The sequence below is a fragment of the Chiroxiphia lanceolata genome, chromosome 22 (genome assembly GCF_009829145.1).
Source record: "Chiroxiphia lanceolata isolate bChiLan1 chromosome 22, bChiLan1.pri, whole genome shotgun sequence".
In the NCBI taxonomy this organism is placed as follows: Eukaryota; Metazoa; Chordata; class Aves; order Passeriformes; family Pipridae; genus Chiroxiphia; species Chiroxiphia lanceolata.
The window spans coordinates 3,330,207-3,458,794 of NC_045658.1; the positions used below are offsets into that span (position 1 = coordinate 3,330,207).

At 48.0% G+C, this 128,588-nt stretch overlaps 1 protein-coding gene and 3 long non-coding RNA genes across 9 annotated transcripts in view; 1 reads left to right on the forward strand and 3 right to left on the reverse strand.

The window, feature by feature from the left end:
• Positions 1-467, reverse strand: part of LOC116797631 — a 6,590-nt gene extending 6,123 nt beyond the window's left edge. Inside the window, exon 1 of the long non-coding RNA XR_004360696.1 lies at positions 254-467. This is a non-coding gene — a long non-coding RNA (uncharacterized LOC116797631). The remainder of the gene's footprint in view (positions 1-253) is intronic.
• A 678-nt stretch (positions 468-1,145) lies between these two features.
• DISP3 (dispatched RND transporter family member 3) lies at positions 1,146-40,038 on the reverse strand. Of its 6 annotated transcripts, none has more exons than XM_032709128.1 (23): positions 39,859-39,924; positions 39,192-39,415; positions 35,248-35,310; positions 22,170-23,106; positions 20,678-20,897; positions 19,044-19,180; positions 18,489-18,623; positions 18,101-18,261; positions 17,580-17,719; positions 16,703-16,848; positions 15,135-15,296; positions 14,566-14,727; positions 14,023-14,145; positions 13,284-13,420; positions 12,619-12,800; positions 12,047-12,177; positions 11,777-11,955; positions 10,688-10,814; positions 9,693-9,838; positions 9,198-9,357; positions 8,734-8,847; positions 7,590-7,756; positions 1,146-6,588 (listed from the first exon to the last, which is right to left on the reverse strand). In XM_032709128.1, the coding sequence occupies exons 4-23, from the start codon at positions 23,095-23,097 to the stop codon at positions 6,226-6,228; spliced, it is 4,020 nt and encodes a 1,339-aa protein (XP_032565019.1). In that variant the 5' UTR covers positions 23,098-23,106; positions 35,248-35,310; positions 39,192-39,415; positions 39,859-39,924; the 3' UTR covers positions 1,146-6,225. The 6 variants fall into 6 exon arrangements, with proteins under 6 accessions (XP_032565019.1, XP_032565020.1, XP_032565023.1 ...); XM_032709129.1 differs by having other exon boundaries at positions 39,192-39,418; positions 39,859-39,915; XM_032709132.1 differs by lacking the exons at positions 35,248-35,310; positions 39,192-39,415 and having other exon boundaries at positions 39,859-40,038.
• Positions 40,039-40,856: 818 nt separating this feature from the next.
• LOC116797582 lies at positions 40,857-53,933 on the reverse strand. Its single transcript, XR_004360689.1, has 3 exons — positions 42,538-53,933; positions 42,400-42,458; positions 40,857-41,708 (listed from the first exon to the last, which is right to left on the reverse strand). It is a non-coding gene; the product is annotated as an uncharacterized LOC116797582 (long non-coding RNA).
• A 59-nt stretch (positions 53,934-53,992) lies between these two features.
• On the forward strand, positions 53,993-77,810 carry LOC116797516. The gene is made up of 3 exons (XR_004360670.1): positions 53,993-54,051; positions 55,685-55,756; positions 77,715-77,810. It is a non-coding gene; the product is annotated as an uncharacterized LOC116797516 (long non-coding RNA).
• The last annotated feature ends 50,778 nt before the right edge of the window (positions 77,811-128,588 follow it).

Here is a 128,588-nt window from a genome sequence, read left to right on the forward strand (position 1 = left end):
GCAACCTGCATGGACAGGCTCCTGCAGATGGAAACACAATTCCTTCCCTCCTCTGCCAGCTTGAAATGAATAGCAAGCAGCTGTCACCCTGTGTAATCCCTTCTCCCAGCCCCTTCCCCTGTCCCAAACCCTTCCTCAGCCCAGCAGCCGTTTTCTGAGGAGCCATGGAAACTGTCCATCTCTGCCTGTGCCTGCAGCTGTCCCACCCCTTTCCTGTGCCCCCACCCCACATTTGGCAGACCTGGGCACTCACCAGGTGGTCCTTCGGTCCTGCAAAGGGAAACCTGTGCCTCCTCTGTGGTCAACAGCCCGCACACAACTCCCTGCCCGTGTGCCAGGGAGTGCCTGTCACACCTGCTCTTGGGGCAAAGGGTGAATTCGTAGCGAAAACCAACCCCCTTCCAGGCTTTCCTGGCGATTTCCCAACGGCAAGGTTGAGCATAAACCCTCCCCTACCGGCAACCTCCAACTTCTCATTAAAGGGAACACATTCCTCCTTCCTGTGGGTACTGATCTGAGCCTTCCTGGTATTTATTAACAGAGGTTTCACCAGAAACTTTGGCCTCACTGAAGAAGTGAGGGCTGGAAATCGAGGGAGGTTTGTGCTGTCAGTGCTGTCCTTCCCAGCAGCGTTGTACCTGGGTGCCCTGTGGGCACATCCATACGAGGGGGTGCAGGGCTCCTGGGAGGTGCAGGACAGCCCTTTGGTGCTGCAGCACAGAGAGAAACCACGACCAGAAGTTCGTGCCAGGCACGATGTGCTTTGAGAAGCTGCAGTGCTGCAGGAGCAGGCAGGTGAATCCCCTTCTCATGGAGTCGGCACAGGAAGAAGCACAGCATGGAGTGGAGGAGTAAAAAGGCTCCACAAACCTTGGCCAATGCTCCTGCTTGATCCAGTCCTCTTGCAGACCTGCGTGGGATCCTGAGCTGCCTTTTCCAGACTGCCAGCTCTTCTGGATGTGATAAATTGGCTTCAAGAGGCTCGATTTCAGCGGTAGGAGCAGCCAATCTTGTGCCCGTTGGGAACTGGTTCTGTGGCCTCCTTCCCACTGCCTTCCTCATACCCAGCACAGATCCTGCCAGTGCCACTCTGGCTGTCACTGCGTGAACGGCGACGTGGGGACGAGTGAGGGATCCAAACGTGAGAATGTCAAAATCTTTTATTTACAACAGTCTCCAAAAATCAAGGAACACTGAAAATAGTGAGGGTAGGAGACGACTTACAAAAGGAACACGCGTACATCAGGAATTGTGCTACATCACTCTGAGGACTGACACTCTAAGGTCTGCACACGACGTGGTGAAACGGCAGTGCCCTCCCTCCCTCTGTCCTTGGGGTGCTCACACCTCTTCTCCCCTTGGATTTTGGACCATCCTCCCTCCCATTTGTTCTGCTGGCCCCTGCAAACCTTTCTGCTCATCCTCTTGTTGCTCTGGTCCTGGCCATTGCCCCCCCCCCTTCCCTCCCCTGCCCAAAGGAGGAGTGGAGAGGAGAAAGCCAAACAACTCTGTCCTCAGGATGGAGACAGGCCTTGAAAGCCTGTTAGCTCTGGGACCCTGGGTGCTAAGCCAGGGCAGAGCAGTTAGCAGAGGCCTTTGAAAAATCTCTGAACTATGGCCTGTGTGCTATCTGGGGTGAACAGTGATTTCAGAAGAAGTAGCCAAGAGACTGTGAATTTGTCTTCCCTGGCTGCAAATCAATCTGCACAGTGGACAGTGTGGGAGGATTTATATGTGTCATGGGGTTAAATAAAAAGCCTTTTGTAACCTTGCAGGAGGGCAGGCTGCTCTGGTATGAAAATTCAGTGGAGGACAAGCTAAAAGAATTAGACACTGTGACATAAAGCAACATCCCAGTTCGCTCCAGCAGAGACAAAGCCAGGGTCTCTGGAGAACCATTGCATCCAGACTACTGTGTCAGTGGTCCCAGTAGCTCTCTAAACATGCCACATGTCCTTCTCCTTCGTGATATTTCTCAGGCTGCCTTTGCTCTAACATAGTTTCAGATCCAGCAGGGATTGAGAAACACAGCCCAGCTCAGCCACTGATCCCTTTCAGAACCTGCAGCCTTGGCAGTTGCTGAGTTCAGTGGCCAAACCTGATAGCCCAGTTGCCCAAACCCTCGAGAGGCACCACAACATAAAGAAACAAACAGAGTGAGGAGTCCTGGGTCTGTTCCTTCCTCTGACACTGATCTTTGCACATCACAGCAGCTCTGTCCCACCTTGCTCCAAAGCTGATGTGGACATGGCTGTTGAGAGCAGGGACTCTCTCCCTGAGTGTCCACAGCCACAGGGAGCCCTGAACTCACTCAGCAGTTCCACTGAAGATAAAGAGCAGCCACACCAGCTCTGTGCATGAGTCACAGAGCTTCAGCGCAGGGGAGAGAACTCCTGGGCAGGACAGGACCTGCTCTGTTCTGCAGGAGACTGCACTGACCACCCTCCTGAAACATTAACATTAACTTTTCAGAACTTAACCCTCAAAACACAATTTACTAGAAATAAAGAGTGGGCAGTTAACAGTCACATTCCTCTGCCATGTGCTCTAACTGAGAACTCATCTATGGTTCCTTTTAATTGCAGCAAGATTGTTTTGAAATGGGAAATCAGAGCATCCTCTTCCAAGTAGGGCTGGTCTGATGCGTTCTACTGTTTAAAAACATCAAAACTGACAGGTTTGTGTGAAGCAGTTTAACTCCCTGGCTTCCTCTGTCTGAGAAATTTTCCCTGAGACTTCTCCATCCGCTTTCAGTCCAGACTCTGTGAGCACCTTAGGCATGAGCTGCTACCACGGAGCAGACTGAACCTTGCTCAGCAAGACAAGGGGGCCCAAGAGATGGTCTGGGAAACAGGGGAGTCATCAGAGGAAGAAGATGGGCAGAAATGTGGGAGGAATCTATTTAGGCTGAGCATCTGCTCCTGGAACAGTACCAGACAGGTGAGGCCTTGTTTTTTATTGCTACAAGCATCTGCCTCAGAGCACCAATTCCCAGCAGGGCTGTCAGTCCCACCTCCACATTTGCTCAGATAAAGCCATCCCTTTTCTTACCTCTATAATTTTATGGATATTTTGTAATCACAGGGAGGACACTGCCTACGTGGAAATGGATGTATACATCTGCTCCTGATTTATCGTCTCCACAGACGCTTGGGAAGGTCTGAATGTTGTAAGTGTTTTGGGGGAGGCTGGGCCCCACCTCTAAGCCTCTTTCACTCCACTGCACGTGGAGAAAGCACCAGCCACCCTGACCACAGAGGTGTGCAGAGGGAAGTGGTGATGGGGCAAATGACTAGTTAGGTCTTAAGACAAGTGTCATGACTGTGCTTAGTCACTACCAACATCCAATGAGTCCTTGCAGTGAAAAATGTCACCTAAGATCACCTCCTGACTTTTCTGCCATCCTGCTACAACCTGGTGTAAGCTCCTCTTCTTCTCCTTGCCTCAGTTTCCTTGCTGGAGAGGCACAACCTCCTCAGTATGCCTTTGTGAATCATCTGCTGCAGCTCTGCACTTATCCTGGTGTCTCCTGCTCTTTTCTGAGTAATCCCAGCCATTGCTTTCCCAGTATCACCTTGAACAATCAAGGGCAAGGTGATGCCCTGCTCCTGCCAGTGCCAGCCAGCCCTTCTCCACGGAGGGAGCTGGGCTGGCCAGAGAGGAGGAGGCAAAATCAGAGCTTGTCCTTTTCCCTGCCTGCTCCAGAAAACAGGATGGATCCTGTCATGTGCCAAGAACTCTGTTATTTTTGTCTGCAGATCAGACACTGCCAGATCAGACCCAGGAGACATAAAAGGTTTCCCACTACTTTGAAATTAATCTTTGCCTTCCAAGAGTGGCTGAGTGAATGTTCCCAGCATGGTGTGTCCAGAGTCCTGCTGGAGGTGGGGGGCTTATGTAGCCTCTTTATAGTGAGCATAAATGTAGGACACCAGGGGCTGAAATGAGCTTTCAACTTTGCAGGATTCAAAGCACATCTATGCCTTGTCCTAAAGGCCTTTCAAGTTTCTTCATGCTCATAGAAGGAGGAACTTCCTCTAAGGGTGCCCTCAGCACCTTATTCTCTTCTCTGGTGACCTGGAAATATCCAGCAGCTTTAATCACCCCAATGAGGTTGAAGTCTTTGCCAAGTTCAAGTCAGGCCACCAGCCAGAGCATCCTTGGCAGCAGCAGCAGGGATACCTCACTCTCTCCTGCAGCACCTGCACAGCCACACGTGTCCTAGGGGGCTGTGTGTCATCAGCACCCTGCCCTCTCTGCTCACTGCCACTCAGGAGTGCTCAGGGCACCACCAGGAGTTAAACCTGGAGCCCAGACGTAGGGAAAAGCATGGCTTACAGGTCAAGGATTGGGCTGGACTGTGCACAGCAGCCATCAAAGCAGCACAGCTTAAGCACAGTCAAAAATCCTTCCCAGAACCATTTATTCATGGGCACGGGGTTCATTATGCAGGACTGGTGCAGATCAGAGGTAGGTGCCAGGGAACATTTAACACTTTGCAGAAAGGGGTGACTCAGCTGCACCATGGGATAGTGAGGAGAAACCAGGTCTGCTCTGCTCATGCTCTCACCACCCTCACTGCCTGCAGCAGGATTGCTCTGGCAGTCTCTGGCTTCCCCCTGGAATCAACAAAACTCCTATCCTGTCACTCCTCTCTCCAGCTGACGCCTTGGGGAACCTACTTTGGAAACAAGCATTTGACCCAGTTCCCCAGAGGTGACATGATGTGAAGGTGTAAGATAAGCAGGGATCAGAGCAGGGATGCACTGAGCCAAGCAGAAGCAGCTGCTGGTCTCTCAAGCAGCACAGGCCCCAAAACTTGGCTGGAAATGAGGATTGGCTTCCTGGAATTTTCATCTTAAAAAGGGGGTTTGATCCGGACAGAGAACACAAAACCACCAGGGACAGGGAGTCTGCAAAGAAATGGAGTCAGGCTCCTTCCTGGCCACGTCCCTCTATTGGTATCCCTGTAGATAATGGTTAATGTATCTCCCTGTGGGCCTGACCCTTCCCTTCTGCCGAGGACCAGCTGTGCTGCATATCAATGCACACTTAACTATTTCAATTTTTAAAATATGATAGAATCAGTGATGCTGAAAATGTACTTGTTAATGGCACCAGTTTGCGATTTCATTTTACTTTAATATAAACCATCTGCTCGGAGCAGGCGGCAGCTGCAGCTCCTCTGCCCTCGTGTCCCCACACAGGAGGGTGTCTCTGAGCTGCCACAGAGGATGCTGTGCATGGCACCAGGTATGGGCTCCACCTGGGTAACCCAGGGGTTCCCTGGTCCTCAGAGTAAGAGCTGACTGCAGTGACCAAAGGGCTGTTTCCTCTCTACCATGAAGGGCAGAGGCAGTGACTGGTGAGGTGACCAGGAGGGACTGGGCATTGATGTTGCCTTGGCCTCACTACTGAGAGGAGGGAGGGGAGGGCAGGCTGTTGATGGCTGTTCACAGACCCAAGAGACTCCAGCAAAAAGTGCCCTGTCCCCTCAGAAAGAAGGGGAAAGCCACGTGTCCCAATGCCCTCCCTGAATGATGAAAGAAGGTGGTGGCACCCAGCACCTCTAGTTTGGATCCCACAATGACACCCATGAGAGCTCCTGTGCAGTGAGTTCACTGCTGGTCTGGCTTGAGTACAGGTAAAGGACCAGATAATGCTGTTCTCCAGGCCTTTCCAACAGCTCACTGCTGTTCTTGAAGGCTCAGGTAGAGAGGCACAGGCTTGGAGTGGGGGTAGGACATCACCTCAAGAGCCATCGTTGCAATGCTGACCCTGCACAAGGGGAGGGAAGAGACAGAGGGAAGTGTTTTTTAAAGGATCAGATGGCCTTCCCAACTTCTCCCCTTTTAGCTTTGCGGTTCCAGAAAGCTCTGTTGGTTTAAAAAAAAAAAAAAGAAATTTAAAAGAACAAGATAAGAAAAAAAGAAAAGAAAAGCAGAAAGAAAACTGAGAGAAGGAGACCTCTTCCCCTCCTACTCACGGGCTGAGGTATTCCCTGGGCAGCCCTCACTGTCCGTCATCCATCCGTCACTACCCAAAATAAATACAAGTTTAGAGCAAAACTCATTAGAAAATAAAGTGCATCTGGAGTTGAAAAACTTCCGGGAAAAAAAGGGGATTTTTTTCCTCTTTTGTTTTCTTTACAAAAAATATCCTTTAAAAAGAAAAGAAAAAAAGAAAGGGAGAGCAAGGGGACAGAGGCTCCCGGCCTGGGTTCTTCTACAGGGCTGTCCCGTTGGGGAGAGGGATCTTAAACCCGCTCTTGAGCAGGGCGAGGCAGACGCAGAGGCCCAGCAGGCCGGCCAGGAGCACCCCCAGCACGGCCTTGAGGCAGGAAGTCCTGCTGCGGGTGAAGGTGCCGGGGCCCATGATGCTGAGCAGGGCCGTGCTCACAGTCAGCGTGTACACGATGGACACCCCCGTGTTGAGGGCCACGATCTTCCCGAACTTGGCGAAGGGGGCGATGATGCAGAAGAAGAGCGGGACGGTGGCGATGACGGTGGTGACGGCGCTGGACACGATGGCCACCCCCACGTGCCGCACGGCCTCCACGGTCCTCCACTGCCGGCACGCCCGGGGGTCCTGGGGGGAGGGAGAGGGGTGTGAGGGCACAGCAACACGGGGCTGCACTCACAGTTTAGGCTTTGAGTCACAGGATCAGCTAGGCTGGAAAAGACCTCTGAGGTCTTCGAGTCCAACCTTTGACCCGACACTGCCTTGTCAACTCGACCATGGCACCGACACCAAGTGCCACATCCAGGCTCTGCTTAAACGCCTCCGGGGATGGTGACTCCACCACCTCCCTGGGCAGCTCATTCCAGAGTCTGATCACTCTCTCTGTAAAGAATTTCTTCCTAATGTCCAACCTAAACCTCCCCTGATGCAGTTTAAGACCAAGCCCTCCTGTCCTACTGCTGGTTCCCTGGGAGAAGAGCCCGATGTCCGCCTGGCTCCCCCCTCCTGTCAGGGAGTTGTAGAGGTGGCTTAGCTCATGAAATCCCAGTCCACGACAGTTCATTCAGTCTCTGAGTCCACTGGACAAACAGCCACAGGGCTGTTTGTCAACAATCCAGCAAAGCCTGTTGGATTTTGTGCCTCCTTTGCACCACGTCACGCTGACTGCTGGGCCTGCATGACAGAGGTGCTGCGTGCAGGCATGAGACCTAGCATCAGGGATCCCAAGCTTTTGTGTGGTCTTCATCTTCCCAAAGAAACAAAGCTGTTAAGGAGGCCATAAAAAAGCTGGAGGTCCAGCACAGCACAGCAATTTGCAGAGGTTATAGAAGGAGTGTAGGGCGGTTCCAGCACAGACTGTCTTCACTTGGACATGAAAAGGGGTTGCTTTGGGCACAGCTGTGGCCGGCAAGAAAGGGACCCTCAGCTGGGTTTACTGTACTCAGGCACACAATCTCACAGTCTGAGCAGTCTGAGCAGTTGGCTGGACAAGCAGCAAACACCCCCAGGGTGCTGTGAGGGTGGTGGGACATGTCCCCCCTTGCCTGTCCTGGGTCCTGCATCCCAGGCAAGTGGCACAGAGGGCACGAGAGGAACCAAGGCAAGGCTCTAGGAAGAGCAGAACTCACCTCTGCCTGGTGCAGTGGCAGGTTCTCCCCTGCCAGCAGGTAGCCCTCCACCAAGTGCACACAGTAATCCACAGAGGAGCCAACGAGGATGGAGAGGGAAATGGCCTCCACAGCTCCCATTTCCCAGCCAGACCAGTACATGATGGTCACCACCAAGCAGACGACCCCTGTGTGAAGAAGGTGATGTCAGGCAAATGTCAAGGACTCCAGGACTGCTGCCCAGGCCCACTGATACCAGTCAATCCCCGGGGAGTTTGGGATTGTATCCCTGCAGGTCTGTGTGCCAGCCAGAGTCCTGTACACACACACTCCTGCCACAGAGGCAAACACTTCCCTCACCTTCCCTTGCCACAGGGACCATTCCATAAGGCAATCAGACCTGCTGGGGCTAGTGCAGCACCCAGATAAATCAGACTGATGCCAATCTAGACTAATTCTTGCTAAATGAATCCAAGCCCAGGCAGGCATGTGTGTGTGCACAGGCATTACAGGGAAATGAGCCCCTTGTTTTGCTTGCTGGAGTTACACACACTGTTACTTTTTTAAAGGCAAGAGTGGTGTTTGTTTGTGAGTCATGTGTGGGAGAGTAAGTGGTTTCAAAATGATAGATTTGATTTTTAAACTGAGAAGTTTAGCAACACACTTAGACCACAATGTCGCCAAATCACCAGTCAGGGAGAGGGAACTATTTACAAATTTGCTTCAAATACTAACAAACTACTAAATATTCAGCTTTTAACATCTCCCACTGCTTGGAAACAGCAGCCATGGTGCAGATTCTTGGGAAGTAATGCAATTGTTATTCAAAGCATGTGGGACTTAATCACATTATTATACATAACAGGCAGGGATGGCATTTGTGTAGCTAAAACCCTTATTTAAACAAATAGAAGGGGTTGTGTAGATAAAACACACTGGGAATTAGGCACACAAATCTACTTTCCCAATGAGGTTCCTGTGCATTTGTTGAGAGTTTCTTCTGTTCACTTAGCAAGTCCATTCTCCAGGAGTGACTCCTGGAAAGCCAGAAGGGTTTACACAGCGTAAGAACAATTCACTTCAAGTCACCCGAGACTCAGCAGTGCCACAACGCACCAACTGCAGACTGAGTGAAAGCCTGGCACATTGGAATTGGCATTTTTACCTAAGATGCTGAGCAGCACTGGCAGCAGGAGGAGGATGTGTGTGGTGAACACGGCCACTGCAGCCACACAGATGACCAGAGAGAGGACAAGACCATACAGGGCACTCTGCACTCCTGGAAGAGAAGAGCCAGCTGTTTGGATCCTGGAAGGCGACAGCTGCATGAGAAAGGCACCATGTCCCTGCTGGCAAGGGACTCACACTGGGGGAGATGGGAGAGGAGAGAATGAGAGTGGAAAGAAGGTTATCAGCTTCCTGGATCTCACATCAGCAGGACTGATTTTCCTGGGCTCTGACTGGGATTTTGACAGTACACATTGCTTGGGGCAGGAACAGGCTTTAGGATTTTGCACAGCAATGGCAAGGGACTGAAGATATAACCCAGGCCCACCAGATGGGACAGAGCGTGCTGTGAAGATGTATCAGAGAGTGGGTTCCAGGGAGAGGAACATGGCAGTCACTTGCCTATAATCTCCATGAAAATCTGCTTCCAGTGCTCACAGGTCTGGAAGCCGTGCCGGAGAGCAGAGCCCTCTGGGAAGAGCTGGAGTTGCTGCTGCAGGAATGTCTCCCATTTCAGGTAGTCAGCATAGGTCTGGAAGGACGACTTCCCCTTGTAGGTTGTCTGTAACAAGAAGAACTTGTTACTGGTGCCCTGCTCTTCTTGTGTGGCAAGGGGAGAGGCAGAACAAGCCAGCTGGAGTGGCAGCACCAGGCAGAACTGGCAGTGGCATCTGCGCAAATCTGCCACCAGCCTTTTGCCTGAGCCAATTGTGGCACAAGCAGCCACTTCTTACAACTTGTGAGTGCAGGTATCTGTCTGCAACAAGGCACAGACACTGATAAACTCTAAGTTATGGCTGCAAATGAAAGTGGCCAGTGCAGAAAGAGCAGAGCTAAAACCCCAGAAGTCACAAGAATAAGCTGTCACCAGGACAGATGGCGATGCCATGTGCTCACCGATTCAAATGCCATGGAGATCCACTGCACCTTCCCATCCTTCACCCCCACTGCCCCATGAGAGAGCTGTCCAGGCAGCAGGTTTGGCTCTGGGATGTTCTTGCACTCAGGGTGCAACATCTGCAGAAAGGAGGAGATGCTGTAACCTGGAGAGAAAGAAAGAGCAAGGGCTGGAGAGCAGCACAGGGAATGGAAGCACACTGGAGCAACGGGATAAAAAAAAACAAAACCAAAAACCACCAAACCAAAACCCACAACCAACAACCCAAAAAGAGAACCCCAAGAGGAAGCTGCAGGCCCCATTTGTCAGCTGCTGCTTCCCCTTGCCACTCTGGTTTGCCAAAGCCCTGGAAGTCTCAGCACCAGAGCCCTCAGCTGCTGTATTTTGAAGGGACATTCCATGCCAGCAGCACAGGACAGGACACTGCCACTGCTGTCTGTCCCCAGCTGTCAGGAACCAGCACAAACAGCAAGTGCTGAGGGCTGTCTGCAGGGATTTTTTTCCTGGCATGAGACTGGCTTTTGGCCTGAAGCCAGTATGCACTTCCTAGGCTCAGCTCCACAACCTGGCGACCTCTTTAAGTTGGGAAATCCGGGCACTGGTCAGGTATGCAAAGCCATAGACACAGTAACCTCACTGCAGTGAGATCAGGTGTGATTTGATGATTACTCAGGAGCTACCAAGAAGATATTTACTGATTTGAAAGATTAAAGTGTACCACAAGCAATACCCACGACTGGAAAGAACAGACTCAATTCTGTTCTTATCTGCCTGGATTAAATCCCAAAGAACACACCTTTGTGGTGCTTTTGGTGTTAAAGAGGCCGTTTTTCTTTCTCATGTCCCAAAAAGCACAACCAAGGGCACGTTCTAGAAGGGCCAAGCTGCCTTGGGAAGAAAAGGAGGCAGCAAGCAGCAGCCACCCTCTGTGGTTTGCAGTTTAGGAGCCCAGCTCAAGCAAGCCCTGCTCTAGGCAGGAGTTAGTCCAACCTACCCGAGGGCAGGCACTGAGCCCCTCCGGGCTTCACCAGCTCCGCGTTGCTGGCGATGGCTTTGCAGAGGCGGCACAGGTTGCCAATCTCTTTGAAGAGGTCAAAGCTGTCATCGTAGATAACGCTGCCCTTTCACAAGGAGACACAACAACAGGAGCACCACACGTGAGGCACACACTCAGCCACTGGCATGAGGAGGCAGAAGCCAAGTCCTCCCCTGGCTACACAGCCTGGGCCCAGCTTGTACAGACCACAGGAAACCCACCAGACATCTTTGCTTTACCAGATAACCCCGGAAGAAGCTACATGTCCTGCCCACCCCACAGAAGTCAGGCAGTACAACAGAAACACTGATAAATGAACAGCCACCATGCCATGCCCAAAGCCATTAGGGTCTGCCTAAGCAGCAGCTCTGAATCCCTAGAAGTGCCCAGCACAAAACTCCACCTTTCTGCCCATCCCACTGCCTACATTTCTCACTGCTCCTTCCAGAGGGAACAGGTAAAGGCTGATTCTGCACAATGCCCCCAAATCAGAGGGCAGGAAGAACAGCAGAAAGCTAAAATGCATCAGCCGAGGGACCAGAGCTAAGCATAATTTTCCTGGGGAAAGGCTGTGAATGTGTCAAGGTGTCAGATCTGGGAGATAAAGCTGTTCCAAGAAAAGTCACATTTAGTAACTGTTCTCTAGAGTAATTTATTTTTATTCTTTCATGTTAATATCTCATAGCAAGATAAACAATTATAGAAAAACACCAGTTCCCTCAGTCTTGAATTTGAGGTGAGATTTCATACTGAGCTCAAGATGGGTTTATTTCTGAAGTCCTCAGGAAAGCCAGATTTAGACTCAAAATTAGAAGGTTATATATTGCACTCAAAGAGATTTTCTGAAAAGTCTGAGGTGTTTTCAGCAAGGGCTTCTTGACCTCCATTATTTGTCAATTTGCTAGAACAGAAGTGTACTTTTGGCTCATCACAGCGCTGCCAACTCTGCTCCTCCACCTGTCTGGATGGCTGGGCCACCTGCCTGGGCTGTGGGGATTAACTAGTCCCCACCCAGAGGGGCCGTCCCACCCCCCGGGCTGTGTGTACCATGTCTCCGATGACGTGGTTGTCCGGGCGCCTCGTGCGGTTGACGCCCCTGATCCCGAACACCACGAACACCATGGCTCCCGTGTCCACCAGCGGCCGCACCGCCGGCTTCCCACAGCCCGTGTTCATGCACGGGTTAAACCCAGACGTGGCCGACGGCTTCGCCCTGGGTGCTGCTGCTGCCAAACACAAGGAAAGGCTGGTTACGTTAGATGGCCAAAGAGCTCCGACTCCCTGGATCTGACAGCCAGGAGGGAATCATCAGCTCACCTTTCTCACTGGGAACGTACAGGATGCCTTTGGTGGGTCCATCCGGGCTCGAGCTGAGCAGGCAGCCCGGGGGTGCCACACACACTCGGCCGTGGTAGGGGGGCTTGTGCGACTGGGCAAAGTACAGCTTCCTGTGCAGCAAAGAAAGTTTGTTAAGGGGGACCAGAGGTAGTGAGGGTGATTTGCCAAAGCATTACGTGAAAACAGGCGTTCTCAGGGGCAGAAGGAAAGGGAAAGGTGAGCATCTCCAGGCCTGGATCCCTAGCCATTGCATATTGTGTGCTGCCCATGCAGCCCAAGAGTTCAGGTGGGTAAGGACAAGAACGAGATCAGCAACGTCTTTTTGCCATCCAACGAAATCCCAGTCACAGCCCTGCCCCTGTGAGGCCTTTGCACGTTGGTGATGCTATGGGCCTGCAGAATGACTGCAGAGATGGGGCACATGTGCAGCAAAGCAAGTTCTGGGGTCACAGATGTCACCAACTGAAGGCAGGACTGGCACTGGGCATTAGGATCAGCCTCTCAGCTGTGCTGTCTCTGCTGCCTGGCCAGGAGGGGGTTTGGAAGCTTACCGTGTTCGCTGCTGCTCCTTGGAGGCCACGTAGAAGCTGAAGTCGAACTTCCAGCCCCTCTTGGTGTCACAGGACAAGGTGGTCATCATCCACTTCCTGGGGCTCGTCTGCTTAAGCAGCCCTACTGTGGACACACAAGCTGTCAGCTTCCTGGTGAAGTTACCGAAAGGCACTCTATACACCTAAGCAATGGATAATGAAAACAGACACTTAACTCCACAGGGTGCAGCCTGTTGCACATTAGCATCACACACTCCCCTCCTCCCTGAGCACTGGCACAGCCACACGGATGAGCACTGCAGGCACAACCCCAGCCACCCCCTGGCCCTCCCCTTCCCAGGCTTGGCCAGCGTGTGATGGGGCCCCTCAGCACCCCAAATCCCAGTGGCCTGGGCTGAATGGTGGCTGGCATCTGCTCAGTGACACCCACACTTCTGCTTCCATTGCTGACAGTCACATCACAACAGCGACAGGGGAGTAATGTGGCACTACAAGGCATAATCTTTAACAATGCCAGGCACAATGCCTTCCTTTCTAGCTACCTTACTGCCAGTGTCACCCAGAGCTACCTTGGACCCCCATGGAGAGACAGGAGGAGGCTCTTGTGCTCACCTGCTGAGTGCTGCACTCTTGGTAGAGGGGTCCAACATCCTGGACTGACTCACCTGGAATGAAGGCACCTCCCCGTCTCCCGGTGACACCGTCTGCCAGGGTGCAGGGACACTGGCATTGAGTGAGAATCTGTAGATGGCTGGTCTTCCCTTGCTCCTGGACTTGGAGATGTACACAGTCCCCTGGAGATCTGAAGAAAACAGAGGGCGTGAGGGCTGGTGGTACTTTTCAATCAGCAAATCCTACAGATGTGGACAGGGCACAGGAGGGTTCTTCTGGTCTGCTCTCTCCTCTGGGACAGCAGGCACAGCCTCTGCCTTCTGGCAGCACAACACACCTTTCCAAGGCTGCCACAAATATATCCTGAGCTGCAGTAATTCCTGACAGCTTATTGATTCATGTCATCTCGGGACCTGGCCCAATAACTCTTTTATCCTCAAAATCCCTGCAAAACAGGCTGAATTTACTCTCCTTGTGACCTGCCAACAAGGTTGTGACACAGGCCCAGGATGCAAAAGCTGGGAGTTCCCAGCCCTGTACTCAGATCAGAGACATCTGTCACTAGACTGTACTGCCACCTGGGTTACAGGACCCTGTCCTGGAGAGCAGGAGGCATTCAGGGGAAGTGGGATTGTAAAGACACCCTTTATATCCAGCACTAGGGCTCAGTGGGGCAGGCTTTGAGGAGAATTATTCCCCCTCAGCTATTCAGTGAGCATATGGTTTAGTTTCTACCCAAGTGGATCCTTGGGCCCTGGCCCCAAAGGTGGTCAGTCATCATGCCCCACTCACCTTGCTGCCCTGTATCACTTATGCTGCCTTTGCTTCCCCAGGGTGACCCTGAGCCCCTCTTCCTTTTTTCCAAGGAGGTTCGGATGTTGTTCTGCAAACTGTGGGGCTTTTCCTGAAACAAACCTGTCCCACAAGGTTAGTCAGGGAAGAAAGAGTGAAGGACACAAGAGACATACCAGCCCTGTGCACACCACAGACTCTGCTGCTGAACTCCAGACCCTGAGAAGGCAACACAGAGCCCCAGCTGGGCACTGACAGGAGAGCAGCACTTATGAATAAAAGTAGTCAGTTTTCATGGACTATGAGGGAATTGCTCCAGCAGAAACACTCAGACAGTTCCTGGCTAAAGCAAGAAATACTATTCAAAATATTCCACTAGTACAGGCAACTCAGCCATCCCACTCCCAAGGTGTGCCTCCCTTCAGCAGGATCCATCCACTGTCCAGTGAGATATCTGAACACCGTAGGCCTCTGCCTCGGCTCCTCCAGCCCAGGGTGTAGGCTGGGCTGCACCCACCATGGTCTGGGGACCAGCACTCTTACCTGAGCAGGTAATGCAGGAGATGCCTTCTGCACTCAGGTTGTATTTCAGGTCCAGCAGCACCTGGATGTTGGTGTCAGGCCGGAACAAGACTGGAGCACGGCTGGCGGGATGGAGGCGGCTGGCAAAGAATATGGACAGGAGCAAAACAAGGAGGAAGAGCCCTGCAAAGAGAAACCCAGGTGAGTGTGTGGGACCCTACATGCACCTTGCACTTGAGACATACTCAGAGAGCAGGCGTGTGGTAGAAAGATGGTGTTTTCAGCTGGAAAAAGAACAACCTCTAAAGCACACTGGCAGCTGGGCTTTCTTGTAATGAGCCCCATGCCTGGAAAACCCCATCAGGGCTTGCCATTTTAGATCTGAATGAAAGGAAAAGGATGGAAAAGTTCCTAATGCAGTTCCCTTGGGGACTGACTGTTCTGGGAGCACTCTTCCACTGTGATAGAAGCCATTTACCATGTCCCTTTTCTCATCTCTTGTCACTAATAATCAAGGCTTGGGGACTGACTGAGATGCAGTCAAACCCTCTAAAATCCATGCAGATGGAACACCACCCCTCCTTCCTTACCCACAATCACCCATCTGCTCTTCACTGCAGACCACAGCACCCAGTGTTCCAGCAGCTCCTGCAGGCGGGTTATCAAGTGACCCCGGTTGCTCTTCTCTGCAGGGAGCTGCAGGTTTTCTGGCATCACGGACACCAAGGGGACATCCCCCATTTCCAGCGAGACTAGAAGAGAAATCAAAGGCGGTCTCAGTGTCATGAGTGTGTCTCAGAGCTCTCTGCTCTCCTTTACCAAATCTTCTGAAGGGGCTGTACAACTCAAGCTAAAGATGGAGTAAGACCCAGACAGAGGCAGTGATTTCCAGGATGTCACAGGAAGCTTCTTTGTCAAGTCACTGCTGTGCGACAGCTACACTTTTGAAACCATAGCTCAGTCCAAATCTGTGCTTCAGGCTGTTCCTCCTCTGCCAGATCCCACAAACATTGTCCATAAGGTTACAGGGACACTGCATGCTGCTTGGGCCAAACAGAATTTGTCCCAGTCCCACTAAATGTGTCTTACTGCTAATTACACACAGCTGACCTCTTCCTGACTGCAGCCTGGTTCCTCTCTGACCTCTTCTCTCCAGCTCAGGGATGCCAAGGGAACTGCCCTCTTCTCTACACATGAGAAGTGGGCACTGGCTGTGGTGAGACCAAGCCTGGCACTCTGTACAGCTGCCCCACAAACCACACTTGGGCACTGCCTGGAACAAGCTGCTTTGCTTCTTCGTGAATTACCCAATGCCAGGGGCCCTGGAGGAAAGGATCCTGCTGGGAGGGATTATTCCCATATATCACCAGTGCATGTGGCTCTGGCATACTGAGGAGAGCTCTTGCAGCACAGAGCCAGAGCTTCTCTGCCTGCCTGTCACAGGCAGCTCAGAGCCCCCTCTGCAGCCAGGGGTCTGCCTGTGCTGTGGCATTGATCCATTTGCCTCCAGCTCCAGTTTGCTCCCAGGCCTGAAAATCACTCACTGCCCAGACTATTGCTGTGGGGGGTTTTAAAAGGAAGAGTTTCCAGCAAGTTTTAAAAGCCAAATATGAGAAAGCACTTTTATCTTCAGATCAGGGCTAGAAGGATTATCTCCTGCCAACAACAGATAGGGAATTTCTGGGCATTTTTTCTAGATTGTTTATGTGCTCTCAGGCAAGTCACTGCCCTTTTTGTGCTGTGACAGAGGAGCTGCTCTGGAGAGGTGATGCCAGAGAACAACCAAGTGTTCTCTCTCCTGCTTCCCAAATGCAGTGCTCCGAATAGCAGGGAAGAGAGGAAGACTCTGCTCAAATGTGAGCTGTCCTGGTACTATGGATTAGGTGTTTCATGGCTACATCCATGTCACAATCAGAGCTCCCAGGAAGCAGATCACATTGGACCCAAGAGAATTAGCAAGGTAGTTAGAAAGCATTGTATTGACACCCTCTGAAGATCTCAAAGCAACTTTATAACTGTGAGTGAGTTCTGACTCTTACAACCCCCTGTGCCATCACCATCTCCAACTTACAGTTAGAACTGAGGCAGGGACAGGAGGAACTGCAGGATGAACAGGGCAGTGTGGTCCCCCTGAAGGCACCACCCCACAGGCACATACCAGGCTCCTCCTCCACGCTGAGCAGTGGGATGTCATCATCAAGGTAGGGAAGGGTCTCTCTGCCTGCCCTGGAGGTGGCCTCTGGGGCAATGAAGAGATCTTCAGCCAGGTGCAAGGCTCTCTTTTTGGTGCACTTCTGACTACAGCTGGATTGGAGCAGGAAAGGAGACAGAGGCAAGAGTTTTAAGGCACATACCCTGCAAAGAGTTCCCAGTGGGCTCCTTCAGTGACAAGGAGAGCAGCAACAGCCTGCTCTAATTACTTGGAAAGACAACAGGCACTGCCACGAGCAATTTCCATTGCTAAGTGCTGAGAGGTCAGGGCTGGGCTGGATGCACAGAGCAGGGCTGAGCTGTGGCCACTGGGTGCTGAGTGACAGGAGTTTCAGGAGTTCATCTCCCTGCTAATGAGTTAAATCAGGCCAGGTCATCTGCGGGGCTAAAGAACAGGGGAGGGGGAAATGTGCTGGCTTCAAACACAGATCTGCATGTCCTGCTTGTGCTCACAGGCAGGAGCAGTGGTGATCTGTCTGCCTTGCAGGGCCTGTGTCTCCACAGCTTGGAGGTTTAGCTGTGCATTAAGTGCTCTGAGGACACAAATGGCTCCAAAACCCCGTGGGATTCAACCCAGAGGATTGACTGGCACTGCAGAGTCTGGATCTTGGGAGGCACCTATGCACATGCCAGGGGAGATTAGTGAGACCCAGGCTATGAGAGTAGGACCTAATGCTTCCATTTTGCTCCAATCTGGAATGGCAGAATTTAAATTTCCCTTCTGATAGAGGGAAAGCCAAGCTGCCTCAGGGGACTGAAGATAACTGAGATGATAGGGCAGGAATTTGCACACTGCCTTGAGTTCCACAGGCTGCAGGGCTTACCTGGTTTGGCAGGAGCTCTCTAGCGGGGACACATAAAGGGTCCATATTCCAAGAGCAGCTGGCATGGTGAAGAGCACAGCTACCCAGCAGCAGGACACAATCAGTGACATGAAGAGTCCGAAGTCATGCACAGCTGGGATCTACAGGAAGAGAGAGAACATGGAGTTGGGATCAACTGAGGCAGGAGAGCTGGAAAGACAGCAGGCAAGAAACAGATGTCTGGAGGACAGCAGCACACGCTGACCTCAGCCATGGTTGTCAGCAAGCTTGGTAGGTAAAACACTGAGACAGAGCCTGAAAACCACTGGATCCTGTTTGGTCAGTGGCAAGGGAAATATTGTCTTGAATGCTGATACAGGGAGAGTGCCCAGTGCCTTACAGCAGGTGGGGACAGCCCTGCAGGGTAAGCAGGTCGGGATCCCCCTGCGCTGGAGGAGAGGACAGATGGTGCTGGCAGGTCCCCACTCTTTTAGGCCCTCTGGCAGAAATGGAAACCCCCAAATCCCACGGGTGCAGGGTACCTGAGAGAAGATGTTGGCAGCATATGCTGCAGCCGTGGTGAGGGAGGTGAAGAAGGTGGCCTTCCCTGCTGTCTGGATCGTGTGGATCATGCGCAGCCGCAGGTCCTTGAGGTGGGTGGCTTGGCGGTAGGTGTTGATGAAAACAAAGACATCGTCAACCCCTGGAAAAACAGGGCAGAGCTGCTGATACTTCACTCACACAGTGGTGACACATGCTAAAAATCTCATTTCCCCCTCGACATTTGACCTGCAAATATTACACTTGGAGGTAACAGAGGGAAAGGGCCTGGGAGTTCAATCTGAGTTTGCCACCATCACCTTCCTCTCCCCTGCAGGCAGGAGCTGGGGCAAGGCAGCACAGGGAGGCTTTGAGAAAGGATGTGCTTACCAATCCCCACAATGACAAAGGCAGCCACACCATTGAGTATACCCAGGTACTGGATCCCAAATACGACGTGGTACAGGAACAGAGCCACCAGGCAGCTCAGCCCAATGCTGGCAATGCCAAAGAATGACAGGAACACTACAGCAGAAAAGAAACATGGAAAAAATAGTATCTCTGGCCACCCCCAGGAGAACAGACACCCCCAACCTGCCCTGTTGGAATACCCCCATGAAAGTGTTGGTGAGAGAGAAGAGCTCAGGGCTGCAAGAATACTGCTTGCAGACTCCTTCCCGTGAGGCCCATCCACGAAATGACATCAGATTCACACCAGTGTTAGCAAGATGGGAATTTGCATCTTATTTTTGATTTCCTGGGAGCCTTCCCTCACCCTGCCCACATATCTCTGGAGAATAAGACTTTTGTGCCCTTCTTGCATGCTGCTGTGCCACACAGCCAGGCTGGTGCCAGGGCATCAGAGCCTCTCCCGGGGCTCAGGCAGGGGGAATCACAGCACATTTGGATTTGTGTGAGAGCAGGGCAGCTGTGACCACAGCCTACCTGAGCAGGAGGTGAGGATGTAGACCAAGACAGCTATGCAGCTACTGCTGATGAAGGCCAGCAACATGTCGTTGTTGAAAGTCCTCCTCACCTCATAGTCAAACAAATCCGTCCCTCCGTACAGCACCTGGACCTTGCTAGGGTGAGAAGACAGGAAAGAAGAGGAGAAGGCAGAGCTGAGTGCAAAAGGAGCAGAGCCAGGTGATTTAAAGCACAGTGTCTCCTCCAGAGCCAAAGGATGTCACTGCTCTAATAACCTGGCAGTTCTCTGAGGAAACTGCTCTGAGTGGCGAGATCAGGTTGAATGAGGTTGCTGCTGGAGGTGAAGTTCACAAAAGAAGGGAGAAAAATAAAGAGCAGGTCTAATATTTTAAAAATTCCTCCAGTGCATGGTGGGTCTTTGGCAATAACAGACAGCTCCTGAAGCCTCCGAAGCCAATTCCATCTGGAATCCTAATCATTGCTTGTTATATTAGCACAGCGGATGCAGGCAGAGTGAGAGCTTATCAGAAACCATATGACTTACCAGCTTCTGCCTCTGGAAGTGGGCTCTGAGCAGAAGTAATCTGAGATAATTTAGCCAGGAGTACAATAATGCTGCACCATAGGAGACTATCAGGGGTCTGAGCCTCAGAACTGAGCCTTGGCCCCAATTCCCTTTCAGGTTCTCATAACCACAACCTGCTCTGCCAGCCCGTATCTGAGAGTGCTCTGTGGCTGCCTGTTCTCAGGGCTGACAGGGGCTGCCTGCATTCCAAACTGCTTTTGAGGATCAGCATCTGTTCGTTCTGGGAGCTACTGAGGCTCAGAGCAGTAGAGCTGGAGCCTAAGAAGGTACAAACACTGGGACTCAGTGCCTTCCCTCAGCTGTCTGGGTACTGAGGTGCTCTTGTAGCTCTGTTTTACCATCTCTCTCTCACAGGCATTGAGTAAAGCTCTATTCAACAAAGTCATACAGACCTGGTGGTGGAAAAAGTCTGCATTTCCTGAAACTTATCCTGCCCTGAAACTCCTCTCCCTATCCCTCTGCACAAAAAGCAAAAGCAGAATTGGACCTGCAGGTTGATGACCTGCATAAAGACCATTTCACCCCCCCAGCATCAGAACAGCTGGGGACAAATTCAGAGCAGGAAGGCAGCTCTGTTTGAGCCAGTGGAACTGGATTTGGGAGACGGAGGCAAAGAGATCCAATGCCAGACAAGGGCTCAGTGGAAGGGCAGGCACTGAATTTAACCTTCAGTCCCTTTTCATTGTCTCTACTGGTGTCTCTGGAATGTTGCTGCCTCTGAAGTGGCATCAAAGGGAAGCAGTGGGTTTCTGCCATATGCTCCCCACCCTCATTCACAGCTCCATGCATGAGCCCAGCTTCAAAGGAGATGCTTTTTCTCCTCTTCTGGAGCATTATGCCATGGCCACTGTCCAAGGCTGTCCAGCAGTCTGAGCTGGCATGCCAAGCCTTCTGTGCCTGGTGCCTTCCCAGTGAGGCTGAACAGAATAGGGTTGTCAGAGCGGAACAGGCACATCTGCCCTGTGTGAACCTTCAGGCAGAGCTTTTACACCCTCAGAGGCCTGTTCCACCCTCTGCCCTTCCCTGCTCCCAGGCAGGCACCTGCCCTGCCTGCACACACCCTCACCTCGTGGACTGCTTGGCCAGCATGGCCACGTAGGTGATGACGAAGTTCTGGAACTTGCGGCGCTGCTCCTCCCAGCGATCCTCCACCGAGTAGTAGTTGGGCAGGGGTGCCCCAAAGAGGATTTCGCTCCTCAGCAGGGAGCTCTTCATGTTCTCAGCAGACAAGCCCTCATCCACGTACCAGTAGAACTCAGGGTGGGTCATGGCCAGCTCCAGGGACCCTGCGGGACAAGGCAGCACCACCTTTTTTAGGCCCTGGTTGATTGTTTTAGCAAGGCACGGGATCTGGTCTGACAAAGGGAAATTAGGAGTGATCCTGTTCTTCATCAGAGGGGTGCTGACTGCTGCTGCCTTGCAGAGAGCAAGGAGGGCTGGGGGAAAGCTGGATTGCAAAGACTCACCTTCTACTTCTGCTTTGTGACTCTGCTGATGCTGCCTACATGTAGTTCCCCCATCAGGGACATCTTCCACCTGACTGACCTGAACCACAGCTCCCTCAGCCAGCAATGCACACAACATCCCCATCCTCACCCCCGCTGCTGGATGTGCTTCCTTCCTGTACACTGGGACAATATTTGCTCCATCACCCTGGGAAGCACAAGAACTAAACAATGCCCAGAGAAGAGAAGTCCTGGCTCTGCTGTGACATGGTACCTCTGCCATCTGATGGTGTGAGGGATGTAGAGATGGAAGCACTCAGCCAGTTCTGAGTAAGAGGCACTGTCTGTCTACCACTACCCACAAAATCCAGTTTCCTTGAGTTCACATCATAAAGACCTAGAAACTATACTCTTTCCTGTTTTGGTAACAGAAGTATTACTCACACGGGAGCAGATGGAGTTAATTCTTTCCCTGCTCCCTGTACGGCTCCTGGACAGCTCTCGGCTGAGCCTGGCTTGGGAGACAGATGGAGGTTTCATCCCACAGCCACATCACACCCACAGACTCCTCATGAGTCACCTCTTTTGCACCATCCAGAGCCTCTGCTCTGCTAGAGGTGCACAGAACAGGGTACAGAGCTGGGAGGAGGAGGCAGGGCCTTCCTCCTCCTCTCCTTATAGGAGACTTTCCAGCTGGTGACTCACAAGCTGCCTTTCAAGCTCCAGAGCAGCCCACAGACCTCTTTCATCTGCTCTGTGGTGCAGGGGGGCTCATCCCTATTGCCTGTCCAAGCCCTGACGTTGCTCTAGTTGACCCACAGTCATTCACAGGGGACAAGGGTCAGTAGAAGAGGCCTGTACCATGCAGGACTGCCCCTCACTTGTCCCTCTCACTCAGGTGGGGGGGCCCGTGTGACCAGTGATTGGAGTTGATGAAAGGGTTGGAAAGGGGCCCCAATACAGAAAAGACAATTCCTCAAGGCACAGCCCAGCAGACTCTTCCTCTCTGTATGAGGCAGTCTCACCCCTCTCAGCTGCACACCAGGGACTACCTGAACTTGAGGAGGTCCTTTCCTTGAACACACCAGCCCTCACCCACAGCCCCCAGCTCACCTTGGATGTCAGCAAGGTCTTGTCCCATGCCATCATAGTAAATCTTCCCTCCTCTCTCAGTGGGGAAGAAGTAGGTCATGAGGGAGCTGGGAGGGGAGCAGTAGGAGTAGGAGCCCAGGGGCAGGTCCTTCAGGACCTCATGGGGCTTCCAGCAGAACTCCCGGAAGCGAGGGTGGTCCATGATCTTGCGCTCGACCTCGTGGATGGTGACCAGGCGCTCGGTGGTGAAGATGTTGTTCTCCGAGTCCCCCCGCGCCAGGAAGATGAGCTCGATGCGCCAGTGGGCGTGAGTCTGAGTGTTGGCACTGATGTACGTGCTGGAGTAGTCCCAGCGTGGGGCTCCCCTCCCGACCCGGGCTGTCCTGTTCCCTGGGCTCGGGTGGACACGGGGCTCGGGGGAGCTCGTCCTGCCCTCGGGGGGACTGCGCCTGACCCGCGCGCTGACCCCCAGGTGGGAGGCGTTGAGGTGAAGCTGCTGGAGCTGCTCGAAGATGAGTCTCTGCAGGGTCTCGGAGGTGAAGTCAGCCAGGTCCCGGCGGTTCCTCCCCCAGGACCCAAACTGGGATTTGAGGGCCAGGGCGAGAGCGTCGAAGCGCTGCGAGGACTCGTGGTTGCGGATCTCGAAGGCGTTGTAGGAGATGTCGATATCCAGGGCCGGGTAGTGCAGGAACATGACAACAGCCAGCACAGCAGGGATGGCACAGCCCAGGAAAAGGATGAAGCCAGCGCAGTACGGGTTGGTAAACACCCAGCCAACAATATTCCAGAAGCCAGACACGGGCAGGGTGACACGCAGGGGCCTGACCCTGCACGGGCTTTTCCCACACAACACAGCACCCTCTCGCCTCTTGCGGGAGCTGAAGGCCACCTCTTCATCCTCCTCCTCCAGCCAGGCGTCCTGCAACAAGGGGTCATCCTCTGTGTCCATGTCCAGCGCCTGCACACAGGGGCAGAGGAAAGCAGTCAGCAAGGCCCAGCAATGGTGTCCCAGGCACAGCCATGAACCCACAGCAGCTGCCCAAGGGTCCCAGCAGCAGAGCTGGGAGGGAGGCACATTCCAGCTCCCTCAGGAGCAAAGCATCCCTCCTTCCAAACCCAAACTTCAGGTTGGCTACAGCTGCTGAAGAAGGAGCCTTGCCATGGGGTGTCCCACACCCTGCTGGGCAGAGGAACCAGAGAGGCAGAAGTTCAAACAACAGTCCCAGAGCTCAGTGCTGAGGCAGTGGAGGGCTCTGCAAGGCTCTGCATGGCTCCAGGAGCACCAGGCACAGAGACTGCAGGGATTCACATTGTGCTGCTCTGACTGCAGCAGCAGGAACATTTAATTAGCTAACCTGGTTCTCACACCCAGGAACGGTTCGTGCTATCAGATAAAAAATGCAAGGGAGTGTATCTTCCTCTCCTTAAAAAAAGACAGTAGGTTTTCCCCAGCTATTTATAGGTGTATTCATCTTTCCCACAAGGTGTGCATGTGTGTGCACCCAGAGCCAGAAGCACAGGCACCCACACTGCACACACACACTTATGCACAGATTTGCACATCGCAACCCCCCCCTGAACTCGCTGTGACCCTGCTCCAGTCCCTCAAGGGATATCCACCTCCAGGGTGGGAAGGGAAAGGGCTGAACACCCCTGCTTTCCCTTCCACCCCTGCGGGATATTATTCGTGGAGTGTGTTTTCCCCATTCCTATGGAACAACCAGGAAGCAAGAGCAGTTACTGCTCCCATGGAATGCAGGAGGAAACTCTCCCTGATCAGCCCACACTTGGGCAGGAAAGAAAGGGATAATCTCTGGGAGGTGCTCTCATTTGCAGGGGTTTGCCAGGACACACAGGTTCCCAGACTTTCCCTGGGTGTCTCAGAGAAGCTTCCCAAGCCAGGGATCCATGGGTGGTGGTCCCTGAGAGCAAAGCCCAGACTCTGTAGGTGTCCCTTCCTTTCCCAGCTCTGGGCAGCAAAGCCAGCAGTCCCCACTCACTGAATGGATGAATGAACAGGTTCACTTTGTTACCTGACCCTGGGAGTTGAAAGTAATTTACACACAGGCCAGAAACAATTTACGAGCTTTGATCCTAACCAGTGTTTTTATATTAACAGGCTTTATATCAGTAGGAAGATAAATTCCCTGCAGCTCTTAACTGTAGGTTCTCAGAAGACCTGGGAGCTGCATGAACTTGGACCGAGAGGAAAAGCAATGGGGCAGAAATGCCCCCTGGCAGGAGAGGGCTGTGCAAAGGAGCAGGGGTCACAGCAATCCCCCTGGCCCTGCTCAGCCTGGGCAATGCCAGTGGCTTTGCTCACAGAGAGCTCCAGCAGCTCCCATGGGATTCAGTCTGGTCTGGACAGCAGAGTGCTTCCAACACCATAGAGCCTGTGGAGAACAGGGAACCTCTGAGCTCCAGCCCCCCTGTTCCTGTCCACACATCGGTGAATTTAATCTGCAGCTGATCCTGTCCCAGAACATCCCACCCCTCCTGTCAGTGTGAGGGCAGGGGCTCTCCCAGCCCCTCTCCTGCAGTGGCTCACCCCCCCCCAGCCAGGCTGCGGAGCTGGGCAGGAGGGCACAGCTCTCCTGCTCTGCCACCTCATAGTGCCAAAACAGACAGGCACCACTGCTGCCACATGGCCACAGCCCCTCTCCTGTGAGGCTTCCAACCCTCAGCAGGCTAAGAAATAGGGTGAGGAGAGGATGGCTCACAAAACCCTGCTGTGCTGTTTCCCCCCTCACATGCAGGGCTGTTAGACAGCAAGAATAAGGCAAAGGGGGATCATTTCAAGCCTCTGGAAAGGTCAGGAGAAATCTAGCTGGTTTTGGGTTCCACTGAGATTTCTTTAATATTCAGGAGGCATAATCCTAAACAGCCAGGGAGTGTCTGAAAGTTTCCCTGAACATCCCTGGATCACTGTGTGAGCCCTGGGCACTGGGGCAGAGCCAAGAGCACATGAATGGTGGTGCCCAGGACAGGCACTGGCCTGCAGGTGCTGCTCAGCTGTGTGGGCACACAGACCCACATGCTCTTACTTGTGTCATGACAGGGAGGAAGCTTTCCCAGGTCCCTGAATGTGCAAATAAATCCTCTCCCATTTGCTTCTTAAGGCAGTCCTGCCTTCTCTCTCACACTCTACACTCCCAAACACAGCCATAATCCTACCCAAGATGTGTCCACAGCCTGCTAGCATGTCAGCCACAGCTCACAAGTCACCCCAAACTGCTCACCTTTGCAGTCGGGCACCCTCAGCACACCCTTGGCCTGTGTGTGACCCCCATCCATCGCTCGGCTGGCAAGGTACTGTCACCCTTCAGCCTCTGAGGGACAGCCAAGCTACAACCTCAGCCCACATTAGTGCAGGTGGTGCTGCAGGAACGCAGGCAGGTGCAAACCTCACTCATCCCACCTGGGCAGGTTGGTGAGGACCTGCAGTTACCTCCCCTCCACTCCTGCCCTTTCTCTCGCTGGCCTGGGCTCTCCTTCAGCAGAACAGAGTTACTGCGAGACCTGAACAAGTGCACGTGTTCTCTCTTTAGAAAGAGAGGTAAAGAGCCATAATAATTTCCCATTTATTGAGCTACTGAGGAGAAAGAGGGAAAAGATTCTAATCCTGAGACAGAAGAGCCTGCACGTGACAAGAAAGGGAAATGAGAGCGAGTGAGATAATAATAAGGCAGAAAAGGGATCACACCCCTCTTCTTTCTTAACCAAGAGCTAAATCCTCAACTCAAGGATGGGATTAGACCTCAGGCATCTCCCTCTGGCTCTTCCATCCACTCTCGCAGAGACTGCAGTATAACAGATGGGCACCTACAATGTCTGATGACCAACCTGTGTCACCCCCTGGCTGCAGACTGGTACAAATTCTGACACTGGGTGCAAACCCAGCACAGCAAATGCTGGGAAAGCCCCAAGACTATAAACACATGAGAACTGAGTCAGGGAAGGATCAAGATTTGGTCTGGGAGAGAGGCAAGGGCAGGACAAGGGGCACCTGGGCTGGGCTGTCCCTGGCAGCGAAGCCTCCCTCTGCTCGTGGGGGGTGTGTGTGCTTGAATCCGCAGCTCTGAACCCCCTTCACGGGGCTTTACCACGTGATTCGGCTCCAAAGCCAGACACAGCACACTTGGCACTGCCCTTGGGACTCGTCTGGCTTTGCTGCCTTCCTCAGATCCTGCCTGGGTCAGGATGAAAGCTCATCCAACCCAAAACACGGCAATCGGAATCGGCAGCAGAGATAAACCCTGAAATCAGCCAGAAGGGGATTGAAGTGCATTTTTTCTGCTTGAATTGTACCTGAGGGCTTGGCCTGTTTTCCCTCCACCACTTCCTGTACTATCCAGGCACTCCCAGAACTGAATCGTGGCCCAGTTACTTTTTCAACTCCCAGATGTGCAGTGGACTTAATCCTGCAGCCCTGCCTCGCCTCTGAGCAAGCTTAGCCTGCACCAGGATGAAAGGAGCAGAGGATAAGAGCACTGCTAGGAGCCCTGGATCCATCTCTTTAGAGAAGAGGCACTGATTCAGCTGGTTGGGAGGTAAGTGTTCAGATTTCTTGGGCTTCCCTCTACCCTTTCCAAAGCAAACAGATTTCCTCCAGACAGGACCCAGCTCAAGCCCCAACAGCCCCACAGGGACGGTCACTCCCTTGCACCTCAACCAGGAAAAACACCCAAGCAGCTCCCACATGACAGTTCTTTTTCAGTGACATCTAGGATAGAAGAAAGTCATTGGCAAGTTGGAGAGAGGCAGTGACAGATGAGGAAGCTAATTACAACCGACCTGACTAATTAATGCTGACTTTCAGATTAAAAAATCCTCACTAGTGTTCCATTTCAATTACTCAGTTGTTCCTTCTTAGGGGAGAAAGGGGGCCTCATGCATCAGCAAGCCAGAAAGAAAAAAGGAAAGAAAGCACCAGGCTAGAAGGGGAAGGAAAGACAATTTCTATAATATGAGAGATTCTCATCGACAAAATAATTAAACTTCACACTGGTTTCTCCCATGGGCAGAGCTTTCAGAGCACAGTGGTTTTGTGGTCCTATTTGTATTCCTGAAAACTCCTGGAGTTTCTACCAAAGGCAACTTTAGGTCCCTTTGTTCGCTACATGAAGTTCTGCTGAGAGGGAGAGAAGTGGCCTTTGTGCTTCCAAATCACCCTGAGAGCATCCAGGTCCTGCCAAAAGCCACTTCTGTGTGTCCATTCAGAGTTGCTGATGCCTCCCAGGCCCTGTGGTGCTGGGGGACACTGGACAGAGCTCTGGCTGTGTGGAACAACTGGAGGGCATCAAAGCAGGACTCCACAGGGACAGCAAGGCTCAGCATCAGTGTCTTGCTCTGCACTTAAATCACTAAGACTAATCTAAAAGTATAATTTTAAAACACAACCAGAAAGGGCCTTCTCAGGTCCCTGCTCTCCCTTTATCAACACAGCTGTAGCTCCATGGAGTGCTGCAACTGTGCATGGAGTGTTGCCCTTTCCCGGGGCAGATTGCCTTTCATGACTGGGAAAATGAAACAGAAAGGAGAATTAGATATGATTTTCCTCTAATTGGATGTCTGACTTCCAGAGGTGTTGCACTCCTGGAAAAGCAAAGCAGGCCCTGGACACCTGAGCCAGAATCTCCTAAAATACTTCTCAAAACATTGGTTTAATTCAGCCATGAACCAGAACCTGTGCCTGAGGATACAACCCAGAACCTGTTTCAGTGGGATACAAGCCCAGAGATGCACATGCTGCTCAAAGGCACTGGTTTGATCTGCTGGCTGGGCTGGCTCCACCTTTAGTTAAGCAGGTTCACTTTTCCAGCTGCAAGCACAACACAGCAACAAGGGTTTAATCTATTTTCTTTCTGTGTGCTTTGCATTTCCCTCTCCACTTGCTTTAAATCCTTTGGTAAGATGCACAAAAACACTGCCAGACCTCAGGCACTTTGCAGATCAGAATGACATCAGAATGCTCCAGTGGCACAGTGCTCTTGGAATTACAGTGTAATGATATAAATATGTGTTTGCTGGGGGAGAAGTTCAACAAAACAATTTAAAAGGTATATATTTAAAGCTCTACAGTCTGTAATTCCACTTGCCCACAGGAAGCAAGACAATATAGGGTTGTACAGAGGATGGAGGATTATCTGATCTCCCAAGCTTTATGAAATCAAGGACCTGCACACACACTTCTAACTGAGGTATCCTCTTCCACTGCTGACTGTCTCACCTCTCTTCCCCCCTGCAGGCACTTTTACACCCTGGTTAAGATAAAAGCAGCTGGAAACAGAAGGAACCAGTCAGACTTAATGACCTTAAAGGTCTTTTCCAACCTAAATCATTCTACTGTCTCTTGACCAGCTTTCAGATGGGGCAAAGTGCTTGGAGCACTCTCAGCCTGTGACATAGAGGATCTCCTGCCTGCACCTGCCTGCTATTCCAGACTCTGACAAACACTGATTAGATCTACTCATAATTGCGTGCCAAAAACAGTGTGGAAAGATTAGCTGCAAAGTCAAGCACCCACCAGTCAGGAAATGCCAGATTCAGGGCGGGCACAGCATCCTTAATTTGTCCCCCTTCTGTAAATGCTTTGCAGTGCAGTTTTGCTTCCAAGCACGATGTCCAAGGCAAGGACTCTGGCCTCCCCCAGTGCATGCAGGGGATGATGCTCCCCAAAGCCAGCAGCAATTGGCTCCCCTGTTCTCTGCTCATCATTCAGCGTGTGGTCTCATGCCTCATTTCCTGCACGCTGCTCAGGCCTGGCTCACAGGCAGAATTATTAATTTCCTCGTGAGCTTTTCAATGCTGCCTGTCACGACAGAGTCTGAGGGCTGAACAAACAGGGCTGAACTGAATCTTCTCCCAGCATCTCGGAAAAGGAGGGGGTGGTGTACTCTGTGTCTGACAGATGCAGGAGCTCAGGGGATGAGAGGAAAGAAGTAGGAACTTATTTTGGGCGCCTAGTTTGACACACAAGGTGCCAAATCTCTTGGAGGACGAAGATGGGGGCTGTGTGCACCAAAGCACAAACTCTGCTGTATTCTGTGAGCATAATTCAAGCTGTAACATCAAGCATAACCATCACTGTGCAACATAACCTTTATGCTGGCGAGGGACATCCAACCTCCACAATGAGAACCAATTTCACACCATCTATGCTACCAAAAGGACACAATAAATTGCCCCAAAATACTGGCTTTAAAAGTACTGAAACTGGCACTTTTCAAAGGGGGAGGTCACTGGGGTTTGCTGGCATCAAACCATGCATGTTCAGTGCCCTGTCATCCCAGGATTGCTGCAGAGGTAAACCTGCACGAGCACTTCGCTAACGCCCATCACTGCCAAAGAAAATTAATTTCCTGATAAAATAATTTGCTCCTGGTTATTGTAGCTAATGACTGTAGGTGTCAGAAGACAGCTTCTTGGTTATAATCTCACGAAACATGCCTTGCAGCCCTCTGCCATGTTCACCACTCAAGTTACTTGCTCGTGCTGGTGATAAGCTCTGCTGTCACTCAGGCATGTGGCACTTACAGGTTTCTGCACACAAGCATGCTGAGGCTCTGATATGCTTCTGACATGACTTACCTAACCACTACAAAAATGACTTAGATTTTGTCTGAGCCCCAGCCAGTTGCTGTTGCTAAATAAAGTGTTGGCTGGGTGCCTTTGGGTGCCTTGACACCGACTTCAAAAGCCCCCTGGATCCCACCTGCCAGGGGCCCAAAGGAACAAGCTTGTTAAAGGTGTGTGGATTCCCACCTGTGCTCAGAGCAAAGCCTTTGCAGATCATTAAATACAGATGGCTGCCACAAACTGGGGCCTTGTGTTATTATTCCAAGGAGCATCACTGCAGGAAGGAATCTCAGACCACGGAGAGGAATCACCAGTTCCCAAGGAATGGAATAAACTGCCACCCCCAAGGCTTGTGTGCTGCTCTTTTATAGATAAACTCCAGCTTCCCACATCACTGTCACCCTGAAAAGGAAAGCCAAGTCCTGCTGTCAGTGCCTACCAGTCCTTTATTATTGCACCCTGTGCTCAGGCTCCCCAGTTTATGTCACTGTGGGCACTGGTACCACTCTGTGCTCAGCTGCAGGATTCCCATGCAGATTCCAGCTCTGCTCCCCACACCTGCTCCTTGGAACAGGAGGAGGGACACAGACAAGGGCTGACTGTGCTGTCTCCTCCATCTGCAGCTCAAAAATAGCATGTTTGTGTGCACACTCCTCCTGGGACTGATCAAAACACACTCTCCTTGAGGCCCCTCTCCAGAGTCTCCCCATAAGCTGCCAGTTCCATCACTGAGAAGGAGGAGGACAATTTCTTCCCCATGGTGCACGTGAGCTGCTTTCTCTCAGCAGTCCAAGCAGCAGCTGTGGTTCTTTGGTGGTTGTGGTTCTGTGGGCAGCAATATGAAAAGTAACCCAGCAATGCCAGCCTGTGCTGCCAGGCCTTCTTGCCAAATAAGGCAGCTGTTTTGTCTCCACTTCTTGCCATTCCAACATAAAAAAGTATAATTAAGGTTAAAAAAAACATTACAAGTGCTCCAGGTGAAGTGTCTGTATTCAGCCAGCTCTGCCCGTGGTGCTCTGACCTTCCAGGAAGAGGAGGCAGAGGCACAAAGTCCCATCTGCACATGTGTCAGTCACACAGGTCACAGTGTCTCGCTCCAGGTGCTACCCAGCATCACTCTGATGGATCTAAAGGTCTTGCTTTTTCACTGCTATAATTTACTGACATCAGAAAATGCCAGATTCACAACAGGAAGGCTGTAAGGCTGCAATCTCTGATGGGGACACAGCTCCCACAGCATTTCAGTCACACTCAGTTCTTCAGCAGGGCTTTCCACTCACCAGCATGAGAGAGGAGTGGGTGATGCTGTAGCCCTCTCCTAAATGAGGGAACAGCACAAATACTCATTCCAGCTCCATGCACTGAGCTGAGCTTGTCTGTGGCACAGACGTGGCCTCTTTTTCCTGAGAATGCATGGAAAGCTTACTGCTGGATCAGGAGGGACTCACAAAGCAGCTTGTAGCTGGCTGGCTCTCAGCAGCCTAAGAAGTGGGATCTGAGCAGGTATGTCTTTCTTACCTCCCACACTCTCTGACACAGAAGCAGCTAGCTGCCCTCCTCCCATGGAAACCTGCTGCTTCTGGAATCAGATTAATTAGCACTGCTATTTCATCTTCTCAGGATCAGTGAGAAATCTGGAAGCAGAGGTGTAAAACCCAGAAGCTGAAGAGCCTCTAGTGCCATGGCTCACTGCTCCAGAGCAGGACCTGGGCAAGCACAAGGTTTTTCAGAACAGAAGGAAAACTTCCTGAGGGGAAGGGGAGGATGTGGAGAGGAGACAAGCTGCCTCAATGTCTGTCGGCAGATCCCCTGCCAGTACAAGGACTTAAAGCTCACTGCCAGCTGCACCAGCCATGCAGAAACTCACATTAAATGTGCCCACAGCTCAATGAGCACAGCCCCGCAGACCATTAGCAGAGGAGGGGGCAGGGTCTCAGAATAAGCAAACAGCTTTTAATGACACATTCGTCTCAGGGAGAGTCCGGGGTGCTTCCCAGCACAAACAAGAGACACCTCGAGCTGGTTCCTGTCCCTGTGCAAGGGGGGGAAATGTTGCTGGCAGCAGCTCCCAGAAGCTGCCAGTGCAGCCCTGTCTCCAGGATGCAGGTTTAGGCCACCAGGCCTGAGCTGAGACAGCAGCCATGTCCCTTCTCTCCCTTCTTCTCCGCCCTCCCAGCACAAACCCAGAGGTCTGTGATCTGAAGCAGTTCAGAAAGAGGCAGAGATCACCCTTGTCCCTGTTGCTCCTCTGCCACCAAAGGTGCAGGGATTCACAGCCATGGGAGCTGCACGAGCTGCTCGTGAGTGGCAATCATCCAACCCAAAGGGACAAGGGACTGCCACCTGGCAAAGGATCAAAGCATTTCAGGCAATTGTTCCCAGTTCCTTACTGCATCCCACACTTCCAGCCAGGCTGAGATGCTACTTGTGTTAACTGTTAGGACCAAGTCCTGCAGTTAAAACACACAAAAAAAGAAGGAAATGTTTGTGGCTCTACTATTAGTTTTTCCAGCTTTCCCGGGGCAAATCACATCATCTGCTCTGAATTGCTCTCATATTCTGGAGTCTGAAACCCTGTCTTCCATCCTTTCACAACATGCCTTGTTCCAAAGCCTCCTGGGATTCCCCTCCACAAGCAAATGCAGGCTATTTTGCACAGACGTTTGTAAATTGATTTTCAAAGCGACTCACTCCACTGCCCTATGCTGACGTGGAACTGTGTCTGGCCCTCTGGAAACCAGACTGTTGGCTGAGTAAGGAAGCAGACTCCCTGCAGGCACTTCCCAAATCAGCCAGAGGAATGGAAATGCAAACAGTACCAGGATCTGCAGCATAACAGAATAGAAGGGCATGTAGGCAGGTGGTGCACACGCAGGAATGAGTTTAGCTGCATGTGTGCCAAGATTTGGATCCAAAAGGACTGACCTCCCCCACAACACACCAGAAATACAAGAAACTGCAAGAGGTCTATAAAGGAAATGTCATCCAAATCTAATCTGTCTCTGCTACTCACAGTAGAGCTCTCTGTTATTGGCATCTAAATAAGGTCAGCTGCTTTCCTGTGCCACTTACACACAAACCTGTGCTATGAACTCTGCAGTTACTGCGAGAAACCTGCATCAAGGAACTGGTTCCACACAGCAGATTTACAGGAATGAAGATTCTTTTCTTTGGCTTAAGCGGTGCCACAGGGGATGAAACATTTACCTGCTGATACATCTTGTTTCTTAGTTGTCATAGGCTGGTGTTTTACAGCTGCCTAGGACGCCGCAGCGTTTCTGCCACGCTCTGTGCACAAGACACCAGTGACAGCAGTGAAACGGACCCCAAACCAGCCCAGCCCAGCCCAGCCCACTGCTCAGCTGCCACTCGCTGCCTGTCAGAGCCCCATGTGAAGTGACAGGGCTGAGATGCAGGGGTTAGGATTGGGAGGAAGAGAAGGGATGGCCTTGCAAGTAAAATTCAGTTGGGCTGTGGAAGGAAACGGCTTGCAGCGCACACATCAGGCTGTGAGACACTCCATTTGGAAGCACATCCACAGATTTGACACTCAGGTGAGTCCAAGGCACTGACAGGTGCTCTCTGGGTCCTGAAGAAGCACAGCTTGCAATGCTCAGAGTTTGGAAATGGCAACTGTTGGCAGGAAGCTCCAGAAGGAGCAGCTTTCTCCATGGTCCAAGAACTGGCCCGAGCTTTGCAGTACAATAGATTTAACTTTCAAAACAAGCAGTTGTCTATATTGTCCAGACTCCCAACCCTCAGTTTAAACAGAGCCTGCTGTTTTATGGAGGCACTTTCATGCTCTTGTGGGACTGCCCACCTTCCCATTTCAACTCAGCCATAAAAATTGGCCTGGAGATTAAACCTGCTGCCTGAGTTGTTCACTGGAGAGTAAGTGGGAGGGTGTGCGAGGGGGAAGATGGAAGGAAAGAGGCAGCAGTGGAAATATGAAGACAGAGGATTTGGCCAGGTTTGATTTACAAGCAGGAGCCAGGGTTGCTTTGGGAACATCTCAGACATGTTTAAAATGCCCTGTTGGGCTCTAGTTCAAATCTGAGTTTGCAGCCCCATCTTCTGCAGGAATTCATTTGCCTTGTTAAAAGGAGGAACAAAGAGAAATGGTTGGATTCAGGGAATCAAGTGTGCTGCATGTTCAGCAGTACCCCAAGCAGTAGAAAGGATTAGGTGCTGTTTTGTGGAGTTTTTTTTTCCAAATTGTCTCCACAGACCTTAAAAAGTACTCAAAAGGAGTTTATTCTCAGCTCCTGGGTGTAACACAGAGCCAAGAAACCAGTCAACATATAGCACATCCCCTTAGGAGCAAAGAGCACTTTGTGCATCATATATGAGAAACTGCATAAACCCTTTGCAAACACCTATCAGATCCAATTCCCTGTTCCTCTAGGGAAATACATAGGATTATATGCAAGTTCACAAATGAATTAAGCAGGATTCCACAATCTAGCTCCAGCTCTGCTGGAATTCAGCCATTACTTTTGCTGACTTTAACAGAAGCTAAATACAGACCAAGCAAGCTACAGCTAATGTTGTTCAGCTTTAGTTGCCATTTGGGGAGGAGCAGTGGTACCCTACAACTGCAGTTAACAGTGACACAGAGACTCTGTGTCTTGCTACCCAACCTCAGACAGCCAAGTGAGCTCAGAGATCTCTCAGAACCCTCCTCCGTGTTCGAGTCAAAGAAATTTCTGCTATGCAAAAATGAGATGGGAAGAAAGTCTGTGGCAGCATCAGACAGGATGCCCTGAAGCCCAAACAAGCTCATCCGTGTAGTTATCTCAGCAGGTGGATCCCAGGTTAACAATCCCAGCAACAAATCCAAAGTGACTTCCCTGCCGTGACTGAGTGAGATTGCAGCTGCAGAACCAGGCCCCAGGAGCAACAGCACCTACAGCCTGGGGTCCAGGCAAAAGAATGATGCTCACCCCTGACTCTCCCCTCATAAAGCAGCAGAGTCAAGGCCAGCAGCAGTTTAAGAACCAGATGACTGCCAGGATGTGTTTCCCCCCCTGCAAACACATTGGCCTCTCCCCCTTCTCCACTATTTATGTTACATGAACTGCCTTCTATTCAGGAGGAGCTGTTCTCTATTAACAGAGCTTGGCAAAGATCAGGAATTAACTGTGCCAACTTTCAAGCCTGCTGCCTTAAGGCAGATGGCAGGGAAAGTATCCCAGCCTTGTTCCCCAGACCTCTTCTCCCAGCAAGCAGAGATAACTCAAAAACAGGAAAAAAGGGTCAGGCATCTGTGAAGCCCTAATTTCAGTGCAGGAGACAGCCTGTGTGTGGGGTGCCCTGTTCTGCCATGGCTGTGCTTGTCACCCCATGGGCAAGCAAAGCCTGTGGCACCATCAGGATCCACAGGCTCAGAGCAAGAGCACAGGTTTCACTGGAATTCTTATACTTCCAGAGTTACAAGAAAGAGGAGATGCTCTGCCTCCCTCCAAGATGCTGCTATCATGAAAGGAAATCAGCACTGCTAATGACTGGTGCTGAACTGTACCTTTATGGGAAAGTAAATCCCTCTGGAGCAGCTGGAAGGACAGGATTCCCAGTTACTGCAGACCTGCAGCAAAAAAGCAAGAGCTGTGGTTGCAGAGCATCCTCTGCTTCCCACCAGCAGGACACAGCTGCTCTGCCATCCCCACCACTGCAGGTCCCCCAGGAGCAGTTCCAGTGCCTGGGGAACATTCACCCCATGAAGGTGGATCACACTCAGGCACTGGCAGGAACAGGCACAGTTGGACTCCTGAGCTGTGAAGAGCTGAGGGTCCAGTTCTGGTGGAATCCCTATCACAGGCAGTTGCCTTGTTCTTGCAGAATAAGGCACCATCCCCAGCTCTGAGCAACCCAAATCAAGCCTTTGAAGCTTGCTTTGCCAACCTTTTTGTGTCTGTATTCCCTCCTGTTAGTGGTGTGGCACTCCAGTTATTAATATTTTCTGGTTTTCAATACTACAAAAGCATGACTCAACAGCAGCGCTGAGACCTCAGAAAGCTTCCCCCAGGTGCTGCAGAGGATGGTTAACGACAGTAAGACAGGCAAGAGGGTCATAAATAACATTCTGCTGGGTGCTAATTCAGACAGTTGTTGTAGCTCACTGCCATCAGTGGGACAATTTACAAACTCACACGTAGTTAAGCATTGCTGAAACATATCCTGGACTGGGGTCAATGGAAAGTGTCTTGCTGACTTCACCTAGAGCTGGATTAAGCACTTAACTCTTACATTGTCTCCTCCATATCCTGAATTATTCATTAAGGGCCAGACACTGCAATCCATACTCACACTGCACTTAATCTGTCCTTTAAATTGACTTGCATTAGTCTGAGTCACAGGCACCACAGCACCTTCCTCCTTAACAGTCTCACTGAATGCAGCAGAGCTATTCATGAAATAAGGTGCTGCTCTGCAAGGAGGCAGATCAGCTCTCAGCAAAGGCATCAGTAAGGAGAGAACTGAGAGAAAATTCACCCTGGTAAAGCTGCATCAAGATGTCTGAACTCGAGTAAATCTGTGTGAAATCAATCATTTAAAGAGATAACCTGTTCTATGGTATTGCAGGGGAGAGACTAAGGGAGTTCTAGAAACTAATATTTCATTGTTCAACTTCATCACAAGGTCTGGAAACACATTCCACTGCCCCTGGCCACACATTCACAGAGCCTTGTGAGGGCTGCTTTGTCCCTCCAGAGAGAAAGAGCGAGGTGTGTGGAAAGGAAGAAGGCAAAGGATTTGTTCTGCTCCTCCTGACGGGCACAAAAGGAATAAAAGTGAACAGGACTGCTTGCCACGAGGAGGTAACAAGTACCCACATTTACCAGCAACTCCCTCCTCTGCCAAGCTCACAGCTCCCACTAACCAAGCTCCCAGACCACACTACTGGCTCTGATCCTGAAATCCCCTCAGGCTGCTCAAACAGCAGATAAACTCTCATCACAGCAGAGCCGATTAGCTGTGCCTTTCACCACTGAGCCCAAACCTATAGTCTGATACCTCTGTACAACAATGGATCAGGAAATAAATAAGCCAATCAGGTAAGCAAAGGGAGAAATCTTGTGCACTACACTGAGAAATATATAAGGGGGTTTGATTTTTTAAAAAGGAATTTATCTGTTCAGTTCTCATTTATGTCGTTCTTGATAAGATTAGAGGATTAACCAACTGAATGCTAAGTGCTCTGTGCTGGAGAGAGTCCTGCTGGGATTTACTGCATGTTGGCATGTACAGAGACCACACAGCATCACCCAGAGACCCTGGACTCGCAGAAGGACCCGTTCAACTTCTGAAATAAAAATGACAGCTTATCCAGACTTTCCATATGCCGCCAGGGTACGAACTCCTATCCCTCTCCAGTTTCACTCAAGCTTGCTTATTAAGTACTTGTACCCAACAGGCAAGTCTTTGTATAAGCAGCACTTATCTCGGAGCACTGGCATCACAAGAGGATTTCAGATGTGCTGTGGCTTTTTGGATGCAAAATGTTAACACCGTGTGCATCCCTCCCCCTGTGCAAACCGAAGCACACATATCCTGTCACCCTCCTGCAGGCACACCACAGCTACCCCCATAAACTCCCGCACACACAGCTTGTTAAAACACAATTGACAGTTTTTTTAAAGGAGTCAAAGTTCTCCTGTAACTTAACGACTTCTTCTATTGGCCTGACAAACACATTTGTGATGTTTAGTTCGTTAATTCTGAAAAAGCACAAGATCTTGGGAGGTGCAGCCAAGGACAGGCAGGGTTTTGGGAGAATTTTAGCACCTAGCAAACACATTCTCCCCAAACACCTGAAAACTAACAGCAATTTCACCGGTGTGAACTCCTCATTCCTGTGCCCCAAATTACAGTCGGATATTGTCACCTTGGCTCCCTACCAGTGCCCTACTCTGTGGTAAGGAGACCACGCACCACAAGGGTGTTTGTCAATATAGCTAAAAACACCAGACTATAGCCGTGAGAGAAATCTAGTTAGAGTATCAGTGACTTCAGCTGGTGTTTGGGGTTGTGGTTTGGGTTTTTTTCCTGCCCCTGAGGAGGAATTAGCCCTGAACGTTGCAGAAACTGAATCACGATCTTCGCCACCGTGGGGACTGGAACGATGCTGATGCTACTTCCCAAATGCCAGTCTGGCTCTCACATAATACACTGTTACACATTGCTCTGGGCCATTTGTCCCCTTCCCCTTGTGCCTCGAGGTGACACGGTCACAATGCTGATGGGTAGTTTCCCCTTGAATCATTTTCCTATCAGACAGCATTCTCCTTCCATACAGGAGTATCTTCCCCGTGGGAATAAGCAGGTATTCATAGGGGCAGCAGGAAGAAAGGAGGAATGGATCTTTTATCATATTAAGCATTTCCATTCCATCTTTATTGTCTTTTCTGTAGCTCAGGTCTGTTTTATTCCAGGCTTAGGGTATCACACTATAAGGCCCAAGGGGTAAGAGGCTGTCTTGATGAGTCTAACCTCTGAAGATGCATCCAGGATGATAAAGAAGTGTAGCTATTGAACATCTCCCTTCAATACAGTTATTGGTGTGCTAGGTTTCCATCTAGACACGCAGCCTAAAAGAGCATCAAAGGAAGCTGATGCTGTGGATAATATCTTTATCAACACTTCACAAGGTGTTGGGAGGAAGAGGGGAAAAATATTGTCCCCAAGCAAAGTTGTTCTGATCAGAAGAGACAGCTAGTTTCAAAAGCTCGCCCCAAATTTTCATGGGAAAATGTTTTTAAAGAAACTGAGCTCTTAGGGTAGTAGATTTTATGTGTATCAGCATGTGGCTTTGTGAGCAAGAAGTCTGTGTGTTTATTCCATCATTTGAATTGTAAAAGTACTTCTCTCTCAACACACAAGTCCTCACCCCACTTAACTAAGCCTGTCTTACAGCAGCAGACGAGGGCAGGCATCAGCCTGTTTTTAGAGGAACTTATTTGTTGCATATTACATTAAATCCCAACAGACTCTGCACTGCTGTCAAAATACTATCCTAATAATTGCATGAGGAAGGTTGCTAACCAGCACACTGCTATGCCTGTGCACAAAACAAAGGTTCAAGTGACACAGGATGCAGCAGCCAGGCAGATCCCCGAGGGACCGGCCACCTCCAGCTCACTCCGCCTACCCCAAAGTTTTTCGGTTATATTCAGCTTCTGCCCTCTCAAGTGCTTTTAAACACCCGGGCAGTAGCAAACAGCCCCACACTCTTTTGGTTTGGTCATCTTATCACCAAATCGGAAAGAACAGAAAAGAGTTCGTTTTCTCCAGGAGTCCGGGTGTTTTGCTGTCATGTCCTTGGAGACCACCTGGAACAGCGAGGGCCCAGGGCCAGGCTGCACTCGGGACTGTTGCTAAGCAATGTAATGTCCTTATTAAGTGGCATAAGGTTTTTAGGCAGGAAAGTCCGTTTCTACACAAGCCAGTATAAAACAGGAAGGTTACCTTATGTGTGCCAGGTATGCTCTTTACAGCTTTTGGACCAGCACCGGACACCAGCTGCTGTCATAGACGAGGATCCCTCCTGGCTGGACCTGCTGCCATCCCTGAGCGTGGCGAGCGCTCCGCTGGCTCTGCTCCTCCTCAGGGAGCCCGGCCAAGCCTCCGTGGAGCCGGGGACACAAAGCTGCTCAGTTCTGGCGCCCAACTTTTCCCCCAGGAGAACAGCCCTGCTGCAGGCGCAGCTCAATCAGCCCATTATAGAGGCAGCCTCCCGAGAAACGCTCTCCCTGTGCATATTCATGAACTCTCCAGAGCTTCCAGGGAGAGTTGGCTAAACACACAACTGAGGGATTTAGCTGTTGGATTCCCAGAAAAAAAAGGGAAAAAAAGAAAAGAAAAAAAAAAAGGGGGGGGGGAAGGAAAGGGGGGCGAGGAAGGAGCAAAGGGCTTAAAAAAAATAAGTGACTAGCGAAGCGACTGCAGCGGTGCTGCCCTAAGCACCCGGGACCCAGGAGCCCGACCGACCCCCGCGTCACCTCCCGGGCAGAGCCGAGCGCTGAGGGCCGGTGGCGGGCACCGAGGAGACGGAGTCACGGGAGACGGCTGTGCCCACAGACCCCCAAAACAACAACCCCCTTCCACACCCGGGGCCGCGGAGCGCATCACTCACCTCCGCCCGGCCGGGCGGCAGCAGCCAAGGGCTCGCAGCGATGCCGGGGCACGGCCGGGTCCCGCGGTACCGGTGCCGAGTCCCGATGTACCGGAGCCGGGGTACAGCGGTACCGGTGCCTCTGCAGCGCCGGCGGCAGCGGCGAGCGGCGGTCGCGGTCCCGGTCCCGCAGCCCTCCCCCGGCCCCGCCACCGCCTTTTAACGCCGCTCCGCCGAGCGCCGGGGCCGCTGCTGGCACGGCCCGTCCCGCCGGCCCCCGGGGGCGGCCGACAGCCCCCGCCGCGGTGCCGCGGGATGCGGAGCGGAGGGATGAGGAGCGGAGGGATGCGGAGCGGAGGGATGCGGAGCGGAGGGATGAGGAGCGGAGGGATGAGGAGCGGAGGGGTGCGGAGCTCCGGGGCTGCCGCCGCCCCGCCGGGCTGCGGGCGGCGCTGCGGCCGCGCTATAAAACCGCGCTATAAACCGTGCCCCGTGTGCGGCCCCCGCCCCGCCGGGCCCGGTGCGGCGGCGCCGGACGGGCAGCCCCCGTGCGAAGGCAGCCCCCGTGCGAAGGCAGCCCCCGTGGCAGGGCAGCTCCACGGCGGGGCTCGGCCGCCGCCGGGCAGGGGGGGCACGGGCACGGCGCTTGGGAACGGCCGCCGGTGCCCGCCCGGCCCCCGCGCAGCTCCCCGGCCCAGGGGGCGGGTACCGGAGTGACCGCCGGGACCGGGAGCTGCGGGTGCTGCCCGTGGCCCCTCCGCCACACGGGCCCATCCCGGGACTGCCCTGCCTGCCCGCGGAGGGAGCGCTGGGTTTGCGGGCTGCCGTCTGGAGAGGGGTGGGGGTGCCCCGTGTGACAAGCATGGGAGTGCGGCTCTGCCACCACGCCGGGACCGGGCGCGTCTTGGGACAGAAACTGCCAGAAACTTTCGCAGCACCTGGCTGGTACTGCGGGTCCAGCCCCTGTTAGAGCCGGGGCTCTGGGAAGGACTCATCAGGTACTCGCTGGTGCCCTTACCGCTAGATAAGTGCTCTGTACAGGAGACATCTCTATGCGTTCAGTTGCAGAGGTGTGCGGCAACAACCCCTGAATTAAGTAGGAGTCGTTAAATGGGAGGTAGAAAGACGTGTTAATTAGGGTGGTACAGACAATCTTTTATACATTCATGCTTGCCCCTCGTGCAGCAAAGCATTCTGCACAGCTGGTCATCGAGCTTGCCTTGCCCTTGCCTGGGCTTTCAGGATGTCTCTGATAAAGACATCCCTGAGTACAGGGGCTTTAGTGTTGACAGACGGTCTCTTAATTAGTGTGCTGGATACAACGGTCTTGCATTCATTTATTGTGTGCTCTCCTGTGACTCACTCTGGCTTTGGAGGCAGGAAGAGAAAACATTCCCCCCCATCCTTGGCCTATTTACCAGGGTGACCAGTTACTATGATGTGGACTTCTGCAAGAGCAGGATTGTTGCTAAACAACTACCTGGTGGGAATGGCTTTTAATCAGGCTGCATTATGGAGTTAATGTAGCCTAAGCTACGTTCTTTGCCCTATACTCGTTTATTTGACTGTTGATGGTTATTGCTTACGAAAAATATCCCTCATCCCAGTTTTCAGATAGATTTGTCAAGTCAATAAGAAAGAGAAAGCACAATAAAACAGGTCCATCACCTGAGAGTGTCTGTAGGCAGGCAACTGTGTCAAAGGCACAGCAGCTCTCTCTGATGCATCACTCAAAGAGAACAGGAAGCCAGGCAGACAAAACCAGACCATCATCTTCCTTGTGGGGCTCCAAGGAATGCAAATTTAATGAGGCTCCTGAAGTAAAGCTGCATTCCACCGGCTTTCACCACTCCTGCCAGTGATGGAGGTCTCTGCAGAGAAGGTAATGGTGAGGGGTTAGCAATTCTGTTGAAAACTGCAGCGTACAGTAAAGGGAAAAATTGCTTTTTCTAACTTTGCTGGTGTTGGGAGCGAAGCCCACGCTGATGTGAGGGACAGTGCTCAATCAATCACTCAGCAGAGCCCAGCAAACTGCTGGAGTTATCACCAGCGCTGGTACAAGCACTCAGACAGTGACAGGATTCTCCTCAGCAGCGATTCTGACAGCCCTCCAGGTGCAGACAGGCAGACAGAAAGACAGACAGACAGACAGACACACACACACACACCCACACCCTGGGAGCCCCCCAGTTGCCTCTTTGCACACACACAGCACGCAGGGGCAAACAGACACAAAGTGCTGCTGCCACAACTGCTCCCAGACGAGCTGCTCCCATCCCTTCTCTGCACACACAAGTACATCAACCTGACAGCTTCGGCTTTTAAAACTTGTACATGGTTTTCCTTCACCTCCCTTCACACACACCCTGCAGAGCTGCATTAGCCCTCAGCTGAACTAGAATTTTCTCTTGCTGTGTTGGCACCTACAATATATACATGAAGAACATGCCTTTCCCTGTCAGCACAGAGATGCTCAGACTGCCACATTCAGCACTAAATATCCCTCCATGAACACAGAGGGGTCTGCACAGCACTCAGAAAGCTCTGTAAAGGAATACTTACCTGGATGGGAAGGGGTAACTGCTCCATGGCAACTTCTATGATTTCAGTCTCCTTTCATTCTGCATTGGAAAGAAATAAAACATTTCAAATATTTGGGAATGGGAGAGGCAGGATGGTGCCCAGGGGAGATCTTCATACCTGGCTTAACATTTCCTTCCCTGCCCCTCTGTGCTGAGAGAGCATCAGCCTCTGACTGCTATGACTTCCCTCCCTGAGGCCTCACAGAAGTGTGCAACCACACAGCATGTGCTGCCAAAAGGAAGACATAGTTCATTACTAGTTTAAATCATCAACACTGAGCATGTTTACTCAGATACAAGTTAGAACTGTCTGTATGAGCAGCACATAAACACAAACTGTATCCAGGTGTACCTGTATTACTTGCACAGACCTGTACACAGAGGTTTCAGCGTGTTACTGCAGACTCCACCAGCAATGCAAATGCATCCACAAGGAATTAGCATTATTGCTGGCTTTTATCGGCAGTGCACGTGCCCAGGCAAACAGCACAGAGGCTGAGGGGTGCACACTGCTGTCCTCAGCCACACAGGTACAGACACACGTGTGACACCAACAGACATCAGCACTGTACTGCAGCCTCGGGGCGCAGCTGCAAATCCACAAATGCCGGGCCACAGGCACTGAGGCACAGTCACAGGCAGGCTGGAAAAGGATTGCTGCTCTCCCTAAAGCCATTCCTGGCTAAAGGATGCCTTTTGGAGCTGGGAAGCTGAATGAAAACTCTTTCCCCTTTATTCATGTCCTCACAGCCTCAGCAGGACTGCCTTCCACACCAAACCCAGGCTCCGTCGGCCATTCCGCTCTCTTGTATTTATGGCCCCTCTTTGAAATTCTGACTGCTCATCTATGCAGAATAAAACTACCCAAGCAATCCTTCCTGTCCACATGCTCATTACTAAAGTGTTAAATTATGCCAGGAAGGCTCTCTTAGGCCTTGTAAATTTTGTCTGGGAGACTTTCAGCTTCCACAAGGTCTGTTATTGCCTGATTGCCCGAAAGGCTTTTGAGTTTGTCCCAGCCAGCCACAGAGAGGGCTGGGCAAGAGCTGAGCACTGAGCTCCTGTCAAACACCATGGCTTGGGGTGGAGAAATGCCTCCATGTGAATGTGTCTGGATGAGCACATGCAGAGTCTGTCAGCACAGCCCTGGAGCACACACAGGGCTACCAGGATTTGAGTACATGGATATGAGTCTGTGCTTGGCGTTAGAAGAGTCTGGATTGAAGGGTGATGCTGTCCATGAGTGACTGTGGGTGCAAGGAAAAGGGCCAAGGACCTGTGTCTGTGGGCCTGATCTCAGCCAGGGCTCGAAGGAAGGCTGAACACAACAGTAAGCTTAATAAAGCAGAGAGAAAATAATTGAGAAACCCAGGAAGAAAGGGCAATAGCCCCCAAGGCCAGAGAGGTTCTCTTTTATCAGCTGCCAGCAAAGTGTCCCAGGAGAATCTGCAGGTACATCCAACACCCCTCAGCTCCCAGGGGCAATCCCTATAGGATGCTGAGCTGCAGCTAAAGTATATTTTCATATTAAAAGAATGGGGAGTGGGGACAAAATTATCTGTAGAGAAACTTCCCTCAGCCTTTTTGAAGTTGTGCTCTTTTTTCCTAGTGTCTTCCTGTCAGAAAACTGAGACCTTTTCTCCTTATCTTTCCTAATCCAAACATCCTGCTTGACAGAACAGCATGGAAAGGGATATTTCCTATCTGTCCATAAAACTAACAGAGCCATATCACAAGCTATTTCTATGTGTTGTGTGTTTATAAACCTCAGCCCTGCCCTGACCAAGCAAAATAGCTTCTAGTTACCACTGATTCAGGCCTGAATTCAAATTGCCAGCCTATTATTCCTTACTCAGGCAACACTAGTACTCAAAAATTATGTTAAACATTTCCCAGATGCAGAAACAATCGCTTCCCCAAAGAGCAAGAGGTGAAGGCACACAGCCAGCCAGCCCCCTCTTTTATTGGATAACATTTCTCATATATTTTGTGAGAGCCAGATGGCACCATCTGAACAGCAGTGAGCCCGGGAGCCTCCAGCCACATCAGGAAAAGGGAAGCGTGTCCCAGCCCTGCTGTGGGCAGCTGCCCCTGCTCGGGCACAGGGCACAGGACACGAAAGCTCTTCTGCCTAAATTCACATGTGGAAACCTAAATCACCACTGCTGACAGGCAAAACCCCACAGTTTTGTGGGCAGGAAGAGTTTCCCCAGTCCTGAGGCTCTCTGGAAAAGGAAGGTCAGTCTGCAGATTGCCAGAGAAGAAGAAACAGATGTAAAGAGAGACAGAAAGTGTTCTGAAGTTCTAACCCCCCGCTGCATGTGAGGCCTTTTCTCTGCAATTAAGGGAAGCTAATGGTTTTATAGAAGCTGTTTGTTCAAAAGGCCTCCACTCCACTGTTTAATGGAGTTTCACCAGCATTCCCCAAAGGCTTGCAGACTGCATTAGTATCCCACAGCTCACACCCTAACCAAACAAGCCTTCTCACCCCGATGCCTCTACCCTGTGTGTATGGAGTGTAGGAGGATCAGGGCTGCTGTGCCTCCTGTGCTTGCCTTCCCACTGGAGTCTTGGAGCCCCAGGATGTGATGAATATTCATGGCATAAACATTAGCAGTAAGTATTGTGCAATTTGGACAAAAATATATTTCAGGCAAAGGAACTGGGAGGGAAAAACTGAGAGAGCATCCCTACTCCTGAGCTCCGGGAACTACTGAATCGCGTTTTCCTGAGCTGTAACTGGTGGTTTTAAAATGCAAATCAGTCTTGGGTTTTTGAGAGAGACATTGTGGAAAAAAAAAACCAACAAAAAACCCCCAACAGACCCATGCAGCAGAGCTTTATTGTATTGTAATGAATGTGGGATTTGCAGAGCTGCCTCATGCCAGTGAATGCACAGTGGATGCAGGGCAGGGACTCGGGAAGCCCTGAGGCTTGTACCCAGCTCGTTCTGCCACTAACTCACTGTGCGACCTTGAACGAGACATTCCTTCCTCCACATCAGTGTTCTCATCACAGGACATGGGGAGGGGAGAGAGATGAGGCCATTTCTGTGCCTCCTGGTGAGACTGCACATTACAGGCCACTCTGAGGTGGAAGGTAGCAGAACTAATACAGCAGCTGTTTTCCTGCAGGGATCGATGAACCAGGATAGTGTTGCCTTGCTCTTAATGGTCTTCCTGTGGCAGATACTGCTCAACCCTTCAAACTCTTTTTCCTGTTCCTATTCCAGAGTTCATCTTTGGCCTTGTATCTCCCTTGTGTCTCCCTTGTGTCTTTCTGCAGAGCTGGTCCCCCCACTGAGCCCCAGCATCTGTAGAAACCCCTCTGCAACTGTTCAACTCTTCTGATTCACCTCCACCTGTAGTGCATCTAATACCATTTTCCCTGCCCTCCAACTAAAGAGCTGTCCCCAAACAGACTCTACTACACAGCTCATAGTAGAGTTGAACATGAAAGGGGTGGCAGAATAAGTGATTTTTTTAGTATAGATAGATTTTCTTCAAATTATTGATAGTAGAAACATAAACAGTAACAGTCTATTGAGGGGGGACAGTTTGAGGCACCTCACAGTCTGGAGGACACCTCTGTTCCTCTATTCCTGGAGCTCCAGGGTTCACTTTGGGATCTTGAATGACTCTGATTACCTCCACCTGGTCTTTCCTCTAGCCCTCTGCTCCCTCTGCTCCACCACACAGGTGGTGGGAGGTGTTTGAGCTGCTATTTGTTTGTCAACTGTTGCCTCTTCTTATCATTTGCCTTCCCCACACTCAGCCCCCAGAGCTGGTAAACTCAGAAAGGTTGATTGGTGATTTCTAAATCACTTTTCAAAGCTGTCCCCTGCCACCCAGAGCCTGCACATCCCTCCTCCCAGCTCATCCCCATGTACAGCACTGAAGGAAGGCTGCAGAATCTGGCATTTAGAAACTAAGTTCACTCCACAAGGTCATGTCAAGGAGGCCAAAAATCACAGTCAGCCAGCAGTAGCCTTCACTTATCACCCACCAGAGAGAATATTAACTGGTAAAGCAGAGGCAAAGAGTGCCATATTCCATTACCAGTTCCCTGAGCTCCCCCTCAACACCATGGAGTCAGAGCTGTTAACTGAGCTCTTCAACTGCATTTTCACTGGCAGAAACGCCCCAACAGCTGCCTGACCTTCATGTAGCAGAAGTCTCAGGTCCTCTCAGTTGCTGTGTGTCGCAGACAAAAATCACTCAGAGCCTTCTGATGCATTTCAGAAATTATTTCTCTGATGAAGGCAAGATCCCAAAGGAGGAACGCACCACAAGGAGAAGCAGTCGCACTGGGGAAAAGTCAGGGCATTCCAGTCATAAAAAGCCAAGAAGTTCAAATCCAGATGCCAAAATCTATGTTTAAACCCCTAAGCGTCAGACCTGAAGCTCCCATTACATGCAGGAAAATCGGTGAGTACTCAAGGCTTTTCATACTTGGCCATTTATTTCCAGATATGTAAATAGGAATAAAGAGCTTCTCAAAAAACACTCTACTGTACCAGCAGAACATTTCAGCTCTTCACTGGAAACAAATCTTTAAGAGGCACTGACTGGAACCAAAATACATTAGTTTAAGCTGAAATATTTATGGTTTAAGATATTCCTTTTTGAAGTAATTAAAATATACTTAAGCAACGCCTCATTTCTGACTCCTTTTCCACCAGCTGTGCAGTGGGGATGATCAGAAAGTTTTGCACATTGGTAGTGGCAGTAGAAAAGTGCTTCTGAGAGTCATGGGGGAGAAATGCCTGCTCCAGGAAGGCAGAACAGAATGAGAATTAGGAAAAAAAGGAGAAGGACAAGAAGTCAGACTAACCCATTCACACACTGAAGGAAAGGTGCACACCCACTACCACTTTGGAAACAAAGGAAACGTTACCCATCTCTTCAGCTTCTCTCGTTAGAGAACAAGGAGAGCTTGTAGAAGTGAGTCTGGGTCAGAAAATTACCAGAGAGCAAAGAATTCCTATAAACCAGAAAATACCTAGGAAGGATCTAGGTCAGAAAGTCCTTGCGAGCAAATCTGAAATCAAATCCTCCTCTCTTGGTGTAGATTGCCCTGAACAATACATGGGAAATGTTCCAGAGTGCACACAGCAAACTCAGGGCACATTCCAGCCTAATGATTAATGCAAGAGAAGATGTCATTCAAATTCCACACATTTATATCAGGTATTTTTCCTGTTAATGTTACCACTGTGGAAAAAAATTAACTGTGGGGGGAAATTACGAAGGAAATTCATTGGTGCCATAAATCAATCCTGTCCCATTTTGACCTCAGAAAGGTTGGCCAGTTCCAAGCAGTGGAGCATATGACTCATTATTACCTGTCTATTCAAACAGCCCGTGGCAGGGAGTTCTATATGGTACTGCTTGGCAAATTAATCTTTTGTCCCCCCTCTAAACCAGCACGCACAGAGGTATCTCAGCAGCAGCTCTCTACTGGGGAGCTAAGCAGCTAAGTGTGCCTTTCATCTCAGGGTCCTTCCACCGAGCCAAGACAAGCATCCTGCCTTAGATGATGAAACAGAATAAAAGCCTGTGCTGTTTTCATACCCTGAGCAAACGGAGCGTAATTGAAACCCTCCATCTCCTCTCAGGCAAGCTTTGTATTTTGCCCTGTGCAGAAATTTCTGTCTGAACATGATGCTTGAACTGCTGATGTGGGAGAAAGGCTGATCTGCCTCGGTGAGGAAGCCAAACAGCTGGGCTGGTTATCTCTGAGGGAGCACGAGAAGGGGCCCCGTGTGTGTCTGAGCAGCCCAGGCAGGCAGGAGATGGGGTTGCCTTTTGCAAAGCAGGTGCTTCAGGCTCTGACAGGCCAGCTCTGCCTGTTGTGGTGGCTCCACATCATTCACCAGAGCCCTTCATGCCACAGTCAGTGGGTTTGTGTCCCACTGGAAGGCTGTGGAATGCAGCCATGGGTGTGTAGGGACAGACCCAGCTGTGCTGCCCCCAGTGTGGAAGTGGGGACCAGTGCAGCTGTAGCTGAGAACTAGAACCATCACTGCAAAAGAGCCCCCAAAATGGAGAAAAGGTGGGGCTGGAAAAGTATCTTTTGCAGTTGCTTTTGGTGGTGTGCCCCTGTTTACCAGCACAGTGTTACTGGTAGAAAGGTAAAGTAAGAAGCATAAGCAGGGAAGCAGACACACAAACCATAGGAAAAAGCTAAACTGCACATAAACCCAGATTGGCAGATTGATAAAATATTCTTAGGCAAGAAACAGACAGCCTGAAAGACAGGAAGATGGAGAGAGAGATTTAGAACTGAACTTAATACTTCCGTGATTTATTTGCATTACGCTCAAGGAGTGTGTGTGGCTTAGGTTTTACTTGTTTGTTTTGCTTCCCTGACTGCCTCAGGTGCTGGCAGAGAATTGTTTTGTTGAAGTTGCAGTCCATGGGATGTTTTGGAAATTCATTGTCCCTGGGGAAAAATGAGGAGATTTTCACAAAATTCTGGAAATATTCTGCAAGTTCCAAAACTGCAAAGAGAAGAAGTTACACGGGAAGTGGTTTGGCCTCCTCCACATAGTGAATGTCCAGCTTTGTCTCCTCAGAACCATAAGACCAGAAACTACCAGCAGAATCCCTACAGCGCTTTGCATGAGGACATTCTGCAAATTATGGAAATTTTGTTCATCCATCCATCCTGCAGCAGATGGCAAAGCAGTGAGAATGGCCAGAGCTAGTGGGTGGCAAGGATGTGTTTACTTTAATAAGGCCCAGAGATTAAAGTTCCACCAGTGCCCATCAGCAGTCTGTTACATTCATTCATTTATAATTATTTCCCGTTTTTCTTGCTGCAGTTATCTTTTAGAATTGCAGTTATTTGGATGTCTATAACCATCCAGTGTAGCTCACATGACTCTGATCCAAAGCAGGGCATCCAGGATCTCTTCCAGGATCGCCCTTGTAATCCAAGCCCAGGCATCAGGTATTGGACACTGAGCCCCTTGCAGCCCACAGAGACAGGACTGACTGTGGTCTTGCAGAACCTCTTCTGCCATGATCAGGCTGTCCAAAAGAACAGGAAGGAAAGAAAAAAAGCAGGGGAATATGTGGGTACAGGAATGAGAACAGTCAAAAGAGGAAAAGTGTAAAGGATACAGCTGAGGGAATTAAAAATGGTACCACAGAAGATGAAAACTACAGCACAGGACTGGTACCTATAATCAGTGCTATAGAACTTCTGCAAAATGGATAGAAAAGCTGCAGAGAAGAAACTTGCTTAGGAAGGAAAAATACTAATAGAAAGAAAAAGGAGGAAGATAAAATAGGAGTCAGAGACAGATGTCCCTGAAGTTGTGCAGTTACAGTCCCAGCAAGCCCAAGTATAGGAAAGCTGGAGGAAAGGGAAGGGAGAGGTAGCTAATGGAGGAGTTTGTTGGAACTCCATAAAAAATCAGTTCCTTCCAGATGTAATGTAGCCCTGCAAAGTCTTGGCTTGGAGCACCATCCATTTCCTGGGCACTCAAGCACCAGGGAGCTGCACTCTGCCAGGTGTTGTTCACTTTTGATGGATGCTGCTGTGACTAGTGCATTAAACCCAGCAAAAGTGAGGTTTATTAGGCTCTGAAAACCAGGGTCCATCACTGCTCAGAGTACTTATACACCAATCTGACTCGAGAGAGATTCCAGCGTTCCCAGAGCACTCAGGGAGGCCTGGTGGATGCCAGCACGAGTCCTGCCACATATAGTCCACATCTATTCCAGGCCCTGCAACACAGAGCAAACTGGGTAGCTGCCACATCCCCTTCTTGCAACTCCTGGTGTTTCCTCTCAAGGAGACTTGTGTTTAGTGGCAGGTTATCATGAAAGCTTCAGGAAGCCTCATCCCATCACCAGCAGTCGCCCTGTGGGTGGGACACGATGGAGTCAAATTATGTTTTTGACTTATGGGATTCGGGCCACCACAAGAAAAGTCTCTGTGTAAGCTGGGTCACAGGACAAGGGTGTGTTTTGGTCTGCTGTGTGCTTTACTGAACCCACAGACTCATTATCCTGCTCCTGTTTCCAGGGTGAGAGCTCTCCCTCGCTGTGACTCCAGAGCTCAGCCAAAGGCTGATGGACAGACTGTCACTGTCCCCTGCTGTGGCTGTGACTTTCTGCTGTTTGAGCCAAGAGTGGTGCCAGCCCAGTTGTGACCTTCTCTGCCCCTGTGCCTGGGTCCCCCAACCCTCCCTCTCTCCCAGCAGCTTTTGCAGACAATCTCCCTCTCTGCTCCAGTAATGAGCTGCACAGTGCGATATGGAATTAGTAGAATCTGAGTTATTAATTGTCTACAACAATTAGCCAGGATGCCTGGGCCTTCAGGCACCTCAGTGATGTGTGGGAGCCAATTAAAGTCTTGTACATATTCATGGAATTTCATCCACAAACCAGGAGAGCTGCTTCCCCAGCTCTCGGCCCATCTCCTTTACTCCGACTCGCATCCGGCCCACCCTGAGCCAGAGGGGAGTAGTTTCCTTTCCTTTCACGTTTCCCTGAAATCAAATATTTGCAGTGCCCATAACTGATGTAATGGAAAAGCAGAACTAGCACATTTGACAGGGAAGAACAGAAGAGGCCTGCCCAAAACTCGCTCATTCCTTACAGGAGGAGATGCAGAGATCTCGCTGGACGTCTCCCCCTGCAGTCACCCGCTCTGTCAGACCACAGCACATCCACAGGAGCTGGATGAGGGATATTTCTCACAGTCAGCAACCCCCCAGCTCCATCTCAGAGCACAGTTCCCAGCTTTCATGGTGTAGATCAGTGTGGCCAGTGCGTTTCCAGTGAATCTGGTGGATTTAGACCAGTTTATCCCCACGGAGGACCTTGACAGTAAGTTCTGAGTGAGACACTGGGCTGCACCAGGTGAGTCACTAAATGCTGGCACGAGTCAGATGCCCATGTGTGTGCTAATTCCACTGCTTCACAAGGTTTCTCTGAGGTTACATCTATCAATATCCACGTGCTGTGCCCTTGGGAAAATAGCAACCCTGGGAATACCCCACTGGGACCATGCTTGACCCCAGCAGGAGCTGTGCTGGGATGAGGCCCAGGGCTGTAACTGAGCTTCACGCAGAGTTCTGAGAGGCTCCAGCACAGCAGGGTCTGAGCCCAGCCGAGCAGGGACATGTTTGGGTACCCACTGATGCACCAGAGTGAACAGCTGACATCTCTCCCACAGCAGCCATCCAGGAGCTAAAATGTTAAATCCATAACCCGCTCTCTGGATTTATTGTCCCAAAGGCCGTCAGGACTTTTGTGAGCTTTGGAGTGCAAAATAATGTTGGAAACACACGTTATTTATCTGACACACTGGAGTGACTCCTCCTCAGCCATCACTGTCTGCTGAGGAAATAAATCCCTGCTCTGTGTTTGGGAAACAAAGCTATTTCTGTCACATGGGAGACCAGCTGAAGCATTTGACAGAATCTGATTTTAATATTGCTAATCTTTGCTTTTTGTTTTTGTGTACCCAAACAACTTTCTGAAGGGGCCTGATTGATTTTGCCTTTCCAGTCATTTTTAATCATCATCTTTGCAGGCTGATAAGAGGCTGGTCACAATTTTCATAAGTGATTTGTGCTTTGGGTTGCTTCGCTTCCGTTACGGACACCGCCTCAGTGAAAATCAATAACAAATTAAATCACAGGAGGCAGCGTGACCAGTGAAGGAGTAGCTGCAGGCTGTAAGGGGGGAAGGGTTTGTATTTTTTAAAATTAGAGATAAATTGAAAAAAGATAACTTTGTGGCTCCATCAGAAGTAGCCATGCTAGAAAGGTGCCGGGTGTACACGGAATGTGCTCGAGATTCTACATCATATCAGCCCGTGACTAGGACACAGTATTGGTTTCACTGTGTAGTGCACTGCACAGCCTGGTTCTTCCCCATTACTCCTGATTTATTCCATCTAACACCATTAACTTGAAGAAAGTTCCTCCTGACTTAACACCAGTACGAGACCAAGCCCAGATTCCTCATTCTGAGACATGGAAAATGGGAATGTAATGCAGTCTTCTGCCTGAGCCTCCCACAAACATGTTCCAGCTCCTCTGAGCCTGTGAGGAATGAAACTTTCTGCTTTGAATTCACAAACCTGTGAGCTCCCCCAGGGCAGTGGGAGAGGCACCATAAACAGAGTTAAGGTCTCCCTGATGTGCTTTTCAGTGTCTGTTTTGTTTCCCTGCATCCCCACAACTCCCCTGAACAGCAGCAGCGTGACTTGAATTGCCCACAGTAAGTCCTGGACTCACCAATCTCAGTGCCTCAAGTTATTGGCTGGTTTTACACTGAGGTTCCTGGCATGTGGTGACCTATGACTGGTAAGTGCAAACATTTTATCTCTTAACAAATTCATTTAACCTCTCAGCTGTCTGTTGCTTTCTTTCTTCCACTTCGTGTGCTTCCTAGTTTATAATTGTTCCTTTTTGTTGTGGGCATTCTGCCTGTTAGAGGAACATTGCAGAAGGGAAAATAAACAGATCAGTGTTTGATGTTACGCTTTCTGTTTAGAAGTTTGTTTCTCTTTCTTCTCCCATTGCATCAATATTAACATGTTGATTCATAAGCAAAATAAAGTATATAAATATACTCTTTCTCTTCTTTTTGAATCGTAAACCTCAAAGTTATAGTTCCCACAGCAACTGTAACTCAACCTTAATGTGCACATCCATTAAAAGCAGGGAAATTATCACCCAAGGCAGCAATCGAATGGGTGTGAGGGGATTCTGCTACTGGTTGAAATCCCAGAGATGTGAAACATTCCACGTCTGTTTGTGACAAGATGTCACACTGAAAATAAGTGAGAGATCTCAAAGATCTTTCTCTCTATGGACAAAAATGGGATTCAACCTTTCAATGTGCAGAATCACTTGACTCAGGTGGTGTTACCTTTACTGTTGAACTCCACTGGCCTCAGAGATGCTGAGGTCCCCCAGAGCAAAGTGAGTGCACTGAGCACTCTGTTGTGCAGAGCTCTTGGGGTGACCCAGAACCACCCAGAGCTGAAGGGTCTGACAAAGGCGAGAGGCCCCCGTGTCCCCCAGGCCAGGGCACGCACCATGTGCCACACCCAGAGCTGTCATTAGAGGAGCTGCTGCATTCACAAACATCCTGTGCCACCCTTCTTTTCAGCTGATCTCTGGGAGAGACACAATTCTGAAACACAGGGAAGGATTAGAGGGATTGGATTAGAAAGGATTGGAGCCCACAGGGACACAGAGGAAGGGCTGGCACTGTCCACAGGCAAGAGAGGTCTCAGCCCCTCCAGCTCCTCTGTACTGGCTGCCAAAATAGCCAGTCACTGCAGGGAAGTGTTTTCAACACAAACTGCATCCCAGGGGGACTCTGGCTAAGTTATTCTAATTATTTGTGCAATAAGATGAAAGAGGAACGTGTTCCCATTTCATAAGGGCTTCAGCAAATAGAGTCCACCAGGTGCTGACGCTCCTTTGTGAGGCCTGAGAGCTGAGAACTAATTAGTCCCAAATTATACCCCTGACAAAGACACAGCAAGGAAGCAGGAAAGGCGTTCACATGCCAAACCGCTACAACGTCCTTTCAAACGGCAGATCAAACGGGCAGCACCACTTCAGAGGGCCAGCGACGCCTGCAGCAACCGGTTGGTATTTACCTTAAACAGCAAGGAGAGAGGCAGAGGAGGGGAGGAGAAGAGAAACATCAAAAGGGCTGGCAGAACCGGCTCTCCTGAATCCTCTCCGTGCTGTTCCCATAGGAAAGGGGTTTCCCTCAAGTTCAGGCCTTTGGGATCTGCACAATTGCTCTCAGCACCATTTGCTGTCATTTTCCATTGGATGTACTTTTAAACAAGCTTCACAGTCGGCTCTTTTAAATAAACATGAAGGCAGCAGCTGAGTAGAATACAGCTGGAGTTTGCAGACATGCTGTTTGATGTGTTCCATGATGCAGGAGGTTGTGTGTGATCCTACAATTAAAGGCTCATCACAGTCCAGCCCAGAAGGGTTAACACAACTTTTCCTTTCATGTTTCCTGACTGTGCAGGCTATTACTGGGTGCTCCTTTTACTCCTGTACAGCCTTTCCTAAATCTCCCACCAGTGTTGCAAAGAGCAGACTCTCCTCTCACCCTCTTCCAAACTTTCAAAAGGAAAAAAAGCCCTACCAATGACCTGGTGTGGGGCAGAGAGGTGTCTGTGCCCATTTATGCACAGAGCCAGTGCCAATCCTGGGAATGCTTGAGAGGAGACACAGGCATTAATCAAAGCAATTTTCCACTGAGAGTGTTCTGCAAACAGTCCTCAGCCTTCCACTTGCATGCCTTCCCATGGTGGGTGCTGTGCAGTGTACACAGTTTGTGTTTCCCTCTGAAGTTCATAGCACTGTCCTTTGGCAGTGGCACCGTCCTGGACTGGACAAACCATCCCCCTGTTACACTCTGGTACCCCCTCAGCTGATCTCAGACACACCAGAGCACATTCAAAGCAACTCCTCTGCTTGGGTGTCTGAGTGGCTCTAGCCTGGTACTGCCACGTATGACACCACCTTCAGCTCACAATAGTGACAGCCCACGAAGTCCTAAAGCTTATCCAAGAGCACAGGGCATCCCAAAGACCAAAATGAACCCATAGTCCATTAATTCCATTCTGCAACAGGGCATTTCATCAGGAAGACTGGAAGCTATGCCATAGTTGGGGCCACTTTTGGCCTGAGGAATCCACAGCAGCCCCTGGGGCAGGACTCAGCTGGTCTGGGGGCAGAGCTGGGCCCAGGGATCAGCCACACAGCCCCGTGTTCCTTCACAGCAACCCCTCTCTCCTTCCCTCCTTCTCTTTTCTCTCACCTGTGATTCACTAATCACAGCATAATCTGCTCATCACATCTGGGCCATTCTCTGCTAAGAGGGAAGGTTTAAATGCTCAGGGTACCATGTTAATATAGCACCCAGGTCTCTGTTTACCTCTCCCAAAGCTTCCTGAGGGACTGCACACTTGGGAATACAATTTACTCTGTGTTTCTAACCCAGGAGCAGCACTGTGGTGCTCAGTGCAGGCAGAAACATGGTGCAAGTGCTGAGGGAACACAGCAGGCTCCTGCATCCCCCTGCCAGAGCTCAAACACACAACCAGAGCTACTGGGGGCACCTGATGGTGCAGCTGCTCAGGCAGCAAGACCCCAAAAGCATCCAAAGAGCTGAGAGACCCTTCCTATTCACAGTCAGACACCCAAACTGCTTGGGTGCTTTGAACAATTTGCTGGATGTGTTTCTCTTCCTATATAGATGCCCTCGTATCTTTGAATTTTGTCCCAAATCGTAGTCAGTCAGGAATGCTACAGAATTCCTCACTGGAGGGTAGGTACTAATAATATCCTAATAACCTGTGAGAGGTTAGGTTGGAAGAAGCCCAGCACTTTTTCTGGCCCTTCTCTTTGGGATTTAACTTGGTATAGCTCTATTTTCCCCAACCAGCACCTCCATCCCAGTAAAAAGCAGGTCAGATACAAGTTTCTGAATGCCCTGAACTGGCCTACCTTGCCCTTAGCAATTCCTCTGATGTAAAGCAAAGTCTCACCGTGGCATGAATCATGTTTATCATAACAAGAAACAAAGAAGGAAGAGAACAAAGGAAAAGGGAAAGAGGAGAGAAAACAAGAAAGGAAAAGACAAACAGAAGAGTGAAAGGGAGGGATATAGATAGACCCATTAATTTGCCTCTGTTTGCTGTGGGATTTAAACAACAAGCTGCAATGTCTCTGGTTTATCTTGGTTCCTCAGCTGTGAAACGTGCTGTGCTCCAGTGTCTTCTGAGCTTTAGAGATTTGCCGGGGAGCTGGGAATGAAGCAAGAGGCTCAGCAAACAGAGATAGCAGAGGCAGCTTCATACATCACACTCAGAGGAAATTCATTCCTTTCAGCGCTGCCCATGGGTGAAATTACATTATATTCTGTTTGGATAATTGGATGTCATATACCACCCGACTTGTTATGGGATGGCATCTCCTTCCCTAGGGAGGGTATCAGCAGCATCCCAGGACACAGAGCACGAGGCACAGGTCCCATGTGTGTGGGGGGGGAAAGTGAGGAGTTGGTGTTGGCTCCAAGCAGTCCTGGTTCCAAAGTGGATCTCTCAGGGTCAGGTTAGTAACGGAGAGGGTGAAAAACAGGACAGGAGCAAGAATGAGACGGAGAAATGAAAGGGAGCAAATCTAAAAGGAGAGAAAGGAGAAAGAGAGGGGAGGGCTGATTAATTTGGAGATTTTTTCCCAGCACAAACACAAAGCATTCTCTCAAACTGGGAGCTGGGATGCAGAGGTCTTTTAGCTACAAATTCACGGGGGAGACAAGCCTGTTCCCCTGAGCAGGAGCAGGTCACATAACATTTGCCTGTGGATCCTGCAGAAATACAGCAGTTTTCTCTGCTCTCTGTCACTGAGGATCACAGAGGCATTCCAAGTCTCCCAGCCATGCCTTGCTGCATTTTATATCCACCACTTACCCAACATTTTGTCTAAAATGCCCTCAATTTCCCTCTCATTGTGTCCTTTCTTGCAACACCTCACTCCAGCTCGTTGATGGCTTTTTAATAGCACAGTTAGAGTTGTCACACAAGCCAGAGGACAATTTCATGTGTCATATTGTCCCAGAGCATCCTGGGAACTCCATCTGGCTCAAGTGAACTTATTTTATTGAAATAATCTCTCCTCCCTGCTAGTTATTGAATCGTCTTGGCTCAATGGCCTCGCTCAATATCAACTTTTCATGCTTAATAATTAGTGCAGAGAAAAGAGTTTCATTGAATAAGTGTTTAATGTCACACATGATTAGGAGACACAGAGGATGACCTAACTAGGAATTCAATTTGGGGCTGTGACTGTTCAGATGAGGGACAATTAGGGACATGTTCTAGACTGTGGATGTGTGCTGGTGAGCGCCTGTAAAGTTATTCATGGGAGCTGCACCCTTCTCTCCCATGCCATACACTTCAAGGCCTAGAAACAGATGTTAGCCCTTATTTTTCCACCCAAGGAATGTGCTTCTTCAGAAATCTGTGCTGCTCTCACTTGATTGCAACAATTGCTGCAATTCTACTTTTAACTTGATAGAGCCACCAAGTTTGGAAGGAATTTCCAACCAAGCACTAAACAGGCAAATACCCAGTTTCACTCTGGCCTTTAAGCATCAGTGTGATGGTGTCTGGGTCCCAAACCACAGGCTCATTTTCCAAGGAGAGCAGGAATTCAGGAACTGACTTGCCACAGTGAGTCCCAGATAAGCTGTAGAAGCAAACCAGGCAGCAAGAAGTGATTTGTTTGCCTGGCTATTTATTTATCTCCCCATTACCAACCACTCCCTACTCACCCACTTGTGCCCTTCCAGCCAGGACATTGTGGGCTGTGTTTGTGCCTGATATATTCAGTCTCCAAAGGCTCCCTGCTAATATCCCCTTTTACCTGTATGGGAAAATGAGATTCAGATAAAAAAAGAGACAAACCAACAAATATATTTGGGAGTGAAGATGAGAGACAGCGCTTAATTATTCTGGGGGATCCTCTAAATGATTTTTCCTTAAATTGAGTTCTCCCCGTTCTGGGATTACAGTCCTGGCTGATAAACTCTCCTTCCTCTGCATATTTAACTGGTTACAAATGCTCTGCAAATAGCTGTGCTCTCCATGCTCAGAGTGACTGAAATCCTGTCTTAGAGCACTTCCTACAAAAGCGATTTTTCCCACTTAAAATTCACTAACACACCGATCTACCACATCTTCATACATATCACACACTGCTCTCAGGAGTGATAATAAGAAAATTTGCTCAATGAAACCTACTTTCCTCCCTTTCTCTGGCTCCCTCATCCCTCTTCTCACAGAGCCTTTCCCACCAACTCTTCAGTGCAACATTTCTGATAGGATTTGGAAGGCATTTGATAGCAGCTGTCAGACCTTTACACCTGCACACAGCCCACCCTCTGCTCCTCCCCAGAAACGAGCACATCGATCTGCCCTCTGCAGCATGTATTTCATTTTCCTGGGACTTCTGATCTGCCCACTTGTCCCAGAAGAAAGACTGACAAGATGAGAGATGTGTTCCCTGTTTATAGTCATATTTTATGTGCAAGAGATTGATTTTCTGTAGCAGCCACCAGCTTCTCTATCTGGAAACCCAGCAGTGCCCTGAACAGCCTCCTATTCCTACCCAAAGGATGCCTGTAAACACAGAGCACTGTTCCTCACCCTGGGGAATAAACCAGCAGGAAACCCAGCTCACCTCTGTGCCTCTTAGTTGGGTCTGTGGGTGTTTCTTTCAGTGAGCCAGAGGGGATCTGGACACTCAGCACCATCCCCCAGGCCATGAATATTTAATTTTTAATGAAACAATTGGGAGCCTTTTTATTGTGCCAGTTTCCTCCCTGCAGCAGCAGGAGGGAAGTGAGGGGCAGCAGAACACATCAGGGCTTGTCCAGATTATCAAAGGGAGATTCAGCTTCAGAAGGATCCCAGGCAGCAGGGATCTCTCTAGAAAAAAGAAGCCTTGATTTCTCAGCTGTTTTAGGGTCCCTGGCCAGAACTTCAGCTAATAGGAGTCTGCATCTTGAATAGGATCATTTCAGAAGACTTTCATCAGCTGTTTCTTCTCCACCTCCTTTCCTCACCCTGTATTATTCATCCTGGGATGTGAACAGTGCAGCAAGATGGCTCCTTCCTTTCCAACCTGATCTTCACAGACAGACACATGGAATAATTATGCATGCAGGCACTAAAAAGAAAAATCACTTGGATGAATTAGAGACTTTATTTCATTGTTTATTTGTGGGAGTGAGAAACTTACTGTGGAGCAGACTGTATTGCACATGGTAATGAAGCACAATTACCTATTCTTCTCCATCTCAGATGAGAACAAAGAAGCCTGAAAGTCCTCGGAAGGTGAAGGAGAGGGAATTAAAACCAGATTCAAAGTAAAAGGAGAAAAAGACCTTTGAAAGAAGTGGAGGCACTGGGAGCTTACTTTGCTTGTGAGACCTCTATTAAAATCAGACATTTTTTCAGAAGCTTCCAGCCCTAGCAGATAATTAACGAAATTAAGATGAGGATTTGCTGCTAAATATTTGCTCATGTTACTGGGGAAAGAGACAGTGCCAAAACCACCTGGATTTTTATGGGCAAATAAATCAAGAAAGAGAAGTGTCTCAATTACTCAGACTACAGAGGGGAATGTACTTCTTTTTACAACAGCGGCTTTTCAGTAAAGTTAAAAATTCATCACTTTTCAAAGCAGCCCACTGCTTTGCAGTGTTTAAAACTCTGGGACAGTCTCTAAAGCAGTATATCCTGTAATCAAGAGATAGTCAAAAGGCTGACATTTTCAAAGCTGCGAGTGGATTTGGATGCTGCAGCTGGGAAGGAGATGATGGGAACCTTAAACAACCTCTCTCCAAATCCTGCAGGAGCATCAGGGCCACATGAAGCCATCGTGGCAAGGGGTGTTAGGCAGGATTTCCTCAGGCTCTGCCTCCTGCTGTGACAGGGGGTGTGCAGCACATGGAGCTCCCACACCCTGCTGAGCTCCAGGGCAATTTGCTTCTCTGATTAATCGGAGTCATTTCGACTTGTACAGAAGACACTTTGTAGATTTTCCAGCTCTGTCAGTTTCTAAACCCAAAATTAATAAGTCAGTCCAAACTGAGAAGACAGGCAGACAGGGTTAGTCCTAAAACTGTGTTAGGCAAAGGGCCAGGGTGACCAAAATAAGGCTTCCAGCTTTAATGTTTGTGCTTCACTGTGCTATTGGGGGTCAGTAATCACTAAGGAAAAGCTGGGCAGAGGCATCAGTGTGGTGATCATCCATAAAACTAGTGACACCAACCACCAGAACATTTGGAAACCAATCCACAGGATGCTCACAAGTAGCCTTAGCCTTTAAAAAGGACTTGAATCCATATTAAGCAAGCTACAGGAGGGATGAGTTTAGCCCCTTTTATAATACTCTTAAGCACAGTGTTAATTCAGAGACAGTCAGGCCAGCCTTTAGGTGCTCTAACACTTCAGTCAGACTGGGAAATGCCAGCCCTTCAGCTCCAAGCTATTTGCACAGTGAGCAACTATTAAATCTTTTTCTGCCCTGGGCAACCACTTGCCTGCCAGAGGTTGCCCCAGGGCCCAGTTCAGCTGGGAGCTGGAAATGCCATCTGCAGGAATGGCAAGTGCAGTTAAAGGAACTGAGCTGCAGACAAAATACAGGGTGACCAGCTCCCACCTGCAGCCCAGACACCAAAACCAGTGTGGATCTGGGAGGATCTGGCTCCCTCACACCACCCTTTCCTATACCAAGGGGTTTCCAGCACAGGTTGTGGTACATCTTCTGTGGTATCACTACCCTGGGAGAGAGCAGAAGGCAGAACAGACTTCCAGTCCAGTCTCCCACGGCAATCCCCAGGTATGTGGGGGTGAATGACATACAGTAAGAGCAGGTCATTACATCTGCACTGACAGTGCTAAAAAATGGGGTCAGCAGAAAATCCAGAGGTTTTCCAGGGGTCTTGCACTCAGCAAGCAATTGCAGGTTAGTGTGTGATAGACCGAGAGGCCACGTCGAGGAGACAGTTAATAAAAGCAGGACTAGGGGAATCAATGTATTCTGACACACCAGAGACAGATTGGAGAGAGGGACAGATTTAATATCCCAGCGTTATCCTCTCCCAGCCTAAGGGCCCTGCAATTGATTGAATAAATTAAAGCACTGCTGTGGATGACACAGAGTTAAGGTCATATCAGCACTTCCATCTTAACTCCCTGTATCCTTCCCTCTGAGGTTTTCTTTTACACGTCTTGGCACAGAAAGCTTACTCATGGGCTGCAATTTGGCCAAGGAGATCTGAGCTCCCATACAATTTTGCTATTACAATTTCCAAGAAGAGGAAAAAAGGCAAGAAAAGGAGAGAATTACAGAAGGAGGATGAGATAGTTCTATCTGGTGTGCTTTTGAAATCAAGGGATAAACAGGCCATGTCAGCCTACTCATAAAACTACCATGTGCTCATTCTGTGTCATGGTCAATCTCTTTTTGCACATAGTGAGCAGAAAAATAGACTTTGAAAAGAAAAATGTACAGAGAATTCAAAAAAATATAGTTGTAGGCCAAATTAATCTCTGCGTAGCTTCACTTGCATGCAAAATTATTCATTCTTTTGTTACTAAAAGCATCTAAGGTAATTGCAGATGAACAGTCTTCCACTTTTATTCTTTATTATCTCTTGGCAAGTCTCTCTCGGAGTCATCAATAGGATTTTATGTCACAACAAATCTAGCTGCTCAAATAGAGTCGGGTGCTATGACAGAACTGGGCCCCCACTGAGCTGGTCTGATCATCAGTATTCCCAGGGCACCTCTCACCCACATACAGAAGAAACAGGTCTTGGGAAATGCTCACTATTTTCTTTAAAGCACCAGGCACACTCATCTGAGGGAAAAAACTAACCTTTACCCTTCAGAAATGTACCACGTCTCTCACAAAATGAGATTTAAAACCGCCATTTTCATTTTGACAGGCTGTGTTGTTGTCCAGACTCCTGCTCCAACCACCACTGGGTCAGCAGCATCTCAGATGTTCCCAAAATGCTACCCACACATCTGCTGGTTAACAAACAGCTAACCAGTAGAGCAGGCTTGGAAAGTTGTGTATAACAGATGAGAGAGATTGTGCAGAGCAAACGGTCTCTGCTCCGCTTAGTGCTTGACATCACACCCTCTGTGAGCACACCAGCAACAGCAACAGCAGAACCTCCCTTTCCCTCCTTTTTTAATTTCAACTCACTGTGCATAAAGCTCCAATGTTAAAAAGGCAGCACTGAGCATATTGCTTGTTTTAGCAATTACCCATCTGACCCCAACTCCCTCTTTATCTTTTTAGCAGCGTCTACAGAGCACCAGGGAGCAGCTTCGACCTTCTCCCTGTGTGAAGAAGCAGGTGCTCAACAACTTCACACAGCACAACATTTCACCAGACAACACAATGGGGAAATTCCCCACCTTTCCCTGACTGTCAACAGCCAAGGAGCAGGATGGTTCCCCACACCTGTTTGGAAAATGGCAAGGCTTGGTGTTTAAACATGAGAAAAAATGTACATGAAACAGTTCAGGGCACCATTCACAGAACCACAGAATCACAGAACAGTTTGGGTTGGAAGTGGACCTTGAAGACCACCTCCTTCCACCCCCTGCCATGGGCAGGGACATCTTCCACTAGACCAAGTTGCTTGAAGCCCTGTCCAACCTGGCCTTGAACACTTTCAGGTATAGGGCAATCATAACTTCCCTGGGCAACCTCAGTTTCCGGACAAATGGCAAATGCCAGGGCCTCACCACCCTCACAGGGAAGAGTTTTTTTCTAATATCTAATCTAAACCTACTCTCTTCCAATCTGAACCCATTCCCCCTTGTCCTGTCCCTACATACCCTTGTAAATAGTCTTGCCTCATCTTTCCTGTAAGTTCCCTTCAGGTACTGGAAGGTCTGAAGATTCAAATAAGACATGAGGCAAAGCCAGCTGGACACCCAAGGGAGACACTGTGCACCTCCCCTCTACACCAGGGGTTAAAGACAGAGAGTCTGAGTCACCCCTGGATGAACCTGCATTTAAACCATGATTTTATGGGGTGAACACACCAGTGACCCAGGCCCTCAGTGTCAGCCTCCATGGGGACTTCAGTGGCTCTGTCAGGTTGTGTCTGAGCCCATGAATGGATGGAACGTCAATGCCCCCTTCCACAAATCAAGGTGTCTCATTCAAAACATTGCACTTGCATGATAAATAGAGACTAATTAGACACTCAAAGAGAGGACAAATCTAATTTGACTAGAAGGATATGGAGAAATCAATGCAGTGCTGTGGCAGCAGGGAAAGAAGCCTTTTGTGCTGGTTAAAGCAGAAGCAGAACATGACCTGTCCTTTGCACCCTCCTGGCTTCACTGCTCCTTTACATTTACACCAGTATGCAAATAGCCCCTGGTGCTCCAGCATCCTTCACACACCCCAGTTGTGCAGGGAGACACAGACTCCACATTCACTGTGCCTATATTTGTTATTTTTTAAATCTGCCGGAATGGTCACAGTGAGTTTACCAGCCCTGCTTCCAAAGCAATGTAAATGATGGATTTAATCTGCCACAACCCAGCCATCACCCCTGGAAAAATCACACACCTTCTTGTGAATAATGGGAGCCTTCTGATGGATTTCTCTAAATAAAACAGAGCACAGGTGGCTAAAGAAATCTTTGGAGGCCACTCTTTAAACATCAACAGCTCATGGCATCCTCGGGCACTGGGAGCTTATGAATCTCTCTCTGAAGTTAATGCACTCATTAGTTTTAGGCTGAGGGAGCAGATGGTAGCAGACTTGCTTCTTCTTGGACACAAGTGGTAGAGGCTGCACCACCCTTCTTTAGAGGCTTCGAGACATTAAAGAAACTGGTAATTAATCTAAAGATGTGTGTCAAAAGATTTCTTTCCCTCTGTGAGTTCTGGGTGTCAAGAAAAAACAAACGTCAGCTTCCTGGCTCTGGTTTTTATTAGAATCATACATAACTTAAGAATAGGAAAGTTCACATACTTCAGGGTACAGCCTCAGGTTTGAAATTCATCCCAGGCTGAGCCAGGGGTTTGACAAGACTTGCAAAATTTTGAAGGATGATTGGGTCCAGTGCAACATCATCCAAGATCCAATTTCAAACAGAAGGTGGCAAATTTAAACCTGGCATCAGTTCTGATCAGACCTCTGGAAATTCATGATTTCCCTTCAGAAGACTGGAAACAAGCCATTCTACAACAGCTGCTGCTAAGCCAGGTGGAATTGGTGATTTCAGCTAGTTATCTGTTTGCACTCAAAACAAAAATGGGGAGATCCTCAACAAAGTGCAGCTGGAGGAGAACCGAAGGAGAGTCACCTCTGCCCACCTGCCCTGATCCTGATACTCTCCATCCATGAACCAGTCCAACCACAGTGACTCCTTTAGTGCAGCAGGACAGAAACCTGCACCTGATTTGGCTCTGATTTTGGTCTTCATCTGAAGCCTGCTAAGGACGACAAACCCTGACCATTGATTGAGAAAGTCCTCTCAAAGTGTCTGATTTTCAGGGCAGAACTTGCTTGAGTTCATACATTCCCTGTGATGACCCTGGGAGCAGGAGCTTTTGTCAGCAGCAGCCTGGCTCCTCCACACCAGTTGGCATCCACTGCTGGGTGGTGTCTGCCAGGGCTCCCTGACAATGGAGGGACACATGAGGAATTCTTCTCCCTGCTCCAGCTCACTGTTCTCTCCCCCAGCTTTTATCTCAGGGACAGGAGACAACTGCAGGCTGATTGAACAGACTGACTTTTGACTGAGGATCAAACTCACAGCTCAGTTTTCTTGATACTCCTGCAGTTACACCAGCAGAAAATCTAACTTTTTTTCCTGGTGTTTCTGTGACAGATTGTGCTATTGTGCTGTACACAATGAAGTGTGTTTCAGAATGCTGGGAAGCACCTAAAATGGCCGTCTAGCCCTTCGTACCCCGGGAGCTTCTATGCAGCTGCACAAATTGATTTGAAAATGTGTGATCCTGGGGTTCTCTCTTAGAAAAGGTCTATGAAGAGGTTAGGTTGGAGAAATAGCTTGAAGAATAGTTAAGTGACAGGCTTGAAGCATCAGGCACTTGCTGTTCTCACCACCTCAGACTAGAGAGTCCTGATGCTGCCTTGGATCAGGCCCTCAAAGCACTGCTGTGCCTCCGTCTGTGCAACAGGTAATGACAACCAAGTTTTGCAAAGTCGTTCTTTGGCTAAACCAACTGAACACTGAGATCTCTGTATAATTGTAATTACAAACAAATCTCAGCAGCTATTTAAAATCAGGCTTCAGGATGTAAAAACTCAGTGGATTTTAGTAGCAGTATTAGTGCTGCCACCATAGCCAAGGCCGTTTGCATACTCTGTGCCCCAATCCTGTAGCTCCAATAATCAAGGGAATGTTTAGTCTTTGAGCTGTAATATTTCTTGCCTTTTAGGATTCATCCCTGACAATAATTAAGTCTCATAAGGATGAAACTTAAATGAGCAGTAGCCTTTGGGGATGGTATTAGCGTGCTAACTGTGTTTGTGGTTTAAATATTAATGTCAAAGTGTAATTACCATCCACTAAGTTTCAGGCTGGTGTTTGAAAACACAGTGAGCTGAGCAGGAAGAATGAGCTGTAGCAGTTGGAAGCTTCTATACCAAAAGGATTAAAACTTAAGAGCCGGAACAATTTCTCCACCGGCAGAGCGCAGGAGGAGACAGGAGACACGCTTGGTGGGTGTTCTCAGTGCAATCCCAGTGTGTGGTGGCTTCCCACTGCTGGTGACTCCAGGCATGGCTCCCACCTCCTTCACCCAAAACGGTGAGGCAGAAACCTCAACGGCAGCGACGCTCTAACACCTCCTCTTAGGGGAGGGCAGGAGTGCTGTGTCTGCCTCACCATGGCAGTTCAAGCTACGGCTGCATCCCAGAGGGAAAAGCCTCATCAAATTGAATGTCACTGTCCTTCTCTCCTTGTAGCCTGTTTGCTTATTCCCTGGAGGCTGAGCAAGGATCCCCCTGAGTTCCCAAGTTCCCTCTGGGTCTGAGTGAGGGAGCACGTAACTATTAGTTCACTTATCACATCTGGGCTCCCTGTGAAGTCTGGCGCACTGCTGGAATTCCCAGGGAACATTCAACATCTGGCAGATTGGAGCCTGTGGTAGCAGAGTGTGCAGAGCATAGGGATAGCAAGAGCAGCAAGGAGGGTGGTGGTGAATGCATATTAGTTTTGGAGTGGGAGAGGGGGATTCTGGGCGTGCTGGCACTTGTTAGAGAAAGGCTGCGCTGCAGCGGAGCCACAAACTGTGAGCCAGACACAGCAACAGTCCACTCTCCCTCTGGGTCTCCAGCATGAAAGAGGGAGAGGCTGTAAGTCATTTCACTTCATATCTGTTCGTTTCAGACAAATAGAGCAGAAAAGTCAAGGCAGGGAAAATGGAAAGAGGGCATGAAATGGAGCTGACTCTGTAATGGCTGGGCTAGCCCGGCCAGTGGTTACAAGCATTAATAACACATAAGCTATTCCCACTACTCCCAAACCAAGTGTGGACAGGAGGAGAAAGCAAGAAAGTAATGCAAACAAATCTTGCAGAGTATTGCCCAGAATTAATTCCTTTTTCCTATACACAGCTACCCTGACCCTCCAGGGAAGATCTCTCTCCAAGGAATGCTGAAATGTCCCTGTTCAGGATCTCCTTCCACTAGAACTTATCCTTGTGCCCTGGATAGGATCAGGTGATCCCTACACCTTCTCAGCCCTCTGCACAATAGATGAGGGGTTAAAGATGATTCCTTCAACACTGCCCTTTGCCTCTGGGGAGAGCAGAGCTCTGAATGGCCATGAAGGCCTGGTGGGCCACAGATAAATCTTTCATCCAGCATCTGTTGTAAATCCCAAGGAATCTAATGGGATTTAGCAATTTACTCCAGCCAAGGTTTAGATGATCAAAAGAATTTCTTCAAGTTAACAGCACTTAGGATGAAAACTAGCCAAAATCTTCAAATACAGTCCCTCTGTTGGATGCAGCCATTATTCTTTCTTTTTGAGTTTATATGCCTTTGTTTTTATCATCTCTCTGAGACAAGGGGAAGGAAAGAAAGAAAAGTTTAAGAGCATGGGCAAATTCTGCCTTGCTCAGCTTCAGCCCTGAGACACAGCTGCCTCCAACCTCCCAGTGACACATCAGCCTTCCCAGATTGATCGATAGCTGGATTGCTGGGAAAGACTCATTGCCAGTGCCCTAATGACCAGAAACCTGCCAGAGGAACTGCAAAATTAACTCTGGCTCTAAATAATTAAGGGTTAGGTGAATATTGTCTGCCATTAACTATTTCAGCTGCCACTCCAGCTGCAGATTCCTCCCTGCCTTCATTATCTTCAGCTGCTTTGGGATGGGACAATGCACCCCTATCAAGACAATCTGGTCTCCTGGGTTCTATTTCTGGCTCTCATCTGGTAACATTCACACAAACCCGGTGCATGCTTTAGGAGGAAACAGAGTAATCCAAAATGGATCCAGACCCTCGTTTGGAACACAGAGCTTTCCTCTCTCCCTGCCTCTGTTTCCCCTCCTGTAAAATGGCTTCCTGCTCTCTGGAGAGAGCAAGGGATTTTTGCTGATGTTTGGTAAGAGGCCATAGAGCAGGAATGATAAATGACAAAGTAGATTTCCTGCTTTTCCCCAGCCCCTGACTCTTCACAGCCCCTGAGCTATGCCCTCATTGTTCCCTTGCCCCAAGGGTCAGGTCCTGCCTGGCACTGAGCATTTCCTGCCTCCATCCCAATCCTGTCTGTAACTGTAGAGTGAGAATAATAAAAAGTGATATAAATACTGCAGTCGCTGGGAGCTGGGGGCAGTCATTGCTTCTTAAAGGGAACTCAGGACAGTACAGGATTAGATCCCACTTACTTCTTTTCCTCCAGTTCCTCCTGCCATTTTCCAGCTTAGCCAGTCTCCCTCTCCCTTTCCAGGTATCTTCCACAATGTCCCTGCTGTTCAAACCCTGTATTATCCCAGCTGGGAGGCCAGTCCTGGACAAAGCATCCCATTGCCAAGGAACGTGTGCACTGTCTGCCTGCCCTGCTCTGATTTCATGCTGGAATTGCTTGTCCTCCCACGGGCAGTGTAAGCTGACAAAAAAAGTGTAACCTGGATAAAGTCTGAGCTCCGTGCATGGGCTAATCCAACTGAAATGCAGCCATGTGTAACACAGAGCAAAAATCAAATTTGTCCTGCCAGATGAGCCAGGACTGTGCTGGTCTCGTTCAGTGCTTGTGGAATTACAGCTGCAGATGGCACCTGGAGCTGCCTGCAGAGATGGCAGAGCTGAGGAGGGAATGGGTCAGGAACAAACTCTGAATCCTTCCTGCTAGAACACCTCTCCAGGACAGAGCCAAGACCTGATTAAGGAGCTGCTCACACTCAACTGACCCTGCAGGTGTGCAGAAATGTTTGCTGATGCTTATGGAGGGCTAAATTCACACACAAAAATAAACATACTACAACAATGAGCTTAGTGAGCTTAAAATAATGAAACAAGACTGAAGTATGGCTCTGCTCCCTTCCTAACTGGGACAGAACTAAACAATCACCTATATATTTCAGCTGTAATTTCTCTAGCAGGAAAAAAGACACAACAACATCAACACGTCACTGGTGTCCCTCTGATCTGCACCAGAAAATGCTAGGGATAGGAGGTGTCTCAGTGCCTGTCTGGTGATGACCAAGACATTCCCAAGGCTCTTTGCTCTTGCCTATCAGCCCCCACACTGAGTGGAACAGGCATGTTTTGGCAGAGATAGTTGTTTAATCCTTATGCAGAACTGAATGGTTTATTAAAGCAGAGGTGTAGGTAATGTGTTCTGGGTTAGTGGTCAGCTTTGCAGTTAAACTTCAGCTCCACGGGGGAGAAAGGACAAAAGAGAAACAAAAATGAGAAACAAAAAAGAGAAACAAACTGCTGGGTTACACTAACTTAATCCCCAGGTTCTATGAGCGTTTGTGCCTAAAGAATCCTTCCAACTCCACTCAGAGAAGAGCAGCTCCAGTGAGCATTGGAGCTGGAGCCAAATCGTGCTTCTGATGAGACACAAAAGGCTTTTCAGTTTCAGAGGAAACCACTAACAGCATCTAACAGAGATCAGAATTCAATCCAGCTCTCTGATTCTGGAAAACAAGAAAAAAGCAGCACAACATTAAAATAAAATCTTACATAATAAGCAGAGCTGATTTGTCTGTCAGTGCAGGTGACAATCTCTCAGACTGTCATCTGCCTTGACAGCTGTCACCTGGGACTGACATGGGGAGAGAGTGCAGTGCTGTCTCTGCTGCTCTCCCTTGTACTGCTCTCCAGGCTCATGTCCTCGTCCCCACACTGAGAGCCTTTTTCCAGCTCTTATGTGCATTTGATATTCACATCTATCGATCCAGGTCTTTTGACTCTACCTTACAACATGACTTTTGCTGACAGTGTTCACTTGAGATTGATTCACCAGACAGATTTTTAATGTACCAGTCACTGAGGTGGGACTTCTGGGACAGGGCCTCTTCTGATGTGATTTGGAAGGGATCCAGATGCTCACCTGCATCACCTCATGCCCCACCCCGTCACTTCAATTTTCCCCTGCATCTTTCTTCTCTTCTTTTTGCTGCCTCACAACTTGTAACCCTCGCTCCACCATTCTACTTGTTTATTCCTTTGACAACTTCTTTCTTTCAGATACAAATGCCTGATTACTGCTGACCTCAGTGGGAAACAGGGAAACCAAGGCAGGTATAAAAGATGTTACCTCCAGCACCTGTGATGGAGTTACTCCTACATACACTAGGACTGAACATGAAGTGAAGAATTCCAATCAGGAAAGTGGCCACCATCTCTGAAGGGAAGGACAGAGTGTTTACCACTGGGCCAAGAAATGAAATCCCCAAACCCTGTGCTAAAGAAAAGATGAGCATCCTTAAGCCTGCAGAAAGGGAAGCTGCAACACAGGGCTGTTTCAATCATTACAGTAAAGAAGGTCCTTGACATAAATCAGGAAGATTTTGCTTCCTTTGATACTGGTAAAAATCCAGGATAAACACCACAGTTTCACTGGGATTACTTCACATTCATGCTGATGCAAATATTAAAATGTGTCAGGACGAGAACCTGCAGTGGCACATCCACCCTCCACCTGCTGCTGCTGCAGCTCCTTATTAGCAGCAGGATTATTGACCAAAGATCAGTACAGCACTTTATCAATTCTTTTTCCTTGTTCTCTCCGTCCCCCTCTCTGGGTCTCATTTATAGCCAAGGGAAGGGGAAAGAAACAGCATCAGCAATTTCTGACTGCGATGAAACACAAACTCTTCTTCTCAATCTTCCCTGTGAAGCCAGCCCTGGCTAACTGGCTGCTTTCTCCCTTTTCATGAGAGTGACAAAAACCTAGTAGATGACAAGGGCATGAGACAGAGAGAATTCTGCTGGAATTGATGAGCTGGTGTGTCGTTGTGGTGCTCCCAGGGCACAGTGGCTTCTGACTGTGACAGACTCACTGGCCTTCACTGGGAGCTCTGGAGAGAGTCCAGAAGTACCTTTGCACTAGAGCACATTCCAGCTTCCTGTTGAAATAAATATATATGCTGCATGCTGCAGGCAATTACTGTATAAATCACTGAGAGCAAAATCCAGAGTCCCAAGCATTAAACTCCAAGAACAGAGGCTCTGCAGGTAAAGCTAAAGCAAAATTCCTTGAGCAAACTGCCGTAGTAATTCCTTTATCTTGCCTAATTTGGTAGGGACAGATGGATGGCTGTATATATAGACACATACACATTGCTTTCCAGGTTTCTGCATATGACTCCTGAGCATCCCTATTGCTTTAGCAGATGTATCACAGGGAAGACCGAGAATCTCCTTAATGATCAGATTCTTATTATCACTGTTTGCTCCTGTCTTAGATCATTTGACACTCCTTCCCACTCTGTGGGATTCCCTGATGATAGAATCTACTAAGCACAAACAGCTACAGCTACAATGTTAATTGGTGTTTGTGCTGCAAACACTGTGTAACTACATGGTCATTTGCAAGTTTCCTTAGATGAGTCATTAATGATATTTAATGATATCAACACGATTCTTTCTCCTTGGTTTAGTTCTGTTTGGACTTTACAAATTGTTGCCGTGGTAGAGAGGACAACAGACATATTTCATGCCCACCCCCTGCCACGGACAGAAGTTACTTCTTCAGCTCCTTACCTACAACGTACTTGGCTACCAGGATGTTCTTGACAGGATTATTTAATTACCTCCCTGGCTGTGACCTGGGAACATCTTTTAAAGCTGTGTCTACAAGCTGCAGCAGTTGGGGGTGGCAGCATTGCATCTTCCCTGCCTGCTCATCTCCTGTGTGACAACACACCAGCACCCCCAGCACCCTGCCATGCTGCTCCTGCTGCCACCATTTTGGGATAATGGGAATACCACGTCCCCAGGGACACAGGGAAGGCAGAACTTTGTTAGAGCAAGGGCAGAACCCGCTTTCTTTTGTTGCTTCTGGCTCTGCTGCGTTTCTGAAATAGGAAAATGTATTCAGGGAGTCATTTCTCCGTTTTTCAGGCCTGCAGTGAGTTTGTGCAGCCCCACCAGAGACTCACATGCCATTGTCAGTAACCAGGAGACACAGCTTAATACCTCAGAGAGCTCAATGCACTGTGTGGAAGCACTCTGGCTGCCAGCCATGGTTCTGAAAGAATAATAATGGAAAAAAATGTGCTTGCTACAGGGACTGCAGACCTAAGGGAATCAAAACGCTATTGATCCCAGCCCATCCTGTTCTCATTACAGTCTGCTCTGCTACTGGCATCAGGAGTTTTGGCAAAATCCATCATTATTAGCAGGGTAAATACATCTTTAGGTGGCATAAATCAGCATCACTTGCTGTGCCAATTTATGCCAAGTGTGAACACAGAGCACTCTGGTGTGTGTTTTGTGCAGAGGAATAGTATATGGGGTCACTGTGGAAGGCTCCAGTATGGCTGAGGCTTGCAGAGCATTTGTTGAACTAATCAGCTGCACCATGCAATCAGTGTCTATTTTTCCTCACATAAATAGGGATGCACGAGGGAAAAAATGATTGTTAAATACTCATACAGCAGGTTTTTAACAACAGCAGATTTGAGACCAAAAACACAAGTACAAATAAAGCTTCCCAGCTGCTTATGAGGGTTTTTTTCTCTTCTGGCTGAATAAATAATCACTTTTGCCTCACAGAGTAAATATAAAACTCCTCAGAAATGGCTACTCAACAAAGCACCAAAGGAGCCCAGCACTTTCAGAAGGAATTCCCCAAGAAACAGCAAATGCAGGAGGCAATGAATTAAATATTTCTCTCTGTTCCTCTAGATGTGAGACACAACTAAAAATCTGAAGTAGTAAAGAAAGAAATATTTAATTACTAAACCGAATGAAAAGACAAGAGTGTGGCAGAGGGAATGGCAGATGCTTCACCCTGGAGTCCTAAATAAAAGATAAAAAAACTGCAAGACATTACCCAATCATCTCCACAGCAGTTCAAGTTTTAAAGCAGGTCTGCACGCTACAGCTTTACTAAAGTGCACTGGGTAAAATACCAGAAGTACTTTGGAGAAGGGATTACCACAAGAGAGGGAAGGAAAAAAGCAATATATCATTGGTTTTTTTCACACACACAGGAAAACAAAACCACATAAAGACACTGGGTGGTTTGAAGCCACAGAGCTGAGCGGGTGGCAGCGTTGGCAGCTGGTGCATTCACCATCAAACCACAGTGCCTTCTATTACTTGTCTTTCTTTTGTTTTTCTCCTTGTTTTCCTCCTTGTTTTTCTTAGGAACATGAAGCTTTAAGCCATTGCCAGACTGGGAGTTGAGCTTATGAATCAAAGAGAGGATATGACCGTATAATCTTTTTCAACCCATCTCGTTGTAAGGTGGTTTCTATTCATTTAACATCCCTCCGTGGTCTTTATTAGCAAACAAAGTGTGGAGTGCTTCACATGCTCTGTGTGAATTTTTATGAAGGAGGAGAAGAGCAGCACAAGATAGATGTGTCAGCTGGGAGGTCTGGGAGATTGGCTGTAAGAATTTTAAGGAGATAATTTCAAGAAAACAGTAATCAAGGGAGCTGAAAGGGTGGGAGAACGTCATAAAAAGAAACAAGCTGCTTCTCTCAGCAGAAGGAACTGGGGTGATAAAATTCTCTGAGGGTCCCAGACTGGTTGCACTAATTCTAGAAACTTTAGGTATTACAGCAAACCAGCTCCCAGGAAGATGCATTTTTGGAGATCATGACTGGCTCCAGACTAAGCACCTCCATAAATCCTGTCAGCTGGAAAATGGTTTGTTTGTTTTAAGAGAAAATTATGTGACCAAGAAAACCCAATCTTTTCCTTTCTCCATTTTTTCTCAGTTAAAACATTTTAACAAGGAAGCTGGGTTGTACAAGGAGTGTAACAGTCAGGCCAAAATGAGTAAATTCTGCCAGCATTAAAGCTGTAAAGAGATCAAATCATCCCCAAAGACCCACTTCTCCATTACAGCAAAATCCAGTGAGTCTTCTCCACCTCCATCATTCCAGGATAGCAGAGCACTGGATAACACCTGGCACTCACATGAGCTTAGAAGATTTGTGTTCATGGCAAAGTTCGTTTGTGTTACAGCTCCAGTGCACTCATTAATTGACTCCTGTCCAGGCACAAAGTCCCACAGTTTCTGTATTGTGGTGTTTAATCTCAAACTGATTAACAGAGAAAATGAGCACAGCTTGTCTGAAATAAAGGTAAGGAAGTTGAACAGTATAATTCAGTTCTGTTGGCTGCCCTGAAAAAGCAGGGAGAATGTGAGGCTGTGGTCTAGAAAAATGAGGCTCTCAGGATGTTCTGGCTTCCAGCCAAAGCAAGAGTTAAAATGAACAGGTAGAGTGAGGGAGGGAAAGAAATCATAGGGCCCAGCTGATGGTGCAATGCAATTCCCACTGCACTTTCAAATCCACTGGCACAGATACTTGAGAATAATGAGGTGGCATTTTGATAAAAGGGAAGGAGGTATGGTCTGGGCTATTTTGAGGTGCTATCAGCTCTAAACCCCTGCAATAATCTAACATGGGGAGGACAGTGATCAGCACTTCAGCCAGACATTGCTGCACAGAGTCCAAGAGCCTGTGGTTAGCTTAGAGTGTGCCTTTCAGAGAGACTGCTAAGGTGAAACCCTGACTCTATTGAACCTGCTGCCAAAATGTTCAGTAATTTCAGTGCAGAACTTATGCCTGAGTCTTGATTTACTGACTTCCAGCAAAAGAATTGTACCCTAGTTCTCCACTGCCGGCTCTGGGCTGTGCTCTGTGCACCAGGATCAGTCAGGACAGCTCACCAGGGTGGGCACTGAGCACATCAAAGCCTCAGGTTTCCTCATATCCTTGACAAAAAGACCCCACTGAAAAAGGCACAGCTCACTGTGCTCTGCTGAAGATGCACAAAGGGGGAACAAAGCTCATCCCGTTCATTTTCTTGCCTGCATGCCAAAATTGGTAGTTCTCTCATCAGACATCTGTGTGTGTTGTTAAACAAGCCCCACAAGCTCCCCTTAGGTGCCAGCAAAATGCTGAAGGGCCATTGTGCTCACATCTGCATTGTTCTGGAATTGTGAAGGTGCCCTTAGAAGAAGCAACTTAATGGCTGTTAATATAGAATTGAAATCACAGGAAACCATCCCTTTCACCAATCTATTTTCTGTGCATCCTCCCCACTCTCCTCTGGTTCATCCATCAATCTCCATATCTGCCTCTGCTTTTTTGTCCTTTTTGGTGCACAAAGGCTTTGCTCAGATGACAAAAAACCAATGTTCTTCTTCCAGTCTCTGGAATGAAAGTCAACATAAAGCAGCTCCTTATCTCCAGTTTTAGTTTTTTACACCTTCAATTATTCCAGTAGCAAATTTTAACTGACAATTACAGCCACTGATGTGCATGCAAGGTGCTTAAAACCTGCAGTACCACTGCATTAATCCACACAGAGCCTGGAAGCCAGCCAGGGGCTGCCAAAGGTGGCACTGCCAATGCACCCAAAGGAGGAGGTTGGGGAGACCATGCACATAGGTTCTAGCTACACATGGCCTTTTTTTCCCCCTCTGTTCCCACATTTCCAGAGCTCCAGAATTAACAGCCACAGGTTAGAAAAAACACATATAGGATGTAAAGTATGAAAGCACAGCTGCAGAGGTTAAACCTGTCACTATTATGATGTGAAACAGGGCTGCCTTTGCACAGACAAAAGGATTTACAGACAAACAGCAAGACTTCTCTGTTAAACTAATACAAAACCTGATTTCCAGCAGTTTATTTGAAAACAGATGGTGATGATGGCAAAAAGAGCCTTCTCCTATAAGGCAAGCAAAACTCTGCTGTTTGGAAGTGTAGAACATGAAGGCCTTTATTTTGCCTTGTGACATGGAAATTAATGAGTAGATGAGGATTGCTGAATAAAAATTCCTTGGGGGGGAAGAATCACTTATCTCCAAGAACATGTTCCACTCGTCATCCTCTGGCAGGGGACATCTTTGGTACAATGGCAGATTAATCAGTGGAATAGCAATGAAGGGAAAACCTTTCTCTTCCAGGTAATGGTTCTGGTTGGCCAGCAGTGATCACTGCCCCAAGGTTTGTTGATGGCCTCAGGTCGGACAAGTCGGTTGTCTCAGACCTGTCTTGTTCCACAATGCTAAAGGGAACCACAGAAACAAGCTCACAGCAGTAACTCCAGGGCTGTCCCTCATAAAGCACTTCTGGGGATTTGGCTCCAAAGAAAGGTGGCAGAGATGTGTGGATGATCTGTGCCCCACAGCCTGGAGCACACGGTGCCAACACCACCAGCAGCTCTGCTGTTCCCAGAGGAAATGCTGGTTGTGGCAAGGTCAAGGACAGCCCCCCACCATAAATACTGACTTCTCATGGCCAAACACAAAAGTGCAACAGCACTGGGACAGTTATGCCTCCAAAATCTAGACAGGACCCTGCCTGATGCAAAGGAGCACTGAAGAGCACTGTGTGTCCCTCTCTGAGGGCAGGTGGCTGCAGTGGCACCTGAGCAAAGGCTACTCACCCCCCCCCTCTGGCAATCAAACCAAGTCACCAGTTGCTGACTTCATTGAATCAACACTGTGAGGTTGAATCAGCCACATGCTGGCACTGCAACACTAATTGTTTTCAAATACACATTGTAATAAAAGTCTAATTAGCACCCATCTCCAAAAGGAGCTGATGCCATGTAGGATGGCTTTGCAATGGTGACAAGCAATGAAGGATTACACACATTCATCTGCTTTTCTTCTCACCACGTTTTCTTGGGTTTGTGGTAGAGGTTTTAAATAAACACAAGAAAACAAGAAGGAAAAAGCAGGTTGACGAACAGCATGAGATATAATACATTGATCAGAACCTTGGGAATGCAGTCCAGCAGAGAACATTTAAATAACACAGGGCTACAGAGCTCTGAGTCAAGTGTGATGCCCCTGTGCAGTCTGTATTGCTCACAGAAACACCCAGGTCTGTCTGTGGTGCACATAAAGGCACCACTCACCGAGTGTGAACCCACACCCCCTCCAACCCTGCAGGCAGTGATCCCACAGCACACACACAGATGGCCCCAAGGCCCAGCACACACCTTCAGCCAAAGGCACATGTGCTGTGCCACTGCAGCTGGTATCACACCCACAATCCAGGCCCTTTCCAGCCCAGCTGCAACTGTTGTTGTGGGTTACAGGGAGAAAGCTGCAGTGGGAGAGTCAGGCAGCACCAGCACAGGAAATACAGCCCCAGGGGAGGCACAACATCAGCATGATGAGGGATGGCTGGAGTTATGGATATATTGCTTCTCCTTCCAGTCCTGCTGAGCACAAGGCAGAGCAAACCCTGAGCTACTGAACTCGTGTGGTGACCTCTACAATTTGCAGCAACCACTGCCTACATTATTAACAGCACTGCCTGTGCCAGGGACTGACCCTGCTCCCAGCCAGGGTCAGGGTCCATTGATTATGCCCTGTGAATTAGTTCAAACTGGGTGAATACAGAAAAAGTTGCCACAGGGCCAGTGATCAGAAGATGGGAGTAGCTCCTGGAAACATGAGCATGTAGTACCCTCATCCCACACAGCTCATGAATAAATGGTGGAGCACTTGCCAGCCATCTCACCCTGGCATCTGATTCATCAGCCTGAGGGCAAACACAGAGAAACAGTGTAAGAAAGGGAGCCCCCTTCCCAAACCTACCTGCCAGCCCCTGGCCACATTTGTGTGAGCCAGCCAGACCCATGTAAACAGAAGGGAGCCAATTAGCAGCTGATGTGAACGGTTCAGTGGAAAGTTATTATTTAAAAGCTAGTTAAGATAATTAGGGGGCAGTTTAATTAAAACATCAACTTAAACACAAAATGAATGCTGTAGCTATCAAGCCCAGCAGGATACACAGCTAGCAGATTCCCCTGGGAAGCTGCTAATTAGTGTTTGTGGTGACTGCTAATAATAAATAAAAACAATAATATTCCTATAAGCCTTAGAAATTTTAGGATGTTGGGTCCTTTCTGTCCAATGCATGCCCACTGCTCAATCCCTATTGCATGCCCAGATAGTTTAAACAGAGTATCTGAGAAGATTAGAAAGCTGTAGTAACTCAGACTAAGTTTTTAAATGTCTTGTTTTCCCTTTAATCCAGCAGTCCTTGCCAGCAGAGAGAACACCACTGGAAATCCCAAGAACCACCCAGATGGGTCACACTGCAGGGTCACTGCTTCATGCTGCTCATCTGCTCTCATACAAGGACCACTGCCACAAACAGGTTGTTTATGATCAGGAATTAAAAGAATTCTGATACCAGAAGCGATATAGCCTGGGAAATGCTGTTCCTGGATGCACATCTGCAGAGTCCTGGGGCTCCACTGAGAGCTACAGAAAGGCAGGCAGAGCTGGAGCCCACCTCTGTGACACCTCTGATGCTGTGCCCCAGCCTCCATGGAGGGATGCACCAGTTTGTTCCCTTTTAAAGTTCTGCAAAGCTTTTGCTGCAGCACTGCAAAGGATCTGATTCTGATCTCACTGGCACTGGTGGTGATGAGAAGCATCTCTTGTTGTCTCCCTCTGCACACTACAGGCAACACACTGAGAGTGACTCTACCAGGCAAAAGGGAGAAGGTGAGACACTGCAGCATTTGAGGGGGCACGCTGGTGATTCATCCATTTAAACAGCTCAAACCAGGATTCTCCAGCAACTACAGAAGGAGATGCTCCATTTCACACAGAAGTTAATTGCCAGGGCTCCCAGCACAAGAAGGGAAAGTCTCTGCAGTAAAAGAGATGGTGCTCCCAGTAGTATGTGCAGGGCCAGGAGGAACACAAGTGTCAATGTTTTCTCAGCTGAACAGAGCTGAGCTGTGTTATCTAATTCCTGAGCTATAGATTTTGAGTTGCCCAAGGGGAGGGGGATGCATTAATTACTTATGAATCAATTGATCTGCTGCTATTTCAGGAACATCTATCTAATGGCTCTGTAATAGAGAAGATTCCCAAACAGCAGCTCCCTCACTTCACACAAGCCATCCCTCACCCCCCACCCCACAGAAGAGCAGGGTGGGAGCCTGCAGGACAGGGAACTTCCAGGATGTACAGCAAACTCCTACCAGGCACTGTCCTTGTGTGCTCTTCACCTTGTTCCCATATCCCAGTTTATATCAGGGCAAAGCAGGTGGGAACTGTCACCACGGCAGTGAGGCTGTGTTACACTTACCTCATCCTGCTAAAAATGGGGAAAGGAGGTAAAAAGCAATGAAGAAATGGGCCCAGGGGCTGCTCCCCTTGGTGGGACACATTCCAGGGTGTCATCCAGATTACAGGGAAGGAGAGTGACCTCTCCTTCTCTTTCTACCCTCATACATGGGAAAAACACACCTGCTCCTGGTATGGCCAGAAATAGAGGAACAGCTGAGATGTTCTTTTGGACTCTCTTACCTTGCATCTGGAAGATGCCAAAACCTGAACCATCAATTAATTAAAAGCTTTGTGAATACAGCCTGGAGATCCTAGTCTGGAAATTTAAGGCAGAAGTTTCCATTTTGCTTGGCACTTCTTCTCTAAAAGATGTCTAAGAGTTCTTGTCATTCCACGAATGTCTGTCTCTGCTCTGACAGAAGTTCAGAGGCAATTTAGTTTTACAGGAGCAGCCTTCTTTTGCAGACACGGTTAAGACAACAGGAATACCACTCATCAAACTCTTTGTTACTCTGTGTAACTGAAGCACAATTATCTACCAACTTACCACTCCCATCAGCAGCTTCCCTCCTAAATGATTAAGTTCTTTGCCAGTCATCAAGTCTCTCAGTGTAAGCAGGGTCAAAAGGTAACCTGTGCTCAAGTAAGATTTGGGTGGTACATTTACAGGAAAGAATTTACCCCAATGGTCAAAATCTGCAAGCAATGCTTTCCGGTGGCTTTCTTGCTAGTAACAATCTGTCAACACTTATCAAACTTGTGTCTAATCATCTCATCTGTATGTCTTTTATTTTAGCAAAACATCAAACTAGAGGATATTAAACAGAACATCTAGTCTTGCACAGCTCCTTTCAGCAAAAGGTATTGAAGCTTTTTATGCAGAAAGTGTGTATCATTATAGCCACTTATAAACAGGAAAATGAAAGCACAGAGAGATCAAATGACTTGCTAAAGGTATTAGAGCAGATTACTGGCCAAGCCAGAAGCAAATTCAAGTGCCTCAAGTGTTGCTTCAATGCCCTGGATGACATCAGGTAAAGATCAGCTCATTCACCACTGAACATAATCATTTCTCAGCTGAACCTGAGCCCTGCATGTCAGTGTTACAAGGCAATTCAGGACAGCTGGCACTTAGATGTGGTCTCTAATTTCTGTTATCCAGTTCCACATCCTGCTCTGCAGTACACCTGATCAGGACAATAACAACATTTGATTGCTGGCAAAGCCACTTTCACAGGGATTTCTGGTTCACTCTCATCCATTCTTTAATCCCTCAGGGCTCCCAGCAGCTCCCAGCCAGGAACTGTGCTGATCTGCCCCGAGCAGGAGGGTTTGGAGATCCCAGTTTGGAGAGGCAGGAGGGGAGCAGCTGCAGGAGGGGACAGGGGGCTGACAGGACAGGAGGCAGCACACACAGAGCAGCTGTGCCTTCAGCCCAGGGAAGTGCTGCAGCTGCAGCTCTGGGAACAGCCACGCTTTGGGGCAAACACAGAAGACACAGCACTGGTGGCAAGGAGTGAAAAGAAAGGGCTGTCCCTGACCTCTGTGCTGTCTGAAGTGCCCCCACAGGAAAACATGAGGATTAGAGGGGTAACAAAAGCGCTGTGCCTCGTGGTCGCAGCTGCTGCCCGCACTGGTGCAGCTCTGCCCGCGGGGACTCGTGTGCGGGCTCAGGGCGCGCAGGAACCGCGGGCTGAGCCCTGCCCTGGAAGGCAGCCCGTCAATTATTGTACCCCGGGACAGCCACGGCAGCAGCTCGTGCTCGACAGCAGCGATGGCTGAGGGGGAAGCACAGAACTCATCGCCGAGGATCTAAACAAATCCGGGTTGCATTTGCACTTCATTTAGATTTAATAAGATAGTTATTGTTTGTTAATTACGTGCCAATTGATTAGTGCAGCAACATATTTATTGAAGAGGAATAATTCAGCTGGAGATGCATATCCTACTCATCTAAATTGAATCAGGCAGATTCAAAGCGATGAAGTGTCGTGGAGCATCCATCTCCTGTTTGGTACATGCACTTTGGAAAAATTCTTGCAATCTGGAAGACAAGCTGCTCTGTTCCACAAAAACCTGTGCCCAGGAGGAAGTGTCACCCATGAAGGACTTGTGTGTAGGATGCTGGAAGCCTGTGCATGAGCTTGCAGACCCTGAAAGCCACAAAGCCTTGCTCTGCCAGGAGTCCTCGTGGTGATGTACAACAGCTTCTGCCAAGGAGAGCTGTACACAAAAGCACACATAATAAACATACAAATAAATGGAAAAACAAAATGGAAAAACAAAAACTCCCCAAACTGGAAGCTGGAATCACAGGAGCCATTGCTCCATCTTTCCAGTAAAAATCAAGTTCTCACTTCCTCTCACTATACTCCACAGAGAGCTGAAAAAGCAGGAGGTCTGGCAAAGGTCACTCCTACAGAAGGTGAAGGAAGGGCAAAGTTCAGAGCTTGTGCCAGTTCTGGGAAGGAGATGTGGGGTGTGTGGGGATGGGGGAAAATTAAATCCCACTTGATGAATATGAGAAACTAAATGATCCTCTTCATGATGGTCTCTGCACACAAGCAGCTGCAAATCAGAGGACTGCTCCAGCCGGGAAATGTCAATTGTATGGAAATGTCATCTTCATTGCAGAGCTCTCCTGGGGCTGCTGGAAACTGCAATTCAACTGCTTTAATTTCTATCCCTCTTTCTCTGTCTCACTTTCTCTTTTATTTTTCAATCTTTTAACCTTTTTAAAAAAATTAAAAAACAACCATCTTTTCTGCATTCAGTAAAAATTTTCAGCTATAACTGTGCAGAAAGGTTAAAGAGTTTCAATTAGAAAGGTCACTCCAGGATGATTGTGCAGCTGGATTCACATGCTGCCTGCATTTGGAAAGATAAAGATAGCACTGAGCTGCTTCCTGTGCCAGGGCTGACATCTCCAGCTTTTTCAGTCCCAACAAAAATAAACTTTCGGGCCTCACTCTTCAAATAGTGCAAAGACTCACAGATCTCAGGAGACTTGCAACAGGGAGAACTGTAACTTGAGTTCAAATTGAAGACCGGATCAAGAGGGAGACAAGACGTGTAACAGGTCACAGGCAATGCCCAAAGGGAGGGCACTGCACTGAGAGTCTCCAAACTGGGAATCTGAACCTTGTGACATCTCCAAACCACCCTCAGAGTTCACTTGTAGGCTTATCTAACCTCCTGTCTAGGCTCCCATTTCCCCCTTCCTGCATTCCACAGTTCTTTTGCCCTGCCCTAAACCCTACCTTGTTTCGAAGGAAAATAGATTAATGTATTCCCTGGTGTTGAAATGAGGGAGGAACAACAAGGTGCACAGGGGGACAAGCATATGGCTGGTCAGGAGAGAGGGATTACGTGAATTACAATTGATTTTCCACTGTTAATGAACCGTGAAGTGCTTGTGATTGCATCTTGAAGAGATTTATAATTATTCATTGAATCTCAGAAGATAATTAAACTTCATTAAACACAGACATGACAAGCTTGCATAGTAAAGAATAAACCTCAGAGCAGGTTCCTGATGGAAGAGGGAGATACTGTGTTGGGAGAACCAGGGGAAATAAAAGGAGGGTCCTTCACCAAAAGTGGTTTTTGTCCAAAAAAGAAGCTGCTGCCCTCAGAGTGGCCTCTTCACCTCTTTTTCCTTAGTTTTTAAGGGTTCTTGGCTTTCTCTTTCACACCCCCTGAGTGTGCCTTATGTAACACACTTACCTATTCTGCTGCAGTCGCTGTGTGAAAATGTTCAGAGTGTTTTAGAGCCAGTGGGGACTGGTCCTGTTGCATGTTTACCAGAGTGTCTGTGACCTGCAAAACACAGACTGAGGAGGGAGCTGGGGAGAAGCAAGGGGAGGCTGTAGCAGGGAGATGCAGTTTATTACCACATGGAGCAGAATTCCCAAATAGCTCAGCATTTGAGATATCAAGGGAGTGCTTTTCTCTTTCAAATAGTCTGGCCTTGGTTTGTGACCAGGTGAAAATTTAGCCCATATAGTCCATATTCCAGAGATTTATTAGGATATAATGGGACAAATGCTACAGGCTATATGGTATGTTCAGCACTGGTGTAAATTTTGCCCTAGCTGGATACAAAGCATTTGACACCAGATAAACAGAATATAAGAATATTTCATAAAAGAAACTTATTTATCAAAGAAGGAACCACTGAAGAAAGAAAAACCTAACAATAAAGTGCACTGCTGAGGATCAGAGGAGTCTTGGCCTTGGCAGCAGTGCTGCCCAAAGGCATTAATCCAGAATAGCATTTGTTCCAAATTTGATTCCTGTGCTATTGGGAGCTGTCAGTGATTACAGGGCCCCAAACTGGGTAAACATCTGCATCCACCAGTGCAGTCAAATGAACCACTTACTGGAATGTTCTCTCTTCTACTTGTACAAGGTAAGTCAAGCCAAAAGCCCCCCCAGTCTTGACCTAAGGTGATCTCACAGCCTTTTGCATTTACACTGAATGTCCTGAGATACAGAGTGGGAAGGGCAGACCCCCTTTGTTTTCTCCAGCCCCCTTTATAACACAACTTCCTGCTACCAAGGGCCATCCAGCATCAAGCTCAGCCAAACACAAACTGTTGGGACACCTCTACTATTGCAGAGCCAGTGCTCAGTGCTCCCAGAGCAAGAACAGGGTGTATTTCCAGGAGAAGTCAGCCTAGAAAAAAGGACAGAAATCTCAGACTTGCCCGGGATAATTTTTTCTTCCTCTCAGAGGGCTCTCTTTTCATTTTTGCCCTCCTAGAACTGAACATCAAGAGTTTTCAGTCCTGAGGCAATCTGATTTTCTTAAGAATCGCAAATGTTGACATGAAGCTAAAAGGACCTGGAGAAGATGCTTCTCCCCGTGGGCTGACACAGCTTTGCAGAGCACACACACTCTGAGAGCACAGCACACAGGGGAGGAGACAATGCACTTTGCACTGTGTTTCTGGTGTGAACATCTCTTTCCCATCCACACCCAGGGGAACGACTGAGCCCTACAGCTACATCTCTCTCATCCCTCCTTCATTTGCTATTCCTGCCTGACATAACACCTCCTCTTTCCCTCGCCTCAGATGGATTTTAGAAATATAGTCTTGCCTAGCACGGTGTAACTTAAATCACAATGTTGCAGCCAGGCTTTCACTACAGTGACATTGCCAGAGATGCACAGCATACACAGACCAGCACAGTAATTGGTATAGACAAAATGAAGGATAAACAGGCAGACACACAAGGGGAAATTCATCATCTGAGACCTGGTACTTATTTTCTCCCCTAGACAATGCTTTTGTACAAAGCCCAGAGTCTCTGGCACAGAGAGGATTCAGGTCTATCAGGCCCGATTTCTAATTGGTACATTTAACTAGTGAAAACTCCCTCATCAGGTTAATAATTCTGTGAGCCAATTAAACTAAACTGATCTAATAAAAGAGCAAACCAGTCTTGCTGTGCATACCCAGAGTACTTGCTCCAATTTAACTGAATGAATTTAAAATCAGTTTCAGAAAATCTGTGCAAAGCTCTTAGAGGGATTTCTGGTTCTTTCAGAGGAGAGAAAGGCTGGAGGGAGACTGTCTCCACCCCAGACCCTTCCTATCTTGTGCAGTGACTCACACAGCCCAGCTTTGCAATGAATGAGCTTTCCAAAGGCAGCATTTGCTCTGGCTCTCCCCCCCCGTGCTGTAGCACCATGTGTTTTACAGCATTGTCAAACATAATGATTCCTACCCTGGAGAGAAATTGGGTCCCGTTTTATATTTTATTACCTAAGAAAGGACATTTTTTACTTTCCACAGTCCACAGTTGGCAGCAACAGCCCCATAAATCTTGCCAAATGCTTTTTGTTGATATATTGTCCAGCAAGAGGTCTGTGGGGCTGGGGCCTGCGTGGAGTAAACAAGTTAATGGTTCCCTGATCCATGTCCTAAGAGGGAGAGCAGCAGGGATAAGGAGTGCTGCAAAGTCACTGCAGACAGAGTCCAGCAGCTGGGGGTGAGCTGAGAGACCACATGTTTCCCATGTGTTATCCAGAGTAACATGCAAGTTGCAAAACTTCCTGGCCCCCAAGAACGAGGTCTTACTCCACAAAACTCGCCTGCCAGCCCACTCTGCCAGTCCTTGTTTGCTGCAAGAGCTCTGGCTGGTTCTCACAGGGAACCACGACTGGGGGGAAACCTGCAGGAGCCCCAGTATATGCCAGCAGAACTCATGGAAACCAGGGAAAAGGGTAACTGGGAGGAAGACAAAGGCAAGAACATACTTGTGAATGCATGTGCATAGGAGCAGATTTCACAGCTGAAGGGACAGAACAGTGTGAGCAGAGAGCAAAGAATACAGGGGAGGCACAACTCCCTGTCCACAGGGAGCAGGCTGGGTGCAGTTGCTGTGCCTGCTCTCTGGTGGGAGGGTAAACCCATGTGGGACTGGTGGATGTAACTGTGTTGGACATGGCTGTAAGCAGTCCCTACAGAGCAGATGAACAGATCTGGAGATGCAAGAGCATGTTTTGGAACACGTGTTTCTCAATTTAAGTGGGCAATGATGGAAGGGAAGATGATTGTCCTTGCACTGAGGGAGCATCCAAGATGTGCATTGCTGGGTGTTAGCTGGGGCAGGGGCAGGGGCATATGTAGGTGACAGGCTCTGCTTGTGTCCTAGCACTGATACACAGCTGTCCCCGAGCCAACCCCAGTTCCTAATACACTTGTCTTTTTTGGGTGCTGACAGAGCCTCTCTCTGAGAAAAAGAGATGTTCATTCTGATTCCTTTGGGCAGTTAATGAGCCGCTTCCCTCCTCTCCATCTTTGTCCCTGTGCTCCTCCCCGGGCTCCCAGAGCACTTTGTGGTAATGAAGAGCTAATGCCATAATGACTTGGTATGTCACGCTCAGCCCCGCCGTAATGCCTTGGAACAACTCAGTGCCACTGCAGGGCTCTGCCAACTCAGCTGGTCATGGCCAGTCAATGTAAGCCCCTCTCTGTCCCTCCAGGCAGAGGGACCATTCAATGGACCTTCATCCTGCAAAAGAGAACCCAATCTCCCAGTGCCAGGCATCCTGAGCTTCGCTGCCCCTCGCTTTTCCTCCAGCCGTGGGGCAGGAACGCAGTTCCCACAGACACGACCTGCACCAGTCACTATGGGTTGGCTGTGATTCCTGAAGAGCTGAAAATTCTCCTGAGGCCTCAAGAATAAAAATACTGCTAACCCTGGCTGGGAGCATAATGAACAGGAAGAAAGATTGATTGCTAAGGCTGTAATTAAGTGAGAGCTTTGATAGCCTCATAAGCCGCAAGAGCCAAACCAGAGTCCTGATGTGGAATTAGAGTGGCACAGTCTCCCTCCCTGCATCCCACCACCTTCTCCTGTTAGGAACAGCACCTTAGGATTCCGAGCACGCAGCTGCCCTGCTCCAGGCTTTATAGGCTACAAGTCATTTTGAGGGGAAATGGAAGAAATGGGCTTCCCACAGATGAGCGTGATAGGAGGCTCAGGGACTGACTACAGTGAGAAGGAGCAGGAATTGGCAAGTTGCCTCCCACCCTGTGCCTCACCTCCCCCTCTGTGCCTCACCTGATTATGAGGTGTCTCTCCACATTAGGCATAGCATTGCATCCACTTACAGCCTGTGAGCAGAGTCCCATAAGCAGGGCAGGAGGGCATGGGAAGAGGGGGCAGAAGAAGGAGGGAATGATTATCCACCAAGGACTTGAATCCAGTGAGATTTACACTCTTCCTCAGCCATAAACATTGCTGAGAACTCTAGAGATAAACACACTTGCTCAGCGGAGGCAAAAGCTGCCTGCCAGCCTCCAGCTGCTCAGCCTCCCTGATTGCCAGTGCACTAAGGATAACCCACTTCTCCAAGGGCTGCAGCTCTCTCCATCCCACTCTTCTCCCATTTGCAGACAGAAGTGATGTCTTCATTGCGTATCTCTTTCCTAGCTGAGGCTGGTGCTCTGCCAGCCCCCTCCACTTTGCAGCACAGCCACACCAATATGTTCCCCTAGGATGGAATAGGACACCACACCATCCCTTCCCGCAGCTCCTCCTCCCAGCCCAGCCTGCCACATGTAGTGCCTCTATGCTGGGCTCCTCATATACATGTCAAAAGAAGACATTTCCAGCTTGGCAAAGACCTCCAGGATCATCACAGAACCCTCTTCAGGAGCCTCTCTGCCCTCTCCCTCAGTTCTGGCTCCAGCCATGCACAGCCCCTTCAGGAAATACTCCCCTTCAGGCTGTAACCCATGTCATTCCTGCAGCTGGGCACAGGAAACAAACTTTGGGCCAGCCCTTGAGCTTGCACTGAACTCAGGATAAACTCCATGAACAGACCCTTTCCTTCCCCTCTGGGTTTATGATCAGCCTCACACTGCTCTTGGTGCACCTTCCCCTCCTCCTCTGCACCCAGAAACACAAAATTCCTCAGTCCACCCAACCCTTTTCCCTGAGCACACACTTCCTGGATTTGACCATATCTGCTGCCCTCTATCCCACTATAACATTTCTGCCTCCTATTTTGAGTATGTGCACATTAAAAGCTTTTTCTTCATAGAAGTGGTTCAAGAAATAACCAGGAATGTCCTTATATTTTACCAGTTCCATGAGAGGCGACAGCTCCTCACAGTGAGGTTGGGGAGTAAAGGGAACAAAGGAAACAAGAAGCTCTTGATCCTGCCCCTGGCTCTGGCATTTTCTGTACAAGTAGCTACTGCCCAGGGCTGCCTCAGTTTCCCCACTGTTTCTTCCTCACAGAGACACTGTGAGACTTAATCATCTGACACACATAAAAAACTGAGCTCTTCAGATGAGAGGAGCCAGACAAGGATGCAATCACACTGTGACATGATGCCTTTGAGCTTCCTGCTAACCAGACAATGGCCTGACTAGCACGAGCCTGTTGTCAGTGATGTGTGAGCCGGGCTGGGGACGTGCCCGTGTCTCTGAACCCCACAGTGCCTCTCTCCCGGTGTGTTTGGGGGGCATTCCCTTGGCCAGGATGTCTGAGCTCCAGCACAACCCCACTCCAGTCTTTGTCCATCACACATTGTTGGCCTTGAAACTCAGAGCACCAGGGGTGGCAGGCAGATCCAGAGAGTGACAGACTCCCAGAGTCAGCAGAATGCAGCCTGTTGCCATGGAAATTCAAGCCTCCCTTTTAAGCATCTGTGCAGCTCAGGGGAACGTGGCCAGCTCCCACTGTGAAAAATCTTTGTAAAGAGTCCCGTGGAGAGTTGGTTTTGGATCCCACAGTTGCTCTTTGCTCCTCAGCCCAATTATGTGTTCTAGCAGGAAAAGAGGGACCACAGCTTGGCTGAGGGTATATGACGTCAAGGTGCATTGTTTAAGAGATGAGCCTGCAACCAAGGACACGATTTTTCTGACACAAAAACTCTGCAGGAAAATTTCAGATTTAAAAAAAAAATAAATATTGGAAGAGATTCTGCTTTCACTGCTGTGCCACAGGGCAACACCAGGCAACACCACTCAGAAGTAGGCTTTGGGGAGATTGTTTATCTGAACGTGCAAAGTTAGATCTTGAAGGCTTATTTATTTGTCCACTACACTGGCAGGCTTTTTTTTGGATTGCTGACAAAGGCATTGTCATAGGTGTGACAGGCAAATAAATAAATGAAATAAAAACAAACACTAGGACAAAGGGGTGCTGATGGAAAATTCCAGCAAATAAACCAAGACTTTTGGCTACAGCATATTTTGTGACTGCAGAAAATGCAAGCAAAGCATGGGAGTTATTAACTACTTCTCTATCATTTCCAAACTTCTGTCATGACTGTCCACCTCACCTTGCACACAAGAGCAATGTTGTGTAGAATTATGATCAAGAATGATGTTTCTTGCATGACATTGTATATGAGCTGTGTTGACAGCACATATACAGCACATGTTGACAGCACATGTGCTCAAGGCAGATGTGCATGTACGAGGGACACTGGGTCTGTACATGCACATGGGACACCCACCAGGGTATAGACATGATGCTTGGGGAAGGAGATCACCTTCCCTTCCAAAGCTGGTCCTTCATCAGAAGGTTTTGTCAAGTCTAATTACCTGTGCTGTTTTCCCCATGAAATCACTTTGCATCTCCAAGCTCACTTTCCCAGTTGCAGTGAATCTTTTGTTTCCTGTGCAATAACAGAGATATCCATGAGGCTGCTGCCTGGGAATGAGCACCAGGAGCTGCTTGGGCTTTCAAAGCCCCAGACAGCTTCATTAACCAAACAAAGGCCAGACATCCAGAGCCCTACACAGAGGCAGGGGGTGATGCAGAAAAGCTCTAGAAAGCAGTTCTTCATTACATTATCCTACTTGCAGCCCTCTGGGAGTGGCCTGTTGTTGAAGGAGTTGTGATAACAAGCTCTCCAAGGACACTGGCTTTGTGATGTCCAGAGCACGGGCACTTGAGATCATCCCCCACCAAAAGCCCACGACAAAACACCCTCAAGACTTTTCCTTTTAGGGTTCGTACCAGAAGCCCTGAAAGACACTTAGAGGTCTAGTTCATGCCTGGTTCCTCATGCAGTTTCTCACACCACAGTTCAGCAACTGTCAAACACTGGTAGAAAGGGTGACCAATGTCTTTTCATCATCAGTGGCCCATGCCCTCTCCAGGGGGCACTGCACCCAAGAGATACACCACTATTTTTTGAGGAAACTGCCTGAATCCCATGGTTATACCATAAAACTCCCCTGTCTGGCAGTTCAAAAAGTTCCTCCTGAACTTTGCCATGGAAATCTCTCACAATATAAAACAAATTCTTCTCCCCAGAGAACAAAGACATTTACTTCCTGCTTCTCTTTCCTGAAGTCTTTTCCCAAAGAACTTCAGTTATGACAAACAGGCATTGTAAAACCCAGCATGTGCACCATTTCTCTTCCTCTTCCCACCACTGCCAGTATAAATATCACCCTGAGTTAGGGGCTCAGTGCCAAGTTAAAATAATGCTCCCTTTGGGCTGGAGGTCTGGGTTCTCCAGAGATCACAAGGAATCTGTGATGGTGGGTGAGCAGGAGGGAGGAGGTTTGATCCAGGAACACCAACTGGGAATATTTTCACACTAAATTTCACACCTCCTCCCATGGGTTTCAGTGAACAGTTACAGTGATGCACCCTGCAGGGTCACCATAAAGGCAGATCCACCCCTTGAACATCTCTGTAGCTCTCTAGGCTGTATGTCAGGGAGGGACCTTGTTTGTTCTTCCTTTCCTCACTCCCACTCCTCTCTGCTGCAGTGCTTTTCTGGGAAACCCTGGGGGAAATAATTCTGGAAAAGAGGCAACAAATTTGATCAGGACTCCAAAGCTGTAGGCAGCCCACAGCCAGACACAGTGCTAGCCTCAGATAGGAGCCAGAGAATGTCAGACTTGGCAAACAGTGATTTCCATCCTGAAACCAGATGGAAAATCAAATACCACAAAAAATATTCCTGAACCTAAACTTCCCATCTAAAAAAAATTCAAGCTGGGTCAATTCACAGATTTCCTTGCAATAGTTTTACATTGAGTCATTTTATGTCAACCTTTAAAAGACGTGCTTACTGTTTTTGGCAAAAAAATTTTGTGTGTGAAAGCATAAATTCTAAATGTAAAAAAAGACATATTTTCAACAATTTATGATGTTTTTTTCATTAAGAAATACTATTTGTTCCTTTTCCTGCAAGTCAGGAGTCCTTTTCTGCACACTCACACTCTGATATGGGAAGGGATTTGGGGTCTCCAAACTAGGGTTTCAAACCTCCATGCAAACCCTCCTCAGAGGGTGTGAATCTATGCCTGGTCAATTTGTAGGAATGCAGACAGGGGCACAATGGTTCCACCTCATCCTTTCCTTCCCCCAGAGAGCTCAGGGATGGGACCCTGCTCATAGGTTTCCATGCAGTCAGGGCTGAGCAGCACAAAAGGGCTCTGCAGTCCTTCCTACCATGGCAGAGAAACTCCAGACAAGCAGCTTCTCTCTCCTGACCTTCCTGTTATCACCCCAATCCAAACACCTGCATCCCAACGAAATTGAGTCAAGATTGCCAGGAACTCATCTCCAGCCTCATTTTCCTTTTTCTCCTTTTTTCCCTGATGCTGAGGCCTCACCCGTGTGACAGCTTCATTACAAGTGACCTTCAGCTCCGGCTTTGTTGGGGAAGTGATTTAGAACCAAATTACTGATCTATTCCTTTCATCTCCTCCCTCTCACTGAGAGCAGCAATAGCAGCCCTGGAGAGGCCGTGTTTTTAACACATTCCAGAAGGGGAGACAGAGCAGGAAGCCACCCCCCAGCACAGGCCAACGGGAAGGGGCCAGACTGTTCTTGGGGAAGGGCCAAAACAATTGTACAAGTTTATTTCAAGGGTGTGGAGGAGTCTGGTTCAGACCAGCTCTTAAGAAGTTGGGGGCTCCACTGAGAACAGATGGAGGGAAAAACAGGGGGAAGGTGGGGGGTTGGAAGGCAGGATCGCTGTGGCACATGGGCAGAGCAGAAGGGAGGTGGCAATATGGACCTGGTGGTTGTGGGCTGGGTTAAATCCCTTTGGAAGCAGTGGGAAGAGCAGCTGTCTCTGAGTCAGGCGAATCAAAGAACACTTCTGTGTCTCTTCATTTGGTACAAACTGAAGCAACGGAGGAACAAGGACGAGGGCTGAGCTGAGCTGAGCTATGACACGGCTTTGCTGTAGACTAATGGCTCTGTGTGTGTGTGAAAGAGAAACAGGGAAGAGAAGAAGATGAAGAAAAAAAAAATAACCAGAGCTGGAGCAGATCACTGAGAAGAGTCAGAATAAGCAAGGGAAACTTGAAAAAATATCAGAGAGATGGTACCAGAGTAAAGGGTCATTAAAGAGACCTCTGCTTCCTAAAGGGCACTGACAGCCAGAGAGTTAAAAGTAGAGGAAATGGGGAAGCAGGAGTTGGGAGTCCCAGCTCTCATCAAGTGAAGTGTTTCCAACCATTATAGCCTGACGTGTCACAGGGGGCACCAGCAGCAGGTCCTTGAATGAGCGTCCAAATCAAAGACCTGAAAACCTGGCCTCACTCACAAGGCTCTCATTCTCCTTCTTTTCAGCAGCAACATCCCCATGAGCCAGCAGTTCCTGGGCAAGATTGCTGCATGATGAACACATAAAAGAGAATCTCTGTGATTCTTCACCCACCCAGGCTCAGGAACACAGGGTAGAGACACATTGAACCGTTCAGGGAGTGAAACTGGTAGCAGGCTGTTTCACACAACCATTTCAGCAGAGTGATTTACCAGTTGAGAAGAATTTAATTTACAAACAGAAAACATAAAAGGGAAGAAAAGGCTGTAAACAAGGCAATAACAGAAGAGCCCAGTAATGAGAGGTTCACGCAAGAGGAGATTGGCTGATCCATGTGGTAAAGAGCAGCACAAAGTGGCTACAGGGAAATAGCAGGAAGAGATTAACTGCTGACACTAAAGTGCTATTTCCAGCTGACATTTGTCTCTGCCTTGGAATTCCCAGTTGGAGAGACGAGGTGACAACAAACAGGAGGAATTTACACTGTCCACTTTATGCAAATCTAACCTTTCTGCACCTGCCAGGTGGGGAGTATTTATTTACATTCTGGCTGCCTGACTGCATTGGCAGAGGGAGTGAATCCAAACAGAACACAGAGAAGGTCAAAGGGATACAGCTCGTGGCTGTAATTTCAGGCCCTGTTACAGGCATTACAACTTTAATGTGGCAGTTGAGAGATATACACCCCAGGCAGATGAACTGGCAGGAGCCCTGTGCATGTGCCAGTGTATTCCACAAGAGCATTTCACTGCTCTCTGACAGGCAGGTTCAGAGATATCAGTCTGTGCCTCAGTCCCTACCTCTGTCGTGCTCATAAAGGACCTCAGCAAATTCCTTTAGCTCACGTGTGAAGAGTGATTAATTTTGGACCAGGCAGATCTGAGTCCAATCTCCTTTGCCACAGTGACTTTTCAAGATGCAAAGATTTGAGGCTGAGCAGTAACTGTGTGAATTTGTCACAATTTTAAACAGGAAGATAACACTTATATACCCTATCAAATTAACGAGTTCATGTTGCACTTTTAACAAGTGAAAACAAATTGCCACCGCCCCAGAATAAGACTGCCTTTTTTTTTTTTTGCATGTTAAATAACATCTCTTTGCAATATATAGCCATTATAAGCTTTTTACATTAAAAAGTTGCTTTTTATCCACATAAATAAGAGTGCAGTTGTCTCTTCAGCAGAAAACAGCACAAGAGCCCTTGGTACAAAAGACTAGTAAAAAACTAAAGACCCACATATTGAGATAAAAGTGCAAGGGGAAGACTTTGGATGAACTTCCAGTGCCTTTGCACCATATTGAACCATGGTCACAACACAGGAAATTAAAAACAGTGCCCCTAAAGGAAAACTTCTTTAAGTCCCTTGAATTCAAATTTAAATCAGACACTTTATAACTCATGAAATTGGCTTAGAAAATAGGAAACTTTTAGAAGTGCACCTGGGTCAAATATTCAGGTTCTTCACTGCGACTGTGAAAGGCTGCACTGACTTTTGGACACACCAAAATAGCTTGTGGCATGATGCTCCTCTAGGATCTGCAGGGTTGGAAAAAGAAGGTGAAATAATGCTGAGTTCACAGTAAATATCATAGAAAGGGTCAATGTTTGAGCAAAATCACTGGTTCTTCAACTGATCCCCCTTAACATGTGGCAACATTGGGACCAAACCAATTGGTGTCACATTAAGAGCCTTGTGCAGGCAGAGCTGACAGATCTCAAAAGAGAATAGGGACAGTGTCTCCTATAAAATCAAGTTTTTTCAGCACCTATCATCCAGCCCAGTTGTGCTTAGCAGGCAGGAACTGACAACAGCCTGAGGTGATGTGGCCATGGGGCACGCCAGGGACATGTTTCTGAACCAGGCACACCCTCACTTGCCCCCACCCTGTACCTCTGCTTGCCCAGGTTTGTGCAAGAAGGGAAAAAAAAAAAAAAAGGATTTGTGAGGGCCAGAGGAAAAAGGCAGAGAAAGAAAAATCCCATAGGATAAAAGAGATGAGAATTTCAAGGTAGTTTGAAGGCAGTTAGTGAAGTCAAGAGCCCAGGTTGACCTGGAGTCACGGCAGTGAGAAAGTAAATAGACTTTTAAAGGCTTAGACTGAGGTTTTCAAAGCCTTTTCAACAACTTGGCTGTTCATTTCCATTTTATTGGATTGTAGCCAAGAAAATCCTGTGGGCTGCTCTGATTCTGGAGGTCTGAATTCGGAAAAGGGAAGCTAGACTTTGCTTTATTTTTTTATCTTTTAGAGAGAGAGAGAGAGATCTATATAAAGAATCAGAAAAACCAGCTGATCATTTCCTTCAGCATCAGAGAGCCTGAAGGAAGGGTCAAGAATTGCAGGCTACAGACTTCTCCCATCCCAGTTCCAGAGACCAGAAAAAGCCCAGCCATAGTAGCCAGGTGGGTTGCTTGTCTTTCCAGTAGGAAACAGCAGCAGGGGAAATTAGTTCCTTCTGTTTTCCAGCTCTCGTGAGCTCTGGGTTAAGAAGATTTGGGGCTTCAGTTCTGTCAGACCATCAACTGCCCAGCAGGTAAAGAAAGCAGTAAGTGGAAAGTAATTGATAGCAGCAGGTAGCTCCAATAAGTTTCTTAATCAATACAATTTGTAGCAGAGACAGCTCCAAACACTGAGTTAGGGAAGCCCAGTTTAATGTGTTTATAACTTTTCTCATTTTGTTTTGCTCATTTTTCCTTCCCAATTTCTTTCAGCAGTGTTTTTTCGAGAACTAATTTCTCCATGGACGTAACAAGTTCATGCTTCACTCACCATTTCCTCACAAACTCCTTGTAAATTGAATTACCTGTGTGGCAAAGGGGAAACTGCCCTAGTTCTCCTGGCTCCTGAGTGGAGCTCAGACACGTGGCCTTACTCTTAGCAGAGAGAATTTTTTTTTCCTCTTATTGGATTTAAAGTGAAGATAAATTAGTGGAAAGCAAATAAAAAAGACCCCCCTCCCCCAAAAGAGTGAACAGCACAACCAAACCACCCCAAAACACCTGTACTATGTGATGTACCTCCTACCTGAAAGCCATTGGGACATGCAGAGAATCTTTTTCTCTTCCTTCTCCAGTAATAAGGATATAGAATCTTTCTCCTCTACAGCAACTTCTGTTTCCCAACACTATTCCTCTGGAAAAAGATGACCATGAAATTGGTTACATGGACAAAGTGGTACAGAGGAATTTTCTCTGTATCGAGAGCATTTTTCCTCTTCTTTGTCAGCTGAGATGGGAAATGAAAGAGCTGATTTACAGTTCTTTTCACACAACTACAATCAATATTTTTCAATACACAGACAAACAAACGCGTGTTTTACCCTGAAAAGTTCTGTTTTGGTAAATATAAAACTCTGGTTGTTATTATTCCAAATAACCAGATGGAGAGTCACGGAAAAGTCCATCTTTGTCAATTACTAACATTTTCCAGGAAATTTTTAATTAAAACCAAATTTCCAGTGGGTAAAAACCCCATACTCCCCAGCAAAAATGCTAAAAATACTGAGGAAGAGTCTTGGGTAAAATTTTTGGCAAGACAAATAGAAAACCTGTTCCATGGGAGATGTACAATTCCGCTCCAGTGACTCAGCAGCCCCAGACACACTTCCAAGCTGCTGCTTGTTCTTCCAGGACTATTATATAAACTTTTCCCTCTTCGAGAAACTTTTCACTATGGAAGGTGGTTTAGGGGAAGAAAAATAGTCAAGGCTTTCATCCATTTCAACTGAGGAATCCAGAACAAGGACATTAGAATTTAAGGTATCAGAGACTACCCCTTGTCCTCATACACAGAGCGGGAAGCAGCAAGAAGGCAATCCCTAAAATGCTAGTTCCCTGTTCCTGCAGGACAGAGGTACAGCTGTGGTTGGACAGTTGCTTCTGAAGCTCTTTCAGAAGAGCTTTCATCAGTCTTTTCTCTCAGAGAACCTTGGCCTTGTCGAGCTCACCGTGAGGAGGTTCTCTGTGAGGAGGGGACAGCTTTCATGGCACAGATCGTCCCAGGGGGCTGAAAGAGAGAATCCTTCAGTGGGGACCCTAGAGAGGAGTTAAAATTCTCTCAAGTGCAAAGATCCAGCCCAGGAAGGCTTAGGGGCACTCCAAGCCCCCTTGACAAGCCCTCAGGAGGATGCTGAGAAACATTTGAGCCTGTGCCCAAACCTTGAGCAGGGAGATTTGTCTTCATCCCTGGGAGCAGAAGTGCTGTGTCAGCCTTCAGAGAGCTGCAGAAGGGCCTGGGACCTGGTGGGGAACTCTCCACACCTCTTTGGAAGGGGGCTCCTCAAGCAAAGCCCACCTGCAGCAATGCCAGGAAGAGCTGCTGTGTCGGGGAGACAGTCCCCCTTCCTTTGTGAGACATTTTAAGCGAATGAATAATTCATCCTGGATGACTTTGAGCCGAGGCAACGCTCCATGTTACCACCTGATTATATGTTCCATAAAAAGAGATGACAGCAATTTATCTCTCTTCTCTTGCCGGGTGGGCTGGTAGGGGGATAAATATGCTGCCACCAAACTGGAGTGATGAATCATCCCTCAGATGACACTTTTACTGATTTGGCATGTAGTCCTTCCCAGTGGAAGTGGTAGGGACAGGGACATCAACACAAGTCTCCAGGAAAGGAGGGAAGACCATGGGCAATGGAGGGCTCAGTTCTCCCTGTTCATCCCCATAGGATTGGGAAGTACCCAGCAAAGCCATCTGGGCAGGAGAACCTTTCTCCTGAGAGCAGTGGAGTCTGCAAAGATCAGGTGCTCACATTGCTGTCTGGTGATAAGGAAATGAGTGTCATTCTGCTTTATTATTGACTGAACAGTGGGGTTAGGCTGGAGGAGAGGAGCCCTGTTACACATTCCCCAAAATCATGCTTCTTTCTGGTATAACCAGCATGTAGCACATGCCTGTTGTTCAGCTGGGAAATGGGAGTGAGAGATTTGTCCCAGGAATTAAAGCACAGCTTTGCTTAAAGGAGAGGAGCCTGCAAGTGGCTGCTGCTCTGGCTAGAGGGAAAGTCCACTGCCCTGTCCTTTACATGTGCCCACTTAGGCCAACTCAAACCTTTCCAAGAGGGGATCATTAGCTCTGCCAACACAGGGCTTTTTGGATGATTTGAAACCTCCAAGCATGGATTAATTAGGGCAAAGTCTGAGAAGTGAAGGCTTCCTTTCCTTAAAACCTCGATAGTAATAGCAGTCCTTTATGGACATATCCCATATGTTTATGGCCACAGGGACAGCTGCTATCAAGCTACACCAAGCCAAAGTGTTTCATCTCCTTGCCCACAAGCAACACGTCCTGGCTGAAAGTTTTCTCCCCTTGCCACAACCCCTCTGCAAGTGCTCCCACCTCTGTCCTCAAACCCAGCCGTGCTTCACCACAAATCCTCTGCACCGGCGGCACCCGCAAGGGCTGGAGCAAAGGAAACATTTCCCTGTGCACATCCACACCTCCAGTGCCTTCACCTGCACACTTTGTTCTGCTGGCTCTGTCCTCCCCACCCCTCCCAGCCTGCGAGGGGCTGAGACAGCATGTAAATGTGCTACAGACACATCCTCCCCACCCCCGTGCTGGCTATGGGGAACATAAAACACAGCGGAGATTGCTGCTATTTCATTATTTATGAAGCTTTGGTTATTTCGTATATAAATAATCCATGACTGCAAAGTGTTGCTGGCACTGTAATTGAATATTCATGAGGTATTTTTGTTGAGAATTTTCACCATCGTTTCAAACCCAGACACGAAAATAAAACCCATCATAATAAAAAAATTTCATCTGTCATTTCACGGTTTCAACCTCTGGGAAACTCAATCTCTCTCCCACCCTGAGGGTTTTCTGTGCAGGGGGGACACAAACCAGGAGGGTTAATCTGGAAGGGAAATTCACGCCGCATTGGGAAGAAGTGGGAACATCCCGCACTGGAGCTCTGCCTGCCGTCTCTCAGCGTTGTCAGGATGCTTCATCTGGGGATGTACGCTGCCTGCACCGAGTTCATGCAAATTCCTTCTCTCCCTCCTAGAAACATTTCTCTTTTCAGGTTTAATCCCAGCCAGAGCCTCGCCGGAGAAGCGCCCAGGTGGGATCGCCCTCATGGAAAATGGAAGCGTGCTGCTGCCACCCTGTGGAAAACGGTGGCCCCCAAGTGCTGGGGACCACTCCAGATGTTCACAAGGCCACAGCTGGTGCAGTGGTCAAAGAGCTATGGGAGGCTGCCGTTGTCCTGGTGAGACCCAGAGGTAAAGAAACCAGGGAATTTCCGTTCAATAACTCCAGGATTTTCAAGGAAGCTGTTTGGGTGCTTTACAGGAGGGATTGATGGTGTCTGTGCCACCCCCGTGGTGCGCAGGAGGCACGTCAGCAGGAGGATGAAGTGCTGCTGCTGCAGAGGCTCCCAAGGACAACTTTGGCAAGTTCCTGACACAGTCAGTGATCTCTTGAATCCCAGGATAGTCAAATGTGCAGCTTCACCTGCTTGCCTTGCTAGGATTCCCCCTTTTTCCCCAAGGCTCTTTCTTCACTGTGCCTTTCAGCTCCTTCTATTCCACGCACACAGAAAAAGGCAACGTGAGAACTAAGCAAAAGGCAGCAGCACTATCCAAATTGTTCCCTTTCCCTGCTTGCCATCCACATCTTCTGTGAGGAGGCTCCACAGGTGCCTGCATGGTGCACAAGCCACTGTCCCAGTTCTCCTCTACAATTTCTTCAGATCACAGCTCCTTTTCCAATTCTGTGAAGCACTGCATGCACAGCAGGGAAACAGCAGCAGGAGAAACAGCATGGTCCCAACCCTTCCAACACAGCCTCCTTCAACCCAAATTGGGGCATATGAGAGCCTGGCAGCCAGATCTGAGATCCACATCCCCCTCAACCTGCCGCTGTCCACGTGCAATGGGGAACGTGAGGCTGTGCCGCACCAGCACATCCCAAATGGGGCCGGAGCTCTGGGAGCACTTTGCCTTCCAGGAGTGATTTATGGGCCCTGTCAGTCCAGCAGACTGAGCTGCACAGACAGCTGGAGCGTGCAGCAAAGAGCAGCCATCCATCAGCACCGGGCCACAGTCACCCAGGAATCCATCAGCAGCTTCCTCATGGTGACATCTTCGCAGAGGCAGAAGGAGGAACAAAGGGAAAAGACAGAGACAGAGTGAGCCCAGAGTGGAAAATCCACCCAGGATTTCTCAGAACTCCAGAGACACAGTGGTAAAGCAACATGAAACACATTTATTGTGCTTGTAGCAATTGAGGTGGTCCTGCTTTAAAGCCACAAATTGCAACGCCTCACACAGCTGAGCAGGGCTTTCTGCTGTCAGCAGCAATCAGGAATTGCTTTCTCATTTGCTGGTAGGTGTTACTCATTCCCAGGTATGATGAGTGGATGGGTTTGAAGGTAAGGGCATTTTATTGTTCAGTAATCAACCCCAGCTTCACTACAGGGGAGAAAGGTGATGCCTGTACTTCAAGAAGTATAAAGCAAGCTGCAGCAGTTTGCTGTGTGGCACTGGAGTTTGTATTTTAACTTAGTGGTGCCTCCTCAGCAGGAGCCAACCTGCTCCTCCAAGAAAAGAAGGTACACAGATACACATACTCCTGGCCAACAGGGCCACAGGCATGGACCAAATCACAAAAACACACAGGATACTTACAAAACCCCCATATAGACACCAAAGTTCAGGAAAATTTATGTACAACGGGTCAGCGCACACCAAGGAAAGGGGCAGACACAGAAATATAAGTGTCTGGAATCTACAGGTATGGCAGGAATGCAGAGGGTGCACAGAACACCCCCCTGTGCTGTGCCATGATGAGCACAAGAGTACAGTGTCCTGTCTTTGATCTACAACTCAATAATAAGAGATATATCAAGTTATCTGGCAACACAACTCTCCATCCCCAAACTCCATAAAAAAACCCCAGAGAACATGATTTCTCCTAAATCTGTGTTAGACACCAGGAAGAGAGGTAAAGAAAAGAAGTGAGCATCTGCTCTTGGAGGAGAGAAAAGCAATTTACCTTTGAATAGGGAGCAGCAGAACAAAGCACATTATTTCTTTTTGCTCCAGGGACAGACACCGTTGTTATTCTGAGTCATGCTGATTACAGGTTAAACATGTGCTCCCAAAGCTCAGGAGAGGAGGAGGGTGTATTGGGACCTGTCAGAGCAGCATAAATCAGCTGAAAATCTGACAAAAAAAATAATATTAGATGAACAAAAGGGTTCAGAAGATGGAAGTAGGGACAACAAATGTATTTGGACATCACGAAGTGGATAACATTCAGTAGGTGCAAGTGAGATGGGGGGGTCAGGGAGAGCCTCTGTGGGAAGCAAGCAGAGGTGGGCATGAGCTGGAGCAGCTGAATGACTGCTCAGGAGAAGAGCAGCTACCTGGGACCATGAAAGAGGGGTTACAGACCCCCTGACCCAGGCTTGTTTCTGATATGTGTCTCTTCTGGGGTCCTTTACTTGCCTCCAGAAGACCCTGTCCCCAGCTAAGCCATCCATGCAGTGTGTGACTGCCTGCCCTGAGAACACAGGAGAGCGTGGGGGCAACACGACTTCCAGTGCCAGGGGAGCTGCTTTTCCAGCACAAGGCAGGCTGAGCTGCATCCAGTTACCTTCAGGATTCCCTGGTGCCATCTGAGTCACACGGACTGTGTGGAGCCATTTGAGTTTATGATCCTTTTATCTCTCTGACCAGGGGATCATACGCTGCTTGTCCCAAGAAGAATAATGAAGCCTCATACATCACACATCCCCCAAGGGACTTAATTTCTCTTAATCTAAGGGGAGGATTTGCCTTCAGTCTCCAACCCTTTTATTATCCATTTGTTGCTCCATCTGCAGCACAGATCATAAAGGAATTTTTTATTTTTTAAGTCAACCTTTGCTTGGGCCTCATTAAGGCCTTACACGAAGTCCCAGGCTGCTCACAGCTTAGAGAAATAAAGTGAGACAGAGGCACTGAAGGCTGGATGGCCTTGTTCCCCCTCTTAACAGTGCACTGCAAGGACAAGGGGATGTCTGGCTCACAACCAGGAAAATTAAATGACGGCTCAAGAGAAATGCAGCATTGACACTTACCCTTCCCTCAGACCCATGTTTGCTCTGAAATGTGATGCTCTGGCACTCAAGAATGGTTCTGGTTTGGTGAAATACTGCTATTCCCACTGTGAGAGCTGCAGCAGCATTAACTGGTGAGCCAAGACTCCTCAGTGCTGCTCAAAGATACACCAAGAGGATTCCCATCCCAGGGAACACATCCAATGTTCTCAGTGTTTTAAAGATGTGAGGCACTTGCAGGCTGTAATGATGGCAGGCTGTGGCTACTGAATTCTGCTCCTAGCTCTTGCACTGATCCACAGCCTATTTACTCATATTTCCTATTTGAGCATATTTTTTCACTTGTCTTTGCATTTCTTTCCTCCTCTGCAAAATGGAGTCTTACAATTATTTTAAATGGTCTGAGTGCCAGAATGGTACAACTCAACATGTAAAGGGGGCTCTAGAGGGTTACAAAAGAGAGTCCTTTCTCTGCCTTTTTAACAGCTGTGTGTTAGCAAAAGGAATCCATGTCTGGGGCAGTATGTGACCCCTCAGTGCAGTTGCCCCAACCCCTTTACCAGCTGTACATATACATGTATGTGGTACTGCCTCTGAAAGTGCTGCTGTTTTATTTCCTCCCCTTGCTGTTCTCACTGAGCTAGAAACTGGCACTGAACTGAAAGTAATTTCCTTTCATTTTAAATAAATAATAATTTAACAATGTATGCTGCTGAATTCATTCTTGCGTCAAAGGGGAGATAACTGCACTTCCCAGGCCGGAAAGACTGAGAGGGGAGGGAGGCATGGCTTTATAATTAAATTTGCCTTTTCTCCTTTCATTGTGCATATCATTTAAAATAAAAGGGTTTAAAAAATAAAAAAAAAAAAAAGGAGAAAAGAGGAAAGCACACACAGAGCCTTGTGTCTCAGCCCCAGGAAAACGAAGAAACTCCCTCTTGCTTTTCTCTTGCTGCTACTTCCATATGTCCACACAGATAACACAGGTAAGGGGACTTTTTCAGTTCTGGTGGGTGCAGCACAGTAGAAAAAAGCAGAGCTAATTCAGCTGCTGCCTGGGAGAAGAGCAGAGACAGGAAACCTTATTAAGTTGCTTGGCATCTCCTTTGACATCTCATACCTGTGACGGGCTCTCAGGGCACTGCTCACCTGTGGTAGAGCCAAAGTGCCATAGCAGAGGGCACTGTGACTTGCTTGGGATTATTAATTCACTGTATCCACATGTGCTTTAATCCCATGGATGGACATCCCCTGATCTTGCAGGCAGCTCACTTCCAGCACGGCCCTTGGTCCTAGAACTGTCTCAATTCTGTGAATCTCTTTCCCTGCCCCTCCTTCCTTTTCATAGGGAAGGTTTTTCTCTTTGCACCTTCTCTATTTAGTATGGCAGAAAGGGAGGAGGAAATCACCTTCAGCTTTCCTCGCCATCTGCATCCTGATCGTTCCAGTGGGATTTGGGCTGCATTCCAAATTGTTCCATTTGCAGCGTATCTGGGGCAGAGGGAGGACAAGTTGACCGTGCCATGTCTCAGTGGATAAGGCTCCAGAGCAGCAACTTTCTGGGACCTTTCTGTCCTGGCCACTCCAGTGGTGGCAGTGTGGGGCCGCTGAGCACCCCCCTCACACAGCACCTCCACTGACCTGCCAGTCTGCAGCACGGCCCAGGAAAAACAAACAGCTCTCCTACAGGCAAAATTTAAACACAAGGAAACAATAAAAAACACAAAAGAGGCATTACTGTGCATCGTAAAATAATGAAACCAGGTTTTTTTCAATTTGTTTCTACCCCAGAATGCGGCAGTGATCAGCACTTTACAAAAGATGCTTCTTCCACATCCTGGCATATGTTATTACTGTTATTAATAGCCAGCCATTCCCGGGGGCAGCACTCTGTACAGGTACATTTATTTCCTTCACAGCCCTGTCACCCCCTTGCTGGTGCTCCAGCTCCCTACAGCACATCCCACTATGAGACAGGGGCGGCAGATGGAAAGTTAGGCACCATTCTGCCACACTCCAGACACTGTTCAACCTCATTCTGTCACTCAGGATGTGCCTGTTGCTAGTTTTATATCATCATAATGGTATTACCTGTGTCTCATACCACGGTTATTTCCTGCTCCTTCCTCCTAAATCAAAACTGCCCTTAGCAGAGAGAAATACTTGGACACTGTCTCCTTCCCTCTGAGCCAGCAGGAATGGGAGTTATCAACAACCTGCTGCTCAGTAATGAGGCAAACTCTCTCCTAGTTTGTTTTGCTGTGTCCAAGTGCTGACACACCTTCTGCCCCCTGAGCAGGATCTCACATGTCCTTCCATGGGACACTGGCTGTTTCTCAGGAGGGCTGCAATAAGCTGGTACATGCCTGGGTGTTACTGGGGCCACCTCACCAGCCTCAGGTTCCCAGTCACCCCCTCACAGAATTCCCTGGCATTCAGACACGTGAGGGAGTTATGAACTGGGGCTTAACAATACAACACACAACAGCTGAGCTGGAATAATCACCCTCCAGCCAACCAAGGTGAGATAAAATGGACAAGCAAGCCAGTGTACACCTCTATTTCACTGACTCTCCTCCCTCACCTCAACCACACACGCTCTGGGGAAGGGACAATGTCTCCCAGTGTCCAACAGAACAGGACTCCCTTTGGGAGTCACAGCAGAAATCACAGCAATAACACAGCCTCAAATCCTGGCAAAACAAGAGCAAGGGGACCATCTTCAGAGAAATTCGCACCTTAGGGGGTTCTGAGACTGGACCAGAACACACCAAGTACATTCTCTCCTGAGACAGATGTGCTGAGCTCCTTCCTCAGCCTAATTTGTAGCAGCTTGTGTAGGTCACGTTTGCCTTGTCTGGGTGGGATGAGCTCTGGACAGTCCCGCAGTGCTAAACAAACCCCTGCCAGTGATGCAATCCAGGTTTGTGAGCACTGGAGAAATCAATAGCCTTGGGAAGCTGGCCATCAACACCACTGCCTGCTGGCCACGTTCGTCACCAGCACAAGGTAACAATGTAGAGCCATTTAATAACACAGCTCATTAAGCTTCTGACAACAGGAGATGATGGAACTAAGGCCTCAAACATACACCCTCGTGAGTCTACCTGCATGTGCAGTTTTAGGCTGAGTATGCTGTACTTCCCAGCATGTGAGGAATACATGTCTGGCACAAGATTCAGAGGGCAATTTCCTGGGAAAACCATGTAGAAATCCCCCTGAGGGAGCAAGACAGAATGCTCAGAAAACTGTTTGGGAAATAGTTTACATGAAGCAGGCAGTGGTGACCTAGATCAGACAGTTTCTTTGGCTTCCCAAGGTCAGGAAAGCAGCCAGAGCTCAGTTCTGTCAGGGAAACCCCAAAACATCCACTTCTGGATGTTCTATCCTACATTATAACTTCACTCTCCTTATCCCAGAGACTTGACCTGAGGCTTCTCTGTTGCTTCAAATACAAACATTCATGGAGAGCAGAGCCCCAGTGGACAGCCAGAGTGCAGTTAGGGACACGCTGCAGTGTCGTGGGGTATCTGTCGTATCGTTAGGTTTTGGTCCGTAGAGAAAGAAGACACACACACACACACACGAAGAGAGATGAGACAAGGGTGTCTGCTGGCTAAGCACAGCAGGCAGCTTTATTGAGGTAGCTGGCCCTGACTTTCCCACACACTTACTGTAAATATATTTTTACAAAAACACTTAGAAATTCACACCTGCACCCTGAAACACAGTCAACAGGCCTGTCCTTGTACTGCTTATCATCTTCTAGCCAACTCCCTAATACTCCAGCCTGCTGTGTCCATGGGAACGTTTCATTAGCCTCACTGTTCTCATGGGAAAAGCTTTATACCATTTAATATTTCAAACTCCTCAAGCTCCAGGGGCTCGGCGGACCTGCCGCTTCCCCCCCACACTGCAGTTGCATCCAAAGCATCTCAATAGCTGCAAGCTTAGAAGTGGTTTTCACACGAGGAAAGACCAGTCCCTCCACCAAGCAGCAGAAGACAACAAGGACAGAGGGCACAGCTCTCCTGTCAGGACCATTGTGCCACAGACCAAACCCACCAATAAAACGACAAGGACTAAAATCCTGATCCCTCTGAAGCTGGTGACCCACCCACCACTGATTTTAAGGAGTTGTGGGACACTACCCACAGCCCCTCTGCACACCCTGTATAATGCCAGAGGGAGGCAGAGATTGTGTGGAAGCAAGAGCAAGGCTCCAGCTGTTACAGCCCAAAGGAACAATTGCTCATTAACCTGCATAACACAGGTTATTGTGCTCTGAGGGAGCACAGGGTCAAAACAGACCAACACGTTTCTGCAGCAAGCCAGGCCACCTAAGAAATCAGACACCTTTTGGAAACCCTCCCCCCATCCTGATTCAGACTCCTACCAACAGTCATCCCATCACAGTCCTGGGCAAGTTGCTCCAACACCTAATTATCACATTGTTTATGTTTTATTCCCAGCCTAAGTAAGTCAGACTAGACACACTTCCAAATATTCAGCTTCCAGGCACTGGATCTCACAGTGGCCACTGTCTGCCAGATTAATGAGCTTTCTATTATCAGAAATCTCTTCCTTGTACTTACAGACTGTGATCAAGTCACCTCTTTAGCGTCCTTTGTATAAACCAGACGCAACTTCTTGGCACTGTCACATATCACAGAGATGTATGAGGATAAATATACACAAGTTGTGATCCTAACATGATGAAAGACAGAATTTCCACAAGTGCAGCCATTATTCAGAGCTGTTCACTGGGTTTATCTGTACTGGACATAAAATTTTGATAAAAATTCACTGGCTTGAGCAGTTATTCCTTTGCTGTTGGCCAAGTCAGATAGAACAGTTTCAATTGAAAGGCACGGAAGTGTGTAAATGTTCAAGTTGACTCCTCTGAGTGCCTGTGCATGAAGCTTCAAATTACTTCAAAAAACCTCTACACCAGTAAAATGCACCTGCTTAAATATTTGGGAAAAGAAGTATTGGGGCAAAATCAGAGTTAGGTTTTCCCTAATATTCTTCTGCTTCTAACAGAAGGGGCAATATGATTTTGGCAGGACATGCAAACACTCGGTGCCCACAACAGGTTTCAGATTTTCAACAGAGCTCAGCACCTGGGTGAATCCAGGCTGCTTTTTGGGAAACCATGCACTAGCTGGTTCCCTGAAATCATGCAGTTTAGTCATAGTGCTAGTTTGCAATATGCAGCCTGCACTCTATCCTCATTCCAGCTGTTGTTACAGCTTTCATTTTATTCTTCACATGTTTTCCCTTGACATCCTTCAGGAACGTGGAGACTTATTTCCCTTTCCTCTCTACCACATGAGAGCTCATAAAGCAGCACGACAGGCAAAAGATCTGAAATACTTTAACAAATAGAGCAATGCAGCTGAACCAGAAAAATCAGAATTAACTCAGTTCAGTTCTTGGCTGGCCATTCTCGGCTTTCTTATTCTCTAAACAAACATACCTCCCTCAGCTTGAAATTAGCATTCTCTTTAAATGTTTTCACACTCCAAAATTGTTTCTAAATGTGCATATTAGGTGGTGAAACAACTTACTCTGCTAATCTACACAAGCTAACATTCATCTCAGCAAAAGCCTATTATATTTAATGTGCCTTCTCCTTCATTTCTCAGGATTGTGACACTCAGAAGCACTAATGAAACCAGCAGACTGACTCTTTACCTGGAACTAGAGCAAGCTGAAAAAAACCCTGGTGGTTTGGGGAAAGTTTTTTATATAACTGCACCCCAAAAAAGCCAAGTCTGTCATGCTCTGCCTCACCTGAGGACCAGCCTGGAGATTCTAACAGACCTTGCTGTCAGTCACTGAGTTTAACAGGGCAACACCTTGGGTGTCCAGGATGGTGACAGAGCAGGTCACTGCTGGTGTGCAAGGAAGACAACAGCACTCCAGCCTTTGCCAAGGCTCCTGGAGGGTACAATGCTTGCTCTGACCACTGGGAGGAATTCAGTGCTGCTATGGTTAAACCACCTGCAAAGCTAACAGAAGCTGCACCAGTGAAAGAACCTTTTGCAGGTGTCAGTAGTGTCTCTACAGAAGAAAACCACGGGATCTGTCCGTGATTTTTCACATCTCTTCCTGGTAAGACTGTCTGGTAAACACTCTAGATCTGGGGCAGAATACAAAGTGACTTTCAACTGCATATCTGTCAAGGACACAGAATGATGACAGGCAAGAGTTTGAACGCACTCAGCTGCAAAATGGGACCGGGGTGATTTTAGGCATTAGTTTAATCCATATCCGAGACAGAATTGGGTCGCACTCCTGGGAAGATGCTCACAAAGCACTGGCCAGGGAGGAGGGAGACAGTAGCCTTTGTCTCATTTACCAACACACTTCCAACTGTGAAAAGGCTTTGCTAAAGCTATGTAAAGTGTGAAGTCCCATCAGGAGGTGTCTGGCAGGTTTAAGTGTGTTCTTGCACTGTTCCTGGATTGTAACTGCAACGAGTAAAGAGATTCTGGCAATTTATTTTGGGCAAAGAAGGGAGAGGGCAGCTTTCAAAAGGGTTTGGACAGCTGAAAGGTAGGTAGGTGTGCTTGGGACACTTCAGGGATGCCATGGATTGGGTTGTGCTGGATATGCACATATTTGGGACTGGGGACTGCTGGTGTGCTGCTGCCTCTGTGGTGGCAATGAGGCAGTGTGAATAGTGAGGGAGCCTCCACTGTACAGCTCAGAACTGTGTGGATCCTACTCAGATCACTGCTCAGATCACTCCACAGGAGAGAAGGGGTTTGGGGGAAGCTCCAATCCATGTCTCTGCAATGCAGAACCTGTGCAGAGCCCCAGCATCTGGCACAAGGGGAAGGGCTGGATGTGTCTGGCTCCACCCCAGTCACACCCATCTGCCCCAAACCCAGAGCTCAGAAATCCAGTCCAGCTGGCAAGTCTCTCCCTTCTTCCTCTCCTCTCTCTACCTGTGTGTTTGCTGGGGGTGGTGTAACAGGGGCAGAGAATAAATCAGGTGCTATATCAGTGTTCTATCCCTGACTGTGTAAAGAGCAGCTTTTGCGACTTCCTGATGTGATTTACCATACAATGACAACCTTTAATGTCCACCGGTGTTATAATCTACTTTATCTTAATACAATCTTCCCCTGCTGAACCCTCCAGAGTCTTAACAGCTATTTTCAATGGAGTTTTTTTTATTGTTATGACTTGATACTGTGATTACTGTCGCACTCCTGCTCTTTGTGGAAGGGGAAATTAATAAGTTTTTTCTTAAGCACTTTGCACCAGAGCTGAATACCAATCAGCCTTCGAGTTGGGTTCCTGAGCCTGCTGGATTCAATTATGAGCCTTTGCTCTGACTTTCCACGACACAGCACTTTTCAGATCAACAGCAAATCAGCACATAAAGCCCTGTTCCACTTCCCATAGGCTCCCATTGTGGGGAGGAAATGCAACAGGCACTGAGAGAGGGAATATATGACTTTTTGTAGTTATCTCCACAGACATGTTCCTGTATCGGGACATTGGCCTCATCACACCTTGGAGAGGAGGGTTAAAGCACTGCCATTTATATGAATTATTCACCTCCTTTGCCTTCCTTGCTCAGTCTCCCCAGCTCCTTTCAGAGCTCTCTGTGCCCTCCTTTCTCTTGAGGAAATCATTGCTATCAGACCACATCTCTGCTCAGACAGTGATGACACTGCACTCTCTCAGTAACGAGCACATTCCACTTGATGAGGGTCAGGCCACACAATCCTTCCACATCACCAAGCTCTGCCACTTAAATCCTAACACAGATGGATTTCTGTCTCTACACACAGAAGTCGTTTCTTTCTACAATAGAAACCACTTAGTTCAATGTCTGGTCCATTCTTTTCCCTTCTGCACTCACTAGAAGAGGAGTCAGAACCTTCTGCTCTCCCTAACTTCTTCCATCTCCCACTGAATAGGGTCTTCTGCCTTTCCTGGGCTCCACAACCCGGCAGTGACCCACTCTGAGGTATGAACAAGCCATGAAAGGGGGGCTTGTGCATGAGATGCCACTTCTACCACAAGGATGTCTAATGCTTTCACTATTATGGATGCATTTGCTCTGTCACTGAAGTGTTTTGCTGTTAAAGGTGACAGGCTGGCACGAATCCCACTGCAAGAAAAAACAGTGACATTGTGTCCATGCCTTGGGTTAGGCTGTTCCCACTCTGCACCTTATTGCTACTGCAGTGCAAAAAGCTTCCCTTCTGCCAGGCAGCACTTCACACCTCATTTGGACAAGTGTAATTGAGCATGTGAGGGGATGAAGGGGAACACACTCGGGCTCTCATTTTTTAGTTTTTTCCTCTAAACACAGGCCTGAGTGGACCCAGCCTCCTACAACGGAGAGTGTGAGTGAAACAGATATTTAAGCCAGAAGGCCTCACCACAGATACCACCAAACACAACCAGCCAAAGGCACTTCCCAGCTCCCTGTGGTACAAAAGTCTACCTTCTAGCTGGAAAATCCTACAGGAAGAGATCAGGGCATTTCCTGTGCCTAGGCCCTTGAGGATGATCCTGTATCGTTTGTCATCCCCTTCCTGTTCTTTCAGGATGATCAAACCCTTGCCATCCCCCAGCCAGCCTGGGAGGGTGGCAGGATAAGCTGAGCAGCCAGGCTGGGAGCCCGGGCTGCAGAGCCAGTGCCAGTATTGATCAGGAAACCTGGGAAAAGTAAACAAACTCTCTGTAATTAGTCAACGTGATGGATGCCAGCAGGTTTGTTTGCTTCCTGCAAAGATGCCAATAGCCCAACGGAGCAAACATCACCGTTATGTAATAAAACCATGCAGGTAATTAAAAATATCCTGGCAGGACTACAAACAGGAAACATCAGCTATTAACTGTTTCAGTGGAGCATGAGGGAGAGGATACTGAAGATTCTGTTTCATTTGATGGGAGACAGATTTAATGGATATTTAAATAAGAGCTGAGCCAGTAAGAAATCACATGGAGTTCAACATCATCTTCTTTTCTGCTGTGAAATATCCCCTTGGATATTACAGCATTCTTAAAGAGCTCAGATGAAATCAGGGCCCCTCTGCACTATTCTGTATTAACACCTCAGAGACTTACCTATAAAGTGAATTAAAAAATGGGGAGGTGCCTTGCAGAGGACATCAGGCACCTTTTTGCTCGTTTCTGATATGCAGCCTCTGATGCTGGTCCAGTGAGGGGCAGGAACAGGGAGCAACACAACCTGTTTAAATGCATTAAGCACCTCACCTCATCACAGCTGGCATCATAACAGCTTCATACAGCTCTTGTTGAAGCCAGAAAAATGCAAGTATAGGCTTCAATGAGACTCGGGCTTGGGTGGAAAAATCACAGATTTTTGAAACTCTGTGCTAAATGTTGTAAATAACTCAGATTGCCTTCCTCTACTGTACCTGAAAAATACCATTCTCCTCTCAAGGATCATGATCAAGCAACTGTGACCTTCGTGTGCCTCAATATTAAAGGGCAACTGCTCTGGACAGCAGCTTAAGAGGAGATTTTGGAAGAAAGGTTGTCATGTGCAGCACAGATGAGACAAGACCTAAGTTAGAAACCAGCATTCAGTGACTGAGGGGGCCCTGCTGCTGTTCCTGCCAACAATCAGTTGGGAAGCCTTGGGTGACCTTTCCCTGCCTCAGTTTCCCCTCAATCACAGGGCAATTAATTTGTTAATGCTTCCACAGCACTGAGGTTTAACAGGCAATGCTGTGGGCATGGGAGCTGTTTCTTTGGCTATTTCCTGATGCAAAATACTGACACGAGCACAGATCACAACAAAATGTGATACTGGGTAGTAATGGGAAGAGGCAGAGACACACAGATTAAAGCTTGGGTGACTCACTAGATCATAATAGTCACTAGGGCTTAAAGCACAGTTTATTTATAGCTGCTGTGAGCACAAAGTCCCTGGATCTCAGAATGACAGCAGGGAGAGGAAATGTGGATTTTTTATTATTTTACCTCTGGGGGATGTTTCTTGCTCACAGGAAGAGATAATTAAATCAACAATTAAAGCCATAAAGATTCCTGAATCACAGACAATGCTGCATTGTACCTGACCTCTCCTGCCTTGCTTTGGGAGTGCAGAGCTGATCTTGCTGATCTAAGAAGCTCAACTGGTGCATGGAAATCACAGCCAGCCAAACCTGGGTGGTGGGAAGAAGCTGGAAAAGCAGCCAGGCTGTCCTGGAAAGCTGTGAGGTGTGCAGGGACTACACCACCTCTGAGACAGCTCAGCTGGAGCCCAAATCATCTGAGGAGGCTCCAACACTGCAAAACACTGTAGTGATTTTTTCAAACTGCACATGGACAGAGATAGCATGAAACTGCCCTGGTGCAAGGAATCCCTTCCAATACTGCTCCTTCCAGTTTGGACCCAGGCAGACCTGCACTAGGCAGCACCAGTTAGCCTGGGAGCCAGAAAAAGCAGCACTACAGAGCCTGTCCAGCTCAAATGGAACAATGCCACTCATATTCCTTACCACCAAGAGCTGTCTCTCACCACCACTACAAAACCCCCTCCCAGACTCCTTTACCTCCACACAACAGGTAATAAATATTTCTTCCTGTTTATAAAAGCATCATTAGAGAAAATTTTAAGTGCAGTAAAGAAAAAGCAAGGCAGGATTTCTCCTAAAAGCCTTTTTCATGGCAAAGCAGGCTTATCAGTGAAAAGGAACATTCCCAAGGCAGCCTGTGTTCTAAAACATGTGGGAAATAACATCTCTCAATGACTTTTCCCTGGCACAAAAGGGTTTGTAACAACATTGCTGACAGGATCTGAAGCTGGAACTCCAGATTTTCAGCTTTGACAATGGAATTATTGCACATTATTCTTTCTAAGTAAATTAAACCCATTAATCATCATAATTAGTAACGCTCTGTGTCAGTGATATGGTAACAGAGCTAGTCATTATACTCTGCTATAAAGAAGCTGAAGAATGATACTACAGCCACTACATGGTGCTGCTGTCACTGTCTGGCTGTGGAGGAGGATGTTAATGCCCAAGGCTTAAGAAAGACACCAACTTCAAAGAGATGTGAGGGCAGCAAGAGATACCGTCTCTCCCATGCTGGCTTTAAAGCCCCTGGGATACTGAGAAATAGCAGAAAAGAACAAATTCATCCTTAGTATGATTCAGTTCAAGCATGGCAGGAATTATTTCGGCCCACGAGGTTTCCATCTTGATTTATACCTAAAAGAAACACCATTATTCAAATGTGAAGAGAACTCCAGTCACACATCCTGGGTTGCCTGTGGAGTTTATATTGGAACTGCATTAATAATGTGATTACCAAGATCTATCTATTAATAAATGAGTGGTAGATTTTGATCAGATTTTTATCATGATGCACGTGCCTTATACCAACCCCGCAGATGTAACACTAGACATGTTACAGAGTCACAGCTGAGCCCTTGCAACCTGTTTGTGCAGTACCTTAATCTGGCTGTAGTCCATTTTTATTTGTTTGGATGTAGTTAAAGGCATATTCCCAATGGCAGAGGGCAGCCCATGTGCTCAGTGCAATCCAACCACGGAAAAAGAGGCCTCTGATGATCCCTGCCCCAAAGGCCCTGCTCACCATTTAAATCACAGCAAATAACTTCCAGCAAGTTTCTTTTCCTTCTTTTGCAAACTCTCTCTGGAGAGAGGGAGATTATTATTTTTTTTTTACCAAACAGACTTGTTACTTGAAATCAGTTAGTAAAATGTTTCACTAATTTCATTTTCATTCCCACTCACCAGTCACGCCGGGTTGCTTAGTTACAATTGTCACTTGGAATTATTTTTGCTCCATGACTCGACAAAAGATGAGTTCCTTGATTGATTCTGATGTTGATGCTGACAGAAATTGAATATAAAATTTCATTTCCTCCTGCCTAGTGTGATTGGATGGTATGAATGTAACAGAAAGTGAACACAAAGGAATCAATCTGGACACCTCCCTCATAAAGAAAGTATGTTCCTCTCAGTGATGTCAGTGAGACAACTTGCCTGGGGTGTGAGAAAGGCCAAAACAGATGCAAACAGACGACTGTTTGTCCTTTTATTCTGTGATGGGCATGTGCCTGAAGAGACAATGTGCTCACATACACCTGTGCTTGAGAAGATGCCATTGTCCTGTAGCAATTGCCCTTACCTGTCATACTCTCACAACATGCTCTTAGGAGAGGTGCCCAGACTGCCCACAAATATGGGACACGGCAGATCCTCAGAGAACAATGTGTCTCACTGAATTGCAGTTTAAATCTTCGCCCCAAAGCAACAGCTCTCACCTTCGTGCTTCCTCATCCCCCGCTCTTCAGTGCCCCCCTTCCTCTAACGTGTGCTCCATCCATTCTCCTCACATCACAGCTTTCCACCACACCTAAATTGGCCACCCTCCCACTCCAGCTCCTCCTAAACCAGCCAGTTTAGTCAGCAACAGCATTTGGCTCTTTTAAGTATTTCTTATGTTGTGAGCTCCATCTAGTGATGTACCCGGAGCCTTATCTCCAGCCAATCCTGGCACTGCACACAAGGTACAGCGTGCTGGGCACGAGGAATCCGGGATTGGACAGCACTGGGATAAAAAGCCTTTCTGCCTGTTGGAATTTCTCTGCACAGATCACTCCAAGAGCTGCTGTGTGGCACAGGCAGTGCAGCCAGCTGGGGAGCCAGGCAGAGATCTGGAGGAAAACAAGGACTGCCTCCACATCCAGCATGGACAGATCCTGGCAACTGTCTGCAGTGAGACAGATCTCCCACCCCAGCTTCCTGCTGCATCTGTCAGGAGCTAATCCTTTTGGAGCAGTACATTTTCAGCAGTCCCACACAGAATGGGCTGGATCCTGGTGCTGCAGAACGAGCTTGTGGATTTGGTTGAACCCCCAGTGACTGAGCAGCCTGAGGGGAACTGCTGTTTCTAATCATCTCATGCAGCAGCTCTTGGGCTTCCTCTGCTGCCAGAGCAAAGCTTTCCATCAGCACTCGTTAAAACTGAGCATCGGAGGCCAATAAAAAGATGCCAGAGAAGAATAAAGCAGGTTTTTTCCCCGCATATTTGGCTGCCTTCATAACTGCATGTAACACTGCTGTGCAAGGCACAGCCCTGAGAAGACAGTTCCAGTGGGACCAGGATTTGGTGGAGGCTCTCAAACTGCTGTGGGTGCCACAGGGCTGCTGCACCATATCTCGTTCTGACTTCTGACCACTTGCCCCCACACACTTCTAACAAGCTGGCATTGAGGCTGACACACTTTTGGAGTCACAGGCAAAGCTCTGAAGATCAAGGAGGATCAGATTCCCAGGAGGGGATGAAATATAACTCCTTGGAATAAGACAGAACTTTCCTGTAGGCCTGCAAATCTCCAAATAGCTTCCTTTCCTTAATGGTCCTTCTCCACTAAGCCCTCGGCCTGTGGTTTCCATGGAGTTATCCTGTCCTGCCTGATTGCCTCTCCTCTCTTTTTGGCCAGGTCCCAGTCCATCAGAGGACTCAGTTCTGAGCACAGACTTCAGTGAGATCTGGCTCAGACAGCTTTAAAATGACAACTGTAGCATATGAATGCAGATACAAAGGGAAATGCACATTAGGTGTCCTCCAGCTGCTCTTCCCCGGTCTCTCCCTCTTTGGGAGACTGGTAAATTTGGCTTCCTGAGGACATTTTAATGGGCCATCAGCAGGGAATAAGGGGTGTAAATGAGATTATTTACTGCGAGCTGAAATCACAGAAGTTCCACAATAAATTGTAGTGCAACGTCATTTACCTGCTTCAGCCCATTCCCACTTTGGACTAACAATTTCACAGTCAAATCTGTTGTTTAGTATTTAAAATGTTCTACCTCCCCACTCCTTCTATTGAGGGAGATCACTGTACTCTGAGACAAAGTGTTCAATAGATTCTCAGACTGCAGAAGAATAATATAAGCCTAAACCAGATAGTTCCTTAATTTCCAGAGAAAATAATTTACCAAGATATTCTCAGGCAAAAGAAATATATCTCTCCATATATCTATCACAGTGTTTAGGATTTCATCCCTCATTTTTGTAAAATGCATGAAAGATTCATGAGTTATTCAGCTACTCTGAGTTCCCGGGATATCGTTAATAAACTTTCCCCTTATTCCTATTGTTACATCTCATCAGCCATTTCAGGCTTTTGAAGCATAGAGAGATTCTTTTTTGTCGAAGTATTTTAATATCTGCTTTGCAAAGATGAACATCAAGTTGTTCTATTCCATCATATTCATCATTTTCCACTTTCCCATCATAACTTCGGAGCCAGGCACATTAATCCCTTCTCAAGACAGGAGTGGAGTTGGATGAAGGGAACCTCTGAAACCAGACAATGAATCTCTACAAGTGCTGCAGCCCTTAAAGAATTCAGCAAAGGTAGCTTTTCCTGAAAGTAAATTCAGGATTATTCTCACCACAAATGACTTATTGATGCACTGCCAGCATTCAGTTCTGCCAAATAAAAGTCTTCACAGGCTTTTGAGGACCCATCCAAGTGTAAGAATGTTGAGATTTGACTACTGACTGTTCTCAAAGACAAGAGTCTCTTCCACACCCTCCTTTCCCCCTGTCACCACTCATTCTCAATTCCTTAGCAATTCATACTGCTGATATCAAGGAAATCTCTCCAGGATTGTGGATAAGCCACAAACTCCACCCTTGGCAGACCAGAGGTTTCCTTCTTCTCCAGACTCTCAGAGCTGAGTTGCAGTGCTTGGTCTGAGTCCTACTCACTTCCCAGAGGATGGAGCTGCCCTCACTCAGCCACAAGACAGGCTTTAAGATGTTTTCAAAGGAAAACAGTGTTTAAGATGTTTTCAAAAGAAAACAAACAACAAATCAGAGGAGCTCTGGCCATGGTTTCCCAGGAAAACATTAAACTAAGTTAACCCTATCAAATACATTCTATTACCCACAATCTAGATTTTCCAGTTTAAGCTTCCAGCTTTCCATGCCATATCTTCAATGTTCCCTCCAGGCATCATCTGAAGAGCTGTCCAGGGTCCAGAACACAGTTGCTCAGCCTTAGTAATAGAGATACAGAGACATTCTCCCTGTCAGAACTAATATAGAGATATGTGCAGCTTCTCCAAGAGGCTTCAGTTTGAGCAGATTCTCCAGAGCACACAGTGGATAAGCCCTTTAGATTTTAATCCTTTTGCTTTTAAATCTCCTTTTCCTCACAGTCTTATCATGCACTGCAGCATTTCCAGTGATTAAGCCCAAAACAGAAGGAGGTAAAATTCCCCTGCAGACGAGAGCAGAACAAAAGAAAGGAAGTTCTGATTCAGCCTCTTGTCAGCAACTCCTCCCTAGAACCAGGCCTGGGGAGATCACCGAGGAAAACATCTAAACTGCCACCTTAATTACTGACAGAAGCTTTCATCACAACAGTGTCTATGTACCTCAGAGTCTTAACAGACCTGTCATGACAGGGCTCTGGAAAGATGAGGACAATTATTCCTATTTTACAGATGAGACCAGGAAAGGGAAACATCTGATCCACTATTAGACACAAAACCTGTTCCTGAGCAAAGAATCCAGCATGACTTACAAGCTGCAGACCAATGCCTTAACCACTGGCTCCTCCTTTACATCCTAAACCTCAGCAGGCAGCAAATCCTCTCCCTCAGTAACACTTTGCTCCCCTTCCCAGGAGAGGTCACTGCAGTGGGCACAGATTTGCACTGAGTTTTGCTGTTTGAGGCTTTCAGTGCTGAGAATCCTCTCCCACAACGTATCAGTGTCATTTTGACAGGTGGTGGCATCATTCAGAGCATCAGCCAAGCAGGACACGAATCATTACAGATTGATCTCACAGCCTCATGATTCCTGTCTTCTCTGCACCCAAGTGACCCAGCCTGGGGCCATCCAAAGGTGTATTTAAGCACGGTGAGGCAGCTCACCTGGATGCCAGAGCGTGAAGGCACAGCACAGTCTGCTCACTCATCCCCCTGCCTGATGCTTGTGTGACCCAGGCATAGCAGGGGCTCAGGAAAGCAGGGGCACTCCAAGCAGAACACATCCTGGGGATTAAGGAGCCAGCTTTCCACAAACTTGTCAGAAATCATGAGAATTAGGAACGCCTGGGGGTTCACTTTCTTTTCACTCAGAGAGCATTCTGTTCCTAATTACAGTTGGCAGCCACAGTGGCCACCTCGATTGGCTTTGTCAGGGTTGAACTCAATTACATTCAGAAGGGGAAACAACACACCTTCCTTAAATCAAATCACCTTGGACACACGTCCAGAGCAACTCTGGACAGCTGCTTCTTTTGTGAGAAATTCCCAGGAATAGTGTAGCAACAAACACCTTTGGGTTTGGAGATTTCTCAGTGCATTTTGGCAAAGAATGATCCTTTATTGCTCTCCTGACCTCTAAGCCCATCTTAAAACAACCAAAAAAAGTAAAGGACCATCAAATAGTTTCACTTTTTGGTTCTTTTATCTGTGACACCCCAAACCCTCTGCTCCAGCCCATTGCTCCTGAATTTCCCTGCTGGCTCTGTGGAATGTGCAGTGAAGTTGAGAGGCTGCAGACAAGCCATTATCCTCCACTGGAGAGAATCAGTACAAGTCAAGCCATGTATTACAAGTGCATTTATAGTGGCATTTAAGAGAGATTCTCCTAGATGTTTTAAGAGCTGCAAGAAATGAATTTTACATCTCTTCCCAGGCGTAACATAATCACAGCCTAGAAATACTGGTTTGCAGTTTTATCTATTCCTCCCAGGTAGGCAACACACAGAGAAAGAAATACAACTGTGCATGAGACAGAAATCAAATTTGGGGCCTCTCAGCTGCTTTTCTTCATGGCACCATGGTCCTTCCTTTCCAGCATTTAAACACAGTCAGAGCACAGGTTGTGTCTGCCTGAGTCCAGGATTTTACTGAACACCTGTGAGAAAATTCAGTTTAATCTGAATCTTGGCAAAGATCACCCCTTTGTATGTCAAAAAGTTATGTCCCACATTGTTTTGTTCTGGATGTTATTCTCTTCTTTCATAGGAGATACAGGCTGTGAAGCCTGTCCCTGCTCATTACTCACCAGTACGTTGGATATGTCCACATGTGATCCCTGAAATAACCATTATCACACAGCTCTCACAGTGCATCCAACCTAGCTGTAATTTCAAAACCTGCAAAGAGAGAAGACTGCTAGAACAGTCTGGGAACCGTGGAAAAACTGGGACCTTTCTTGCTGAGTAGGCAGTAGCAGAAAGATGCTCCTTACATCTCTTGGTAGTAATAGGATCTGGCTAATACAAAAAAAAGGCACTGGAAGTTCAGGGATTCTTTTAAGAAATCCTGGGGATAACACAACCTAGAGGATATAACTAGGATTTGTCCTGTAGGAATTCTCCCAAAAAAGGTAGATTTGCAAATTGGGAGCTCTAGACTATAGAGGTAGCTATATAGAGGCAACCTAGGCAGCTCCAGAACCTGTAGAGTTCAGCTCTGGGGGCATTTGAGGTCTGGCCTATTCCTCTGATTCCCATCCCTGTAGTTGTCTGCCTGTCAGAAAAGGGAACTTTTAATCATTCACTACCAAAACTTTCCATCGCAACTAAAACCTTGACACACTGAGATGGAAAGAAAAGGACTTGCACCAAATCTTCAGAGAGAAAACACAAAACAAATTTAGTGTCACTGTCTATACAGCATCTCCTTTTACTCCCCTTTCCGACAGCCCTGGGAGCTGCTGGGATTTGGAGCACTCAGCATCCTTCAGTGCAGGTAGGAGGAAGAGAGGGCACATGAAGCACAGCAGCAAGGACAGGGAGGTTGAGGAGGAGAGCAGGAGGGATGCAGGTGTTGTGAGCACACGGGGTTTATGGATGACTGACTCAGTCACACACCACCAACAGCACTGCTGCTGCCTCAGCTGGACCAGCTCCTGGCAGACAGGAGGCAGCTGGGGAGATGGATCTGCTTTTCTGTCAGTTATGACCAAGAACAGCGTTCCCCACCCACCCAGTACATGAGTGCTCTGTTGTGCACAGGAGTCACTGGCAGCATCACACATTCCTGCAGGAATTCCTGCCCAGCTGCTGCTTTCCCTGCTGACCTGCTGGGGAAGGCAGCACCACTGCTTCCCCCCTCTGTGCCATAACACTGCTGCTGCTCTGACACAAACTTCATGCTCAGTGGGCATAATTACAGATCACTCTCAGCTTAGAGGAAGATGGGGACTAAAGTCTTTCAAGTGTTTTCAACAGCTTCCTAGAAACCACTGCACTGCAAGATGAGCAGCCCCCTGCTCCTGCAGAGTGCTGGAAGACTCCTGGAGGGAAGGATTCCCATGGGGCACAGTGTTTATCAGCATCACAGCACCACAGACAATATGAATGCTCACACCCCAGTGCCACAACCCCTACAATAAGTTCCAAGCTTACAGTACAAGAAGCAAAAGATGATGCCTCTTTGTTTTCTCTTCAGGCCTCGTAGCTGGTCTGTGTCATCACTCAGTGGCTGTTCATGAAGGGAGTTTTTGTGCTTGTGGATTTCTGCTCCTGCCTCTGGATCTACAATAATCCCATAATTGTGATGCCAAGCAGTGGCTGAAGACCATTTTATCACAGTCTGTATAATGTGTAAATACCATTAAGTTAGACGGATTTTCTCATTAATTCTCCGTCCCAGTGACAAGCCAGGAATTAACACAATTGATTTTCCAGTCCCTGCTCATTATCAATCATCCAAGAACTTAGTCACATTTCATCCATCCCACCTGGGTCCCAGCATATATTTGTAGACTTCAACATATATTAAACTAATAAAAAACAACCATCATAACAACCTCTGTACTCAAAACCCAGACAAGAACAAACTGTGTATATTCCTAACTCCTTTGGTGGTAAACTCCCCACTAGGTACCAGTATCCTACAGAGAACCAGCAGTGGCCAGGTTAAGGAACAATTCACTATACACTGCCTGCTGTGCTAATATTTTCTGTCTTGCAAACAAAATAAAAACATTTCTCTGTGTTGTTCTCTAAAAACTTAAAGAAAGCAACAATTCCTGGAGGAAGCAAATTCAGGCACCTGAATGTGTTGGTCCCACAAGCTCTCTGCCCCATCCTAGAGGGCCTATAAATAAAGGGGCTGTAGTCTTTTAAAATCATCAGCACTCTTTGCTTAACTGGATCCAGAAAGTACTCAAGACAGGCTCAGAAATGGAATTATCACTGGATAATAATAACCTTTATGGAAGCTATTTAAGGTAATTCCAATCTTTGTTATTAGGTGACTTTTGAAACTTCCAGTACAGAGAGGTGGTACAGGTTTGGAATACTAAGCAATAAGAGGTTAGAAGGGTAGTTCAGTCTGGGAGCTGTTTCTCCAGGTAATTGGATTCCTAATCCCTGAAAGGTCACGATCCCAGTTTTTTCTGCTGGGACAGAAGGTGCCCAATTAGTCTTTTACCACATGATCCAGTGCAGGCTTTGGCATTGCCTGCGAGAGACAGTTTGCAAATCATCACAGCAGGGAAAAAAATAAAGATGTTGCAGATACGAGGAAGTCAGGCTTTGATAGATCATCTTCTGCCTTGTGCTTCCCACTGGAACAGAGAGTGGGATACACCTTTCTCCCAGCCAGTGTAAAACAACAGCTCACAACATCCACAAACACAAGGAGACCATTCTCCAGAGGGTGCTGGCGGGCAGGCTTGTGTGCAAGAGCTGCTCCAGGCTAAACAGAGCCAGGCACAAACCTCTGCAGCCCAGAGCTGGCAGCTCACCTGGCCTGGGCACTGTTGCTCTGTGGTGCCAGCTTTTTTCCAAGGCTATGGCAGTGCCAGGCAATAGCATTGGCAGGGGGAAGGGGAGGTGTTCTATTCTTTACAGAGAACCCATATTAAATCACAAAAGAATCTCTCAAGGGCTGTGAAGCATTTGGCTGCAGCACAGAGGAGCTTGGAAATACAGTGGAACAAAGCTCTTGTAAAACATCTTCATAAGTGCAGAACAAAATGCAGAGAGCAAGTCAAACACTATCCCCAAATCTGCAGGAAATTACAGGAACCATCAGTGGGCTTAAATCCAGGCCTAAACAAAAAAAAATATGAGTCAAAATCAGCAATGGTGTGTAAGCATCACCTCACAGAAGTTCGTGATGTTCATAGTCCAGATTATACCTGGTGTGTTCTTTGTAGTAGTCATGTTTTCAGCAACCACTGAATGTTTCATGCAAGGGCTCTACCAATGGATGAGGAATGAGACACTGGACAGACACTGGTACCAAGAGAGGAATAAAGATCATGGACAATCAGACAAAATGATGTCACCTTCCAGGCACCTATAGTGGTTGTGGCAGCACATGGAGCACTGTAAAAAGAAAATTCAACCCTTGTAGTTTCTGGAGATAGACCAAACCCACTGGTTTGTTAATGTGGGTAAGGGTTACTGTACCCAGGTGATTTTGCAAGTTGTTAACTACTTCTTGTCTGAATCCTCTCACATACCAGTTCTGTCTCAGCGATGACACTTTGCTGGGTTTTTTCCCTTCACTGCAGACCACGAAAATGTGCACTCCATTAGGTGAAAAGAATTTCTATTAAGTGTGCTAACAGCTTGCATGAGAAAATTATGGAGACTTTTTAAGGTTATACTGGAACAAAACAAAAAACTCTGTCAGAAACCAAGACTTTCTCCTCCATCAATGGCTGAGCTCATTTCCCCCTGCAGCCTGGTAAATACATCCATTCGTGTGTAACAAGTTTTATGGCAGAATTCAGGCTTGAACAGATTTTTATAGCCCAGCCTTGAACTCTAGCAAGCGCAGAATCCCAATTTGTGAGGCAATAAGACAAACTGCAGCATCAGCCCCAAAGCCCTGCTCCAGGACAAAGCACAGGGACACTGGTGACGCAGTGAGGTGACAGGGATCAGGGCTGAGCTCAGTGGATTGCTGCCAGCCAACTCCCTCTGATCAGGGCCCCTGACACATCCCAGCCAGTGCTCAGCCCCTCTGCCAGATCCCCTCAGCCCTATTCCAGTTCCAGTCTTGGTTCCCCACGTACAGCTCCCTTCAGTCCTGTCTTGTAACCACATATAAGTGCTGTTCTGCCCATCCAGGATGTGAATGCTCAGCACTGACTGAAATTATATTCATGGGCCAGGCATCAAGCCAGGGGACTCTCTTCACTGTCACTCACTTGGCAGTGACTGGAACAATTTATAGCAAATTGAAGGGTAAGGGCTTGATAATGAAACTATTTCATTTCCACTTCCAATTCAGCTGCCACCTGTAAAACTGCAGCCAGGAGTGGGCTCTGGAAATACACTGTGAGACCATCAGACTTTCACCAGGCTCTGCCTTCACCTTTATGCCTTTATTTCTGTGCCCACCCCCATCAGCTTTGTTACTGTAAACGACTCCTCCTGATTCGTTGCCACAAGGACACAGTAACACAGCTGTCTGCATCCTTCACAGACAGGTATCCCCTGCACTGCTCCCAGCTCCCAGCACTCCCACGTCCTTTCCTGTCCAAGTGGGCTGTCACCCCAGGAAAGGGGAAGCAGTGCCTGCTGGAACCATGGAACACCATATTCTCTTTGCACAGCTGTCTCCCATCAAGGACAAAAAAATGGGGCACAGGCTTCTTTGGCCGCTGACATTTTACAAATGCCTGTGCTGGTTTTGTGAACAGTTCTCCTGTCACAGGAGCCAGTTTCTGACATTCACACCTGGATTGGCACCATTTGATAGTGGCCCTTTCCATCAATGTCAGCCCCAGTCCCAAAGTGCTTTGTGATACTATTTCAGGCAAACTGCTTAAAGCTACACGAGCTCCAAATGCCATATTTCTATAAGCACCCCTCATACCCTGACGATCTGGGACAACTTTACTGTTAAAACTTTTTCTGGACAGGAAAATTGAACAATCTAATTCCACTGTTCCCGTTGTAGCACAGACATTCCTACAGCTCTGCCTCCTGGGACTCAAACTATTCCCTGTCTCTTCCCCGTAGACAGACAGGGATTCACAGAATCTCAGTTTTCCCCCCAAAACTGTCAGCAGGAGAATGGTGACTGGGATGGTCAGGTTTTGAATGTAAGAGAAACAATGTACATTAAATTCCATTTTCCCTAGAAAGTGCAAAGCCTTACTTCAGTAAATACTGAAAACATTTCTTCCCTTTAACTTTTCCTCCAGAAGATGCCTTTTTATACAAGTCAGAACGCAACACACGTTCTCTCCCACACACAAAAAACATATGGATCTCTAGAAAACAACCATTTTTTTTTTTCTCCTGTGGGTTAGCTTCCTAGAGAGATTGATATTCTTTTTATGTCTCAATCCTCAGGAGATATTTAGGGCTCCTAAATTACTTAGATTTGTTTCTTCACCATCTGGAGATGAGTTAACTCTCAGTGGGAATGTTCACCCCTCTCAGGTGTGTACCTGCACTCAACCCTTCCTGGCCCAGCACTCCTCTCTCCGTGGGTTACCCCACATCTGTGGTCTACAGAGGCTGCAGAAAAGGCCAGAGGAATTTAGGACTTGGTTGTTTCTGGCCATGAACATTGTTCAAAACTGGAGGTTCCTACACACAGACACTGAGAACAGACCAATTTCCTGCTTAAGGGTTTCCCAGGACATCAGAAGACAAGGAGCAGGACAGTAGACAAATACATGGGACTTGTAATCTCAGAGCCACACACCAAATTCATACACCAGGCCAAGTCACCTCCTTCTCCCAATCCCAGGCTCTCCAGTCATAGGAGTCACACCATCAGCTTTGTGAAAATGCTGAATATCTCTGGATGAAGCAGCACTTTAAAACAATGCTAAAATATCCTACATATACGGGATTATTTTTCTCTAGAACACCTGAATTTCTGTGTATCTTATGCAAGAATACTGACAGAGCCACTACTAAACCTGGAGTGGTTTAGGTTCAGCTTCCCCAGCTCATCCTTTCTCCTGCATTTCAATAAGCTAAAATCCTGGGATCCTCAAAAACTAGGTAATTTGGGATATGGATTTTAGAACCCAGGAGGACAGAGGCAGGGAAGCTCTGTGTGCCACAATGACCCGCTAATGCTCACAGAACAGCAGGTGATTCCTGCCTTGTGAGAAAAATCTTTTGACGTAAAGTAACCAGGATTTCAGCTTCTGAATGTCTTTAATACATATCTGTCCTCTCCAACTCCCCTCTTGATCTTTGCCCTTAATTCTTCTCTCCCCATACATGTGCAAATGTTGTTCCACTTTCTCTGGAAACCTCAGCTACAAAGGTTTGGAGAAACAGGGAATTCACTGAGAAAGGAGCTTTACAGAAAGCCTACAGCACATCACTGGGGAGGGAGCCTTGTGTTTCTGAGTGGCTAATTAAATTCTACTTAAGAACTAATTTAAGGAAGAAAGACCAGATGAAGAATGGTATGGCACAGCATCAAGAGTACTCTTAAGGCTTTACTGAGCTCTAGAACACACACACAAAACAGCACATGAATCTCTAGCATGTTATTCCCAACCTCTCCTTTATTTATATTGACTGGAGCTCGGGTTTATACAGTAGTAGAACTATCCCCCCCAGATTAAAATATGACTCAACTGTGACATAACAGTGGCCTTATGCCATACAGAAAGTAATTTATGCTCTATCTGAAGTCAGTTCATCAACCCTTGGGACAATGGCTAACGAGACCGGGAAGATGGTTTATTAGACCCTCTTTCCATTAGGTCAAAGTCTGAGAAACTGTTTATTTCCCAGGGCAGGATGATTTGTGCAGATTATGTCTGCAGATGTATTTGCAAACACTGCATGAGATGTAAATTGTCTGAATTTGCCCTTTATATCAAGCAGGCATTTTGTTTATTCCCTTACCACTGTAAGTCAGATGATTTGGGGCGCAGGCTTTGTTTCTTGGCTTACTGGGACACCTAAAAACATGCATCTTTATTCTTCGTGCTAAATCACTGACAAGGCACACAACCCAAACCAGTCCCTAAAAGAACGTGGTGTTCTATCCGTCCTGAGGAAGACTGGGGTTTATTAAAATTGCTGGGCTGTTCTGCATTCCCCAGTTAACAAACTGGCCATGGATGTAGCAGCAGAACAAAGAGCAGGTGCCAGGATCTCCCACCTCAATTAGCACCTAAAATCACTGCCAGAGCAGCAGAGCTGCCCAGTGCTTGTCTAGCCCAGGCCAAGACATCTGAGAAGGGCCACCCAAGAGTCAGACTGGAGGAGGCAGACCCCAATCCCTCCTGTTGATGAGCTCTCAACACTTCCAAGCTTTTAGAGCAGCATCCAGATCCTGTGTCCTAGTGAGGTTCTCCCTGCTTTCCCTGCTCCCTGACAAACTGCCTGTGACACATCTCTCAGCCAGCACGTTCATCTTGATCCATTATTGACAGAGCCATCTGATTAATGAGCAGATTCTCCTCCTTGTTGTTTCATGAGAAAGCAGCAGCATAGATTTTTAATTCTTCAAATCACTCAGGCCCTGGCAGGCTGATGGGAAGTCAGCAGAGGACAGTCAGGGGTTATAGTTTTGTTTGGATTCGTTCTAGTTTTTAAAAAACATTTGGGTCTTCACGTGCAGAGGCTGTGAACTGTGGTGTGTGAACTCTCCCAGGACAGTGCACGCAGGGGACAGATGCCCAAACACGGGTTTCTTTCCAAGGGAATGGATACACTTGGCTGATAACCCACCATGCCTGCAGATCAGTGAGATGAATGTTGGAGCAGGTCTCTCTCTCTCAGCTGACCCCAGAGCAATGCTCAGCTATGTCCTTCAAGCAGCTGTCATTCAGACAAACCCCTGTGGCCACTGAAACAGCTGGATTAGAACATGGGCGTCCCTGCGATCTAATTATGTAGCAAGGGTAAGCACTGACAATACTGAGCATTGACTTCTTATTTATTGTCAGGAGAAGACGTAAAAAACCCCTTGACAAATGTGTTCATTTTGTGTCCTACTCTGAGCTCCACAGAAGCACGAAGACCTTATTTCAGACAGTAAAACACGGGAATTATCCTGTCCAGCCCTGGGCCTCTTCCTGTAGACATACAGCTGCAATAAGCTGGCCCTGCTGAGCTTTATTGAATGTTACACATTTTAGGCAGTGCTGGGAGCTATAGATTTTATCTTGGCTAGATATTTAACTCCCCCTTAAAATGAAAAATAACTTTAAGAAGCCAGAGCAGCATTTCATTCCTTAAAAATGTAATTCAGCAGGCTCAAACTCCAAGTATAAAGTGACTGAAGGTGATTTAAATAAAAAATAATCTACCAGTGACCTAAAAGACAAATGTGAGGGAAAAGGTCTAGTTATTAAAATACCATTGTACTCTCCTCCAAGGACCATGACCTTGATTAAGCAGCAGTGACATAGTCCACTCACCCAAGTAATGGGGAGAATGTAGTCCAGGCTCCTAAAAACACTATGAAAGTATTAAGGTTTTCCACTGGGGATCCAAGATGTGTTAAAAGCACTTGACTGAACAGTACATCTCATAGAATGTGCAGATACTGCATTCCTCCCCCCATGAGTGTGCTGTCCCTCATGCACAGCTTGCCCACACTCTTTTAAAAGCTCAGCCCTCAGCATCTGACCAGAATGAGCTTATTAAGCCATCAGCAAAGGCTTTAAAACTTAAGAGCTGACTGGCTTTCTTCTAATGCCCCTTTCTGCCTGTACCTGCCTGGGCCAGGAGCATCTGTCCAGCCATAATCTGCACATCAGAAATTCATCTAGAGCCATTTATCTTCCAAGATTCCTTACACCAGAGGAGACCCAATGAGGTACAACCAAATACTCGAAAATCTTGCAAACACAGCTGATGTGTTCCTTCCTGCAGGGACAAGGTGCTGCAGGAGTGATGGAAGAGCAATGCTGCCATCTGTGGACACTCGGAATTGCAGCCTCCTGCCTCGGGAGGATCCTGGAGTACAGCCCGTGCATCCCACAATTATCTCCAAATGCAATTGTGTGGCACACTGATGAATATATCAGAATTATCCTGAAGTCTGCCATTGGTAGGAGGTGATCACTGCTACTGAACTGTTTGCCTGGTGATAGGCAAGGACAGGACTATGTGATTCACAGAAGGACTTTTACACAAAGAAGTATGATTTTTCATGCACTTATACTATAAACATGGAGGATGGAGACCCTCTTCCTTCCGTGAAGATGTTTTAATCCATGTGCAAAAACACACCTTGAGCAATATAAAATAATCAAACACAGCATAATTAACAGAATGACACTCAGACATTTTATTGGGTCAGAAAAAGGCCGGGAGGTGCTTTAGGACACATTCACAGATGGGCTACAGGCCTGTTCATCCACCAGTGCAGACTCATCACCCTGCAGTACAGCTCATCAAGAGAGGCTGAAAGAAGTTTTTAAAGTTTATATTCAGGGAAAGTACATGGTAAAGGGAGAAGAGGGGTAGGGCAAGAGACCCAGCATCCTTGTCACAAAGCAAACCAATAAATGAACCTCTCTTACTACTTAATGACTACATGTGAAGGTTATTTTGGTCTAATTATATTGGTTAAGTTACCTCTTAGGTTAGTTCACATCTGAAATATTTTCTAGCACTAACTAGCTTTTTGGAAAGCACACAGAGATAAAGCACTTCTTACTTTCAAAGCTCTCTATGACAATGATGTCAGCTCAGCATCCCTGTGAGGTAGGTAAAAATCAGCTGTTTTCTGAGACACAGAGAAGTTAAATGACTTCCTCAAAGCCATGGTGAAGAATGTGTTGGTTATTGTAATATCTTTAAGAACCTGGAATGATACTGTTTTTCACAGACAGAGAATTGGAGGCAACCAGCATCTGCTAGTAAGGAATTACCAAATTTTCATCTCATTTTTATTATTAAAATACTTTGAATCCCCCCCCACCTTGAGAAGTGTTCCACAGACATGTATATGGACTAATGAGCTGTTTCATCTGAGTAACAAAAAGCACTGGTCCTTTCCAGCAGTAAGCAGACATCCCACCCAGGAAAGGGTAGCTAAGATACCACTAGAGTTACATAGTGTATCATCTTACAACCAATACAATTATGGTTATCAAAGACATGAGCCAAGTGTTAGTTACTTTATGGAATTCAGCTTAAGTACTCTAGTTTTTGTCAAAGGAGTAGGAAAAAAGATAACTAAAAAATAACTTTTAAACTGATAGCTATTCAAAACCAAGCTGTCATAAAATAAAGCACACAACTGCTACAAAGGGCAGGATTAACTTAATAAACCTACATATCCCCATTGCAAGGTTAACAGGTTCATCAGCTCAGCCCTTAGACCTAGAAAAGCTTTTGGTTTGCAGAAGAGTGAAGTGGGTATTGGAGCCAAGGTCTTCTTCATTCTGTAGGTCCACAAAGAAGCAACAGGAGAAACTCTGTTGTGTATGTCTGTACTGAAAACAGTTTCCAAAACCTTCTGGATATGCCCCTCCATCCACCTGAGCTGAACTTCTATATTTTCTCCTCGTGTTTCTAATTTAAAGCAGTTGCTGAAGTCCATCTCCTCTTGCCTTGTGCCCAGTCAGATTAGAGAGATCATCTGCCAATTTTAATAAAAGATAAAACCATGGCTCATTCAACAGGCCTGCAAAGAACCCTTCCCATTGACTTCAGCTCAGCTGTAACAGCTGGGTGACACTGAATAACATAAACCCAGTCACTGAGCAGCTGGACTGTGTAATCTGGTACCATCAACTCAGCTTT

Excerpts from the sequence above, each read along its gene's own strand:
- DISP3 (XM_032709132.1), bottom strand. The coding sequence starts at position 23,097 with ATGGACACAGAGGATGACCCCTTGTTGCAGGACGCCTGGCTGGAGGAG. Across the intron at positions 17,720-18,100 it reads CTGCCAACATCTTCTCTCAG|ATCCCAGCTGTGCATGACTT; the intron begins GTACCCTGCACC and ends CTCTTCCTGTAG. Across the intron at positions 16,849-17,579 it reads GAGAGCTCCTGCCAAACCAG|CTGTAGTCAGAAGTGCACCA; the intron begins GTAAGCCCTGCA and ends GCTCCAATCCAG.